This window comes from Hydra vulgaris, chromosome 06 (assembly GCF_038396675.1).
Source record: "Hydra vulgaris chromosome 06, alternate assembly HydraT2T_AEP".
NCBI classification, from domain to species: Eukaryota; Metazoa; Cnidaria; class Hydrozoa; order Anthoathecata; family Hydridae; genus Hydra; species Hydra vulgaris.
The window spans coordinates 11,845,001-11,987,500 of record NC_088925.1 but is presented as its reverse complement, the minus strand read 5'-3'; the positions used below and the strand labels follow the sequence as shown (position 1 = coordinate 11,987,500).

The following is a 142,500-nucleotide window of genomic DNA, read 5'->3' as shown; positions in this document are numbered from 1 at the left end:
CAAAAAATTATTTTTTTTATATACAATTTTAAAATGGTCTAATGTATATATATGTATATATATATATATATATATATATATATATATACTCACATTAAATCTTAAGGCAAGGTCCTGACATGTTTAACTGGAGTCCTGCTCAATTGCCAGCTTGAAATCCTCGTTGTTTACGATGGATGGTCTTCCAGATCTTGGTTCATCTTCAAGGTTTTCATTTCCAGAAGAAAATTTTTTAAACCACTTTTGACCCGTCCGTTCTGCTATGGTACTTTCCCCAAAAGCAGCACATATCTTACACAAGCTTCTGCAGCTTTGGTTTCAAGTTTGAACTCATAAAGTAAACAGGCGCGAATTATCACATCTGACACAGCCATACTCCACTTAAGACTTTTAAATTTAAAACGCACTAATAAAACTTATGAAACACACTGATTGATTCTCCTTAAAACAAGCTTTAATTTATATGCAAAATCATCCCCCCACCACAACCAGTTTTCTTAATACATTTCTTAGAAATAGGTAATTAGGATAAACCGCACGAACTTTTTTGGTTGCCTGATATATATATATATATATATATGTATATTCACATGAGCGTGTTAAAGTCTTTGGTCAGTCTGTGAATTGTCTATAAAAAACAAGTTATGCTCATTCATTTCAACAATATATTACATACACATTTCTTAACAATAGATTCTTTAATACTCTATAAACAAGAATTTTTTTGTAAACATACATATATATAAAAAATGTGAGAGTTACTAGAAAGCAAGTTGGGAGTTACTAGAAAACAAAGAATAGAGTCAAAGAGCAAGGAAACAATTGGCAGAAGACTTGAAAAGTTGTAGACTGTACGAGTCAGGAAAACATGAAGATGGGAGAGAGTTCCAAAGGGTTGAAGTGCTTAGAAAAAAACTAGATAAATAAAAGTTTTTAGAGCATGCAGGGACAGATACAGTAAACGGATAACTCCTTTAAGCAGTGACCATAATAGTATTTGTAGAAAAGAAAAAGAAATGCAACTTTGAAATGGTGAGAGAGAGTCAAGCTTGGCAGATATGCATTTTTGGACCTTGTCTAGAAGAGAAAGACCATCATTAGAAGAACCAACCCAAATATGAGAGCAATTTTCTATACAGGAATTAATAAAAGATTTAAAAATTAGAGAATGGAATCAGGAGTAAAAAAATAGTGAGCACGTTAAAGAGAAGCAACTATAGCAGATGCTAACTGCAATTGATTACATGAGTTGTCATTAGTGAAAGATAATCCAAGAAGACATTAACAGGGTTCCCAATATTACAACTGAGGCTAAAAGTAAGAATTTTAAGGAGATTTTAGGAGATATTTTCCTAATATTTAAGGAGATTTGGTTGCGAACAACAATTTTTTTATAGAAAAAGTAAGGAGAATTAAGGGGAAAACGATTACATTAAAAACAGAAACTTATTTTTTCAATAAATTTTAAATACAAACAGAAAAATTATTATAAATTAATATATTACTTTACATATATACAAATATATATATATATATATATATATATATATATATATATATATATATATAATATATATATTTAAACAACTTTAAAAAGTATTCTACACAATAGAGTGCTCAATGTTCTTAAAAGACATATTAGTAGAAAATCACTTAACAAAAAAAAAATTTTGTTAAGTGATTTTCTACTAATATATATATATATATATATATATATATATATATATATATATATATATATATATATATATATATATATATATATATATATATATATATAAAGGTTTACAAACTATCAAAGAACTATATATTTTCTTCTTTATAAAGAAGTATAATCCATTCACTTTAATAAAATTTACTATATGATTAAAAAAAAAAGAGAAATTAAGGAGAGCAGTCAAATTTTAACTTTTTTAAAAGTTATTTAAGGGCTTTTAAGGAGAATTTTTTTTTTCAAGGATATTTAAGGTTAAAAACTTTTTATATAATTTGGCCAAGACATGTGTCAGGCCAAACAACACTGCACGGCTATTTATGAACCTAATTTTTTGAAATTTAGCAGTTAATTAGTACAAAGATCTTGAGTTTTTGAAAGAACTCTTTCAAATTATTTCTATAAAATGATCAATTTCTAACCATATTACAACATGTTTGCATATTTTTATATCTGGTGATCACAAAGTAGTTTTTGAAGTTCTGATTGGCGCAAAATGTATGTTTATTAATTCGCTTCAATATTTTAATATATAGGAATATAAATAAGAATTACTAATGTTGGGGTGGTTTAAGTTAAAAAACCCTTTATAAATTTTTAACAGTTCTGTTGAGAAATCCTTGGAATAAAATTTTGTCACTATAATGCTTGTAAACATTTTTAAAGTCATTCAATTTTGATAAGATTTCAATTTGTAACTTTTTTAAAGCTCTTTCCAATGATATATAACAATCTAGTATTTAAAAAACTTGAAATTTTTACACATGTACCTAAATGCATACATACATACATATATACATACATACATTCATACATACATAAATACATACATACCTACCTGCCTACATACATACATACAAAAATATATACATACATACATACATATATGCATACATATATACACACATACATACATACATACATACATACATACATACGTACGTACGTACATACATACATACATACATACATACATACATACATACATACATACATACATACATAAGTATATACATACATATATACATACATACATACATACATACATACATACATACATACATACATACATACATACATACATACATACATACATACATACATACATACATACATACATACATACATACATACATATGTAAGTTGTATGTACATACATACATCAAGATTATGTTTTTTTTATTATTATGCTAATTATACAATTTAAAAGATAACCTACATAATACATCCTGATAGTTATCTTGTGTTAACTGTAAGGCATCGGTCAAAATGGTATCAATTTGCAATACTACCTGTAGATGAAGATAAAATTCATTAATTATTAAAGAATGTAAGGAATTCTAGGTCTCATCTCTGGTTTTCGAGTTAACATACCGCATATAAAAAGTGAAAAAAATTATATTTAATGTAAAAATAATAAGTGATAATAGATAAGATAAAAAATAATATTGTTTTTGAATATTTTTTATATTTGTGCAATTCAAATAACAAAGCAGTAATCACAAAATGATAAATGAGTAACTAAAATAAAAAACACAACTTACTATAAAAAGACTTAAAAAAACGTTTAAATATCTCTTCTCCATTACTTATTTAAAATAAATTTAATGAAATTACAACACAATGCAGTTTAAATATAACAGAAACCTATCTACACAACGGTTGTTCCTAATGTCAGCTACTGATTTGTTGTCGTGGAAGATTTCACGCGTGAAGGTGATTAAACACGCGGGCAAATAACATTATCTATTTTTTTCTTTTTATAAGATTATTATTTTAAAACCAGGTTTTAAAATAATAATCTCATAAGCTATGAATAATATGTAATAAACTGAGCTTGATATTTATAAGTTACTATTAAACTCAGTTTTGCTGTAAGATATACAAATTTCCAAGAATAATTTGTTAGCTCTATCTCCTGAAAAACTAATCGACTAGCTACATATTACATTATTATGCTTAACTAATTTTTGCTATGATATTGATAAAAGTTCAAAAGGTAGATAAGAGTTCGTAAGAAAAGTTTTTCTACAGTTAACTGATAATGAATTTGAGATACTTCTTGAAGTACGACGGCAAGGTTTAAAAAAGACGACTAAACGTGCGCTTTTTTAAACCTTGACTATAGCCAAGGTTCGAAAAACCTTGCAAAATGGGCACGCCTCGACGCCTTGAGGCGTCGATTTTTTAAACCTTGGTTATAACAGTTGTTTTTGATGCAATACGTTAAACTAATCTTATTCTTGTTAAAACCAAATTGCGAAGTTGGTATTAATAATATTGATTGAATGCTAATCTTTGTTTTATAACTTTTTATTCTACAGAATTGAATTATTGTTTGATCAGTCGTAATCTTTATCAAGAGAAATGTTTTTTTATTTGATTTTTTTGTAATTATTATCAATAAATATTGCTTTTTACTTTATCTTTAATAAACGTTATCTAAAAAAAACACCTTTAAAAACATTGTATCTGTAGTTATAAATTAAAAAACAAAATTAGTGTGGGAGTGAAGATTGATTTTAATTTAATTAACATTAGTAGACCGACTATTTAGCGTAATTAAATTTTAACGAATTAAAAGATTTGTCGACTAACTTTCTATTTTAAATTAGATTTTAGCCAATTAAAAGATTTGTCGACCAATTTTCTATTCTAAATTTATTATTATATATTACTATTATATATTAGTCACCTAACTTTATATTTGCTAATATTAGTTAACTACTTTTTTAGTGTAACTAAAATTAGCCGAGTAAAACAATGTTTAGAGGTACAAAAAACCTATAACATTAAACTTCACTTATGTAAGAGGTTATTTAAAGCCGTTGTCTAAGAGGGTTAAACACTATTTGGTTGTTTTAAACGCACTGACCTAATTATGATTTTTAGATTCCAGCTAAATCGAATTTATAACGCATAAAACTAGATTTGTTTACTAGTTAGTTTAAAATAAATTATAATTTTTTTTTGGCAACTTGCAGACGCTTGTCCCCAGAGTTGGACTGGTCAGGAAGGTTGGGAGAGTCCCCCCGAGCCCGTGCTATGTCTGAAGGTCTTGGACCTCACTAAAAATCAAGATGCATAAATAAAACTCGCAAAACATACAATTTAATATAATAATTCTTTTATTGGAAATTAAAAATTCTTTTATTTTCCAATAATAGAATTTTTTTAGAAAATTTTTTTATATATAATTTAAAAAAATTTATATTATAATAATATAAAATATATAACATTGTATTGTAAAACTAAAATAAAAATCTTTGATTTTTAATTTTGTGTTAATGGCTATGTTCTTTAAACAATAAAATATTAACCGTATTTGGTTACCATAACCATAAATACCTTTTAGCGTGGCAATAATGTGCATAAAATAAAGTGGTGCGACGCTGTAATTTAGAATTACTATATTTTTAAGATCTCAATATGCAGTTATTTTTTTAAACGTGTCAAATAAATTGATGGACAGATTTTACGCACATTATTAGAAATTTCCTATACCCTTATAACAAAAAACTATGTGATTAAGGGTTTAACTTATTTTTGTTAAATTTTTCGCTACTATAAGAGCTCTAGCTATGTCTCCTCCACGCCGCTCAGTGCCAGTCCGACTCTGCTTGTCCCTACTGACCCTCTGGTTGTTGCTGCATTATTTAAATACACACGTGAATATTACTATAAATGTATAATACAATTGTTTATGAAACAGACAAAAATATTAGCAGAAATAAACAACATACATAAAATTAGATTATATATTTTGTGCTTAATTATCCAATTTTAAATTAGCGATTTATAATAGCAGTAAAGCATAAATAGGCGGTAATGTTTGGGTTAAGACATTTCTCTTCCATCCTTGCAACCAACTTATATCTTGTCAAATGACAAATTTGAATCTTATTTTTGATTAGCTGGCAAATCTTAAACGGCCACTATGTAAAATATAAAATTGTGAGAATTTTGTTTCTTTTTATCAGCAAGAAACTTCTTGTTTCTTTTGTTATGTATCTGCGTTAATTGGAAAAAATTTATTGGTAAAATAAGTTGGCATAAGTCCAAGTTTGTATTTGAGCATGAATAAAATATTTATGAATAAATTTTTTTGATATATATATATATATATATATATATATATATATATATATATATATATATATATATATAAGCGTGTGTGTGTGTGTGTGTGTGTGGGTGTGTGTGTGTGTGTGTGTGTGTGTGTGTGTGTGTGTACTTCTCCGTGGAATATTAGCTTATATTTACGCTAAAAATGTTACAATTTTCTTGGGAAAAGTTTAGTAGAGTAAGCCAATACTAATTGATGTTTTGATATTTATTGATTTTATATGGGCCTTCCTAGTAATTTCCTCGTCAATACTTATTTCAATAAATTTAGCTTTTTTTTTTTTAAAAAAAAAAAAATTTAACTCATTTGATTTAAACCAGATGTTTAGGTTTTCAAAGCCAGTTTTCATAGATTCATAACGGTTTTTCATTGATGGTGGCGAATAAAGTAAATTTATGTTGCCAGTAAACATTATTACATCAAGTTTGTTTAAGGTTTTAAGATCATTAATTATAAATTAAAAATACAGGGGGACCAAAAATGGAACCTTTGTATTTTATTTGTAACAGAGTTTTAGTTTTTTTTACTTATTTTTATTTGATATTACGTATTGTTGTCAATTATATAGGTAACTTTAAGCAATGAAACGTTACAGTTTTCATTCCATATACTTCCATTTTTTTTAAAAAATATTATGATTAACAGTGTCAAGCGCTTTGGATAGGTCTATTAAAAATTCCTTGAACAAAATTTTTATCAAAAAAATCAGTTGTGTTATTTACTAGGTTTAAAATTACAAGTTCGGTTGCAGAGGTGGACGCAGGAATTTTTGATGTTTCAGATATGATATATTTATGATATATATTTTTATGATATAATATATTTAGGCATTGTAAAAACTTCAGACTTAATCATATCAAATAAGAATGTTTTGTAAAAAGTTTCAGTGATTGGAATTTTAGATTCATCAAATAATCTATAAGTTTTCGAAAGTTATGACAATAATTTTCTACCCTCCCGAAATAAAGAGGTTATAAATTTTACAAAGCCATAGCTTTTATACTGTAAAAAATTATTGGATAAAATTTAAAACCTTTTTATAAATTTAAATTTATTATAACATGGTAAATCAAAGTTTACTATCTTGTAATAAACTTTTCTCCTTTCTTACCATCTCATACCATTTAGTTCAGTATTTCTAGCCAGACCAGGTATCGAAACTCGGACCATTTAGTTTAGAGCCAAAACTTTAACCACAGCGCCATGGCTGCTAATATTTAATCATTTCATTAACCTTACATTTGGGATCGGGGCAGCAAACCTTTTTGGGTATTTTTGTTTCCAGACTCAAATCACCGCAATTTTTTAAAAAACATTTTCATTTGGCATAAGCATGAAACAACGTAAGCTAGGAGTTTTTACAATAACTGAAAGTGTCAAATCTGAAATATCGAAAAATCTTGCCTCCGACACTGAGTTGCATCAATGTCTTGATCCGCCCCTGAATGTTAGTACAAAGAATTTTTGAAGCTGGATTAGGTCAAATGTTAACAAAATAACTGTTGCATTTTTCTTTTTGTTGTAGTGCTCTTTACTATTTATGATAATGTAAGTTATTTTAAGAAAATTTGAGTAATCAAGATTTTTTTTTCTGTTAAGCTTTTGACGAGAAGACTCTTTTCTTTTAAAATAGCAAAAAGTTTAAGTTTTCAATTTATTGTAAAGAATTGCTTGTTTTTACGATTGTGAAAACCTCACTATCAGCATTGGAGGTCAAAAGGTTAAATCTAGTTTTTGCTACTTCAAAGTTTTGTTTACGTTATAATTTCACCCTCTCCTTTTTTTCTTGTTTTTCTGATGATATCAATTTGGAATTTTTAAGTTTGAATTAGTTCTGAATAATTTGTCAGAACACCAATTTTCTGTAAGGCAAATTATACTGAATAAAAAGTTGAATTAAATAAGAAATATTTTAGCTCAGCGACGTTGCTATTTATATTTGTGATGTTTGTATATTGTATTACCCTAAAGTTACTTTTTGTGGTTTTAAATCACTTTTAAAAGTTTTTATTTATAAGAATGATGAATTAAAACTGTTTCTGTTAAAAAATGCAAATCTGCGAAAACAAAAAGTTGCAGTTTTTCAAAAACTATTGCTAGGTTAGACGTTTGTTAAAAACGTTTGTTGTTAAAAACGTTTGTTTTCTTAATTCTCTACAATAAATTTTATTTAATTATTGGCAATCTACCTTTCTTTTTCCTTTCTACCATTTTTTCTTTGACGAAATTTTTTTGATGTGCTAGATCCTCTTATTGTGTTTACTAAATCTAATACTTTTATCTTTTTTTTATTTTGAAAGTTTAGAAATTTTAAAGCAACTCATCTTGGCGTTTTACCCTCTTTAACTAAACCGGTTAGATGCCCTCGTTCAGTTGCCACTTCATTTCTTATATTATGCTTAAAATTTTCTTTAACAGCAGCCTTCTCACAATGGGGGAGGGGGGAGGGGAAGTGGGGCTCAGTGACTTAGCCACGGCACTAAGTCACTGAGTCCACTGAGTCATGAATTACAGCATTGAGAGGTTTAAAGCTTCATGTTAAGCCACGATTACTTTGTTGTTTTAGCTTTTTTAATCATATAGCTAATAAGTACAAAAATTATTGAGTTGATTAAAAATATAATATTCTCGATAACAAGGCATGACAAAGATCATTATTAAAAACCACCAGTGTTACGGAATTTGATGATAAGACAACTTGTTTTCTGATTGCTCAAGTCAGGTTTTAGATTATTGCAGTTTTTGTTGTAACTTAATTTAAAATTAAAAGACAAAAAAAAAAAAAAATGTTACGTAATTCAGTCGGCGAAGTATCCTCTACAACAAAAGATATTTGGTAGAGTAGAATTAATAGGAAAATATGTTTTAGACAAAATTTACATCTTTGTATATCTGTATGAGTTTTTTATTAATACTAACTTTTTTTGCTTATGCTAAAAAAGTAATATTTGTAGCTACACACGAAAAATAGTAATGGTGATTATTTCTATGGCCCGTTAAAGATTTCCAATGTTGCAATAAAATTTCCGTACAGTAAAATTTTAACGCAATGATTTAAAACACCGTAATGAATAAGTTTACAGAAACTTATGAAAGTTTATATATAATTTAAATATACAAAAATTGTTCAAATAATGAACAATTTTTTGTCTACCTAAGCCCAAATAAATTCAACTGCATCCAAATATGCCAATTATAATTTCCATAATACCAGGGTTTTTTTAATCTTCTATTTGATTGTGCAAGCTGCGTAAAAGCTTCATTTCTATTAATCAGGATATATCTTGATGGTATCAAACACTTTTCTTAAGTGTCAATATAAACGTTTTGGCTTATTTAATCTATAGATAATGTACAATTCTACTTCATTAAAATTAAAGCTTTTCCCCAAATTGTCAATTTGGTTATGAACCTTTCACAAGACAAATGCTAAGCTTTTGAAATCTTTTTAGCATATTGAAACCTTTTTAAAAAACTTATTGTTTCTGTTAAATATTACAAATTTATTTATCATTACAAAGTATACTTTTTGTAATGTTACATCACCTAGGTGATGACTAGGCAAGACAATCAACTACAATTGAAATATCTCCAAGGTAAGACAAAATATTTGAATGAGGTCTTGAATGCCATCATATGGTCCAGAGTTCCGAAGAACACAAAAATAGTTAAAATGGGAACTTAATCTGCAGTTATTTATTTTAATGATCGGAGTAAAGGTATTTTGAGTGTTTTAAACTTTGACTGGGTAAATAACAGTCATAACATCTAGTTTGACAAATGACGTGTTAAGCAAATGAAGCGAAAGTTGATGCAAAATGGTATAAAGCAAAGAAAAAAGTTAAAATCAGCAGCCAAATGGTTCAGTGATAAACAAAAGTCAAATGAAACTAATCTGTCATATATTTCTGGTGGAAACATGATTTTACTAAAAACTTTAAATGTGTTTTTTACAACTATTAATTTTCGTAAAACTACGGTAACTATGAAATATAATATCTTTACATTGGCTGATGATTTTTGACTGAGATATTCAGGGTAAATTCAGTATACTAAAGATGTTCGGTTAACAGATAAGATTTTAAAAATCCATTTTCATTTTTTTTAATAAGGAAATTAGTTCACATATTCAGTCAAACCTCTTACCCAGTGAGCACAGGACGTAAAAAAGACGTCTTTTTAATGTTTTGGACGTCTTTTGAACGTTTTGAAAGTCTTTTGAACGTTCAAAAACGTCTCATTTAGGTCCTGTGCCCACTGAATAGTGTTTCAAGCATATTTTTAATAGTTCTTCATTAAATTTAAAATAAGTCCTCAAAATAAAAATCCATCAGTCAACCAGAATAAAACATTATAATGCATCAATCTACAAAGTTTGAACGAGAGAAAATTTATGCAAGAGAAATATGACCTCACAAAGTTATTTAATTTCAGGCATTTTTTAGTCAGTTTTTCCACCATTATAGATGTAAAAATTTCATTTCACATGTTTCTTTTACATATATTTCTCATCAGAAAAATATTCGTCATTGGCTTTATTCCAATTTTTCATTAAAAAAAAGTGCTTTTCAGTAGTGTATCACCTTAAAAATATTAGGTGGATGATGCTAATGGAGGAAGGATTGCAATAAAGATATTTCGTAATCAGACTATTAATAAGGTTAAGATCTTTAATATTTATGGTGTGTAGTGAGTCCGAAGCAAAAAATGGAAATACTACTACTTTACATACGTTTATTGTCTGTGTTTTGATGTTTTGTACATATAATTTAGTTAAATTAATATTATCCGCAAAAAACGCTGTTCCCTATCTTTGATCTTATGTAACAAAGACTTTTTTCCAATTTTTAGCAACTTTGAAACGTTTTTCTAATATTTAGAAATTTTAAAAAGCGGACTTTTAAGGACAATTTAAAACGCTCTCCAGCGTAAATGATGTCAGGAATTCACATATTTAACTCAAATACAAATATATAGAAGTACTTTAAAACACTAAAAATTAAATCATTAAAAAACTAATCGAAACATTACAGTGAAAAAGAAAATAAAGAAAATAAAGAAAAAGAAAGTATCGTGTTTTGGCTTTTCGATTGATTGAAAATTTTATTTTTTAAATCAACGCGGAAAACTTTATAAACTTTTTTTTTATCGATTTAAGTTATTCGAATTAAAAAATTTTCGAATATTAAATATAAATATTGCAATATGTAAATTGTTTAATGTATTACTAGTAATATCACTACAAATGAAATTACTTTAAGAATTCTTATTAAAGTTCAATTTTACACTAAAATAACGTATTAAAATTGAATTTATGAAATGTTATCATTTATAAAACAGCATAGGAAGATAATTGTAAAATCTGGTTTATTATATAAAATAAAAAAAATTGTTGAAGAATAAAGAACAGCTATGAAAAGACTGGCTTTAGATTTTTTAAACTTATTTGCTAAAAAAAAACAACCTGATCGAACATCCAATAACGAAACCGAGACTGAAGTTGCAAACGAAACATTGATAAGTAACTATAGTTTGAAATACAAATTAGAAGAGATTTTAGAAAATCGTCTTACAGTTTCGGTAGCAAAAGTACAAACAATCTCTCAAAAAATGTCTCAAAATCATCCTAAGTCAAAAGAATCAAATAACAAGAGTTGCAAAGATATGCAATCAAGAGCAGTTTTGGACATTATTCATATTCCCACATGGTTTTCACTGAAAAATAAATATATTGTTGAATACTGTATCGAATTACTAAACGATCACGAACAATTTTCAAATAAGTTAATAAATACAGAAAAGCAGCTAATAAAAGCTAACCGTTTTGACAAATCAAATCACAAATCTTTGGCTGATGTTTTATCCAGTTTTGATGCTGTTTTGAGATTAGAAGAAAGTTGGCGCTTGATGAAAGAAGCATCAACTGACGGAATTAATCCATTTTCTTATTATGTCGATAAGTTAGTGCAAGTAAAAAAAATAAGAGAGAAAAATCGCTTTATAAAAGATTCAGAAATGTTCTTTCAAATATACCAATCTCGTTCAGGTTTTTATTGGTTGTTTTACAATTATATAATTTACAAAAACTCCCCGGCGATATTTCTATGATACACTCTTGAGGGCGTGCGTATAATTAAAACGATGTTTTTCATAATTTATTTTCTAATGTTATTATTTATAATAAAACATTTATAATAAAACATGTATTTATAATAATACTAATCCAATTCCATGATTTAAAAAAAATAGATAAATTATTTTAGGCGACATTGAGCCCTTACTGGACAAATCTTATTGGGGAAGTCGTCAACAACTTTTATCTGGAAAAGTAATTGCTGATTTTGTTGCTGAACACTACGGTTCTTTAGATCCAGTTTTTGGTGTTTTGTTGAACCCAACTACAGGTAAAAAGAAACAAAACTTTTATTTATTCAAGTCGCGAGTGATTTACAATTAAGTCAAAATAACTTTTTTTGTATTATAATTTGATTTAAGAAGTTTTGAAGGGATGTTTATAGTTATTAAAATGATTAGACAATTTCTCCATTACGACTTATAAATCGAAGTTATAAATTATGCGAGGAAGTAGTTATATTTAGATATTATAAATTATGCGGGGAAGTAGTTAGATTTAGATAAACATGAAAAATATTATTGAGATCTCGAAACATATGAATAACATGAGCATGTTATTTGAGCATTAAAACCTGATTTTTTTCATGTAGCGTCACGATTTATTTAACACATTTTTTGTTAAAGCCCCTCCCATCTCATAGCCCATTTGCTTTTCGGCGTTTCTCTCAACAAATTGTTTTATGCTCTGCGTCTATTTTTCCTTACATTTTTTAGAAAAATACGCTAAATTCTTGTTTCAACGCACGCGTTGTTTCTAAATTCGTTTGGGTTGATGCATATACATCCAAAGCATACAATCTGATAAACGAATAAAAATTAAATTTTTTTTTGTTTTCAATAGGAAGAGTTGGACCTGGTGACGGTGGTTTAATGCACAACATATTATTTGATAATGATGGACCTTGGGCTTGTCACACAGCTGTTCATGATGCATTCGGGTATTTAAAGACATTCCATAATATTGGACCAGGCTACAACTACTTAGGTGGGATTTCAGCGTTTGAGACTGAACACTGTATGGCTGGGCAGTCGTGTGGTTTACTGTTCTGGAAAGAAACTTTGATAAAAGTAAAAGAGTTAAACATGTAAAGCTTTATGATGCTAAGAAGTAAAAATTCCAAACACAACTTGAGGATAATAAAAAGTAGAAACGTTAAACGGGAAGATTATTATAAGTTAAAACTGTTTGTAAAACCGTTAATTAAAACTTTTTTTTTAAATAAACAATTTGAGAACTTAAAATCATTAATAGCAAGCAAATTTTTGAATCTCAGAAAAATATTTACAAATATTATTACTTTTTACATCTTTAATTTTTTTTTTAATTTTTTGTTTTAGTTTCTAATAAAAATAAAATCTAATTTTAAAGTAATAGTGTTTTTAGGAAAGCGGAGAAGGGATCACATTTTTAAAAAAATGAAAAAGTTTGACCCTTACCCTGACTCTATTTAAATTTTGAGGTAAAACACCTCAGCGGTGCTACAGCATTAATTTATAATTTCTTTTGTAGTATTCCATAGTGGTGTTCCTCCGTGTTTTTTTTGTAGTGGCTTTTCTTAGTGGTGTTCCTTAATAGTTTTCCTTAGTGTTATTCCAGCAACTCAAGTAATAAAACACCATCTGATAATAAAGTGATAATGCAGCTTAATAATAGCTCAGGCGATGGAGCGACTAAAGGCCAACTTTGAATAAAACAACATCTTAATTTCAAAGCCAGATTATGATAATAGCTGATAGGATAAAGCTTTGGATAAACGTATTTATAAAACGTGTTTGTATATAGCCTTAGTAAAAAATACTACAACAAGAAAGACAACAAAACTAAGCCTTCTTTCCTTTTCTTGACACTTTTTTATATTTAACAGTAAGTTAGCGAGGTTTTTTAGAACTGTTAAAGACACGGATGCGAGTTCTAGCGCTTGCATAAACAAAAATATATTTTTCCTTATTTACAATTACGCAACTTTTGTTGCATAATCAGTATCAGTAAATTTACACTAATTTACCAATAAGTTCATTGGTAAAATAGTGTAAATTTACTGATACGTCGAACCTGGGACCTCTGGGTTCTGAGCCAGAGGTCCCAGGTTCGGCGTCGAACCTGGGACCTCTGGCTCAGAACCCAGAGGTCCCAGGTTCGACGCTGGCTCTAGCCAAATATGCGACATTGGTAAAAAGGAGGCATGAACTTCAAGTTAAATGCTCTCCCGCAAAGTTCCGTGATAAGACCGTAAGGACTTCTGGGAGCACCTAAATCACCTAAAAAAAAAAAAAAAAAATTGATAAAGCTATTCCACTATTCAAAGGTGGTGACAAATCTGACATTAGTAATTACCGGCCTATCTCTATCTTATCTGTATTTTCAAAAATACTAGAAAGAATCATGTTCGATAGAGTATTTAATTATTTTGGTTTAGATAATTTATTATACAACAATCAGTTTGGCTGATTGTTGTATAATAAATTATCTCAACTGAGCATGCAACTGAATAATTGCATGCTCAGTTGAGTTATTCTTTTAAAAAGAATAACTTAACTGAGCATGCAAATATTCAGTTGGTGCGTGAAATTTCAAATTCTTTTAAAAAATCGCAATTCACATTAGGAATTTTTATCGATCTTTCAAAAGCATTTGATACTGCCGATCATGATATTTTGCTTTATAAACTTATTTATTACGGAATAAATGAAATTAAAGAGTAATTAAATGGTTTAAAAGTTATTTATCTACCATAAAACAATTTGTTTCTTGTAATGAACTTAATCATAAACAGTTTCTAAATGTTTCCTGTGGTGTTCCGCAAGGTTCCATCTTAGGCCCTCTTTTGTTTTTAATATATATCAACGACTTGAATAAAGCATCAAATCTTCTGAGAATTATGTTTGCTGATGATACAAACTTATTTCTCTCTAACAGTGACATCTATCTACTATACTCCATAATGAACGAAGAACTTCAAAACATATCTAAATGGTTTAAAAGTAACAAATTGACATTAAATGTAAGTAATACAAAATGAATTTTTTTCTACCCGCTCTCCAAAAAACGTTCTCTACCCCAAATCTACCAAAAATTCTTACTGGCCATTTTGAAATTAAAAAAAATTCTGTAACTAAATACCTGGGGGTTTTCATTGACAAGAACATCACATTGAAACATCATATTAACTATGTCTGCTCGAAAGTTTCAAAAAGTATCGTAATTTTATATAAGGCGCGTACTCATTTAGATAAAAATAATTCAACTAAACTTTATTATTCTATTATTCATAGTTATATAAGTTATGGAATTATTGCCTGGGGTAGCACTGATCAAAGCATGCTACAATGTCTTTATCGCCGTCAGAAACATGCAATCTGTTTGATTAATTCTGCGGATCGGTTCGCACATTCCTAAATATTTTTTAATCAAATGAAAATCCTCGATATATATAAACTAAACGTATATAAAAATTTATCTTTTGTTTATATGTGGAAGTATGGTTTATCTCCTTTAATTTTTAAAGACCTTTTTATTTTGAAACCATTAAACAAGTTTAGCATGAGGAATAATAATTATTTAAATGAACCACTCAGTCAAACAATATTCAATCAATTCTGTATCACTTATCGTGCAGGTCATTTCTGGAACAAAATTATTTTGCCTAACTTCGATTTATCCCTAACTTATCATGTTTTTAAAAATAAGTTAAAAGATCTCATTCTCTCTATTGAAAATATCTTAGAATATTTTTAATTTATCTTGTGATAAAAAATAATTTTTATTGTCATGTATGTTTAAGTTTTGTTATATACTTGTTTACAATTTATTTTCATTTAAATAAGTACGATTTAATGTTTTTATGTTATTTTTTACGTACTCTTATTGTAAAAGGCGTTTTTATAATATTTTGCGTACTCTTGTTTGTAAAAGGCTTCTGATGATAAGATCATTGTGATCTTCTTTTAGAAGTCTTGTTTGTATTTAAAAAATATGTAATTTATATATTACGTCAAATACGTAATTTATATATATTACGTCAAATATGTAATTTATATATATTACGTCAAACAAAACTAAAAAAAAAAAGGTAGTAGAATAGTAAGCTCAATGATGTTTGATAGCTGACTGCAAAAAAACAACCCATAATCACAATATTTGTAATATGTATTCCCGATTTGTTGACTAATGGTATAAAATTTCATTAACAAGAGGAAGGAGGTAGGGAGTTTTGTTATTGTCTTTTTAACATAAATTAGTCTGCTTCATCAGAAATATTAAAAAAAAAGATCATTTTTATTTACAGGACCCAAATCACATTTACATCATAAATAAAAGGTTGGTTACTGTAAGTTTATAAATTACCAGTTTCTTAAAGTTTCATAATTTTTGTAGCTGCAGCAGATTGAGTCCCATTCCATAATATTAGGCATTAAAAGTTTATTAATAAAATTTTTTGTATATATAAACAGTGTGTTAGAGAGTTAGTAACACAACTATGTTTATTTATGGCTTTTTTTTTTTTTTTTTTTTTTCGCTGTTTATATAAAAATAAAATAATAAAAATTACAATGAAACTTTTACGTTACACAAAGAATATACATAAAACAGACAGGGGCTCAAAGAAGATACGGATGACTGGTGTCACCACAATCTTTTCATAGAGCCCCTTTACAATAACAATTGTAAATTTACAATAAAATATTTTTTCTGAAAAATACTAGGTGAAGAATAAAAACTCATATATACATCCTCATATGTACACATACACATACACAAACACATATACAAACATACTTACACACACATATATAAACATACTCGCATATATATCAGAAGTTTAGGAGATGCAATTTCATTTGTCGTTTAAAAGAGGAAGTGCTTTTCAAATCTTTTATATTGTTATTTCTTAATTGATTCCATAATGACGGACCTTGGTTAATAATTGAGAATTTTGACACTTGTGATTTTACTTTGCTTAATTGATAGTTATGGTTGCTATTTGACCGAAGATTGTATTTTTGTGAAAACGCCAATGTAAAAATATAAGAAAATACTTTTGGCAGCAAGTTATTCTTATATTTATACATAAATATTAATATTTGAAGCGAATTAAGTTTTGATATATTTAACACATTCATGTATTTCATTACAGAGGAAGGGTTTTCTAATCTTTTTAAATAGTTAACCGCTTTACATGCGTGGTTTTGTAGCCTCTGTAATCTTATTAATTTAGTTTTGTGTGTAAGCCCAAACAATATTAGCGTAAGAGAGATGACAATGAACAAGACTGAAGTAAAGCATTTTGCGTGATTTATAATCAAGAAAGGCCCTAGATTTATATAATACACTTATAGCAGATGATATTTTTGCTTCAATAAGACTAATATGTTTTTTCCATGATAGGTTCTTATGAGAAGCTTTATTCATATCATTAACATATATTAAAAATAATAAAGGTTCAAAGATCGATCCCTGTGGGACTCCGCAATCAATATCAAGAGCTCCTGACTCCTCCAGGACAACAAACTGTTTTCTATTAAAAAGATAACTTTTAACCCACTTATATGTTAGGCCTTTAATGCCGTAATGCTTTAACTTTGAAAGCAAAATTCCGTCATCAATGGTATCGAATGCATTAGAGAGATCGATAAATACTCTAAGTACTTGTTTCCCTTTATCAAAGCACATAGATATTTTATGAGAAAGTTCAATAATAGCGTGTTCAGTAGAGCAGTACATCTGAAATCCAAATTGATTTTTGTATAAAAGCGTATTCAATGTCATGTAATCATAAATTCTATTAAAAATTACCCTTTCAAATATTTTTGAAAAGACAGGGAGTAGTGATATAGGGTGGTAATTGGAAACAGAAGAACAATCACCATTTTTAAAAATTGGGTGAATTTTAGCTAATTTTAATTTATCAGGAAATATACTATATTTATATAAGGGGCAGCGAATTTAGGAGTCCATTTGCAAGTTTAGTAGTCCTTTTGCAAATGTAAGGAGCTTTTAATTCTCTTTTTAGTAATACCTAATGGAAAAATTAGGTGAGGGAGGGGGGCTCAGACCCAGTAGCCACGGTACTGTTTTTGACATTTGTTAAATGGTATTACATAAGTACCGGCGAAGTTCGCTTACTTTCTACAATCAAAGTCGAATAGCGAATATTCGTCTTACTAATATAATAGTATTATTTGGATCCTTTGTTTCTGAGGCAAGTGCGCAACCAATGCGCCACAGCTGCTACTATTAATATAATAATAGTACTATTCGTTTTATAAATTGTACTACTTGTTTAAAGAAAAGAAGTGTTCGTTCAAAGAATATTGCTATTCGTTAAACGGAAAAGACTTTTTGTTTAACAAAGTTATATAATTTTAACGAATAGTTCTATTCGTTTAATGAATAGTACTATTCGATACCAAAATTTAACAAAAAGCCTGGGACAGAAGTTCAAGCTTGGCAGCTAAAGCATGTTCAACTATATATACAAAACTTTTTGCGGCATTATCTAAAAATCAATCCAAAAATGACTACAGTAAATAAGATAGTATACTCCATATAAAGGCAGATAAGATGTATAAAGCAAAATCAGGAGTAAAAAAAGTATGACAGCAACTACAATTAAGCACAATTAAAGAGTGGTGCCGTTCGCCAATATAAAAATTTAGCACAGCTGAGCTCTTCTCGGTCAAAATTAAAGTCATTCGATATATTTTAATATCCTAAGCAAAGGATGCTAAAACACAATTTCTGCTGTCAGACCAAAATTTTAATCTTTCTTAAAACTCTTTTTGTATGGTATAATGAGGGTTTGCTTATTTTTTATTTTATTTTTGTGCCCGCAGATGATTTTAAAGTTTAAAATTCCCTTATTTTAGGGATTTTTTGTAAGTTAGGCGGGAACAGTAAACTAGATCCAAATTCATCCATTCAAATGCAAGATGAAATGTTAGGACATCATAAATCATTTATTATTTCTAACAAAGGATCAACGCATATGTAAACCTCCTTTTCAGTATTTAATTGTCCCGTAATCTATAAACTTAATGATTGAAAGGTTGCGTGATTTTTGAATTCTAATTTTGTAACTCGTTCGAATTTTATACTTAATTTGTAATACAAAATATATTTGGAAAATATGTTTTTGCCCCATTATTGTTTCTGGTTTAAAGAATAGAGTAATAAATCCACAATAATTCCCAAAATGACTTTACCAGTTGATAAATGTCTCCTCGTGGTCACTATAAATCTCAGTGTAAATCATTATTATCAAGATGTCACATGTCTTATTAATAGTTAAATTGAATCATTGTAAAACTAAACAAAAGTATAACTATAATAGTTGTATGATACTCAGAGTGTTGTAAATTTCGTCTTTGCATCAGATACATCAGACAGTGAACCTAATTTTGATGACAATAATTTTGAAACACCCACGGGAAAGTCTGCAGAACAAATTTTAACTATACGTAAAGATATTTTGTCTAAAACTACCAGAACACCCATTAACATTGGCAATAGTCTTCATCAAGCAAGTTCTTTAATTATTTTTGCTGCAGAGCAGTCTGGTGGAGATATAAAAAAAGTAACATCTAAGAATTCTGGACAGAATCTCAGACAAGATTATACATCAGAACGCTGCTGCACTCAGAGCTAACCTAAAAAAGAAAGCAAAGGAAGCTGACACGCCAATTATTATGCATTTTTACGGAAAAATTATCAAGAATTACACAGCCTCAACAGGTGAAACTAAAGGTAAACTTTGTGTTCTTATAAAGCATGAGGGAGAGACACATCTTCTTGGTGTTTTAATATTAGCTCATGGGACAGGTGAGGCTCAGTTTGAAGCCATTTAGAAGTTGTTAGATTCTTATAATATTGGTGAGTGGATATGTTGAATATGTTTTGACACAAAAACTTTAAATACTGGACGCCTCAGATGGGCTTACATAAGGTTGGCTCACTTTCATGACCGACCATTGCTTATGTTGGAGAAGTTCACATATCCTACTTTAGTTCTAAAGTTACTGGTATCAGAACTGTTGGACCATAAAATCAACTGTTTAAGTCTTTGAAAATAAATTAACATAAAGTTTGAGCAGATCAAGTTGGCACCCTTTCAAGGTTTGATTATTATGACATTAGTGGAGACTGGATAGAGAGACAGGCCATACTTGCATTAGATGTCTGCAAAAGCTTGAAGAACAAGTATATTCTGAGAAATGACATGGTAAGTTTAAAAATATTTTTTAAGATTTAAGCAAATCATTATGCCAACATTTTCAAAAATTTAAAAACATATAGGTTTTATTTTTTTTAAACATTGGAGCCGAGAGGGGACTATTTTAAATTGGCAGAGTTGGCTATAACGTATCTAGCTTTAGTCTCGATAAAATAGACAAAATATAATAAAAAGATAATTAATGATTGGATTTCATTGTGCAGTATGCAATATTCATTTTACAAATATAGTATTAGAAATAATGAAAGTGTATTGTATATATGTTCGTACCATACAAGCTTGATTTGAATTAAACATAATACTCTCATTAATTTTATTTAGGATCAATTCAGCTATTGGCAAATGTGCCACTATGCTCATTGAACCTACAGCCAGGTTCAATTTGTGTGGTTTCTCTTCTCTCAGTCAATACTGAAGTCATGGAGAAACCACACTTGGTATCTAGATCTTTCCTTGATAGTAATTGTCTTGGCTTTCAAGGACAGTAATAACTTTGTGCAGATGGAGGAGAAGGCCAAGGTTCTGTTTTTCACAGAAAGAAAGCCACTATGAAGAGATAGAGTAATAGTTGAGTAAAAGTTAAACATGCCTCCAATGCATGTTTACCTGAAGAAGAAAGAAAAACTTCTCTCATTAACCAATTTCATCAAGAAGGAGAGTTCCACTCTGTTCAACATTCTAAGCCTCACCATGGAGCAGTGTTTTTGGATGGAACTACCGCATCAGTTTTAGTAGAGTTTTTCGGATACATCAATATCCAGGAGTTTGTGAACTCCATTGATGTTGTTTACAAAACCAAAGCATCATAGAAAATATGCTTTTGGTTGAATATAACTGTTATTTGAAAATGTTGTTGGGTATAAATGATTTATATTTTAAAAAAATGAGGTAAATAAAATGGATGTCATTTTATTATCTACTTTGAAAATAAATATAAGAATATGATATAAATTAAGTTGAAATACGTTGAGTATTTTGAATTTCTTAAAAAAGAAATTTAGTGTGCGAGAAGCGATCCACATTTCCAATGATTCTTACAGCGTGTTTTTGTTTAATTAAAAGCTTTTTATTTTTAAATACATTAGTGCTGCTCCAAGCAACGTTAGCGTAATTTAGATAGCAATGAATAAAAGAAAAATAAATAAGTTTCAAACAAGTTTGGTTTAACAACTGTTTGGCTTTACATAAGAGGCCTATATTTTTTGATGTTTTATTATGGATTATACGTATGTGCTCTTTCCACGTTACATTTTCACCTAAAACTGTGCGGCCGTGGCGCAGTGGTTAGAACGCTTGCTGTATAAGCAGGAGATCCAGGTTCGAAACGAGCTCTGGACATATTTTCGCGTCACGGTAAGGAAGGAGGCGTGAACTTCCTGGTTAAATGCATATCCGCGGTGCTCTGTGACAAGACCGTTAGGACTTCTTGGGGCACCTAAAATAAAAAAAAAAAATTAAAAAAAAAAAAAAAAACTACATCCAGACACAACAAAGAACGCTCTTTTTTGACATAAGAGTTATTAATAAAAAGCTTAGGAAGTTTTAAGGGAACGTTGTCTTTATCATGAAGACGATGGATGAAAGTATGTTTTGTTTTTTCAATATTTTTGGACTATTTATTCGATATAAACCATTGGCTTAGTTTTGCAAGCTCTTTGTTCATTGTTGCAAATAAAATGTTAATATCTTTATTAGAATAAAATACATTAGTATCGTCGGCAAATAAAATTGAGTTTAAGATATTGGAAAATATACTCAAGTCATTCATATAAATGAGAAATAAAAACGGTCCTAGAATTGATCTATGGGTTATTATTTATTAGTAATACTTCCAAGAATTTCGGTAGGTATATTTTTATAAGTAACAGATAAGCTAAGGTTTTTATAAGTAACAGATAAGCTAAGCTTTTGACTTCAATGATGCGTAAAAATCACTTGCCACTTTTTGCTCGTTTTTGCTCCGCAATTTTTTAATTATATTTCATATTTTTATATTTTTAAGCGTACAAGGAGCGGACCAGAAGGGTTGTTATCTCTGCACTATTACTATTTTTTTGCTTCTTCCTGTGTTTTCTTGAAAACTTACCATTATCAATAAACTATAACATATTTTTTTAGTCATTTAATTAAAATAAACCTTAATTTTATGTTCAGGGATTTTTTAATTTTAAACGGAGTTTATCTTAGATTTGTTAGATGTAAAAGAATTGACCCGAAGAATGTTTTTTGATCTAATGCAGTGCCAAATAACATCAAACATTAATGAAAAATTGAATTTTTTAAAACACTACGCATTAGCAACAGATAATTACGCAGACGAACAAATAACAGAAGTAAAGCCAAGTTTATCGCAATTTAGTTCTGAATTGAATCAACGATTAGCAATAGTGTACAGGGACAAAAAAATTTTTTTCATTCCTGTTTGGAATTTGTGCGATACCTGCACAATTCCTTTTTCATCCCCTTTTGAAGGAATGATTGAGATACCTGCTGTACTGCATCAAGGGGGGTACGTCAACGCAGAGCTTTAAAGAATTAAGCGAGAGAAGCAAAGGACGGAAAATAGAAGACATAAGTAGCATCACAGATTCAGAAACTTTGATTTGTGATGCCTAGGTGGTATTATGTGTTAAAGAAAATAGAACTGTTTCAAATATTCTAAAGGAAATTATTGTCTCTCCAAAGCGGGAAAATATTCATAAGATATATTGACGTTTCACATAAAAGCAAAACGCAGCCATCGGTATTAAGTGCACTGGCCATGTTAGTCGAAGTTGGTCTTTCCAGAAGACAATATGAAGTTATTAGAAATTTGTGTAAAGTACAATATCCTTGCTAAAGTAGCCTGAAAAAGGCAAAAATGTGTTATTATCCAAATAAAAAATCTTATTATGTCACTGAAATTTGTATCGCAGTCAATTTACAAGATTTATTAGACCATTCAGTTACGCGATTGTTAATGTATTTAGAAGAATTGGTAGGAAATTTAAACGTACCTAAGCCTGGATTTTTTAAATAATGGCAACACTAGCCGAAGATTTTTTACCGACCCAGAGTTGGCAGATGAAATGTTTTTGCCTTTACCGCCAAAACAAGGCTAGAAAGCTCTCCAAAGAGTCTTGCAACCCTGACGAACTTAATAGATTAATACTTGGCTCAGATCTTATTTTAACTTAAATGAGAAAACTACCAAAATAAAAACCATTTTCAAAGGAAACCTTGGAGATGCTACTTCCAGCCGAACATTTAAACCTTACTGATAATGCTGAATTAGATAAATAATAGTGCCTTTTTCATAATAGTTATTTTGAAATTAAATATTAAAACTTTTACCTAAAATATAAAATACTCAAAACAAAATTTTTTTATTTATTTAATATTTTCCATAGCTTAACAAAAGTTATATAGCAATTACAATTCTTTAAAACAACACTTAACCAAGGTTTCATTTTCAATACAGATTGAAAATTAGGTTAAGAATAGTGCAGTTTTCCACCAGGTATAATAGGTTTATTTTTTATCATGTTCATGCATTAACACTAAAGCAAAATGTAAAATAAAAGGAGGAGGGATATTCTATCATCCGTATATTTAAAAAAAAATCTTTTTTCTCTCTTTTTATTTGGTTTCGCTACTTGTCTCTCCTAAAAAAATTACTTTTTTCAATTAAAGGCTAAAAATTTTTTTTGGCCGTCAATCGATTAAACCACAGTGCGCTGACGCCGTGCAGAGTGCAACAAAAATTTTACACAATTTTGTTTAAATAAGTAAAATTTCTTGTCAACTATAATCTCTAAAATCTTGTTTGCCTAATATGATAAAAAAAGTTGAGACATTTCCGAATACACTTCCAGATTGTCTATAGGTTGTTTGAAATTAAATTAAAAAATGTTGACCCGTTTACTCTTCAGCCAACAAAAACTAAAACTAAAAACTGCTGCCAAAGGATGATTAACCTCCAAAAGTAGCATACACAATATGTGCAAATATTATTTAAAGATACGCATACATACGCATGCACCCATTCATTAATATTATTTTATTATATATATATTTTTATTTCCTATTATATATAACACTTAATGAATTTAAGAACAAGATGTAGTAAAAACTATTGATAAACAACGTAGCGCTCAGCTTTTTTTGAAGTATTAGTGATACCTACTAATAAACTACCGTCGATTGGAGGTTTTGCTTCCTTACCGATGTTATAAAACTTGCCTGGGCAAGGCCATCTCTGGAGGTGGCGTTGTTGTTGGACCTTGTCAAGAAGAGAAACAGCATCATTAGAAGAACCAGCCTAAGAATTCCTTGCAGAGACAAATAAGAGATTTGTTGAGGTTGAGAATGAAATTAGGAGTAAGAAAATGACGAGCACGATAAAGAGAAGCAATCTTAATTGCTAACTTTACAATTGCTTGGATATTTGGTTTCCATAAAAGATAAGTTGTAAATAATAATTCAAGAAGAAGTAAAGAAGGCCCAGTGAAAGGGTAGCCATTTATTAATATAGGAATGTCGACAGTATTGCGATAGTTGTTTGCAGTAAAAAAATGAGTTTTATTGGAGTTAAAATTAACAAGCTACTGCAAGCCTAAATCTGTTACAGAAGTGAGATCAGATTTAAAATCGCTGTCTTAAACATACACACCCTAACCTTGTACTCATTCGTATGTCTTTGGGTAACTCCCCTCTCTTCATACCTGCGTACGTACTTTATGGAAAATCTCTTATAATTCTCATTACGTAAAAAACTTGAACACTTTGCGACTTCGAATTAACAACAAGAATTAACAGCCACTTTTCTTTTTAATAATATTTTAAATATTAGTAAAGTTTTCCAGAAAGTAACAGGATTGCACTATGCATCATAGAGTCACAGCAACCGTTTACAATACAGTTCATGAATGATCACGCATGGAAATTGCGAACTAGTTGATTTCATGTAGCTATTTTTATGAAAACAAATTGCTTGTATTTCAAGTGAAATATTATACTCCTACAACTCATAATACATTTTTGATTAGAAATACCAGTCATCAAATATTTTCAGCTAAAGTATAGTATTTTGAAAATTATTGTATATTTTTCAATCTATGACATAAACAAGCAAAAAAAAAAACAAAAAAAAAAAAGATGATAAATATGTATATTTTTTATTTATTCAGGCAGCCTAAAATATGATAAAAATATTTTTGTTATAATTGTTCTTTATGAAAATCATAACAGTATGTATTTTGCAAGTCCTAACTTCTAATTGTTAAAACAAAGAAAAATAAAAAATCGCAAAGAAATGCCAAGTAACAAAAAATCAATTTACTCTATAACTAAATAATGGGGATATAAAGGAAAGAAAAGGTTGATAAATCTAATCAGTAGCCATCACGAGACTTTCTTTCATTTTTTGCAAAAAGTAAAGCCCTTATATCGTAACCACTAAACAAAATTAATTTGTTATTTTTGTATATTCTTATTTCTGCTATTTACATATATACATTTGAAAAAATATATAACATTTTAAATTTTAAAAAAAGTAAGTTTTCAAAACTTTGAAAGTTTAAAAAAAATTCATTTTAAAAAGGACTTGAAAGCTTAGCCAAGTATGGTACACCGTCAACAACGTATCCCATAACGTCAGTATCTTTTTCATTTAGTCGGGTTGGTGACTTACACGTAAGTTCTAAAAATGCCTAAAATAAAGAGTGTAACAAATGACTTCTACAATCATACGCATGGCTTCTACAGAATTGGACTGGAAACCAATACAGTACATGCATGCATGCATGTATGTATGTATGTATGTATGTATGTATGTATGTATGTATGTATGCATGTATGTATGTTAGGGTGTCCCAGCCGCCCCTTATATTCTAAAAAAAATCTGTTCATATTCTTAAAAATTGCTATTAGTTCTCACACGCAACTCGGTTAAATTTTTTCAAAATTTTATTGGATTTAGGGGAGCACAAGACTCTTGAACACTTACCGGGTCCTTAATATTATAAAAAAAAAAGTTTTTTAAAAGTTGGGTCTCAAAAGAAGCGAAATTATATGAAAATTAAATGTGAAAATTGAATATGAAAAATAATAATCATTTTATTAAAAAATTATTATTATAGAGTTTATTGCAGAAAAAAGACCTTTTATAACAAAAATTAAAGCAGTGTATTTTTTTGATAATAATTCCCTAAAAAATCTTAAATAATTTTTTTATAAAATGATTGTTATTTTTGAAATTTTTATATAATTTCGCTTTTTTTGAGACCCAACATGACATTCTTTTAAAAAACTTTTTTCATAATATTAGGGATCCGGCAAGTCATCTACAAGGTCTTGTGCTCCCCTAAATCTAATAAAATTTTGAAAAAATTTAACCGAGTTGCTTGTGAGAACCAATAGTAATTTTTAAGAATATGAACAGATCTTTATTAGAATGAAAAGGGCGGCTGGGATACCCTAATTTATGTAAGCATGTATGTATGTATGTATGTATGTATGTATGTATGTATGTATGTATGTATGTATGTATGTATGTATGTATGTATACACACATAGTTACGTAAAGAAATCTGTGATAAATAAAATGTTATTGGATAATATTTAGGCATTAGACATGTATTTTAATTGCTTTCAATGTAACTTCAAATTTTATTAAATACTGTGTATTCTATTGTGACCATTTTTATATTACCTGAATTTTGCAAGTGTCTAAAAATGTCAGCTTCTGACCTAACTGCTAAATAGCAAGAGACACAAAAGTGTCTTTTTCCAAGTATAACACTACAGTTGCAGTTAACATAAACTAAATTTAATATTGAAGTATATAGACTTTGCTTTACATTGCACAGCCATGGTGTGCCAAAAGTCAAAATTATTTTTATTCAATTTTTGTATAAAAAACTACTATTCAATGAACGTAACATATTGATTTACATAAAAACATAAGGATTGTTAATCAAAAAATGCGCCTTCACTAAAACTTTTTAATTTTAAGTTGTCACCCTGAACAATATTTCAGGCGGTCAAGCGCTTTTCTTAAAAAGTTTAGAAAAATATTTTTTTTATATGTTTTGCCATTTAATTTTAAGTAGTTTATATTTGAATTGTAGTTTTAATATATATATTGGCTATCAATTGGCATTTCTGTTTATCTTCTTGAACGTATTTGACTCATTTTATGATCAATCAAAGATGGTCTGTTTAATGGTTGAAATAATTGCGTTTTTTTTGCTAATACTATGCTTATATTTTTTCGGCCATGTTTAGCCAGGATTTTTATGGCTGATAATCACTGAAAAAAATATATTTAATGAGTTAAAAACAGTTTTGGTTGCAGATACTTGCAGATGTAGACTAGGTAACTAAAACATTACACATGATTTTATACCGTGACAACTGTCAATGAAACATTTTTTTTTATATTACTTTATGTTATTGATTATACAAAAACCCTATATAAATAGGTTGCTTAGATATTGTTAGTAAATTAATCGCCAACTATATTTAATTTATATTATATTAGATTATGCAAAACATATTTTATATATATATATATATCTATATATATATATATATATATATATATATATATATATATATATATATATATATATATATATATATATATATATACACACACACACACACACATATATATATATATATATATATATATATTGACTTTTCCATTTGTAGAATAAATAATAATATAACAATGAAGTACCATTATATATACAACTGCATTAGATCCAATACGTCTATACAAGATCCAGCAATTTATGATCAATTAGTTGTCAAGTTGTTAAGTCAAGACTTAAATGATTCTGAAATTATAAGAAACAAAATAAATGTATTCCTAAAGAACTTGAAGTCTTGTTGGATGATGTTAACCGCAAAGTTGCAGCATTTGAGAAAAAAATATACAAAATGGTTGGATTCTGACTTTATACCTTTTGCATATGTTCCACCTGCTCCTCCAACAATTGTTACTACTCATCTTGGTAGGCCTACTTTAAATTTTGATGAGTCCTCTTTGAGATCTAAGTATAGAAAAATTGCTAATATGGATCAATACTCAGCTAGCCAACTATTATTTGCAACTAAAGTCAAATTTGGATAAAATATTCAGCCTAAAAAAGCCAAACAAGCAGAAAAATTGTTAGTGGATACTATATCCCCATCTTGTATGTCTACTGATGAAGCTTTGGCCCTTATTTTAGATTGTAATTTGACAAAGGCATCTTATCAACTTATGAAAAACAAAGTTTATGAAAAGGAATGCAATCTCTACCCAGCATATAATAATGTTAGAGTGGCAAAAGATCAATGCTATCCTAAAAACATTATCGTAACTGACTATTCTGCTAGTGTTCCACTTCAAGATTTACTGGATCACACTACAACAAGGCTTTTGGAGACACAGACTAGTGTTTTAAATGCAAATGAGTGTAATAGACTTAATCTAATATACAAAGCTGGTTTTGATGGCTCAAGTGGGCATAGTATTTATAAACAAACATGTAATGATGATGAGCGTACTAGGAATCTGAAGAGTTAGGAGTCTCTGTTTATTACATGCTCTGTGCCTTTAGAGCTCTCATCTATTGTCAATGATAAAAAGATTATTCCTTGGATTATATCCTACATAATGGTAAGTCTATTGATGTTGACCATAATATTGAAATAACTATGATTGATAGCAAAGCCCATACTGCATTATCAGATGTAACAGACTCATCATAGTGCTGCTCTCTATGTGGTGTTAGTCCTAAAGAAATGAATGATATTGACAAGGTATATAGAAAATATTTTGTACACAGGTACACCCTGTATATATACATATGAATATATATGTATGTATATATGTATATATATTATATATATATATATATATATATATATATATATATATATATATATATATATATATATATATATATATATTTATTGATAAATGTTGTATATTGCTGGAAATACAACTCTTGTCTGTTTAAGAGTGATCAATATCTTTTTGAAAAAAAAAAAAAAAATAGATCAAATAATATTAAAATTTTTTAAATGAGAAAATACAACTTTATAATTAATATTATTATAAAGTTGTATTTTCTCATTTAAAATATTTTAATATATATATATATATATATATATATATATATATATATATATATATATATATATATATATATATATATATATATATATATATATATATACAGAGGCGTAGAAAGAATTTTTTGGTGTTCGAGATAGGTAACTTCCAGACATGGAGCAAACTCCAAACATTTATATGTTTATACTTATGTTAAATAATGAGGGTTTGCAAAAAATTGCGATGATTGGAGGCTGGGAACAAAAAAGCCCCACAATTTTCGCCCCCCCTGCCCCAAACGTGAGAGCAACAAGTTGATGAAGTATTTTTTGTACTATTCTTAACTAGACTTATATTCATCGATAAATTTTAGATTTCATTTTAAAATATTTTAGCGTTCAAAAATTATGACCATATAAAGTTTAAACCCCCTCAATTTGAGGGGGTTGCAAATTTATATGGTAATAATTTTTAAACGCTAATAAATAATACTATGAAACTTAAAATTTATCGATGAATATAAGTCTAGTTAAGAATAGTACAAAAAATACTTCATCAACTTGTTGCTCTCACGTTTAGGGCAGGGGGCAAAAATTTTTGGGGCTTTTTTGTTCCCAGCCTCCAATCACCGCAATTTTTTGCAAACCCTCATTATTTGACATAAGTATAAACATATAAATGTTTGGAGGTTGGTCCATGTCTGGAAGTTACCTATCTCGAACACCAAAAAATTCTTACTACGCCTCTGTATATATATATATATATATATATATATACGTAGAAAATCACTTGTTTTTTTTGTTTTTTTTTTTGTTTTTGTTATTTCACCTCCCCAAGGCCCAGAAGGCCACTACAGATGAGGAGGCTACTTAAGTGTGGTTATAACCCTCTCTCGACTTTATAACTCCGAAACACGAACCTTGACGAACAAGGCCACTGCGCGGAGAAACAAGTTGAGCGCGGTACTACCAGGGACGTGGTGGGGATCGAACTCGGAACCTCTCGCTTATGAAGCGAGCGCACTACCACTACACCACTACCGCATATAACTTAACAAAAGTTTTTCATTTAACACTGTGTTTCATCAATAAAGACTCATCAGAAATGATGCATTTCTGATGAGTCTTTATTGATGAAACACTGTTAAATGAAAAATTTTTGTAAAGCAATTTTCTTCAAATTTAATTTATTATTGCTCTGTTCTTTTAAGAACATTGAGCACTCTATTTTGTAGAATACATTTTAAAATTTATGTGTGTGTATATATATATATATATATATATATATATATATATATATATATATATATATATATATATATATATATATATATGTATATATATATATATGTATGTATATATAAATATATATATGTATATTTATATATAAATACACACACCTTTTTATATTTGATTGGTTTAAAATGCAGTTTTTTATTTATTACAGGTGTTACTAAAGTTGCACACTCAAAATGGGTTACAAATGGGATTTCAATTCTACATGCATGGATACGAACATTTGAATGCTTAATCCACATTGTTTATAAATTGCCAATCAAGAAATGGTTTTCAAGATTACCAGCTGACAAGCAACAAATTGAAGTGCAAATGAAAAAAATTCAACTTGTTTTTCAAAAGAAAATGGGACCGATTGTCGATAGGCCAAAGGCTAGCGACTCAGGAACATCTAATGATGGCAACACCTCCAGAAGAGCCTTTCAGAATGAACAATTGTTTTCTGAAATAACAAGACTTAATTTTGAACTTATAAAAATGCTCCATGTTATTCTGACTTGTATTTCATGTGGTTTTGAGCTTGATGCAGATTTATTCAGGGAATACTGTACACATACAGCTAGGTTTTACGTGGAGTACTATCCATGGTACTATATGCCGCAGAGCATTCACAAAATGTTAATTCATGCTCCCAGTATTGTTGATTATATGACCTTACCAATTGGGCTCTTAAGTGAAGAAACTATAGGGGCCCGGAATAAAGATTTAAAAAAGTGAGTATTTTACACGCAAGTGTGACTGTACCAAATGTAATGAAGATTTATTTAAGTGATTATTTTGCTCTAGTGATCCAGTCATTTCTTCACTAAGAACAATAGTTAGTACTATAAAGAAGGTTTTGCCAGAAGGTGTTCTGCAATTGTTAAAAAACAGTGTTTAGATGTTCTTATGGATTTTTACATCCTAAATTTTGGTTTCTTGCTTTGATTATTATTAAAATTCAAATTTATGCATTGCAAATTAAAATTGTCAGTATTCTATAATTAAGATAAACTAAAAAGTTGCCACCTACGTTTATTTGGAACACCAAAGCATTAAAAATCCTATTTTTTTAATAATTTTCAGAAAATAAGTCAAGAATTTATATAAAATTGATTGTCACTATAAAAAGCTTGTTGCTATGCATAATAAGGTATCCATAGCAACCAAACTTGATATTATAATATAAAATGCATACCTCGTATTAGCTCTTACCAAATATAGTATATATGACACAAGTAGGTTAATGCTACGCCAAAATAGGTGTCCATAGCAACCAAATAAAAAATAACTCCTTCATAAGAAGCGCAGACCTTGCACTGGTGCTTGTGGCAAACTTAGTATGTATAGCACACATAACAAGTCTGCAACTATAAAAAGGAGGTCGTTGCTATGCAATAATTAGGTATCCATAGCAACCAAATAGAAAATAACACCTTAATAAGAGGCGCAGATCTTACACTAGTGCTCATGCCAAATTTAGTGTATATAGCACACATAACAAATCTGCAACTACAAAAAGTGGGTTGATACTATGCAAAAATTAGGTATCCATAGCAACCAAATAAAAAATACCATCTTAATAAGAGGCGCAGACCCTACTTTGGTGCTCATGCCAAATTTAGTGTATATAGCACACATAACAATTCTTCAACTACAAAAAGTAGATTGTTGCTATGCAAAAAATAGGTATCCATAGCAACTAAATAAAAAATAACACCTTCATAAGAAACTCAAACCTTATATTGGTACTCATGCCAAAAATAGTGAATATAGCACTACTATTAAATTAGTTATTAATTTTGTCTCAAAATTGGCCATTCTGGCCCACTGTACATAGGTTCGATTTGATGGTGCAAATGACACCCAATAATTGAGACTTAAGTAAACGATTAGTATATGTTGACAACATATTGTTTCCTTAGTTCAAAATTAACTTTATGAGTAACATAAAGTGGTATACCAAACAAAAAAGTTAATTTGTACATGTTGGATGTCGTAAAGTGAAATGTAAAAAAAAAAGATAGAAGGTAAACTTACAGAGTTGTGTACAACATCATTTAAGGACCAGCAACACCCTAAATACAGCTCGCTAATTTCACTCCAGGTTTTACATGTACTTCTACCTTCATAATTAGAGCTTCTATACATCATGCAAGCAATACTGTGTCCCTTTCTAGGAGGAAAGTTTATACTTGCCAGTCCACAGAGTTATTTGACCTAGGTCCTGCAATTTACAGCAATAACTCTGGTATTCGACTGACCACCAGTTCACAAGTTTTAAGATGCATGATGCATCGTTGCATCACATGGTGATCAAACAGGATCCATTGGGGCATAATCTAGGTTTAAAAGAACAAAAAGCGTTGTAAGTTGCTAAATTCTACCATAATGCCAATATCTCAATGGTAACAGAATGTAGAACATATAAGGTAAAAAAACTTCCTTAATGATAACAACAAGCTTCATTCAATTGATGAAAATCTACCATAATACTCTGACTATGCAACGCAAACCATAAACTATACAAATATTATTAGCACCAACATTCCAGCTGTGACTGATAAATACTGAAGCATTAATTATAATTTTTTTTCTTTTTTACTCTTTACTTCCATCAAGGCTGCAAACAACCACTATTAGAGTTGGAAGTTACTGGAAGGAAAAGATGAAGTTTATAGGGCAAGATAACGATTGACAGACGACTTAAAAGATTGCAAATTATATGAATCAGGAAAACAAAATGATGGAAGCAAATTCCAAAGAACTGATGTTCAAGGAAAAAAACTAGACAAATAAGAGTTTTTAGAGCACTTAATTAAATTACAAGAGACTTAATTGAATGACAAGTAACACGAGAATGAATTATAATAGATGTCACAAGAGACACTAACTCTTTAGAGCAAAGCCTATTATAGTATTTGTAGAAAAGATACTTAGGATGTGGCACTTGTCCAGTCAATGAAAAGTGACAGAGCAGGCAGCAGCACTGGAGCATATAAAATGTTAAAATATTTACATTGAGGCTTTAAAATCCACAGTATCATCTTAATTTTGATAGATGATGTTGAGAGGAATGTAGATGTTAATGTATGCATATATATATATATATAACCCATGGAATTAGGAAACATGAGCTCGGCAATAAAATTGTTGATCACAAACTGTTAGAGGTTGGCATCAGATTAGAAAAAAAAATTTGAGTTTGGTGCCCAACCAGGGGCGGATCCAGCATTTTTTGACCTTTGATATAGCTAACTTCTTGACATGGAGCAAACTCCAAACATTTATATGTTTATACTTATGTCAAATAAGGATGCTTTGCAAAAAATATTGAATATTGGAGCCTGGGAACAAAAAAGCCAAAAAATTTTTGCCCCCTGCCCCAAACGAGAGAGATGAAAAAATATTTCATCAACAAGTTGATGAAATATTTTTTGTACTATTTTCAACTGGACTTATGTTCATTGATAAATTTTAAATTTCATTGTAAAATAGTTTTGCGTTTAAAAATTATGACCATATAAACTTTAAACCCCCTCAATTTGAGGGAGTTGCAAATTTTATATGGTTATAATTTTTGAACCCCAAAAAATTATACTATGAAACTTAAAATTTCTCGATGAATATAAGTCTAGTTAAAAATAGTACAAAAAATATTTCATCAACTTGTAGCTCTCATGGTTGGAGCAGGGGGATAAAAATTTTGGGGCTTTTTTGTTACCAGGCCCCAATAACCACAATTTTTTGCAATGCATCTTTATTTAACATAAGTATAAACATATAAATGTTTGGAGTTAGCTCTATGTCTGGAAGTTAGATATCTCGAAGACTAAAAAATGCTGGATCCGCCCCTGTGCTAAACAAACATTGACTTAATGTGCTGTAAAAAACAGTTTAATTCTTGTGTTTTTTGCAAAAATTGAGACATCACAAATTTTTTTTGAGAAAGATCTGACCTTATGCACCAAGGTACAATTAAAGATTACAGTTCTTGGCAAGGTGACTTCGAGCTGTGTGGACACTAACATTAACAGTAGGAGGCAAAAAATTTAAGTTCTATTATATTTATGTTAGAACTATAGTCGAATTGAAAGAATTGCATTGATTCTTTCAAAGCCTACCTCTTTCATGGAAACTTTCCTCGACTTGTGCATGTTTAGCAAGTGATTTTGTAGCCAATCTTTTTGACAATGATTGAATTCCACATGATTTTAATGTACATAAAGCATATAAAATACTTTGGTATTGGTTGATAACTACATAACCACCCATGCAATGCATTATTGAATAATGTGTTGCCATGCATATTTTGAATTTATGAGTAAATATCTGTAATAACTATGGGTAATCAGCTCTATTTGGTCATAACTCTGTGTGCGTGTGTGTGTGCATGTGTGTTTATACACACACAAACACAAACATTTAATTCTAACTTTATTACACACTCACAAACATAAACATATACAAACACAAATATTTAATTTATTATATATAGTACTTTATATAAAACATATCAGAATAGTAAATAAAAAAAATAAATACACAAACTATTCATAACAATGGTTTAAAATATGAAAGCTTTTTATATACTGAAACCAAAACTCGATTTTACATCTTAACAATATCTGTTTTAATATATTGTTAAGAACTTCTTTTCTTGTATTTTATATGAAAAACATCAAATATAAAAAAAAAATACTTGACAAGAAGCTTGATCAGTTTGATTTCCCCAAATATAGAGCTGCTTTAGTGTATAATTTGAGCGCAATGATCTAGCTAAAGAACAAAGACCTTCACCCAAAATAGAGTTATGACATATTACTAACCTAAAACAAAATATAATAAATAATAAACTAATTTTTGTGTAAAAATTATTTTTTGAAAAAAAATTGATTTTTTCTTAAGCATAATATTTTTTGCAAATAAAAAACTGGAAAAATTCATTTTTGCTAAAGCTTAAATAGAGACAAAAATTTGCCTCTCTTTAGGTAGACACTACTTTAAATTATTTAATGAAAAAAATGAATAGGAGCATACATCACATAGTCACATCTCAAAAAAATCATTGTGAAATTATGGCTTAATAAGAATTTCTGAAGCAAGACCATTAATATTTATAAAAGTTTTTATCTTTTTTTTTACTTTTCAAAAATTAATGCCACTGTTTGAATTTAACAAGTTACAAGCAGTGCAGTATTTGTCCGGATTATAAACATTTTAAATACAATTTCAAAGTTAACTAAACTTACGTAACAAGTGAAGTATTTCGAACACTAATTGCCTCACTTAATGCAATTGCTCCATCATCTTCAGCTTTATTATATGCAAGATTTAATACTTGAAGTGGTGGGTTTGTGGCTAAATAATTAGCAATAAATTTGACACCATCTCGACAAATCCGGTTACTAAAAAAATTAGAATACTGAATGATAAAAATTACTAAAAATTATAAAAATTTTATTAAAAAATCTGGTTATTTGAAAAATAAAAGAAAATTTACAACTTTTCCGAAGTTTTTCCTAGCTATCTGTTTTGACCTTATGTATCAGCTATAAAGTATTTTTATATACTAATGCTTTAGTATCAATATGTAGAAATAGAATTCTGTAAATAACAAAAGTTGCTTCCTCAATTTAGTAGTCATGTGAAAATAAACTAAAGCTTTGATGTAGTAGAAGAAATTTCAAATTGGGAGAAAGCATCCTCAATATAGTATTAAAAAAATGAGAAAAAGCATGCTAGATACAAAAGAAGTAATTTATAAATGAGAAAAAAGCATTCTCCATGTAGTAAAAGTAATTAAAAAGTATAAAAAATATACTCAATTTAGTAGAAGTGATGTGAAAATGAGAAAGGGCATCCTTGATATAGAAGAAGTAACTTAAAAATTAGAAAAAGAAACCTTCATGCAGTAAAAAAAACAACTTAAAAGTATGAAAAAACATCCTCAATTTAGAAGTAATTTAAAAATGAGGAAAAGCATCTTTGATGTAGAAGATGTAATCTAATGAGAGAAAGCATTCTTGATATAGTAGAAATAAATGACTAAAAAAATCACTAAAGACTTTCAAAAAATAAAAAGTCTTTTTCAGTTTGATACTGAATTTATTTTTGAAGTCATTATTTTTTTTTGAAATAATTATGTGATTCAAGTATTTTATTGCTAAATAAGAGTAAACAGAAACTAAAAAAAAAAAAAAAATTAAACATAAGCTAAAGAAATAAACACAAACTGAAAAAATAAAAAATAAACTTCAAAATTATTTGATTTTTATTTATTATTAAAAATAATAAAAATTAAAATTACCAGCTTAAATCAAGATGCAATAATGTTTTATTTTCCATAATGAGATCTATAAAACGCTCAGCCCCATAATCTTTAATGCCATGTTTTCCAAGATGCACTTCAAACAAGAAGGAATTATTCTTAAAATAAAAATTAAAAAACTTCTTACATGACATAATTGTCACAATTTGTCAAAAATATGTTATATTATACGATCTCATAATAATAAATATGATGAATAATAATTAAACAATAATATATAATAATTTTCAAAAAAAACTTTTTTGTGAATTTCACATTACTTTGGAATCCTCCTGAAAGATTAAATACTTATGGCATACACATTTTCCAATTTAAAAGTTTGCACTGATGTATTCAAAATACTAGTTATTATGATATATATTAAAGTATTTTAATAATTATTTGTTCTTATTACATTTAGGGTCTCAATAAATTATAGTTAAAAATAAATGATTTTATAAAATTAAAATCCTCAGTTTATATTCGCCTGGATTACCTATTTACTTTTCTGTTTCTCTGAACTTAGTATCAAGTAACTTTTGCAAAAAAATTAACTGAGCAAGCATTAACCAACAGGAAAATTAAAAAAAAAACAATATGTTTTTCAGGTTAAATCTGAAATATCTAAAGTTATATTTCTAAATCTATATAATTATATAACGTATAGTGGCCATAAATATGCTAACTGCATCTTCCTACTGTTTTGTAGGTCTCTAAGGTAAAGATTTTAGAGGTAAGCAGAAAATTTTTATTGACCAGCCTCACACCTCTTCTTCATTAGGCTGGCAGTAATGTAAACCTGTTAAATTATTTCTTGTTTTAAATTATAAATGCTGGATCTTATTGACTCTACTCATGGCCTCCTTGTTACTAACTATGCAACTCTTCCTGGTATCTCCTAATGAGAGTACAATTCTAAAACTCAGTTTAATGTTCTCAGGCCAGCTGATAGTAAGGTTTCCCAAACTCTGTGGTAGTTTTCAGATTTCATCAACAGATGTAAAATATCAGAGAATTTAAAAGTGCCATGTTGTGCATAGGTGTTCCTTTGAGTGCTCTTGGTGAGCATTGTCAATGCCACATATGAAGCTTTTTGTTACAACATTAGGTTAATTAGCAGGAATGAGGCAACTGTATCATTGCTTAAAGAGTCATGCAATACCTATGATTGATGCCAAGTTCTCTAATAATTTAAAACACAGTTAAAGTACCTAAAAACCTTAAACATAAAAATGATCATCACCATCTGATTGTTTCAGTCTATCTTTTACAAGTATTTATGAACTTTAAATCAACTTTTTATCAGTTGAATCTTGCATTATGCAAATTTCACCAGGCTTTTTGTTAGACTAATTTGATTTTAGCTGTTTCATCTTTGGATTTACAAAGACTCAAAAAGTTACATGTTTGACCTGGGCATATACTTGAGAATCAATAGACCTATTTTTCATGAAATCAGGAGAATCCTCTGATCATTGTTTTATGTGTTTTCATTTAGCACCACTTTAATCAATCATCTTTTTGTTTCTTCTTAATTGTTCTCTTTTATTTTAAGGCTTTACTCTTTTTGATGTCAATTCTGATTAAATTGACCAAGAACTATCTCTTTATCCATCAGTCAATATTGCTGTTATTGATGACTTTAATGCTCAACACATTGAATGGCTCGGCTCTAAATCACTGATCCTGTTGGTACTAAAGCCTATAACTTTTATTTTTCTAAACCTCTGACACAGATAAATAACTTTACAATATGTTTCCGGAAAAACTACAACAAGTACTTATCTTCACTCCTTGATTTATGTTTTGTCTCTTCACTATTCACTTCACGAAATCTCTTGGATCTAAACACGTATGGAAGCTTTATTCCTTCTTGCCAGTTTTGAGTCAAGCCCCATTTTAGCCATAGTTTTAACATTTTTCTGCAGTTTCTTAAAATAGTAATCATTTTTTTGATCTTTTTCAAAAAAGCAAGTTTCTTGAGAGCAAATATCTTTTATTATTGCAAGAGATCAACATAAAAAGGTGCTGCCTGATGCCAAGGTGTTGTCTGATATCAAGTTTTAAAATTCTAAGCTTACTAAAATTTGTATTTTATCTCTAGAATTTGATACAGTTCTTACACTTGCTTTTGTCTTTTCAAATTTGCCATTTAGCTAATTGAAAGGCCTGGTATTAAAATGCTATTGAACTATCTATGTCTTAAAACAAATCTGAAAGCTTCGACTACACATTCAAAAGCCAAATTGCCAATGTTATACAAGAATATAAAGAAGAAATGTGAAAGAAAAAAAGACATTACTGCTTGTAGTATGGTGGCTTTTAGACAATATCATTTATAATTCCACAACAGTCCACTATATCAGCAGGGATTTTGAATTAAAAAAGCTATTATTAGATTGCCACAACTTCATTGAAAGAAAAATGATGTTTATATCCCTTACAGATACAGTAAAAGAATTTGCATCCTTTTACCGTATCTGTAAGGAATAAATACATCATGATCTAAAAACATTTATTTGTATAGTTTCTTTCCTTGCACATGAATGTTTTGGAACTCTCTCCAACTTCATGTGTCCTTAATTCAAACATTTGACAGTTTTAAAAATCTTCTGTCAACAGTTTCTTGCTCTTAACTAACTTAAATAGGGGTTACTTGAAGCCTTATTGGGAGTGAATTAGTTTAAAAAGAAAAAAAAAATTAAGCTTTACTAACTTTTAACAAATTTCCAAAGTGTATTGCAAGCTCTTCCTAAAACAAGTTAATACAATCAATTAAGAAATAATTATTTTATAGTTTATTATAAAAACAATTATTTAAAGGTTATTTAGTTTTTTATAACAGAAAACTTTAACCTATAGTAAAATAAAAATACTTAAATGCATAGATCTTTTTAAAAAATCCAGATCATATTTAAAAAAATCCAGATTATATTTTAAAAAATCCGGAAAATTGTTTGGGTGAAATATGGGAAAAAAATCCAGAATATATTTTCTTCTTAATTTTGCTTTTAGCTTAGCTGTTTCTAATTTTTTTTTAAACTTTTCTTAGTTTTAAATCAGTGATGAGTGAAAAAACTTATAAAAAGAAACATCTTACAAAAATATATACCTAAACTTGTATGTACGGAAAACGTTTTAGATATCTGGAGAAACTAAAAGTTTAGAAAAACATTGGGAATTCCGGAAATATCCAGAAAAAGATAATACCTGTTTTTACAATTATACAATTTAAATACAATTTAAAACAAATAAAAAGTTTTTGTTTGCTTTAAATTAGTTCTGTCTAAAATTTGTTATAATTAAAAATCTAACTATAATTAAGTTTTCCATCTTTTTTTTTTTTTTTTTTTGTTAGTTCACCTCCTCAAGGCTGAGAAGGCCACAACAGACAAGGAGGCTACTTATTTGTGGTATAACTCTCTCAACCCTATAACTCCGAAACACAAACCTTGACGAACAAGGCCGCTGCGTGGAGAAACAAGTTGAGCGCGGTACTACCAGGTAAGTGGTGGGGATTGAACTCGGAACCTCTCGCTTATGAAGTGAGCGCTCTACCACTACACCACTACCGCATATAAGTCTAACTATAATTAAGTTTTCAACTACTTCTTATACCCTCATCTTACAAACACAATTTAAAGTTTTTTAACTTGTATATTTTCAATAAGTAAAGCAATTAAGTATTTATAATTATCAAATAAAAAAAGATTTGAACAGAATTAACAAATACAATATAATAGCACAAATCAAACAAATTGAAAAAGAATAAAATAAAACCTGCTGAGAAAAAAGTAATGGCCGAGTCACATCTAAAATTTTCAAAACTTTATTAACATGCAATGCAGCTGTCATATTTACAAGCGAAGTCATATTCTAAAGTTTTAATCAATAAATATCATTTATAAAAACAATAACAATGTTATTACAAAAATAAATGAATAATGTTACATTTTGAAAAGTTGAAATAAAATCAATTCTCACTGTGAGGTAAAATATTAAAAGTATTGAAATCAATATTGAAAACAATAAAGCAAGATTCTGAATTGCTGTATTTTTTAAACCATATATCAATATTTTTAAAAATACCAACAATGTGATATGGCTGACTATCCAGTATGAAACCCTATATCTCACCAGAGTTGCAAAGACATTGTTTTTATGGTATTTACTATCTACTATTAGGTTGTTTGTAAATTAATAAGTTATAGTTATAACAGTAGCAGTACTATATAAATACAGTACTTATATAGCAGTACTATATAAGTACAGTACTTGAACAGCAATGATATAAACAAGCCTAAATAAAGTAATTATAAGTGCTAGTTTAGATCTTATAGTTTTTTTTTTCTTTAAAATAATATTAAATATTATAAAATATTTTAAAATCATATTATTTATTTAATTACCAACAAGGTTAATATATGACTATATTTGCAACTCAAAGTTATATTTGGTTTTAAGGTAAAAAAGATATTTTAGAATTATATATATATATAAATATATATATATATATATATATATATATATATATATATATATATATATATATATATATATATATATATATATATATATATATATATATATAATTCTAAAATATCTTTTTTACCTTAAAACCAAAATAAAAAGAATTTTAGTCAATTCAAATTTTAATTATCAATCCAAAGATTAATCATGATTAAAAAAATTGCCAGTTAGTAGCTTGAATGATGAGTTCTTAAAGAAATGTTTATGTTTTTATAATAATTATATTTAGTTTTAGTAAAACTAAAACTAAATACAATTATTATAATCAAATTATATAACTATTATCATTTGTTTGTGTTATGTAAAGAACTACTAAATTTAGTTCTTTAAACTTAATGAAATACCTGGTCTGTGTTGTTAAGGCTTAATTTTTCTAATGTTGAGTTGACTTGTAGAACATTAGCAAGTTCTGTACCACCCTCTGGACCAAATTTATTTCCATCCAACACCAATACCAAAAGGCTTCTGTTAAACTAAAAATTTAATATTCAAACAAAAAATTAAAACTATAAATATTATTAATTAATAAAATATTACTATAAATGTCCTTATAGTAATAATAATAGAAATATTAATACACTATACTAGTGAATACTAAATTTCTAAAAATATTAAATATAAAAAATAAAGTATTAAGTTAAAAAATGCAGTGTAATTTTGTTTCATGTGATATTTTGGTCTGATTTGTACAAACTACCATCAGATGTAAAATTCCAATTAAAAAAACTGTTACAAAACAAAATACTGAAAATCATAAAGAAGTCATTACAAAGATGATATCAATAAAAAGATTTTTTTTTTTAATGATTTTCTTAAATAGTCGTCTCCAACTATTTAAAGCAACTTTACACTGTTATCCCTATTTAGAAGTAACAGGAACTGTTTAAACTCCTGAAATGTTTGCGCATAACTAACTTCAAGTGAAGTATAGCTGGTTTTTTTTTTGTGATTGTTGTTTATAGATAACATTTTTGGGTGCAGCCATTTAAATATCCTATGGCATTTCTTGCAATGTTCAGTCACTCCAGAAGCATGCCAATTGCCATTCATGCTATTAGTTTGGTGTTCTATGCTTCTTTGCAAGATTCTCTTTTTTGTTTTCTCAATATAAATTCCCCCACACAAACATGTAATCTTGTACACCTAATCATTACAAAATTATTGAAAAAGTAACTGAAAAATCAAAAATTCATCACTTTTAAGTTAGAAAAAATCATTTAAAAGAAAAAAATGATAAATTTTATCAAAAAACAAATAACAGTAAAAACTATATAAAAAAGTCTCTAAAAATAATTAAAAGGAGTTTTAAACCTCACTCAATTTCACCTAGATCTTCCCGCCAATTTTTTAATTTAAACCTAATTTTGCACCTTCTTATAAAAAATTACTGTTTATGGAGATGATATCACCTATTGAGTCATTTGCTATGAACTTCAGATAACCTAACAAGAGAACGATTAGCCTTAAACAATTTAAAAAAGAATAGATGTGTTAAATATTTATCCATTTGACAAGGTTTCTGGATTTGTTGTTATAAATTAGATTGATGTTTTTAAAAACTTTGTAAAGAAGTTAATAACTCAATAATATTAAACTATGATCCTATTCAGAAACTTACAATAAAGTTCCAGAAGTTGTTGTGCAAGTTTAAAAAATTAAAACAAATTTGATAAAAAAACATATATCCATTTATATCCATCAGATTGCATTCCCCAATGACTTTATGGCATTACAAACTGGAAAATAATTATCCAATGAAACCAGTAGTTTCTATCATCGTCACTCCTCCATATGGGACATCAGAATACCTTCTTAAATCATTCAACCTACCCTAAAGAAAAACAAAACACTCTTGTTGAATTCTACATCATTTGTCAACAAAGCTAAATCCTGGTGTGTCAGTCCAGATGAAATTCAAGTATATTATGTTATGGCATTGTATCCATCAATACTGATTGATGAAACAATACTCGTGATAATTGATTTTCTTAATAATGATAAAACTGATCTTAAATCAATAACCAAATTAACACTTACTGACTTTTACCAATAGAACTATGTCTTAGTCAATACTATTTTTTGTATAAAAATGAAATTAGTACCATACCTAACTCAGGTCCAATTAGATTATCACTGATGGTTGTAATTGCAGAGAGATTCTTACAAGAATTGGAGATAAGAGCTCTATAAATAGCAGAAATTAACTTTCACTAAAATCTCAAAGAAGGTATGTTGATGATAGCCATGCCATTTTTGAAATAGTTGAAAAGCATAACTAATTTCTTATTTTATAAAATCACCAAGACTCCAATATTCAGTACATGTAAGATGTAAAAAATTGAAAAGAGAGATATAAATTTTTTAGATATAAAAATAACTAACACAAATAATTACCATTGTGATTTTAAAGTTCACCATAAAGAAGTAATAACAAACATACAAAAAAAACCTCAAATATCAACCCTGCAACTATTTCTGAAGTTTTTAAAGGTTTCATATCATGAGCCAGTAAAACAGTGTTTCCCAACGTGGGGCGTAGGAAATTAGATTGTTCGGGCAACGTGGGGGCAATTAGATTGTTCGGGAGCAATAGAAAAAAAGGGGACTTTTCAGTCTAAATTTAACCACATAGTCGAATCTCCAGGAAACATCCATTATGAAGTGCATCATGCAAATTTTTTTCACTGGAATGCATTCGGCAAACTAGGATTCGGAAAACTAATTCGGTAAACTAGGATTTGATTTGGAAAACAAAAATTTGGACTAGGATTATCAGTTTCTTGTAACGTTCTGTCATTACCGTTAATTTGAAATAAAAGTAGTGCTATGCTAATAAAAGCAGTGTTGTGCTTACTAGAAATAAAAGCAGTTATTCAAATTTATTATTTTTTTCAAATTTTTAATACAATTTATAAATATAAGTGATATTTAAATATAATTGGTAAGTAAATATAATTGTAAATATATTTAATTAATTATTTAGAATTTAGATGCCTCAAAGAAAAATAAAGAAATATGTAATGATTGTTACGAAAACAATTCCCTCTGGACAATCATTTCAAACGCTAGTTCAGAATAATGATTAGTGATTGCAGAATAAGCAATTCCTTTTGGAGAATTGCACGAAGACTTATTGCAAAAGTATTCCCTTAAGAGACTAATTCCGCACAAGGAATTCTCTCTTAAAAACCATAGCGTTAAACATAATAACAGTTGGAATAACAAGTCGAGAAGACTACACACAGTTTATATATAACTAGTTGTTTATAATTTAATATTCAAATATATAGAAATAAATATATATTACAAAAACCAACGCAAATTCTTTTTCAATAATAAATAAGAATACGAAATATTACAAAATATATATTTTTAATTCCTAATTGATTTTAAAATTCATTTTTTAGCCCATGAGTAGTGCAAGCAAGAAAAAAATTTCGCAGTACTCGGAAGAGTTTTTAAAATTTGGTTTCATAGCTGCTGTCCATGATGCATAGTTACCTTTTTATTTATTATGCCAACAATACTTAAGCAATAAATCAATGAAACCAGGTCGTTTTGAAGCACATTTGAAGGCAAAACATAAAGATCAAATAAATTTGAATTATTTTCAAATTTTAAAGATAAATTATGATAAAAAAGCAACTTTAAAGTCTCTCTTTGCTGCTCATAATGTTAATATTAATCACATTCTTGAGGCTAGCTATCAAATTTCATTACTCATCACTAAATCTGGGAAAAATCATACAATAGGAGAGCAGTTAATCAAGCCTTCAATACCAACATTTGTTAAAACTGTTTTTAGAAAAGATGACCAAGACGTGAAAACCATGCCACTATGCAACAATACTGTCAGCAGAAGAATTGATGAATTGAGTAAAGATGTTGAAATACAATTTATCGAAAAATTAAAAACAAGACTTTTTTTCAGTGCAAATGGACGAATCAACATTGAGAGACAGCGAAGCAGTATTACTTACATATGTCAGATACATTGATAATAATGATTTTGCTGAAGAAATGTTATTTTGCAAATCATTAAAAAGCAGCACTACTGCTAAAGATATATATAGTACTCTAAAAAGTTACTTAGATACAAATAAAATACCAATGAAAAATATGTCCTGTGCTGCTGATGGTGCTCCTAATATGATGGACAAAAAAAAAAAAGGTTGCTTAAAACTGATGAAAGATGAAAATCCGGATATGCTTCTTGTGTACTGTGTTATTCACAGGGAAAACTTGGTAGCTAAAAATCTTTCTCCAGTTCAAAATAAAATAATGAACTTGGTTGTAAAATGCATTAATTCTATTAAAGTCAAGTTAAAACGAGAGCTCATTTTTAAATTATTTTGTAAAGAAAACAACAAAGCCCATGTGAGACTTTTACTTCACACTGAGGTAAGATGGCTTTCGAAACTCTTAAATATATTGAATAAAGAACTTCAAGGAACAAATAAAAATCTTGTCAATGCAAAAGCAAAGATATTAGGTTTTAATACGTCTATTGAACTATTTGAAAAAAACGTTTACCAAAAACAATTTGAAAAGTTTCATTGGCTTCAAAAATGTGAAGTAACTGATGCCGCTATATTTAATATTGTCGAGCATCTAAAAAACATATCAGCTGATTAAAAAGGAAGATTTTCCAATTTGAAAGAAATTGATTTTCCAACTTGGTTGATGCAGCCATTGTTAGTTAATTTATCTCATATTTCAAATATGCTGTACCAAAAAGAATTAGCAGAAATGCAGAATGACGAGTCAGTTAAAACTTTATTTAACATAAAAAGATCGATGGCATGGTTTTTTGAAGAGACCAAAATTAAATAACCAAGCACAACATAATGTGCAAGAAAACTATCATTACCGTTTCTTTCTTCATATTTAGCTGAATGCGGATTTAGTGCCTAATTGATTTGTTACTTGAAAAAGAAATTGCTTGAATATAACACAATCGGGAGATCTAAGAATGAAGCTAACAAAATTGGAACCCAATACAAAATCTCTTTGTAACCAGCATCAAACCAGCATCAAGCACAACTCACTAAATTTCATTTATTTTAGACTTAAATATCTGATGTATTTTATTTTATTTACTTATATATTGTTTATTATATTTTGCTTACTTGAATTTTTTTGTTTAATAAATAGCCTTTTGTGACTACTTCCTGCAGTATATCATTTATGGTACTTATGAAAAATTTATAATATTAAAAATTATTCACATGTAGCATGGGAGGACATTTTAAGTTTTTATGAGCTTTGGTGGGGCATGGCAGTAAAAAGGTTGGGAAACACTGCACTAAAATCTGCTTTGAAAAATACATTAACAATGGGATTCAGTTATAATAGTAACGTTGGTTGAAAGTGGTCATAAAAGATCAGATCTAGAAACAATTGCAGCAAATTACTTTTCAAGTAAAAACGATCTTAACAATAAAGTTAAGTTAACAAAACAAGAAAATAATGTTGCAGTAATAAAACTACCTTGACAACTAACACTTGGACCGAAACTACGCAAAGCACTTAAAACATATATAATGTCAAAGTTACTCTTACAACACCACCTAATTTAAAAACAATTCTCTGTAACAGCAAACCTAGTTAAATACCAAATAACAACCCTGGGGTGTACAAGATTACATATTCATAATTTATATTAAGGAAACAAAAAAGAGAATTTTGCAAAGAAGCATAGAACACCAAGCTAATAGCATGAATGGCAATAGACATGCTTCTAGAGTGACTGGGCATTGCAAAGAATGCCATGAGATATTTGACCAAAAACGTTTTCTGTAAATGACAACTATCATAAAAGATAAATAAGGGAATCGTTTGAAATTAATTACAAGGCTCAATTTAATTTTTGATAAAGTCCCAGACAAAGTGCCTAATCAAAACATGTTTGGGTTGGACAGTATCTGATCAAATGTTTAAAATTTAATTTTTACGGTTTTACGGAACCTAGTTATGCAATTTAAATCTTTGTCATGTTATTCAGTTTATTTAATGTTAGACTAGTGCAGTTTCTTTCTTTATTACTTAAAATATTTCTTTGCAGATTTTTGTTTTATAATAAAATAGTTTCAATTTAATATTGTATGTTTTTTTAGATAGACTTAAATTTTTATGCTGTAACTGACAACGCTTATTATTTTTTTTGTTTACAATTTGACAACAGCTATTTTGATATTTTAACAATTTTAAATGCAATAAAAAAATTGTTGCGTTACAAATAACTTTTGATCATTGATCTTTTTAAAAATCTTTATTTTACGGGAAGGCTTTAAATAAAATCAAAAATTAATTATAATGATTGTTTAAAATAAACACATTATGTATAAATTAAATGTTATATTTAAATTTTTTTCTTTAGTTGGTATGTATTTTTTATGATAAATTTAAACCTTTGAAACTATTTTTAAAAAATCTTTTAAAAGATTATTTTTTTAAGTTACTTTAAATTATGAATAAGTTAAATTAAATCTTCCCATGATTTATTCGCTTTATAATTTTTTGTTTCTATTTTACAAAGAATTGTTTAAAAGTTTTTGATTTTTTAAAACTTGACTAACTAATTAAAGCATGAAATGATTAAAAATTACATTTTTAAAAAGACTAGGTTATTTTTTTAAACAATTTTTTTTTGCAACTTTTTGAAAAAAATATTTGCTTAACTTAACAAAATTATATATATTTTCTTTTCAATAATTTAATTTCACTTTTCAATAATTTAAATAAAATTCGTTCATTTATTAAACACTCAATAGAAGTAATTTGTAAAAGCGTTTTGCGTAACTTTAATTAAACGTTTTAAAAGATAAGTTTTAAAGTAATTTTTTTCAAATGCAATTAAAAACATAACAAAAATTAATTTTCACATTTTTTTAGTTTTATTTTAAAATTAATTTATTTTCTTTTTCCTAGGGAATTGTTTTGCTTATTCTTTAATTTTTTCAAATTTTTTTAACAGTAGAATTTGTTGGATGTATAAAAAATATGGTTTTTAGTATACCACAGTATTTTAAAAATGTCTATAAATAAAAAAGCAAATAAAAAGTATTTAATGATGTCACAAATCCCATTATGTTTATGCATTACACATTTTATAATTCATCAATGTCATTGAAGAAATAATTATTATTTGTAACTATATTTTTTTAAATATTTATAATATTTATATATTTTTTAGCATTTTGATTTTTCTTATAATGGCTGAAAAATATTTAACACAACTATTTAAATTTTAATTTCTAAAAAAGATAATTTACTTTTATTTTAGTCATATGTTCAACTTCTCTGTAACCATGTTTCTCAAGGTTTGTGTTTCGGAGTTTTAGAGTTGGGAGATAAATTAATATAACCACAATTAAAGTAGCCTTCTCAGCCTTGGAAAAGTAAATTATACTTAAAAAAAAAGTGTTGTTTTTTTAGTTTCTAATATCTTAATATTATTTTACTATTTTGTAGTTTTTACTAATAATTTAAACAAGGAGTAGAGCGCTTGCTACATAATCAAATAAACAAAAAAAAAAAAAAATAAAAAGTGCAAAAAAAAATTAAAAAAAAAATTATGTTTTTAGAAAATGAAAACAATCTTTTTTATAATTACCTAGATGATGATAAATGATGATATATAAAAAAGGAAATTAAAGCAAAACCTACTTGAAGTGCATTGGCAATACTTTTTACACCTTCAAAATGAATATCATTGTAACTAAGTACCAGAGTTTGAAGTGTAGCTGTATCCTAATTTGATAAAAATTGTAAAAGATTAAACATAAATAAAAATAGCAAAAATCAAAAATGACATTTTAGAAATTTTAAGAACTGATAAAAAAGAAGATAGAATAAGAAATGAAGAAAAGAGAATAAGAAGATGTTTATTTATTATTTATGTATTATTTATTCTACTTTGTAGAAAACTTTTGTGTCTGTTGTTAATCTATGTGGCACTTAAGTTTTCTAGTTAAAATATATTTGTACAAAATTTGGGTCAAATATAAAAACTATGTAACCAATTACAGGGTGCGGCAGCGATTTGCGAACTAATTTTTGGCAAGATTTTGTGATGTAAATAAAATACTTCCGCAATTCGTTTTTGTTGATTAATGTTCAATGATTGTCCTAGATTTTAATAAAATAGTAAATAAAACACATTTTAGTTAAAAATTTTACAATGAAAGCCAAAAGGACTGAAGTTTTAAATTTGATTCACGCGGGTTTGTCTGCACGTGAAGTGATTCATGTTTCTGGAGTACCTAAAACTACATTTTACAAAGTGATTAAACGTGGCAGTGCTGAAAGAGCCAAAATGCCTTCTCCAGTGAATGAAAAAATGGATAAAAAGTTCACAGAAAAGCTTAAAAAACATGTTGAAAAGAATTCTACTGTATCCATCAGAAAGACAGCAAAATTGTTCAATGTTGATGAAAGGACAGTCAGAAAAACTCTAAAAACACTTGGAAAAGTCAGTGTGGCCCAACCTTCATGTCAAATTTTAACAGAAAGACTAAAAACTTTAGAATTGGAACGATCAAAGAAGTTTCTAAATCAGCTAAAAAGCCAATTCTTCATCAACAGTTAAAGTTTTCTTAGATGAAAAACTTTTTAGACTTGACTGTGTGATAAATAGGCATTCTTGATTTCCAATTGTATTACCCATTTTTATAATGTAAAACCTATTATAATAATTCAATCTATCATAATAATTTTAAGGAGCATTATAGAACATCTAAATAAATTAACTTGTCACTTAACTTGTCTGAAACGTTTCATCCAAATTTATGAGATTTAAGCGTAAATTTTTTATTTTTTAAATAATTTTATTTAGTATTAATATTCTTTATGCAACCAACTAGAGGTCAGCATCAGGTTGGCAAAAAAAAAATTTGAAAAAAAAAGGGCTACCATAAAACATAAAAATGAGGTCAGCAATTTTTTGGGAACCTCAAATACATTTAGGTCAGCAGTTAGGTTGGCACTGCCAAATTATGTGTAGCCTGCTGAATAGTTAATAATTTTTAAACTAGATTGTAAATAAGAAAATAATAACTTTATTATAGTTTAAATATTAGGGCAAATTAATTAAACCTCTATAAAGGGAATAAAAATTGTAACAAAGTTTGCAAACCAAATTTATTTAAATTTAGAAAAAGTTGAAGAGAAATAGTAAAAAGGTAAAAGTGCAGGAAATTATGGAAATAAAGGGACAACTGAATAATGCATGAATTTCATAAGTGCAATAGCGTAAATGTGATCTAGTGTAAGTGCAAACTGGCATAAGTGCGCTAAAAAAATTTGCAAATATTGGCATAAGAGCAAATTGGCTTAAATGCAAACTGTCCACTGTTGTAAAAAAATAAAATATTGCTTGATGTCATGACCCAGAAAAATTCTTTGGGGGTATTATTGTACTACCACTGGTAGTTACTGGGCTATAAGTCCCTAAATCTGGTTACACTGTCCGTGGAAGAAAATCCATTTTTAAATTTTGCATAAAATCGCATTAAATACATAATTGATAAGCAACTAATAAAGTTGGTTTCAAGAATTTCTATTCATCCCAAAAACATAAAAATATTTATGCAAAAAATTCACTGGTAAATAACAATTTTCTTCAATTATGACAAAGTTTCAATTCTAATTGTTTTTTCTTGAGAAAAATGTCTAAACTGATTTGTAATATTCTTAATCAATTTTTTACTGTTGAAGTCTGTGATGCATCTTGGGTAGCTGCTTGGTCTTTTGTACCATTGCCAATGAGCACTGAAAAAATAATTGAGTGCTTCAGTTTTAATTCAGTCATTGCTTTGAATAAATTCCCAAATGTACAAATTGGCATAAATGCGCCAAAAGAATTTGCAAACTTTGGCATAAGTGCAAACTGGCATAAGTACAAAACAGCTGCAAAAACTGGCATAAATGCTAATTGGTATAAGTGCGCCAAAAGAATTAGCAAGCATTGGCATAAGTGCAAAGCAGTTACAAAAACTAGCGTGTGAACTGGCATAAGTGCACCGAATAAAATTGCCAATTTGCACTTATGCCAATGTTAATAAATTCTTTTGGCGCACTTATGTCAGTTTGCATTTATGCTAATTTGAACTTATGTCAATTTTTACAATTGCTTTGCACCTATGCCAATTCGCACTCATGCCAATACTTGCAAATTTTTTCAGCGCACTTATGCTAGTTCGCACTTGTGCCAGTTTTTCAAGTAGTTCACACCTGCAGATTAATTTGACACCACAGTGCGAACTGGCATAAGCCAGTTCGCACTTATGCAAGTTCACTCTTATGTCAGTTTGCACATACACCATTCGCAGTTATGCCAGTTCGCACTTATGAAACTCGCGCTTATTCAGTCGTCCAGAATTTTATTAGTGTGTCAATAAAGGGAACAGCTGGAAAAAAGGAGTGCTGCTGAGCCAATCTCTCCAAAACATCCATATTCTTCAAAAGCTTCCTGCACTCATTTCCAGCTAGTCATTCACCATGAAATGGCTGCTGTTGAATATGATGTAATGCCAGCCATTCAGGAGCATGTGTCCAAATCTTTGAGAGACTGTAAAAGATAATTTACGGCACCAAGCAACAGATGAAACTTCATGGGAGGAAGCACATCAAGGACAAAGGATTCATCTGAGGCATAGATGATGGGTGGATGAACAGAGTTTCTGAATGAAATTGCTTTCTAAATGTTAGTGCCAGCCGCATTAAATGCCTGATAATTCCTACTGATTGATCCAAAAGTTCTTAGAGATTCACACTTTGCAAGATTTTTTGATGAAATGTCACACCAAGAGCATGGGTGTGCACTAGAATGTGCTTGTAGACCACAAATGATATTTACCAGCTTCATACCACAAGAAAAAACTAAGGGAAGTTTTTCAAGGTTCAGCAGATCAAAAACTTGCACCATCAAAATTAGCAATCAGTAACTGACGCTTAACACCAGAATCTTTATCCAGAGAATTAGTGAGAAGTGGTTTTGATAGCGGAGATTGTGAAGCTGAATCTTTTTCCATGATTCCAATGATTACTTTTAGAAAACTACCATCATCCACTCCCAGCTTCACAATGTAGTCATCAGAGAGGTTTCTAGTTTCAAGAACTTGCTGACAAAGAACTTTCAAGTCTTTGGAATGAATAACAAGTTTATCCACCTTGTCAGTTGCAACTTTCATCCAAGTTTTGTTAAAATGACTTTCAAGTTTTTTGTTCAACTGATCAAACTTGGAGAGGAAGTTCTTCTCAACAATTCAACTTGGAACAACTTGATTTAGTGTTGACTCCAGCTTTTTCACACCCGAATTGGACAGCCTTGTGTTGTGTTGCACATAAACAATACCTTTTGGTGTTTGTTCTGGCCCTTCTTTGAAAAGTTTTCTTGCTCTTGAAGATGAACCTTGAAAATAATTAAGAGAGATTTTACATTATTAGGTCTCACATAGATTTAAAATATGAAGCTAAAACTTTAATTATCTACTACAATGTTACCTGGAAGAACTGGAATAGGGTGGTCTCCGATTCCCTTAGGGAAGAAGTCTTTCTACGAAGACGAACTGTTCCATGAGGTGAAGCTTCCTTGTTGGCAATGATTGATGCTGCAACTCTTTCAGCTGCCACAGAGTCCTTTGACTTGACTTTGACTGCTAAATTCTTTTGAAAGGTAGACCTTGAGTAATTGTGTGGGAGACTCTTGCTAACAATTAAAAAGCATTGAGAACATCTTCTTTCAACTGAGTTCTGATTTGTTTCAGGTTTCTGGGTTGCCAAGACCAGATGTGAAGAATTTTGTTTTGCTTTGCCAACTGAGCAAATCAAAAAGTAGCCTTGTTAAGACACAAGAAGCAAACAACCCTCATGTTCTCCTCCTGATTTTTTGCTTGATTTGGCTTTTTTTATTTATTTACAAATGCTTCGCACTTTTATTGTGGTTATAACCACAATTAAGTAGCCTCCTTGCCTGTAGTACCCTTCTTGGCTTTGGGGAGGTTAATTAACATAAAAAAAAAGGTAGATCATACCCCAAGTAGGTAAATAAAGAGCCTCCTCCTAGCAGATAAGAATAATAATATATAAGCTCAATTCCTTATATTATTTTTGAAGACTGTATAGTTTTTGGTAACTTTGTAAGTACAGTATAGAACTATTAGTATCTTTAAATATTTGCTGTTTTTAAACTCTATTAAGTACTTTTGATATTGTTATTTGATCTTTAAGTTTATGTTATAGTTACAAAAAAACTTGAAAATTTAGTAGGTTTTCTGTACCTTAATTATGCAACTAAAATTATGTGACTACACACAAGTCACAAACAGAATATTACAAATTATTACACTCTTTTCACAGTCAGGAAGTGAGCAGTTGCCAGGGACGAATCCAGGATTTTTTTATGCAGTTAATCAAGACTATCTAGTAAAGGGGAGGCGGGCAATTTTCGGTTTCATAATTTGTAAGAAGGCAAGCCAAGAACTCATAAAACTTTTTTTGAGAAAAATTAGTATATACAATGCATAACGAGTATACTCGTATACTAATTTTTCTAAGAAAAATTAACAAAAAAATGTTTTATGAATTGTTGGCTTGCCTTCTTACAAATTATGAAACCGAAAAATCACCTATGTAATTATTATAAGAAGAAAGGGTAAAGCAAAATGTTCAAATTCAAAACTTTTTAAGTTGACTTAAGTTTATTGAAACATTTAATAAACTTAAATCTAGTAAAAGAAAGGCAGGTGATTTTTTGGTTTCATAATTTGTAAGAAGGCAAGCCAACAATTCATAAAATTTTTTTTTGTTAATATTTCTTAGAAAAATTAGCATACTGCAGGCCTTGTTTTAATTACAAAACAGCTTAGCCCATTAGCTTGTCATAATTTTGGTGTCATAAAATTATCTTTATTTTTTTTATTATTTAGGACATTAACTTTTTTAAACTACCACAATAAAATAAACTACCGCAAAACAAGTTTATTTACTAATTAAGAAAAACAAATCTGAAGCGTTATTTTGTAAATTTACATATTGTGAAATGTCTATTTTGTTTCAATATATTTTTTGTTTTTTAATTTTAAATAATCAAATTTACTATTACATTTTTTATTATTATTTAACATATTTAATAACTAATTTCTTTCTTTTTTCAACATTTGTATAAATGAATTAAAATGTTTTTTTCATTATTTCTGAAAACTGCAGATTCACAAATAATGATTTTTTACTTTTAAAAGTTATTAAGAAACAAAAATTATTAAAATAGTACTTGTTGCAAAGAAAAAAACTCAATTTAATTACTTAACCATTGCTTTCTTTTTGTGACAAAGATTTATGTTTCCAATTATTATTTATTCAAAAATATATACTGTTGCGCTTTCACTTACCTTAAGACCAAAAAGTTAAATGTACGCTTTATGAATATTTTTGATGCAGTGTTATAAGTTATAACATGTTTACATGGAATTTATTTTTTTGTAAAAAATAGAAAAGGAGGAAAAAAAACCAAGAAGAAAAAAAAAAAAACTAATTTTTTTAAATTTAAATAACTTTTTTAATCAAAGTTTTTTTATTTATAAGGAAATTTCTAGTTTTTACTTTTTTGATATTGCACAATCTGTTATTTATATAAAGCTGATGTAACTATTATAAAATAAAAATTTGCAAAATATAACTTATTAATATATATAAAGACATTGCAAGACCTATATTACTTCAAGCGTAAATTCAAACAAAAAAATTAATAATAGAGTTATATCCATAAAAGAAGTTGTTTTTTTTAATTATAAAAAAAAAAAACTTTTTATAAGATGTTGTTTAAAGTTTGTAATGTTTTTTCATTTTTTTGATAAAACCAATCATTATAATAAAAAAACAAAATTTAAAATATCAAAAGTGGTGCTAATATAAAATAAAATTTAACGTGTAATATTTTTTAGCTAAAAAAATTTTTTTTTTTTTTTTTTTTTTAAATTGGGTAATTATTTTTGTTATCGTTTGTTATGAGAAATTGTCTAAATAAATGTTCTAAATATTCTTGCTCTTACAAGATAATAAATAAAAAAAATTTTATTATGTTTATTTTATGACTTCTTTTTTTATGCACCTATAAAATCTTTTTTTCTTTATACTGAACATTTTTGATGGAAAAGTTAGGTTAATAAATATAAAATTTTCTTTGTTTTTTCTTAAGTGTAAATAGCTCGAATATCAAATGTAATTATCATATAAATTTTTTTACGTAATTGTCATTAAAACTTCAAAGTGGTTTTTGGTTATTTCTTTTATCTTACCGCTTAAATGATTTCTTTAGACTAGTTTAAATATTAAAAAATGATAAAAAATGGCTTACGTTAAATAGCTTAGCACGTACGTAAATGTGCCAGTTTACGCTTTAAAACAATTTCTGATACTGTCCTAATCTATGTAACTAAGAAGTTACGTCATAAATTGGTACCAACATACCAACAGCCCAATTTAAAATTTGCACCCCAAAACTTTATTAAAATTTTATAAAAAATTTCATTATAAAATTGCCACATTGCCTCCCTCCCCTATGGATCCACCCTTGACAGTTGCAATAGATAGATTGATAGACTCCTCAGTCATTAGTGTGACCTTATCCTTGTAAAGTGTGTAAAAATTTACAAGATGTACTACTATTTAAAAAAATATGGGAGCCACTTGTATATTATAGTAAGGATATAAAACATTTACAATAATAGAAATTTGGAATTAGAATAAGTTTTTAGAAAAAACTCAAAAAGCCTGTTTTGGTAGGGTTTTTTAAAAAGCTTGAAGTTTATTTCAACTTTAAACATGTAAGTATCACCCTACTACACCAAATTATCCTGTAACTAAATTACTGATAAAATTGCACAATTACCTGCAAATATGTTGCAATTAAACACACACCCTTGTCATTTATATTATTGTAACTAAGATCAATACCAACAACAAAGTTATTGCATTTAAGAGCTGTAATTATTGGAATAAGATCCTAAAAAAAAAAAAAAAAATTTAAAAATCACATTATAAATAAATTAGTAAGAAACAAGTAATAGATAAAATTTATATATATATATATATATAAATCTTAAAAAACAAAATTACAGCTGGTTTATATTAAAGCGGTATATATTAAGCGGTAGTGGTGTAGTGGTAGAGCACTCGCTTCATGAGTGAGAAGTTCGGAGTTTGATCCCCACCACGTCCCTGGTAGTACCACGCTCAACTTGTTTCTCCGCGCAGCGGCCTTGTTCGTCAAGTTTCGTGTTTCGAAGTTATAGATTTGAGAGAGGGTTATAACCACAATTAAGTAGCCTCCTCGTCTGTAGTGGCCTTCTGGGCCTTGGGGAGGTAAATTAACAAAAAAAAAAAGAAAAAAAAAAAGCATAATAAAAAAATTGTTGTCAGTGTCTAAAGAGTTCAAGAAGTTTGTGTTTTTATTACTACTATTCTGATTCACTCTCAACAAGGCAACCACTACTAAGTTGGAATTTACTAGGAATAAAAAGAATAAAGTTATAGAACAAGAAAATGGTTGACAGAAGATTTGAAAAGTTGTATGTTGTGTGAGACAGGAAAACATGAAGATGAGAGAGAGTTCCAACAGGTTGAAGTGCGGGTAGAAAAACTAGACAAAGTTTTCAGAACATGCAGGGACATATATAGTAAACAAATGAGACTTTGCTGAATGTCAAGCAAGAATGAGTTTTAGTTGACAAAACTAGAAATGATTGCTTCTTTGAGCAGCAACCACGCTAGTATTAGTGGAAAAGAGAAAAAGATGCAACTTTACGACAATGGGAAAGAGGATCAGACTTAACAAATAGAGCAGGTTCAACTACGTTTACAATGGATTTTTGGATCTTGTCTAGAAGAGAAAGAGTATCATTAAAAGAACCAGCCCAAATATAACAACAGTATTCCATACAGGGACCAATAAGAGATTTTTAGAGGTAGAGAATGGAACCAAGAGTAAGAAAATAGTAAGCATGATAAAGAGAAGCAACCTTAGTGGATGCTAATTTAGCAATCGATTGTATACATGGTTTTCATAAGAGGTCAGTAGTAAACAATAATCCAAGAAGATGTAAAGAAGAGGACTCAGTGAGAGGGTTGCCATTCATTGATATAGGAAAGTTGTTAATATAGGAAAGTATTACAATAGTTGTTTGCAGTAAATAATTGAGTTTTGTTGGAGTTAAAATTTACAACCCACTGCAAGCCCCAGTCTGTTACAAAAGTGAGATAAGATTCAAGATTGGCTGCCTGTTTTAAGCCATTGAAAAGAAAAGACTTTTTGTCAAGACAGGAATACAAATTTGAGTCATCAGCAAAAAGAGCTACTTTAGATGTAAGGTTGTCAAGAAGATCATTAATGTAGATAAGAAACAAAACAGGACCAAGAATAGAACCTTGAGGTACCCCAGAAGTTACTGGAAATTAAGAAGAGTGATTTTGATAAAGAGTGATTTTGATAAAGAAACAATTCGATAATCTCAAAAACTTGCCCAAATTCACCATATGAAGAAACCTAATAGAAAAGACGAGCATGCCAAAGTTTGTTGAATGTTTTAGATATGTAATGAGCAATAACCCTAGCCTCTCCGCCTCCATATAATGCACAATAAAACCTTTGTCACAGCAGATAGCAAGTCAGCTGTAGAGCAAGAGTATCGAAAACCATATTGATTGTTTAACAGTTAGTTATTTGAATCAAATAACTAACTGTTATTTGATTCAATGGGATGTGAGAAATTTGTTGATCAAAGACTCAAAGACCTTATTAATGAAATGAAATGCTAATGATGAAAAAAAATGATTATGATTAGATATAGCAGCGGCACCAGAGGGTGAAAACCATGGAACAGAATGAGACTTGACTTAGAACCAACAAGAAGGAATAAAAGCTTCCTTTTCTGCCTGAATCCAAGTTACGTAGGAGACGTATTTATCAGTTGAGAGAGAAAAGACATCAGCCCAAGAACAGTCACAAAGAAAATCATGAAAAGAATCCCAGTCAGCTTTAGGGTAGCAGCAAGTAGTGTGGTGATAGGGTGAGTCTAAAGAGGTACGAGATGAAAGATTTAAAAAGATCATTGCATTGTCAGAAACCGCTTATAGGAGAAAGAGGAGAAACTGGACACAAACTAGGATCAGAGACAAGTCATAAATTAAGGAACAAAGGTAAATGATTAGGATTGTCAGGAAAACGAGTCTTAAAGTTAACTATCTGAGTAAGAGATTAAGAAATGCAGAAGTTATAAGCTTTAATGCCAGCAGGGTCAGTGGTGTTAAAGCCAAGCCATTCAGTGTGATAAGCATTAAAGTAGCCAATAACAACAATATTGGCAGAGGGGTAAGAAAAGAGGGCATAGTAAATTTGATCAGAAATTACACTTAAAAGAGTGCAGTCTAAGGAAAAAGAAGAACAAGAAAAAAGAGAAAGGTAAGATCGAAGAAGTGCTAAGCAGAAGCACATAAAAGAATGGTCAAAGGACTCAAACATGATTTCATGACAAATAGGTGAGTTGATGCGTATGTATACCCCCAAGTCAAGCAAGTAAATATTGGACTTTTTGCAAATCAAAGGATTATACCCATCAACACTGAGATCTGAAGAAGGAATAGCGGAGTTTAAATTAGTCTCAATAAGAGCAAGCAAGTCTGGAGAACTTTTAAAAAGGTAAGATTCAACTAATAGTTTACTTTGCAGACCACAAATATTTGTAAAAGATATATTAAAACAGTTAAATGGTGGGGATGGTTTTTTTATGTTTGTTATTTTGGGTTACTTTCGGCATGATTTACGTTTAAAGAGAACTTGACACATTCATAGATAGAAGTTCCGAGTTCGATCCCCACCACGTCCCTGGTAGTACCGCGCTCAACTTGTTTCTCCGCGCAGCGGCCTTGTTCGTCAAGGTTCGTGTTTTGGAGTTATAGAGCTGAGAGAGGGTTGTAACCACAAAAAGTAGCCTCCTCGACTGTAGTGGCCTCCTTAGCTTTGGGGAGGTGAATAATTAAAAAAAAAAAAAAAAAAAAAGATAGAGCATGGCCTCTGAAGAATTAGCTATTGTCTCAGTCCTGTTAACTAACTTTTTTCTCATCTGATTGCATAGTTACCAGTTGGCACTTAAACCAATGTTTAATTAAAGAATTCTTTTGCATCAGTACAAAATAACATGCCATATTTTTTGCAGATATAAAAAAAAAAGATAAAAATGTTAAAAAGACAGAATACATTATCTGTTATCTTTTTTCTGTACATTTCATTTGATTCATTCCTTTTGTTGCCATTTAAATAGAGCACATAATCTTCAACTTTGCCACTAAAACAATAAAACAATCAAGATTGTTTTTGTAGAAAAAACACAGGCCATTAACTTTCTTAACGTAATAAAATATCAATTGAAACTATTTAAAATTTATTTGCCTCTATTTAAATAAATTCTGAATGATAAATTTACTGCAACAGTTCATGTAATGATTTAAATTTAAAAAATTTATTATAAATAAAAATTTAATAAATATTATAAATAAAAATTTAATAAATATTATAAATAAAAATAATATAAATAAAAATTTAATAAATGAACGAGAAAAAATTTTGTTTTACTCCTTATCTTTTACACTTGCTTGATTTAGTATGTGAACAAATTCAGTATTCATTTCACATTGAGCAAATACTCATAATATTTGTTGAAGTGTTTCTACAAAAAAAAAAAAAATGTTTAAAGTCAAGTTTGAAGCCGAAAGCCTAAAAATTAGTAAAATTTATGATAAAACATAAACTTAAAAACCCCAACTCAAAACCAGAGCTAGTTTTTTATAAAACATGGCATTTTAGCTGACCCTATTGCGTATTAGCAGCCATCTATAAATCATGTCAGTAAATATAGGTTAAACGAGCAAATTTTAAAGGTATTTACATCTACAATGTGGTATATTTGCTTTGAAGGGAATTTAATATAAGTTAAAAATTTACTAACATTTTATTATTGTATTACCATTTGACTGCAAATCTAATTGTTTACAAATATCAACTATTTGTATATAAAAATCACAATCATTAATCGCTCCTTAGCAAATTATAAAAAGTGCTTTAAAACAAATACATTAAGTCATTTGTCATTATTTCAAATACAATTGTCATTATTTCAAATAGGAAACTCAATTGCTCTCTAGCGACTTGAAGAAATTATTTTGAACAGCTTGTGCTGACAGGAGCAAAATCATTATTTTGATTATGATGTAAACAATACTGATAAATCAATAATACAAATATGATAAAATCTCATTGCCTAACTTATTGATGGTCTTGTATGGAAATGCTAATACCAATAAAAAGAAGGTTAATATTCAGAAAGAAGTCCATAGTCTATGGAACTCATTAAAGAAAGAGAAACTTGAGCATAAGGATCTTGAATCAAGGTTAATGTATCTAATCAATTCATTCAATGAAAAGGCAATGAAGTTCAAAAGCAAACTAATGTCATTTTCAATACTCCAAAATAGTCAGTCCCCAAGGTATATTTCTCTTGAATTTGACTAGAAATCCTCACAGCTTGTACAGCCCACCCACGAGCAATCTGTCATTGATGATCGACAAAGTCCATTAACTTCCAATTTGTTGACTACTAAAAACAAAAAAAATAAAAAAGAACAGTGGCTCAAGATCATATTAATTCTGAAATGGCAGCTTTAAATTGTGATGTTGCTGGAATAAAGACTAGAAAGAGAAATGAATTCATTGCTGAAGCTGAAGAGTATGATCAAGCTCAACAAAAGAAAACTAGAGAACTGAAAAAAGCTAGAATGGTGGAAATCTGCATGGAACATCTAGAAGTCGAAGAGAAAATGAAAATCAGAAAGAAACCTAGTTGATCATCATTAGAAGTAGATTATCCTCCTCTTTTGAAGGCGATTATTGATATTACTGTCCATGGTTTGCCCTCTATACTCTTCTACTTCCAAGAAGTTACGGAACATTAGAAGGCAAAAGATATGTCAAAACAGTCCCTGCTAGGTTGATTGAACTGCAGAAGAGTCCATCAATATGTTTTAAATAAGATTTATTCTGAACTCTGGTTCAGAATAAATCTTATTTAAAACATACTGATGGACTCTTCTGCAGTTCAACCACAAAATATGTTGAAGAAATTTGTTCTATTTCGGGACCAGATGAAGTGTGTATCATTAGCCAAGAGGACAAGGCCAGAGTGCCAATTGGAATCGCAGCAGCCAAAAAACAAGTGCTGCTGTTGATATATTTGAAGTATCGGATAACTCTCCCGGACCATGATTAGGTCGTGGCTGCTAAACACATGCTTATACCATCTGTATATGCAGGAATTACTATCAAAAGAAAAAGTCTCTGAAACAATGTACGACCTAGCTACATTGCTGTTCAATCAGGAAAACACACATCCTCAACCACTTTTGCTCATGGATTAGACTTTCAGCGACTCTTGGATATCAAAAGAATTCGACTCTATTAGCAGAGATCCTTAAACTAATATGGTTAAGTCTATTGTTGTGTTTAGTGCCGATAGGGGACCTGGTGAAAATCCCAGATATCAGAAAGTAATTGAAATCAAAACTGACCATTTCTTGAAGAATAACCTCAACTCTCATTTCATCATGACAAATGCTACGGGCCGCAGTGTATTTAACCGAGCTGAGCAACGAATGACACCTCTAAGTAGATAATCATCTAGGATGATTCTTCCCCAGTAGCATTACCGAACTCATCTTGATTCTTGAGGTATTTATAAATATTCATTGGGAAAAGTTAATTCGTAATATATAAAACAACTTTTAACCTAAAATAATTACAACATGACTTCTTCTACCAACTGTCCTGATCAGCCTCACAAGAGATGTTCTCAAAGCAGAAGATGTCTCAGAAAGAGCTAAAGAGTTGTTTTTATCATCCCTGTTTATGCTCACCGCATCAAACATTAAGAGTATTTTTCCTCAACCAGCCAAAAGATTTTCTACTCTTCCGTATGAGTTTTGTCCATCAATTCAGTCTAGCCTAGCTGATAGAATCTGTAAAAAGTGCAATATCAACTTTGCCTCTCAAGCTACGTTTAAAAAGCAAGTTTCTATTCATTCATCGGCTATAACACTCCTTCCTATCAAAAGGGTCTGACTAGTTCGCATCGCTGCCAAGCATCAGACAGAATTTATGGCAGTATTCACACTTCAGCCGAATTCAGAAACTACCGAATGGTTGGATGAAAATGAAGGATTGGATGAAAATGGTTGGATGAAACTGAATGGTTGGATGAAAATGAAGTTGACGCAACAGATCTGATTGCACCTCAAGACGATGATAACCTTTTAGTTTGTAGAGAGCATGCACTACCTGTTGTTTCAAACAAAGATCATTTTAACAACCCAATGGGAAGATGATGAGTTAGTAAAATTATATTATAGATATATAATAATATTTTCTTAGTTGATTATTTGATGAGATATCAACTATTCTAAAATATAATTTGCTAAGATCTACTATTATATAAATGAATAATTTAACCAGAAAAAAATCAATAGTGTTTATGCATTTTTAAAAATTTATTTAAGGGAGGATGGGCAAGGATACAGGGGGTGGCAATAAATTGACAGTTCAAAAAAGGGGGAGGAGGGACAGTCCTTTAGGTGCAACCTCTATTTTTTGGCTGGCTCAACACCCAACATTTAGAAAACAACTGTTTAAAGTCAACAGTTTAACAAATTATAAAATTGCTTGCAAATTTCAAAATGTTAAAATGAAAATTCATAAAAATAAAAATAATAAAAATTGACTTAATTTAACTATTTCTTATTATTAGCATGGAATATGTTAGTTTATGTAATTAGTAGTGTTGAATATATTAGTGCTATGTAATTAGTAACGTTAAATATGTCAGTGTTACATAATGCATAAATAACAAATATATACCCTCTACATTTTTACCCTTTAACATTTAAAGTTGTTATAGAAATTTATGAAAAAAACAATGTTTTGATATATACACATTTATATATTGTATACTATGTGTGTTTGTATGCCTGCGTGTATATATATATATATATATATATATATATATATATATATATATATATATATATATATATATACATATATATTTATATATATATATATATATATTTATATATATAATATATATGTTACTGTTACCCGCAGTACCAGGAATTAGCTAAATGCTAATGTTTATAATATAATTTAATATTGCAACTCTGAGTTTCATGTGTTATCACAATCATCAGGCAAGTAGTAAAAGTTTAATTTTGCAACGATTTGTTTAGTGGACGCTACGGTTTATATTTGTATTTTAGATCGTTACGGGGCGGAAATTGATTAGTAGTTAGGTTAATAATATTATTAATTTGTTTTTAGTTGACTAATAATTGTGAAATAGTTTTATGTTTAATGTTGTTCGCTACAAACCTGACTAACAACTATAAATAAAAATAACTATACTAATCTGCTCCATATATCTCTAGGCTAACTAATAAATTACTCACATACACAGCTTTTGTAATATATTTCATAATATTATGTATATTTTTATATCAATTTTAATTCTTATTTTTATTCTATTATTTTTTAATACACAAATAATACACATTTAAACATAAAGAATATTTTAAACAACATTAAACATAAAACATAAAACTATTTCACAATTATTAGCCAACTAAAAACAAATTAATAATATTATTAACCTAACTACTAATCAATTTCCGTCCCGTAACGATCTAAAATACAAATATAAACCGTAACATCCACTAAACAAATCGTAGCAAAATTAAACTTTTACTACTTGCCTGATGATTGTGATAACACATGAAACTCAGAGTTGCAATATTAAATTATATTATAAACATTAGCATTTTGCTAATTCCTGGTACTGCGGGTAACAGTAACATATATATTATATAGCTCTAGTTTATCTATTGAGCACTCTTTCAAGTATACAATATTATACATGATAATATAAAGATATTTTCTTTATTCATATATATATACACTTACGTATATATATATATATATATATATATATATATATATATATATATATATATATATATATATATATATATATATATATATATATATATATATATATATATATATATATATTTATATATATATTAGTGAGTTAACAATTTAATGAATCACCTAGGAAATTGCTCTTATTCTATAAATAAACATTTTCTAACAAAGACAAATTAAAAAATATTGATAACCATTTAAGGATTTGAGTTCAAATAAATGTTTAATCAAACAATATAAGCAAGATTTGTGAAGTAGAGTCAACTCAAAGCTTCCTCTAATCCATGTTGGTACCAAAAAAAATTCTAAACTTGTCACAAGAGTATTGCCTGCTGTTATTGCAAACAAATACAAAGAATATCTGCATTATAATTTTGAGCATTTGTTCAATTTTCTTCTTGAGTTTGTGGACTTTCAGTAATAGCTCACAATCAAAGGTTATAAATTTGTGAGGCTATAAATTTGTATAAAGCTTAGTGCTAAACAAAACAAAAATATTTACAACCTGATTAGAATTGTTTTTTTTAAACATGATTAGATTAATACTATATAAAAAAATTTATACTATAGCTATACCTTTATATCAGTTTAAAATGAAAAAAGAGAAACTAAGAGAGAGAGAAATGAATAGAAAAACTGCTTAGAAAAATGAATAGAAAAACTGCTATGTATATTCAATGTAAACTTAAACTAGATGCCAAGTTATTTAATAATAAAAAATAAAAAAATCTGAATCATTTTAGATTTTCCTATAACTGCATTAAAAAAAAAATACTCATATAAAAAACTTGATAAGAGCTTGTATAAGATTTGATATACAACAAACTTGACAAAAGCTTGTATAAGATTTGATATACAACAAACTTGACAAAAGCTTGTCTAAGATTTGGATATACAACAAACTTGAAAAAAGCTTGTATAAGATTTGAAATAAGTAGTGTTACAACAGCTGTAATTATAGAATTATGAAATCTAATTATAGAACTATGAAATCAAAAAAGAATGTAATAAATCACAAATAAGAATCAAACATTGCTAATTCTTTTTCCAGATTTATACACCTAGTTTAAAATTAATAAAAAAAATACTAAAATAAATAAAAAAAATATATAAATGCAGTAGTAGACTAGTGGTAATACTTTTGGCTCAAAATTAAGAGGTTCTACTTTTAAACCTATTCTATGCTTCTAGAAGTTCTACACTCAACCTGTTTTTCTGTTCAGTAACTTTTTTAAACAAGGTTTAAGTTTTAGAGTGGCCCCCATTGGAGCCTTGGTGAAGTGAATTTAAAAAAAAAATTTCATGAATTTAGAAAGGCATGAATATTTTTAATACTTCTTATCAGTTCTAAGTTTTTAAATGTAGTCGTGGTGTAGTGGTAGAGTGCTCACTTCTTAAGCAAGAAGTTCCAAGTTGGATCCCCACCACGTCCCTAGTAGTTCCGCTCAACTTCTTTCTCTGCACAACAAAATATATGCTACTCCTATTAAGATCTGCATCCACTGTATTACATACATACATACATACATACATATATATATATATATACATTCATACATACATATATATACATATATATATATACATGTATATATATGTATATATAATTGCATGTATGTATATATATATATTATTATTATTATATATATACATATGTACTCTCGATATATACTATGTTGATATAAGTATAAAACTTATATCAGCATATTAAACCCTATTGAAATTATGATAAACAGTTGTTAAAAAATGTGCATTTGACTGCGAGCCACACTAGAATTAAATAGCTTGATGTGTGTTTTGTAAAAAAAATATTAGTTGGGATTTATAAATTAAAATTTTTTTATAAATAAAATATTTATATTTTAACATGAAAATGGTCCTCCATTCATTAACCCCCCCCCAATGTTTATTAGAACTGGACAAACCCCGCCTTTTTTTATTCCCCCTCTTCCCCCACACCCACCCTATGTATTAAGGACTTGAGAGTATGTATGTAAGTATGTATGTATGTATGTATGTATGTATGTATGTATGTATGTATGTATGTATGTATGTATGTATGTATGTACGTATGTATGTATGTATGAATGTATGTATAAATATACAAAAAATTAGATGTAATTAGTTAATTGATAAACCAATATTGATTCAAAAAGTTAATAAATTAGTATTTTTTTATATAAAAAAATCTTAACAAAAAGAATGTCAAACTGTTCTTATTAAAATTACTTATTCATCTCTTTTATCTAAAACTAGTATTGTTCTATTTTTAATTCCCAAAGAATGAAGCGTATCTGTTGCCAATTTTATTTCACGCTTAGGAACTTCATTAACATATAAAATATATGCTTTTAAGTCAACTTTATCATGCATAATTGAAGAAATAAAGTCTAGAACAGTGCCAATAGTGTCATTTTTATTGAAACAGCATTGAATACGTGAACCCATTAGGAGCCTGATAATTAAGTTGATTTTAAAATCATCTGGGTTACTGGTAGTATAGCTTGTATCTACCGCCATCTCATCATCTTCTAAATTAGGTAAACTATCAAACATAGAGCTCAGACGCATTTTTTTAATGGTTTTTGATAAAGTATCATCTGCTGGAGCTTTACCATTTGAATTTTTTAATGAACATTCTGAACTTGAATCTGTATATGTGCGCTTCATATCTTCTAACAAAAAAGTAAATCTTCTAACATAAATCAATAAAGATACAGAAAAGTAAAAAGGTTAATTAGACTAAAAACAAAACTTTTATATAAAGAACTTTTACTGATGGTATAACTATTCAAAAATCTAAAAATAGTAATGATTTTTGATGTAGTCTGAGAGATAAAACTCTTTCACTCTTTCAAATTATAAATTTAAGTCATAAGCTATATTTGTATTCATTAAAATAAAAATTAAAATTTTTGGATCTCTTTCAAGATAGTGAGAATATATTATCTATATAAATCTACTTATCTATCTACTTCTACTTATCTATCAATCTATCTATCTATATCTATATCTATCTATCTATCTATCTATCTATCTATCTATCTATCTATATATATATATATATATATATATATATATATATATATATATATATATATATATATATATATATATATATATATATATACACACACATATATATATATATATATATATATATATATATATATATATATATATATATATATATATATATATATATATATATAAATTAGGGTCAGCATTGCTGAATGCCGACCCTAATCCAGAGGTTTGTGTGTGTATATATGTATATATATATATATATATATATATATATATATATATATATATATATATATATATATATATATATATATATATATATATATATATACATATATATATATTAAGGGAGTCAAAAAAAGTAAATTTTGAAAACAAAAAAACCATACCCTTAAATTTGGGGCAAATATATAAAAAAGAGCTTGTTGGATCACTTTTGACCCCTCAAACCATTAATTTAGGGAGAAAATGATCAAAAAGTGGTCATTTTAGGACCTCTTGAGGGAGGGGTTAAATATATATTTTTTTTCCTTACTATATAAAGGACTATATTTTAGTTTAAAACTGTATGGTTTTTTTATTACCCCTCAAAAATTTATGTTTTGTGGTATTGAAAATCAGGAAAATTGGTAATTTTTTGCATTTTCTTCTGTTACATTTATTGTTGTATATTTATATATTGGTACAACTTCTGAAAATTTAAAATTTTACATCTTTCTAATAATTTCAGATTAGTACATAAAATAAACATATTATAAATGAGTGCAACTCAACTAAGGTCAATGAAAAAGGAACTTTTTATTATAAAAGAGACAAAACCAGCTATATCAGGTAGAAACATTTTTGTTAATACTGGAATTAGTAATGAATCTTTTTTGGAATTATTAATGAGACCTTTTTCGAATGGTTCATTGATAATTTAAAATCTTTTTATTTAGATATACAGCTTCCAACAGGCTTGGATATTCTTAAACACTTAATATATGACCAGCAAAGTCGATCTGCATCAATATTAAATATAATTGCTTGTCCCCTTAAAAAAAATTTTTCAAGATGCTCAGATAGTTGCTGTGAATGTATTTTGTCTAAAATCGAGAGCTCCTGGATTAAAGCTGGATTTGATGTGTTAACTGATTTTGTTTTGGTTGAAAAACTTTTTAATTTGCACAAGTCACAATTCTATAAATTAGACATAAGAAAGTATCAGGAAGAAAAATTTCACAAAATCACACCCTATAAGTTTGGGAAATGATGTACCCAAGGTTGAACTTATAGGCACAGATCTAAGCGAGGATTCTTTAATTAAATCTGATTTTGATCCAGATAATTGGTATCATATAGAAGTTTCTGAAAACCCAGACACAGTAATTGCAAAAATTTCAAAAGATATTTTTGCTGGTAATGCTTCTCTTACTGCCACAGCCTGTGATATATCGCCAAATGTTTTACAGAAGGTAACAAATGCAATTCTATATCAATCAGATGTTGATCTTAAAGAAGTTAAAAGCAGTCAGTCTACCGCATATAGAAAAATGAAAAAAAGAAAATGAAAACATATCAACCATTACAAAACAAGATCCTAAAGTAGCCATTGATGCATCTCCATATCCATGTATAATTCATTTGGACGGCAAGACATTGTTTGAACTAAACAAAGGAAAAATATTAAAGAGGGATAGAATGGCTGTTTTAGTTAACATTAAGGGAGATTCTTACCTACTTGGAGTACCTCCGCTGGCGTCATCCACTGGTGAAGATCAATTTTTTGGTATAATAGATTTAATTAAAGAATATCAACTTACATCGAAAACTAGAGGAATATGCTTCAATACAACATCATCCAATACTGGGACAAATAAAGGGTCCGTTCAAGAATATCTAAAGAACTTGATAAATATCTTCTCCAAACAGCCTGTAGACATCATGTGAACGAACTAAGAATACTTCAGTTTTGGAAATTAGTGACCAATGATAAAACAAATGGACCTGATAATCCTCTTTTCAAAAAATTAAAAAATATTATTGAAGAACCTAATTTTAACTATAATCCAATACAACTCCTACAGTTTGATTGGAATAATGTTAAAAGCAATCTTTTAAAGAAGGCAGATGAGAATTTATTAACATTTTGCAGAGCATTGGTAAACCAGGTATTAAAAGAGATGATAGAAGTGAGCTTGCAGAATTAGTTGTCACTTACTTATCCCCTGTTACATATAAAGTATGAAAAACAGGTGCTATTCATCATGCAAGATTTTTAGGAAAAGTAATTTATTATCTAAAGCTTTAGCTTCTATCCAACCAACTTACATTTGTTCTAGAAAATGATAAAATAAAAACTGAAATTAGGCTTATTACAGAATTTATTATTTGCTTTTATGCAAAATGGTATTTACAATCTGAGGATGTCATCAAATCTCCTTTACTTGATATTACAGCCATACATCAAATGCATCTGCACAAGAAGGTATGTACAAACCCAACTGCTGTTGATGTTGTATTGGAATCTCAGAATAAACATTGTTGGTATTTGGACTCAAAAATGATACCTCTAGCTTTACAAGATGATGATTTAACATTAGAGGAGAAGACAAAAATTGCATCAGCAATTCTGTCATTTGACATGCCTAGCTCTGACTATTATAAGCCTGAGAACAAAGTAAAACAAGATACCAAGAAAATTTATAAAATGAATATAAATATTGGAATAAAACCACCATCCCTGTCTGTCTTAGTTGATGAATTTTCTTACCTGATTTTTGACATGATTGGTCTTGATAAGCAACAAGTTAAAGACTGGCTCTCACTTTCACCAAACTATTGGCATACCCAATCATGCTTGAAATGTTTTCAAAAATATGCTGAAACTTTAATATTTGTGAATGACCATTCGGAACGGTCTATAGGTATGATGGTGCAGTATATTCAAAGATATTCTAATGAAACTGAAAAACAAAATAGATTGCTGACTGTAGGCAAAGTTCGATCTGTATTCAGATCACCAGGATAAAAATCAAGTAAAATTTCAAAGTTAAATGATGGGCTTGGTGTGATGCAGAAAAAGATAAAGAGATAAACATTATTAATGTTAGTCAAATGTGTTTTTATCTTTTATAATATTTTGAATATACATTTATCTTTTTGTTTATTCTTTTCAATAAAAATAAATAGTTGTTTTTTCAATATATAAATAGTTGCTCCCCCCCCTGTCCATGTTTTGGAATAAAATAGAAGGGTTCTTTTGTGTTTATATACACAGGGCTTATTTATTTAATTAGGGTTATTATATTGTTTAGTTAGAGTTAATATATATATACATATATATATACATACATACATACATATATATATATATATATATATATATATATATACATAAGTGTATATATATGAATAAAGAAAATATCTTTATATTATCATGTATAATATTGTATACTTGAAAGAGTGCTCAATAGATGAACTAGAGCTATATAATATATGTTACTGTTACCCGCAGTACCAGGAATTAGCTAAATGCTAATGTTTATAATATAATTTAATATTGCAACTCTGAGTTTCATGTGTTATCACAATCATCAGGCAAGTAGTAAAAGTTTAATTTTGCTACGATTTGTTTAGTGGACGTTACGGTTTATATTTGTATTTTAGATCGTTACGGGACGGAAATTGATTAGTAGTTAGGTTAATAATATTATTAATTTGTTTTTAGTTGGCTAATAATTGTGAAATAGTTTTATGTTTAATGTTATTTAAAATATTTTTTATGTGTTAATGTGTATTATTTGTGTATTAAAAAATAATAGAATAAAAATAAGATAATAAGAATTAAAATTGATATAAAAATATACATAATATTATGAAATATATTACAAAAGCTGTGTATGTGAGCAATTTATTAGTTAGCCTAGAGATATATGGAGCAGATTAGTATAGTTATTTTTATTTATAGTTGTTAGTCAGGTTTGTAGCGAGCTTTGTAATTTTTTAATAAGAATTTATTTTCGTTGCGGCACTTTGATATAATTTCGGTTCTCTTATTTAACAGTTCTTCAGGTTTTGGATATGATTTAATAGTAAATTTCTCATACAGACATAGTGGGCATCTTTTGGAAATATTTGAGTAGGGGGGTACTGATTTGACAATAGACCATGTTAGCATAGGGGTTTCATTAAAATTGTTTTTTAAATCCCAGACATAGTTTGATAGGGCGGTCGAATTTTTGTATTTAATATTGTTGAATGATGATTTGTGGTTGTTGTATCTGGTTTTCCACTCACCTTCCGTTAATCCTATATAAACTTTGCTGGGTTGGTTTTTTGCTGCGATAATGCATTTATATATAATATTTGTTGATTTGCACTTACCATTCAGGGGGCATTCTGCTTTGTTTCGACAGTTGCATTTTGGATCATTATTTTCAATTCTAGGGAAGATAATTTTTTTGTTGTGGTTTTTTATAATTTTTTCTATATTTTCAGTGCAACTGTAGCTTACCTTTACAGTGTTTCTGTTTAAGATTTTGTGAAGTTTGTGTGTCTTAGGGAAGTTTTTTTCTAGTAAATACAAGAACATTTTTGCAACACTTGTGGAGACGTTTTTATTAAATGGGGGGTTGAACCATATGATATTGCGTTTACGATTTTTCTGGGATATTTTTTGTTTGATCTGATATTTGAGGGAGTAGTTTTTGTATCCGCTATTTTTTAGTGCTTGTTCATATTCGTTTTTAGATTGATTAAATATAACTTCGCTGGAGGAATTTTGTGATAGTCTGTTTGATATTGAAGTAGGTAAGTGTTTAATAATTTGTGGTGGGTGATTAGAAGGTATGTGGATATATTGAAGATTATCGTTGGGTTTTTTGAAAGGCTTATGGGTGTTTTGGGCTAAATTGAAAGTTACATCAAGGAAGTTAACTGATTTAAGATTTGTTCTTATGTCTATTTGAAATCCAACATCTTTAAACTTTTGGATTATATTTTTTCGGATTCGCTCCATTTCTTGGCCGTTAGAATTGCGTATTATCAACAAGCCATCATCACGGTAAAGCCCTATGTCGGTTTTTATAATTATACTAGATAATTCGTTGAGAATGTAGATCCCTACAAGTTCGCACTAAATTTAAAAGGTCATTTTCAAAGTCGTTTAGCCCGGTACATTGAGGGGGTGTTAGTTTTGATTAACACCCCCTCAATGTACCGAGCCAAACGACTTTGAAAATGACCTTTTAAATTTAGTCAAATCTAATAAATTCAGAAACATAAACGATCAATTTCAAACAAAAATAAAAAAAGATATCCTTAAAATTGTAACCAGCAAAGAAGTTCACGTATTTGCTGATAAAACCAATAATCTATATAAAATCTCTGCTGAAAGTAACAATAAACTGATGAACGAAAATGTTACAAAAACCTATAAAAAAGCATCGGATAATTTAGAAAAATCAGTCAACCTAGAAGCCAACCAAATAGCTTTAAAACTAAATTTAAATAACCGAATTGAATAACTAGCAAAATCTCCAGCATTTATCACCTTAAAAGACCATAAAGAAAACTTTCAATCAAAACCTGCTTGCTGTCTCATTAACCCGGCAAAAAGCAAAATCGGAATAATAAGCATAAAAATCTGAGACATTACTAACACATACTTAAGAAACAGCCTAAAAGTAAACCAATGGAAAAATACCACCGACGTTATTAATTGCTTCAACGGCATAGAAGACAAAAATAGTTGTTTCTTCATCCAATTCGACATAAATTAATTTTATCCATCTATAACTACAGAAATATTTAATAAAGCCGTTTCCTTTGCAAAACAACACACCATAATAACAGACGAACAACTTAGAATTATAACACATAGCCGAAAATCCCTCCTCTACTACAACAATAACACATGGATAAAAAAATTGAACCATGAATGTTTTGATGTAACAATGGGCAGCTACGATGGCGCTGAAATTTGCGAACTTGTAGGGATCTACATTCTCAACGAATTATCTAATATAATTATAAAAACCGACATAGGGCTTTACCGTGATGATGGCTTGTTGATAATACGCAATTCTAATGGCCAAGAAATGGAGCGAATCCGAAAAAATATAATCCAAAAGTTTAAAGATGTTGGATTTCAAATAGACATAAGAACAAATCTTAAATCAGTTAACTTCCTTGATGTAACTTTCAATTTAGCCCAAAACACCCATAAGCCATTCAAAAAACCCAACAATAATCTTCAATATATCCACATATCTTCTAATCACCCACCACAAATTATTAAACACTTACCTACTTCAATATCAAACAGACTATCACAAAATTATAAATATAACAACAACTATAAATATAACAACTATAAATATAACAACTATAAATATAACAACAACTATAAATAAAAATAACTATACTAATCTGCTCCATATATCTCTGGGCTAACTAATAAATTACTCACATACACAGCTTTTGTAATATATTTCATAATATTATGTATATTTTTATATCAATTTTAATTCTTATTATCTTATTTTTATTCTATTATTTTTTAATACACAAATAATACACATTAACACATAAAAAATATTTTAAATAACATTAAACATAAAACTATTTCACAATTATTAGCCAACTAAAAACAAATTAATAATATTATTAACCTAACTACTAATCAATTTCCATCCCGTAACGATCTAAAATACAAATATAAACCGTAACGTCCACTAAACAAATCGTAGCAAAATTAAACTTTTACTACTTGCCTGATGATTGTGATAACACATGAAACTCAGAGTTGCAATATTAAATTATATTATAAACATTAGCATTTAGCTAATTCCTGGTACTGCGGGTAACAGTAACATATATATTATATAGCTCTAGTTTATCTATTGAGCACTCTTTCAAGTATACAATATTATACATGATAATATAAAGATATTTTCTTTATTCATATATATATGTATATATATATATACATATATATATATATATATGTATATATTTATATATATATATATATATATATATATATATATATATATATACATATATATATATGTATATATATATATATATATATATATATATATATATGAATATATATATATGAATATATATATATATTTATATATATAGATATATATAGTAGAAAAAAAGCTAAGTGATTTTCACAATTTTAGATTTCATGCTATTGCAATCATTAGGTGAAATGCAAATATAGTTTTTCGTTTAAAATTTATATACAATTGGAACTAGTTACATAAAACTATACATAAAAAACATATCACATATCTCTTTTTCTACATGCCCTCTGATAAACTAATATATGCTTTGCTGGGTGTGTTTGGGGAAGATGTTATGCATTTGTAAACTATGTTCGCCGCACTACAATATTTATTCAGCAGCCAGATTTCTTTTTGTTTGCAATTACAAAGGAAATTTTCAGTAGTGCTTTTTGAATATTTTGTTGTTGTTGTGACTTCTTATGATTTTTAAATGCTGCTTGAGCAGCTGAAGCTTACTTTTGTGGTGTTCTGATGAATAATTTATACAATGGGTTTGTAACAATAGTTTTTATGTATAGTTTTACGCTACTAGTTCCAAATGTATATAACTTTTTTAACAAAAAAACTATATTTGTATTTCATCTGATGATTGAATAGCATGAAATTTAAAGTTGTGAAAATCACATAGTTTTATTTTCTACTATATTATAGCTGACTCTTCATCGAGCACTTTCTTTATAGTATATACACTTCAAAATAGCATTACTACAAACATCTATATATATATACATATATATATATATATATATATATATATATATATATATATATATATAATATTATAAAACTAAATTTAGACTTTAACATTACTTTAAAATGCAGATTTATGGAGCTAAAATCAATGCTGTAATCCAAAAACATAACAAATTTTTGCTCCGTTATTGTATATTATTTATTTCACTATTACAATATTATTTCATCCAATTGTTGTAAAAATATATATTGATACTAATTAAATAAAAATTTATTGCAAGAAAGCTTAGTAACACTTTACTTGATAGTTACAAAGAATTTGAGAAAAGATATAAACATGTCACAAAAAATGATAGCAACAGAAGCAATTGTTGAGTAAAGTTGAGTAAAAGTTGAGTAAAGACTAGAGATGGTGTCTTGATAAAAATACTCATCTTGGGCAGATGTTAAATGCATCCGGCTACTGTCTTGTAGAAGGCCTCTTGGCAAAAACTTAAGGGGAAAACAGATTCTATCTGTTGACCAGCCTCGCACCCCTTTTTCATCTTTAAGACTGGCGCAGATGTATTTTTAATACATTGTTTCCAGTTTAGGATGTTGAATGCTGAATCTTCTTGACTGAATGCATGGGATTGCTTGTGTCTCTATTTTTATGACTAGGCAACTCATTCTATTATCCCCTAATTAGGCTACAGCTCTAAAACTCAGTTTTATGGTTCAGAGGCTGGCTGGTAGTCAGGTTTCCAGAACTCTGTGGTAGCTCTCAGAGAGGCAGATTCCATCAACAGCTGAAAAATTTCAAAGTATTAACAGTGCCATGTTGCGCATGGATGGTGTCCCTGTTTGTACTTTTGGTGTGCATTGCGGAGGCCACATTTGGAGCCCTTTGTTATGGGTTTATTAGAAGTAATGCTTAGTTAATTAGTTTATTAATTTTAATTAGTTAAATAGTTTATTAATTAATGCTTAGTTAATTAGTAGTAATGCTTTGCTAAGGGTTTATTAGTAGTAATGAGGCAATTGCTTGAGCTATTAAACAATGTTCTGAGTACTATCTATACTTTGAGTCAAGTATTTCAATCAAAAAAATGAATAAAGTACCAAAAACTATAAAACACAAAAAACCATCATCATCACCAAATTCTCAAAACCTATCATTCACTAATACTTATGGTCTTCGAAGTAACTTTTCTTTTGTTGAGACATACCTCTTGCAAAGTTCACTAGACCTACTTGCTCTTTGTGAGACTAATTTGAGTTCAGCTGTCTCATCTTGCGATCTTAGTATCGATGGTTGTCTTCCTTTAATTCGTAAAGACTCCATTAGTCACATGTTTGGCCTGGGCATTTACATTCGTCAGAATTCACCCATTTGTTGTGAAACTAGGTTTGAATCCACAGACTATTATTCAATGTGCTTTCGTTTAGCACCACTTCACTCTATCGCCTTTCTCTTTGTTCTATATCACTCTCCTTCATCTCAAGACTGCAATCTTTTTGATGTTATTTCTGATCATATTGACCAAGCCCTCTCTCTTTACCCATCAGCTAATATAGTTGTTGTCGGTGACTTTAATGCTCACCACTCTGAATGGCTTGGCTGTAGTGTCAGTGATTCTGCAGGCACTAAAGCTCACAACTTTTGCCTTTCTCAATCCCTAACTCAAATAGTCAACTTTCCAACTCGCTTTCCAGACAACCCAAATCAACTTCTCTACTAGACTTATGTCTCGTTTCTGATCCTAGTCAGTGCTCAGTTTCTCCACATTTACCCTTAGGTGCTTCTGATCACAGTTTGATCTCTCTAAAACTAATATCTCATTCTTCTTCATCATCTGAATCCCCCTATTATCGTACCTCTTACAACTACAGTAAAGCTGACTGGGATTCTTTCTGTGATTTTCTTCGTGATGGCCCTTGGGTAGAAATCTTTTGTTTTCCTGTCGACAAATGTGCTTCTTACATAACTTTGTGGACTCAGGCTGGCATGGAATCTTTTTTTCCCTCTCAATGATTCCAGGTCAAGCCTCACTCTGCTCCATGGTTCTTCTCACACTGTGCTGCTGCGATTGCCAATCGAAACCATTACTTCCATATTTATCAGCAAAACAATTCTCCAAAAAACAGATGTTTGTTTATTACTACTAGAAACCATTGTAAAAAGGTTTTGTCTAACGCCAAAGCCCGCTATTCTCAGGTCATGAAATCTCGTATCTCATCTCAAAAATTAGGCTCTTGTGACTTCTGGAGAATCTTTAATAGTATTAATAATAATTTTCATCAATATCATCTCTTGATTCCACTAGTTGCGTTCTACCTAATATTGCCAACAAACAGATTGATCCATTGCTTGACTCGTATCACTCCAGCTTCTGTATCTAAAGTGATTTCCTGCCTAGATTCTTCTACAGCTTGTGGCCCAGACAACATACCTGTTATTGTGTTGCAGAAGTGTTTTCTGGAGCTATCGTCTATACTCTCAAAACTATTCAACAAGTGCTTATCAGAGTCTTGTTTTCCAGCCTGCTGGAAAGCAGCATCTGTTATCCCTATCTTCAAAAATTCTGGAGAGCAATCTGATTCGTCTAACTACCATCCCATAAGTCTTCTTCCTATCATAAGCAAGGTTTTTGAATCTTTAATTAACAAACATTTAATTTCTCATATTAAATCTAATAACTTACTTTCTGACCATCAATATGGATTTTGATCTTCTCGTTCTACAGCTGATTTGCTAACAGTAATAACTGATAGGTTTTATTGTACATTAGATAAAAGTAGAGAGATTAAGGCCACCGCTCTTGACATTTCAAAAGCTTTTGATAAAGTTTGGCATGCTGGTCTTCTCCATAAGCTTTCTTCTTATGGTGTATCTTGTAACACCTTTAAGATTATTGAATCCTTCCTTTCCAATTGTAGTATAAAAGTTGTCCTCGATGGACAGCACTCTTCTTCTTATTCTGTAACTTCAGGGGTTCCTCAAGGTTCTATCCTTGGCCCTATACTCTTTTTAATTTACATTAACGATCTTCCAGATACTCTCACATCTAAGGTGGCATTGTTTGCTGATGATACTACCATTTATTCTTGTCGAGATAAGAAACCAACACTCTCTGGTTGCTTGGAGAGAGCATTTAAGCTTGAAAAGGATCTCACATCTGCTACAGCATGGGGCTCACAGTGGCTGGTGAACTTCAATACAGATAAAACTCAATTTTTTTCAGCCAATCGTTATAGCAATAAGTTAGATCTTCCTATATTTATGAACGGTGATGTATTCAATGAGTCATCTACTTTTCATCTTCTAGGATTAACTCTTACTTCCGATCTTTCTTGGAAACCATATATTAAATCAGTTGCAAAATTAGCATCTGCTAAGGTTGCCTCTCTTTATCGAGCTCGACACTTTCTTACTTTGGATTCTATTCTCTTTCTGTATAAATCTCAAATCCAGCCTTGTATGGAATACTGTTGCCATATCTGAGGGGGGGGGGGAACTTCTAATGATGCCCTCTCTCTTTTAGACAAGGTGCAAAAACGCATTGTAAACACAGTTGGACCTGCTCTAGCAGTCAATCTCCAACCATTATCACATCGTCGTAATGTTGCTTCTCTTTCTCTTTTCTACAAATACTATAATGGGCACTGCTCTAAAGAGCTAGTGTCTCTTGTGCCATCTACTAAAATTCATTCTCGTGTTACTTGTCATTCAATTAAGTCTCATCCTTTTTCTGTGATTGTTCCTAAGTGCCCAAAAAACGCTTATTCTTCTAGTTTTTTTCCTCGAACATCAGTTCTTTGGAATTCGCTTCTTTCATCTTGCTTTCCTGATTCATATAATTTGCAACCCTTTAAGTCGTTTTTCAATCGTTATCTTGTTCTACAATCTTTATCTTTTCGCTTCCAGTAACTTCCAACTTTAATAAGTGGTTGCTTGCAGCCTTGTTGGAAGCAAAGATGTTTAAAAAAAAAAAAAATTAAAAATCTACAAACTATATGAAAACAAAAAATTATTCCTGTTTAGCATTTTATGGAAAAAAATAAAAACTAAGTAGAAACAAGAACTTTAAAAAAATGAGTATAACTGTGTGTGCATGAGTAGCAAAAATTTTGGAAAAAAGAAAAAGAAATAAAAGATCTTTATAATAGCGATTCACAATATCATAATTATTTTTATAGTATTATCAGCTTGGTCCTTAAAAAAAGTGAAGATCTTAAAAATAATATTTTATCTAATTCTATATTAAAATAATATTTTATTTGATTTTATATTAATAATAAGATTTTATTTAATTTTAAATAATTCAAAATATTTTAAGTTAAAATTTCTGCTTTAGACTGCTATAGATGACTTAATTTTCTGCGACATATTTTAAGAAATAAGTAAGTTCTTAAAATCGATCCCAGGTGCCAATGTTCTTCAAAAGTTTAAAAAAAAAAATTAGTTTCCTTCATAGAAAAGTCTTACAAATGGTCTGAGGGGCGATGACGCTCATCAACTATTATAAGCGTGTTTATACAATATTATAAAACTATTATATTGTGGTTCTAATAGATACATAAGAGTGACCGTTAGGGTCACTCTTATGTATCTTATTAGAACCACAAGAAAAATATTGTTTATTTTATAAGGTTAAAACTATTATTAGTCAGTTGATTTATTTGGAGTGCCTTATGTGTTGATTATTGGGTTATTTTCTTATGTGTTGATTATTGGGTTAATTTCTTATGTGTTGACTATTGGGTTATTTTCTTATGTGTTGATTATTGGGTTATTTTCTTTATCTGCTTGTGACTAAGCATAAAAATTGATTAATACCAATGAGTTTAATTTAAACTGGTTCAAGTAAAACTCTAAACAATTTCTAAAGATATTTTACAAAATAAATCCAGCAGGCCACTAATATGGAGAAGACACACTCTTTTTTCTTCTACTTCATTTAATTACGGTAACTTACTAAAATTTCCTGAATCTTACCTAAAAATAAATATACTTTTCTATAAAAATATTTTGTCATACTGTAATTTATGTCAAAGTGATTTTTGACAAACTGATTTAAAGTTTGACAGACTTTGACAAACTAATTTAAAGTTTGACTTTTGACAAAATGAATTTTGTCACAAAATATACAGATTTTTGACAAACTGAATCAAAGTGATTGATGACAAACTGATTATTAAAATCCCCTCCCCCCCCCCCAAAAAAAAAAATGTCATTGTCTAAAAAAATAAATAAATTGATTTTGGTTTGTTTTAAACTATTTTAAAATAATCAGCCAAAATGTAAGTTTTTAATTAAAAAAAGAAAGAAAAACAGATTAATAAAATAGATTTGAACAAAATAAAAATTTTTTGAGATTGATTAATAAAGAATAATAGTACACAATTCTAAAGTTTTTCCATTCAAAAACTTTGTTTTAGCTTCATAAATCAGTCATTTTAATTTTATTATTTTAAAATAAAAAATGATTTATAATAATTGTAAAGTCTTAGTTTTAATCTAAGACTTTACAATAATTAATCATCATCATTATCATCATTATAATCATCATTATCATTATCTTTATCATCATCATCATCATCATCATCATCATCATCATCATCATCATCATCATCATCATCATCATCATCATCATCATCATCATCATCATCATCATCATCATCATCATCATCATCATCATCATCATCATCATCATCATCATCATCATCATCATCATCACCATTATCATCATCATCATTATCATCATCATCATCATCATCATCATCATCATCATCATCATCATCATCATCATCATCATCATCATCATCATCATCATCATCATCATCATCATCATCATCATCATAATCATCATCATCATCTAATAATAGAATAAACTGAGCTTAATATAGTTTGACTGATGTTTTCTTTTTACATAGGAGGGCATCATAGGGGGGCATCTTATAAAACCTAATTTTTACATAGGAGGGCATCTTATGAAACCTAATTTAAATTAAATCTTTTACTGCTCTCTCCTGAATATTTTATTCAGCCTTATATAATAGCATGATCAAAATAGTTTCAAGTTTAACTACCATAAACAAAAAAAAACCCTGATATTCTTTATAATTTCTCCTTATTTATTAAATCGGCCTACTTAAATTACATGGCCTTACATTCTTCATTTTTGCTGAAAAAATAGGCCGGTTATCCTTTTATATTTACATTGAAAAAAAACATCTAAATTGGATAAGCAAACATCAATAATATTTATTATAACAGTTGTTTATAAAAAAAAGTTTATTATAAAAGTTGTTTGTTATAAAGGTTGTTTATTATAACAGTTGTTTATTATAACAGTTGTTTATTATAACAGTTATTTATTATAACAGTTGTTTATTATAACAGTTGCTTATTATAATAGTTGTATTGATAATACCAAAAACAAAATCAATATAAACAAAACCGAAACAAATGAATTCGACAAGATAAGATGATTTTTTTATTTTTTTAACTCTCATTTACTTCCAACAAGTTGCAAGCCACTATTAAGTTGGGAGTTTTTTGTTTTTTTTAATATCTTCACTTCAAACAAGGCTGCAAGCAACCACTATTAGAGTTGGAAGTTACTGAAAGAGAAAAGATGAAGTTTATAGTGCAAGATAACAATTAACAGACAATTTAGAAGATTGCAAATTATATGAATCAGGAAAACAAGATGAAGGTAGCGAATTCCAAAGAACTGATGTTTGAGGAAAAAAACTAGACGAAGAAGAATTTTTGGAGCACTTAAGAACAATCATAGTAAAAGAATGAGCCTTAATTGAATGATGAGCAATACAAGAATGAACTTTAGTAGATGGCACACAAGACACTAGCTCTTTAGAGCAGTGCCCATTTTAGTATTTATAAAAAAGAGAAAGAGAAGCAACATTATGATAATGTGATGATAGTTAAAGGTTGAGCAGATCCAACTATGTTTACAATGCATTTTTGCATCTTGTCTAAAAGAGAAAGGGCATAATGGGAAGCTGCGCCCCATATATGGCAACAGTATTCCATATAAGGACAGATTTGAGATTTATAGAGATAAAGAATGAAATCCCAGGTAAGAAAGTGGCAAGCACAATAAAGAGTTGCAACCTTAGCAGATGCTAACTTTGCAATTGATTTGATATATGGTTTCCAAGAAAGATTGGAAGTAAGAGTTAATCCTAGAAAACAAAAGGTGGATGACTCATCAAGTACATTACCGTTTATAAATATAGGAAGATCTAGATTATTGTGATAATGATTAGCTGAAAAAATTTGATTTTCATCTGAGTTAAAGTTCACCAGCCACTGAGTGCTCCATGCTGTAGCAGAGGTGAGATCCTTTTCAAGCTCATTTCCCCCTCTGGGGCCATTAATTTTGAATTTCTGGGAGATAGTTCATGTAAATTAAAAAAAGTATAGAGTCATATAGGATAGAACCTATATATATGAATATATATGATATGAAGAGTGCTTTTCATTGAGGACAACTTTTATACTACAATTGGTAAGGAATGATTCAATAATTTTAAAGATGTTACCTGATATACTGTAAGAGGAGAGCTTATCGAGAAGACTAGCATGCCAAACTTTATAAAAGGATTTTGAAATGTCGAGGCCAATAGCCTTAGCCTCTCCACATCTATCTAATGCAGGGTTGCATGGTTTTAACCAAATGGTTTAAACCATGGTTTAAACCAATTAAAAAAATGTTGATTTAAACCAAATTAATGTTTTTTTAAAAGATTTGAACTTACAACAGAAAACTAAAACAGGGTTATGTTAACAAGTATAACTAATCTTCAATATAGATATTTTTTTTAAATCCATGATTTTTGTTTCTGTTTTTTAATAAAATAGAGTCCTCAGTGTTTTTATAGAACAAAGCAGTAATAAATTAGTAATAACACTTATTTATCTGTTTTCTTCTACAGACTTTTTCTCCTTCATTAGGTTCATCAAGAAGCATTGCTTCCTGATGAACTTATTTCATCAGGAAGTTTTCTAAACAATATATATATGTGTGTGTGTATACACACACACACACACACACACACACACACACACACACACACACACACACACACACACACACACACACACACACACACACACATATATATATCGTTAAGAAAACTTCCTGATGAAATAAATATTTAAATGTTTAGCAAAACTATAAGTAGTTCTAACATAATTTATTGATACCACAAAAAATGTCTCAAAAAAATGGGCGCAAATGTGATTTGATTTGATTAAAATATACACGAGTGACTGTTCCAGAAAGAAAGGGGTGTAGAGCAGTTTGTAATGCATGTAGAAAAGAAATGGAAGGATTTCCATCAAATTCAAAGGATGCATGAACATATAAATAAGTGCAAGCAATCACAACCCCATGAAATTATGGAGTCAATGGAAGATCAACAACTCTTGAAGGTAGTTAAATTACTGCATTGCCATTTTAAATTTTAAACTTTCCCTAAATTGTAAACATATATATTTGAATTATCACGTATAGACATATTAACTTAAAATAATTCAATAAACTGCAATTTATTTTAAAGGTAACTCACCATCAACGTCACAACAACAAATGAAAAGGTCTCAGCCCAATTCAACATCAGCTGATAAAAATTTGAAAATAGATGAGCTTTTCACACAAACAAGCCTCAAAGAGAAAGATTTATTTGATCTGCAACTTGGTAGATTTATATACAGTACAAACTCTAGCTTCAGAACAGTTGAACACAAAGAATTTTATATATAAAAAATAAAAAATTTATTAATATGTTTTATCCGGGATACACTCTACCTTATAGAACTCAAATTGGAGGAGAAATATTAAATAGGGTTTATGCAAAAGAAATTGAAAAATGTAATGTATTGAATGGGAAAATTGTAGCCATGTCTTTAGATGGCTGGAGTAATGTACATAATGAACCTATAGTTTGTATCTCTGTAATTACAGATAAAATTAATATTTTATTAGAAACAAACAACACTTCTGGTCATTCACATACTGGTGAATATCTTACACAATTAGCAAGAGAGGCTATAGATTCTGTAAGATGTAAATTTGGATACACAGTAAAAAGCTTTGTGACTGACAATGCAGCTAATATGAAATCAATGAGACAAGTACTGTCATCTGAAAGAGATATTATCATAATTTTTGGGTATGCTGCTCATATGCTGAATCTTTAAGCAAATGATCTTAACATTGTAAATGTGAGCAAATGTTACACAAATAATAAAATATATAAGAAATAATCATATATATATATATATATATATATATATATATATATATATATATATATATATATATATATATATATATATATATATATATATATATATTATATATATATATATATATATATATATATATATATATATATATATATATATATATATATATGATTATTTAATTTATAATTTAAATATTAATTTATAAATTAAATGGAGGAGCAAAATTGCCACTTCTTACTGAAACTCGCTGGAATTCTGTATGTGATTCACTTGAAAAATATGTCAACAACTGGAGCATCATTTTCACAATGTTTGAAAAAAATAAAGACTTAGATCCTATGATTGGTAAAAAAGTAAGTGATATACAGATACACACAGAAGATTTATTAAAAATATTAAAACCAATTGCAGTAACTCTAGATAAGTTGCAAAGAGATCAAACAAAAATAAGTGACACAGTTGAAATTTTTAAAGATTTGATAAACAGTTTATCATTTTTAACAAACAAAAAAAAAAAATTGAATCTAGATACCATCAGACTGTCAATGATGCTCATTTCCTGGCAAACACAATAGATCCTAGATATTTTGGATGTAACCTTTCTGAAAATGAAAATGAAACTGCCATGAATTTCGCAGATAAAGAGTTCAAGAATTTGTTACCAATAATATTCAAATTAAAAGCCAAATCTGCTTCATTCAATAAAAGCTATTTGTATAGTGAATCTGTTTTAAAAAATGTATCACCAATAGAATGGTGGAAATCTCTAAAAATTGTGGATTGTAACATAATGGATATTGAATGTTTATTAAATGCACCATCTTCTAGTGCTGGAATAGAAAGAATTTTTTCAACTTTTGGCCTTGTTCATTTTAAGTTAAGAAATCAATTGGGGGCAGAAAAAGCAGCAAAGCTTGTATTTATATATAGAACATTAAACAATGATGTATTGAATAATTTTGATGAAATATTACAGTAATATTGATAAAGAATATAGTTTACTCAAATAAAATGCATTATACTTTTTTTTAATTTAAAAGGATAACTAAATACGGCATTATTTAATAAAAACCTAATTTTAACCAAAAAAACCATGGGTTTTTTGGTTTTTTTAAAAAAACCTATGGTTTTTGGTTTTTTTCAAAAAACCCGGTTTTTTTGCAACCCTGATCTAATGCATGATAAAACCTATCAGTTATTACCACTAACAAATCACCAATAGAACAAGAAGATTAAAATCCATATTGATGATCAGAAAGTAAGTTATTAGGTTCAAGGTGAGAGATTAAGTGCTGTTTAATTAAAGACTCAAAAACCTTTCTCATGATAGCAAGCTTATGATGATAATTTGGGAGTTACTTGAAAAAATATATATAGAGAGAGGTATAGAGCAAGCAAACAGTTGACAAAAGACATAAAAAGTTGTAAGTTGTATGAGTCAGGAAAACATGAAGATGGGAAAAAGTTCCAAAGGGTTAAAGTGCAGAGAAAAAACTAGACAAGTAAAAGTTTTTAGAGCATGCAGGAAAGATACAGTAAACAAATGATAGCTCCTTTGAGCAGCATCAAGCTTAGCGAGAAAGAGCAGGTGTAACTACGTTTACAATGCAGTTTCGGACCTTTTCTAGAAGTGAAAGAGCATCATAAGAAGAACCAACCCAAATATGACAACAGTATTCTATACAGGGACGAATAAGAGATTCCTAGAGGTAGAGAACAGAATTAGGAGCGAGAAAATGGCAAGCATTCTAAAGAGAAGCAACCTTAGCTGATGTGAATTTAGCAATCAATTGTATATGTGGTTTTGATGAAAGGTCAGTAGTAAGCAATAATCCATGAAGATGTAAAGAAGTAGGTTCAGTGAGAGTAATGGTACCCCCTCTTTCTGCCAAACTTGAGCCTCTCTCAATTCATCATAGAGTTGCATACCTTTCTCTTTTTTACCAATACTATCATGGGTGCTGTTAAAAGGAGCAATCATCTCTATTTTTATTAATCATAACTCATTCTCACTTACCTCATTCACTTCAGCAAAGTCTCATTCTTTTACTGTTTCGGTCCCTACATGCTCTAAAAACTTTTGCTTGTCTGGTTTTTTTCTGCACTTCAACCCTTTGGAACTCAAACACAAGAACTCAGACTTAATTGCTGTTGAAAAAAGTCAATTACTAAAATTTTGTTTAAGTTAGAAATTGAATTGGTGAGTGCAGAAACCATCTCAGTCAGAAACTTCAAGTTTTTCAGAAGAGAAAAAAGTCTTCAAAATTTGCAAAAGCTCTTCTAAAATAGTTTTCCAAAGTTGCAAATATTACATGCATTAAATGTGTTTTAGTATCACAATTAAATAATAATTAAATATCAAATGCAATAAATGTATGTTATGATGGAAGAATAAAAAAAGTTTGAATTTTTGCAAATTTGGAACAGTTATGACATTTTTTCTCTCTCCTTAAATATTTGAAATTTTATTTCTGAAGTGGTTTCTGCACTCACCAATTTAATTGTCTACCACAAATTGAGAAGATGAAAACTGAAAGCATCCTTCAAATTTGGAAAAAATTGATTTAAAGCTGCTATTGTTTTTAATAAATTTGCATTTATGCTTTAATCCTTTTCGCAAACATTGCGCAAGAGTTTTGAGAAAAAATTTCATAAAATAAAACTTAATCACATAAATTAAAACAAGTAAGCAGCTCAAAATAACTTTTTTTGCATGGTACATTTTGTTTTAACCCTTTTATCATAAAACATAGTATACTTATATAAACATGTATACTTATATAAAGTTCATTCTTATAATTAGTGCCAATAAAATCTCCTCCATAATACTCTGCACACTATTGCAAATACATTTCATCAAATAAAATCATATTATCCTTTGATAAACTTTTATTTTCCATTATTAGTTAACAAATCAATTTTTCTTTCTTTCATCTTGTTTAAAAGGAAATCAGAAATTAAGGGAAGCCTTTCCATTAAAAGTTTATAAGATTGAGGTGATGTACTACATAGCAACAAACAAATAATAGATAATATCAGCTAAATAAACTTACTTTTTTTGAAATTAACACTCTTTAAGTTTATCCAAAAAACAGAAATATTCTGTTTGTACTTTAAGGTATAAAGGAAAGTTTATCAGGAAAAGATAAAGGAAAATCTTTTGTAAACAACTTTACATGTTAGCCTTTATCAATTAAATATATTGCAAAACTTTAGACAAATTATTATCATTCAACTCAATTTTATAAAAATCATTATCTTATTTTAAAAAGATATATCTAGAGAAATGTCTGTTTCATTGAGTGATTCAAAACTTAATAAAAAATCATTCGTTAAAAATAATTGATGTTAATATTCTCTGAAAACATTTTTCAGGAGATCTTCATAGTAGGTAAAATTGTAAGTATAGAATTTAGATAACTAGTAGAAACTAGTTAAGTTATTTTTTAAATGCTATACACAGATTACAAATGAGAAAGTTGTTTGCCAGTTTTCTATTCACAAATCAAATCCATCTGTTGATATTTTCACTTATTAAAAAAGAAAATAAGGGAATTAATTGATTTCCTGAATAAATAGATCGACATCCAACAACACAACATTTGTTAAAATTAATGTAAACTTTGTAAACAAATTTTTTTACAAAAACGCAGAATGTAGGCAGTATATTTTAAGTAAGCCATGTTATTACATGTATTGTCTTTTTTCATTTAAGTGCAACTTATTTGACTAGTTAATATTCCATTGATATTCTATTATAAGTTAAAGTTACCTGTTGTGTTGTTATAACCTAACCTAAAATTAGACAGATCAAGAACAAAAATAATACAATAAAAAATGATTAAAATTCACATATTTAATCCAATATTAAAAACCAAAAAATTGACATTGAATATAACCAATAACAAAATTATAATCTATTTTGTACAATTAAAAGCAGTTGAAACATTCCAGAATATATGAACGTTACAGATTGGTGATTTATGTAAGCATTTATAACCCTATCTTATATAATCGGGACATCTTACAACCCTATATATATATATATATATATATATATATATATATATATATATATATATATATATATATATATATATATATTATATATATATATATATATATATATATATATATTAGGGCTGTTCATGTGAACACAGGAAAAAAAATTTTTTCTCGGATTTGAATGCATAGTTGTTTATTTTGTGCCATTTGACATAGTAATTGACTGTGGAAAAAATCTTTCCAATCAGATAATGTTTAGGGGGTGCTCAATGACCATAAAGTTTTACGAAAAACGTCAAAAACGTGTAAAAAGTTCCAAAGTTCCAAAAATTTCTAGAACCTGGTTAGTTAGATTTTTTCCACTGAAATATTGTCTGATTGCGTGCTATATAGATTAATTAAAGTGCAGCAGATTAACTGTCATCAGGGCACCAGACTAAAAAATGTCTGCTAGTGTTTAAAACAACTGTGTTTATATTATTTTGTTAAAATTTGTATTCATAATTTTAATACTATTATTTAACTCAATTTAGAATTTGTTCAAACAGAATAAAAAGGTTTACAAGTATAAATATTATTTTTATTTGGAATTTCAGTTTGACAACAAATGTATTAATATTTTGATAGTACCTAACCTTAGTAACCTATTACAGAAAACTAGCATGGTAGTCTGGTAGTGTATTGTTTGTTATTAAGTGCAGATAATAATAATTTCTAATTTGAAAATATTTATTTAATTTCTTTAGTAATAATTATTATAATATATTGCTGCAGCTGCATAAACCAACAACTGAATGATAAGTTTGTATAATATGGTATTGAGTTTTGATTTTCTTATAATATTTCAGTTATCATTGAAATGGCAGCATCATCTCGTGTTGCTATCTCTACACGACTTCAAACCAAAATCTTTTTAATTGGACAACCAGAGCCAAATCTTCCAGATAAAGTTCTTCCCTTAACATCTGATGTTTTAAAAACATTTTTTTATCATCTTAATTCAACCAAAAAGTCAGTGCCTGAAAGTCTTAAAACAACTGTTGATGAACTGATTATTATTTGGAATAAAGCCCGTATTCCGACAGCATTTCATCCGAATGTAGTCTTAAAGTTGAAAACTTTAGTCCAGGAATTTAAATTAATAAAAAAAAAAAAATCCAGATTGTCAGATTCTCAGAAATCGAGAGACAAATCATTTACAGACACCATTGGCCTACTTTTTGACATTGCCCACAAGGATGCTGAAACCATGATCAGAATTGAAGAAGATAAAGAATTTTTATTGGATCAGAGATGTCAGAGAAAAATGGTGATGTTTGGAGAGGACAAAGAACTTTCAAAATTAGAAGAAAGAAATGAAGCAAGGAAACAAGCAGAGAGAGAACGAAAGCTAAAAGAAGAGCAAAGACAATCTGGTGCGAGTGCAATAGTTCCTGTTATTGAACCTTTACATGACGAAAGTTATAGTGATGACAACGATAACGATGCTGTTGATAATGACAAAATGGTTGATAGAGATTTTGAGATAGAAATCCCTGTTTATTACAGACAACAAGTCAGTAAAGCAAGTTCTTCAGGGTCAGCTGAATCAAGTTTAGCAAGTACTCCAAAACGACAATGTATCTTAGATACAATTCTTGACTCGCCTGATGTTTCATTAACATTAGACAGAATTAATCTATCTGACACAAAATTTACTATACTAGCAGCAGCAATTGCAAGGGCTGGTGGACAGAACCTCGATGATGGATCATTGTCACGTTCTACAGTCCGTAGAAAACGAACCTATCATCGATCAAATATTGAAGCCACTGTTCGAACTGAATTCTGCGATTTGGACAAACCACCATTAATCGTCCACTGGGATGGCAAACTGATGATAGATCGTACAAATTCTGCAGCCCCTAAAGCAAATGTTGACCGGCTATCTGTAGGTGTGACAGGTCACAATGTTGACAAAATACTTGGACTAGCAAAACTATCAGCTGGAACTGGAGAAGCCCAAGCAAAAGCAGTTATTCATCTGCTTAACTTCTGGGACATAATTGGTGATGTTATTGGAATGAGTTTTGATACTACAGCCTCTAACACTGGCTCCAAAAATGGTGCATGTGTAGTTCTAGAGAAACATATAGGTAGAAATTTGTTATATTTCGCTTGCAGACACCATGTTCATGAGATCATAGTAGCAAGAGTGTTTGGATCACTATTTGGACCATCATCTGGTCCCAACATACCTCTTTTCCAGAGATTTCAGCAATATTGGCCCAAAGTTAATCAAGGAAATTTTAAACCTCTGGATGACATTTGAATGAAAATACCCCTGGTGCAAGAACTACAAAATGAAGTGATTGCATTCCTCAAAGAAAACCTGCATGTTAAAATGCCAAGGGATGACTACAAAGAAATCATGGATCTCTGTCTGTTAATACTTGGAAAACTGCCTGATCAAGAAGAGAAAAATTATCATTTCAAGATCCCTGGTGCTTATCACATGGCTCGCTGGATGGCCAAGGTTATTTATTGTTTTAAGATTTATTTATTTCGTGAAGAGTTCAAGTTGACCACAAAAGAGGAAAAAAATCTCTGTGAATTTTGCTTATTTGCTAGTCTGGTTTATGTAAAATCTTGGATATCATGCACAAATGCCAGCGATGCTCCAGTTAATGACTTGTTTCTGTTTCAGCAACTTAAGCAGTTTGCAGTTGTGAATAAAACTATTTCCGAAGCAGCAGTCAAGAACTTTCAAAACCATTTGTGGTACCTTTCACCAGAATTGGTCCCACTAGCTTTGTTTTCAAACAAACTTCAAACGGAAGAGAAGCGAAAAATGATTTCCAACATGAAATTTCACGGTGAGAACTGGTCTGAAAGGTTGATCAAATTAAAGAACATTGAAAGTCTAGAGAAGAAATCTCTGGACATGCTGGTGACATCAGTTTCAGCAAGTGCGTTGCGGTCAATGAAGGTTGATATTGATTTTCTGTTCAACAACGATCCAGCTACCTGGAATGATTCCCCAGAATACCAAGAAGGAAAAAATTTAGTATATTCATTGAAAGTAGTAAATGATGCTGCCGAACGATCTGTGGCTTTAATGTCGATGTTTAATGAATCGATTACAAGGAATGAATCTGAAATGCAGAGGTTAATTCAGGTGGTTGAGGATCACAGAAAGCGAGTGCCAGATGCCAGAAAGTGTACTCTGAAGAGTTATAGTCCTCGCTAGCATTAACATTGCACGAACTATAACATTACGATAATTAAATGTTAATTGCTCATATGTTTTTTTGTTTATAATTCGTATTTTAATCAATGACAAAGAGTCAAAAATCCTAGTGTTTTATTTTGGAAAAATTCTGATATAACAAAAACCGCAGAACTTTAGTCGTATTGCAGTATTTTATTTTATTAATTTCTCTGCTAATAAACCAGTCTAAAGTGGATGTGGATTGTAATTTGTATTCAGAATTTAATATTTAGAGATAATTAAAACTGATCAAATCTGAAAAATCTAATTAACCGGGTTTTAGAAATTTGTGGAACTTTGTTACTTTTACCATGTTTTTCACATTTTTCGTAAAACTTTATGGTCATTGAGCACCCCCTAAACATTATCTGATTGGAAAGATTTTTTGCACAGTTAATTACTATGTCAAATGGCACAAAATAAACAACTATGCAATCAAATCTGAAAAAAAAAATTTTTTTGGACAGCCCTAATATATATATATATATATATATATATATATATATATATATATATATATATATATATATATATATATATATATATATATATATATATATATATATAGGGTTGCCAGATGTCCCGATTTTACGAAGGAAAACTAAGTAAAAAAAATATTTTTACATATTTGGCGCAGAATTCTCCTTCGTAAAATTGGCAACCCTAATATATATATATATATATATATATATATATATATATATATATATATATATATATATATATATATATATATATATATATATATATATATATATATATTAGGGTATAATGGAGCGATTTTGAAAATTTTTAAAATTTGATTTGCCTGAGCAGCAAATCAATATCTTTTGGTGAAAAAAGAACCTTACTCTTTTTTTTAGTTTAGATGAGTTCTTGAGGTTCCTCTTTGGATTCTAAATTTTTGATGGGTCCTAATATTGTTCAAATTTTTTTTTTCTAAAATATATCAACTTGATACTTAAAAGAAGCAAAATAATATGCTGACTTTGAAAATAATATTTGTTTTTATTAAAAAATTAAAATTAAAAAAGTAGAGTTTTTTTTTTCATTAAAAACCCCCGTCCTCAACAAAACGGGGGTTTTAAGGTATATTTTTGTAAGTATTTTTTTTATAAAAAATTTTTTTAATAACATTATTATTTATGAAACAGGCATTTTTTTCTGCTTTTTTTGAGTCCAAGGTTGATATGGTTAAGAAAAAAAAAATTCAAAAATATTAGTACCTGTCAAGAATTCAAATTCCAAAGAGGACCCTCAAGATCTCATCAAAATCAAAAAATATTTTTTTACTTTTATCTTATAATTAATAGACATTGATTTGTGTCTCAGTAATATTGGTTATATATATATATATAACCAACATTACTGAGACACAAATCAATGTCTATTAATTATAATATATATATATATATATATATATATATATATATATATATATATATATATATATATATGTATATATATATATATATATGTATATATATATACTTTAAATTGTGCACATTGATACATTTGTGTGTATGTGCGTGTGTCAAATTCTTTTACTAATTTACAAAAGAAAAAATATATATAAATTGAAATAAAATAATATTATTAATTTTTGTATTTATTTTTTATTGCATTCATTTCACAATTTCTTATGATTTATATTATCTCCATTCTTTATAAAGTTTTTGATTTGATTTAGTTGTTATATTTTGAAAGGGTCTCGATTTGTAAATATTAATTAAAATTTTAAAATACGCTGCGCGATGTTGCGATTTTGTATTTTTTTTTTTTTTTTGTCTTTACATTTTTATAATGGTTTTTTCCAACTTGAATAAATTAGTCTGCATTTACTCTCTATTCTAGTATGTCTTTATTGTCTGAATACATTTTGTTTGAATTCATAATTTAATAAAGTAAATATCATACTAATTACAACTCTCACTTTTGTCTACATAATTTTTTTGTTTTAACGTTTGTTTTTATTACATCATTAACTATTATTATGCATTTTTTTTTACCGCCATAAATAATTATACTTTTCAATTAAGATTAGTTTTATACTATATGTAAACCTTAAAATGTAATAATAATTTTTCTGAGACAAATATAATTATTTTATATTTAATTATATATTAATTGATCAATTGCTCAGAATATACCACCGACTTCTGTATACATACTTTCGTTTAGCAACGGCTTCCGCGTTGGTTATCAAAACTCGCGGACTCATTTGGGACATTACTAAAAAAATCTATGCGTAAAGGCCGTTTTCCACACAGCGAAATATTCGCGCGAAGCGAATTTTTTCGTCGATAAGCATGCGCACATTAAACATTTTTGACAATTTTGCTGATCAAGCATTTCGCTGCAGCGAAAAAACAAAGTCGAAATCATTTCGACCTTTTGCGAATCGCCATCGGCGAAAACCAATCAAATTTTGAATATTATATCACGTGATGTCAACAGTGAAAAAAAACGAAAGCACGTTGTTTTTTAAAAATGGCAACTGAACAAAATGCTCAACTTAGCGTTCTAATCGACTTGCTTAGAATTCACCCTGAATATTTGTCAACATTTGTAAATTCATCAAATAAAGATGAATTTAATAATTCTTTCAATTCCGAAAGTTTTATTTCACAAGAAGAGGTTTCTCCATGTAGAGTTGAACCAAATGTTGCTTCTTGCAGTAAGAGTTTTTTAACAGAACTGTTCCTATCAGAGGTTATTAGCGTTTATTTTCTTTAAAATTCCTTTAAAATGTTAAATTAAATTCTTATATATAAAAAAACTAACTTTATTTAAATGATAAATTTTTAAATTTAATAATTTTGTTTTTAGAAGCATACAGCGTAAATTTATTGTTGATATTTACCATTTTTAGCTACCATTTTTATTGTTGATATACACAAAATGTAGCGCGATTTATAATTAAAATTATAAGTGGAAATCAAAATAGCGTTTCGTCATGGCGAAAAAATTCGCTTCGCGCGATTTTTTTCGTCGTGTGGAAAACGGCCTTAATTCTTCATTTTCATCAACGAGCTCGGAAGGTGCTCTTAAAGCTTCTAAAGCAGAAGAAAATATAAATTCGTATCGCACTATATCCGATGTAGATTTATAATCTCACCTGTTTTGAAGCTTTGAAAACATCTTTAAAGTTTGTTGATCAAATTTTAATCGTAGACAGGGGCGCCCAAAACATTTTTTGGTCTTTGAGATAGCTAACTTCCAGACATGGAGCAGACACCAAACATTTATATGTTTATACTTATGCCAAATAAGGATGCTTTGCAAAAAATTGCGATGATTAGAGCTTAGGAACAAAAAGCCCCAATAATTTAGCCCACCTGCCCCAAACGTGAGAGCAACAAGTTGATGAAATATTTTTTGTATTATTTTCAACTTGACTTATATTAATCAATAAATTTTAAGCTTCATATTATTATCTCTCAAAGTTCAAAAATTATGACAATATAAAATTTGCAACCCCCTCAAATTGAGGCGGGTTTAAACTTTATATGGTCATAATTATCGAACACTAAAATATTTTATTATGAAATTTAAAATTTATCGATGAATATAAGTCTAGTTGAAAATAATACAAAAAATATTTGATCAACTTATTGCTCTCACTTTTTTGTTTCCAAGCTTCAATCATCGCAATTTTTTGCAAAGCATCCTTAATTGACATAAGTATAAACATATAAATGTTTGGAGTTTGCTCCATGTCTAAAAGTTTGCTATCTCAAAGACCAAAAAATGCTTTGGGCGCCCCTGATCGTAGATCATTTAAAATAAACAAAATACTTTAGTTAAATCTCTTTATACTTAACTATTTCAAAGTATAAACCTCACCATTTAAAACTTCGCCATTTAAAAAATATTTAAATTTCATAACTATTTTTTGTCATTCTTAGATTATTATTAGGTTATAATGTTGTAATAATAACTACGCACTAATCCGTAGCGCAATATTATAACCTCGCTATCTAAACTTTGCATCAAAAGCCACTGAAAATAAGCAGAGAACACCGTTTTAAAACTAAACAAAAGACAAAATAAAAGCAGGATTAAAGCCTACAAGTCACTGTATTTATAAAGTAGGACTGTCGTTTGCAAACTGAGAACCTCGCAACGTTTGGTAATGATCTCGTAAATGATCAAACGAATTATTGCACAAAACATTTAAGTGGTAGAAGATACTTACAGTTCGCCAACAGCAACGAATAGTGTATGTCACTAGCAACCGCACAATCTTTGCTAGACAAACTGGCGCTGATTTGGGACTGCTCAAAATGGACGGTGAATCGTGCAATTAAAAAGTCAGATGTTCTCAGATATGTAAAAAAAAAAAACATTTTTAGAACTCACTAGAGCGTATGAGCGTATTCGTCTTTCCTCGGCCATAGGCCAAATGACGCAGAAAAAAGCATAGCAAAAAATCGTATTGCTTGATAAAAAATAAAATTTAATCTTATTAATTTTTTTATTTACTGTATTTTTTTATTTACTGTATGACTATTATTTTTTTATTTACTGTATCATGCATTTACAATAAATACATATTACATATATATAAATACTAGCCGGAGCCAGAAAAAGACATTTCCTGTCTTACCACCGAGCCCCATATAAATATATACAAAGCGTATATAAAAATATAACTTTTGTTAAATACTAAATTATCTAATTTAAAAATGGTTTTGTGTTGCGTTGTAGACTAACCATATGGTAACCATAAATGATAACCATATAGTAACCATAAATGATAACCATATAGTACAGTAGCCTCTCGCTTAATTGCGCACCCAATTAGTTGTGCATCCCAGTTAATTGCGCATTTAGGCCCAAAATATTTGTGTTTCAAGTTTTTACTGAGTTTTTTGTTGAAAGTGTAATTAGATCAGTAAACGTAACTATTATTTTCCTGTGTTAAGTTAAAAACTAGTTTTTATCATAAATATTTTGAGATAATGATTTTATCAGAATGTAAATAGATAAATAATTCGAATTCGAATCGAAGAAAATGATAAATCTTGTTTTAAACAGATAATAATAAGTTTTAACGATTTATCAGTCAAGTCTGATTGAAAAAAATTTAACAAAAAAACTTCATTTTAAATTTAGCCGTCTATTCACAGTTCTCTTATTCCAACTTTTTTATCCTTACTTCCTATGGCTAAAGGCAAAGGAAAAAGATTATCAGAAGATCAACGAGTCGAAATTATGGCTAAACTTAAAAAAAGTGATGTGCCAAGCAAACAAGCAATTGCAAGAGAGTATAATGTAACTGACAATTCAATTCGATCTCTCTAGAATAATCGAGATCAAATAGAAAAAAGAAGTTTACTAATGACCAAAAAAGCTAGAAAAAAAAGTTCTTCGATTATCGTCTGGAAAATTTGAAGCAATAGAAAATGAGCTATATATTTGGATTGATGCATTGCGTCGTTCGAAGATTGAAGTGCCTCCATCGTTAGCAATTATGAAAGCAAAAGAAATAGCGCAAAAATTAAGTATAAAAGAAGAAGAATTTAAAGCTTCTTGGTAATGGCTCGCAAATGTTCGTCGTCGTTGAGGCTTAAAATCGATGCATCTCTTTGGAGAAGGAGCTGAAGTTGACAAAGATGATCCTGTTCTTCTTCAGCAACTTGAGGGCCTCTACTCAGTTATTAAAATTTACAGACCCGAAAATGTATATAATATGGACAAAACCGGACTTTTTTTTCGCTTGCTGCCTAGATATTCTTTGTTAATGCCTACTGAAAGCTTAGTAACTACAAGAGGTAAAAAAAATCTAAAGAAAAAAAGATGCAGAATGCATATCAGCCTACAATTCATGACTTTTTCCGTCATGCATAATATATTTCTTAATAAAGATTTGTTTATATAGTTAATAATTTAATTTGCTAAATTTTTTATATCTTTTTTTAATTTACGCACTCCTAGTTAATTGCGCACCGCAGTGCCTGTTTCAATTTGCACAATTAAGCGAGAGACTACTGTAATAGAAAACCTACAGAGCTTTCAAACGTGCACAAAACTGCATTCAATTGATTTTGATACAAAACAATTATCATTTTATTTTTAAAAACTTTTGTTAATGTTTGTTATTTAATTTCTTGACGCAATATCTTTATTTTATATGGGTTGTCAAATTTGTATAATAGTATTTTTTTTTTATCATACTGACAAAAAATATAGATGCAATATGTAGATACAGGTTTATTTAATCATATATATATCAGAGTACACGGGCAATTCAGTAAACGAGCAATTCAGAACACGGTCAGTTCAGTACACGGGCAATTCAGTACATGGGCAATTTAGTACAGGGCAATTCAGTACATGGATAATAAGTACTGTAATTTATATATTGGTACAAAAAATTTTCCTCTTTACCTCTCACAGTCTTATTACCCTTTTCTTTTTTGTTATAGTTTTTCAAAATGCATTAGGCACAAAGTAAACCAAATTAGCAGTATTCTCAGTATTAGAATTTTTCACTAATTACTACTACTTTTTGAAGACTATTCTCTTTTACAATATTATCCTAAAGATATATACAACTAACTTCAAGAACAGCGAGCAGAGTTGGTGCAAAAGAGAACCAAACCTATATGAACTACTGTAGAGATACCATTTAAATGTATCCGCTTCATTAATATCTATTTTCTTTGACTTAAATGAAACACATAATTTAATATAAACCTTCTGAAGCTACAATTTAATATATCTTCTCTTTAAACATAAATATTTTACATACTTATACATAAACTGGTTACTTTTCTGAAATGTTTTCTAATGAAATTCATGATTAGCTATTTTTTCTGATTACTTTCATATCTATCTGACTTGCATATTGCTGATTGCTCTCAGGTAGCGAAGCTTGTCACCTTTATTTTGATAACCAGCAACTTTGGCTGCCGGTCTCTCTGCCAACTGCACGTACTTGTTTCTTTGGTTCTCCAGATTTAGCACCTCTGCATTCTGAGCAGTTAAACAATGATTTGCCATGTCCCTGATGAGTCCATTGAAAAGTGTTCAGATGGTTGGGTGTGAACACATAAATAGTGCCTGCAGTGCATTATGAAATCCTTCGCAGCAGTTAGTCGTTTTTAGTGCACAGGCTAATGCATCAGCATAATGATTCCAAATTGCAGGTGGGAATCTGGAACTCCGGAACACCCCACCTACCCTTGGACCTCTGACATAAGTAGTCTCAAAATAAGAAAGTAAGTCATTTGTTGGGGGATTGTCTGGAAACATTGGCGCCAATTCTTCAAATCTTTCATTAAGCTCAGCAAGTGGCACAAATGGCAGGGTAGCTAGTGATTTCACTAAAATGTTGAAGTCCTCATTAGTCTCAAATTACTTCTTTAAACCAAGTTCTCTAACCTTTTGTATAATTGATTGAGAAAAGTGGAAAAAACAACAAAAATATTTGCTGCTGTAAACTCATCTCGAAAGCTGGAGATAGCTGCTTGCTCAAAATCCAGAAGAATTTTGCGTGGATTAAGATTTGGCACAAGTCCTTTGAGTGCTTCGATCATTCTGTGATAGGTTCCTCAAGTTTTATTTGACAGAAAGAAGTAGATGCAGGGAAGATATGAGTTTCCAACTTTGACATGAAGATAATAGAGATGAAAAAACATTTCTGGAACCACAATAAAAGTGCCATTCCCAAACCAAGTGTCACCTTCAAGAGGGTGAAGCAAGTCATTGCTACCAATAGCAAAAATTCGCTGTGGAACTTCCCTTCCAGAATTATATAAAACAATGTCATTAAATTCTGGGGGAGTATCAAAGTTCATTGATTTTGGAGAAGGAAAAATGGTTTTTGCGTATTGTCTGATCCGCCTAACATTTCTATCAATATCAGTTCGTATCTGTAGTTTGGCAAGAACATCATTAGACTGCCCCTAAAGATATTATCCCACAATATTCCTTGTAGATGCCTGGGATGTTGAAGCTTCCTGTCTCAGGTTTGCTATGACAGCTCTAGCCTTTGATTGTATTGGGTCACCAGGATGAGTGTGCTCAGTTGGAGGCTTTACAATCTTCGTACTCTTGACAGCGCCATATCTTAATGTCACCAGTGGTATGTGACCTGTGGAACAGGTAGTCATGACCATCAAGCTATACAACATTCTTGTTCTTCTCTGACTTTGAAAAAACTTTGGACCTCAATTAGATAGACTTGACAGGTCAAAATATTTAAGAAGAATGAGGCTGACTCAAATTTTAGTCCTCCTTTTATAGCAGAACTGGGTTTTACCATGGTCATCTCCCCAATTTACTAACAGGAAGAGTATAGAAGAAAGTTATGTGAGAAAATAATCACTTGCCTGTAAAACTGGAAGGGGTGTAGTGTTAGAGAAAAAAAGTTTACCCTCTTCCCTTACTGCTGCTCAGGCAGAAAAGAGTGTGGGAGAGGAAATACTTTCTTTTCCAACGCTTAATTCCGCCTGAGCAGCAGTAAAGGAAGACATCCTTTTATTCAAGCAGGAAAGAGTATGAGAGAGGAATTGCTTTTCTTTCCCACGCTTAACTCTGCCTAAGCAGCAGTAAAGGAAGGCAACCTTTTATTTAGGAAAAAAAGAGTGTGGGAGAGGAATTGCTTTTATTTCCCACACTAATTTCTCCCTGGAAGAAATTGTGGGAGCGCCTGTGTAACAGAATGTATGGGTAAGACATTAAGGTTATATCTCAGTTACCAGATAACTGTGGACTCAGAATGTCAGCAAATAAAAAATGTAGTGAAATTTGGTGATATCTAATAACTGTAAACATTTTGTTATTGGTAGATGTGTCTTAGATAATAATGGTGGTGGTTGTACATTATCAGGCCTGCTACTTTTAAGGGTTTTAACAATTATCCCAATATGAAAATGATAAGTTTCCCTTGAATTTTTTGTCAATTGAAAAATTGTTACAAAAAAGCGTGTACCGAATTGCCCGTGTACTGAATTGTCCATGTACTGAATTGGCCAAGTACTGAATTGTCCGTGTACTGAATTGTCCACGTACTGAATTGCCCGCGTACTGAATTGCCCTGTACAGAATTGACATGGAACCATATATCAGGGGTGGATGTAGCATTTTTTGATGTTTAGGATAGTCAACGCCCAGACATGGAACTAACACCCTGTTCTTTTTATATATATATTAAAAACCTTCACTTGTAATTGTTTATATTACTATATTTTAGCTTGTAATCTTTAAGGGGATACCCCCCTCTGATTTTAAATCTAAGCATTTTTACAAAAAATGATTATTGGTAACATGCTTATATTAAATTAAGAATAATGGACCAACTTTACCATGGCAACAAATCCATATTGTTGCCATGGTAACCACAAAATACCCCTAAAATGACCAAAAAATGACTTTACGCCGGCCAAAATACAAAGAAATTGAGTCATTTTCACCTTTCCATACTGAACTTTAGTGTTTTTATAAGGCAGGTCTATGATATGAGTGAAACAGATTTTTCATAACTTTTTTTCATCACCACAACAGGACGACCGAAGTTTAAGGTCAAACTTTTATCATTTTATTGACCCAAAACTTTTTTTTTAAATCCAAATAAAATCCATTCCATTCAAATCATAGAGTATAATATGGACAACACTTAATGAAAATTTCATTAAAAAATATTATACCGTTCTCCAAATATATTGGCCGGCGTCAACAAATTGCTATTCTGAGAAAAACTCGATTAAAGTAAAAACATTAAATACAGTAATATTTTATTCATAAAATAGGTAAAAATAATAATCCAAATTATCAAAATCCACTAGGAACATACAAGTCACCATCTTTTTCAATTATTTTGTTTGTTTTTTTCAATTTTTTGGCACGTAAAAATTGCCGTCTTGACTTATTATCGGGGTTTATTCGATATTCAGCATTTCTTTTTCTTTCATTATTTAATACTCTGCATCCTGCAATCATATGAAAGCCTGGTTCCGTGTTCAGTTCTTTAAAAATATCAAATGATGCTTTTGCTCCAATATTAAAGTAAGCAACAGCATCATATACACCAATTTCTAATTGGGTAAGCGAGACAAATATTTGTTTTGGTATACGATCCCAAATCATTCTATTAAACGATTCATTAGCATTTTGTGTTTTGCCGTGCAAACATTTTTGTAACTCGCTGTCTTTACTTAACTCTTCGAATATATATCTCACTTTCATAATAACTTCCATTGGTAAACCCGGTCCTGGCTTATATGTTGTTGTTTTATTTATTTTATCAGCATTGTATTTGCACCAGCTGTCTGAACCAGTAGGGCAGTGCGGAAAATGTTAACTATTATTTTTCGATGAAGCCACATGAAATAGCGATGCTAACACTCCTGCCTTCATTTCCTTTAGGTTACCTACATTTTGTCTGATTGCAACTCCAACAAACAAAATTTTGTAAGCGATCGAATGTCGCATCTGTAAGACGCCCTTTACCACCAAGGCCTTTTTCTCTTTTCCGCAGCCGTGTTCCAACTCTCTTTTGATAATGTCCAACGCATTCCAGCTTTTCAACTTCTATATCAGGGTATGTATTTTTAACATTCATGTAACTTTTACCGTCTCTATCACCTAAATATTGAATATATCTTAACTGGCGATTATCAATAGAACGCTGAAAAACACGTTTTGCTCCTTCTAGCTCCATACCACCAGCAGAACCTTGGTAATTATACTTACAAACATGGGAATTTCTCCATTGTGCATAAGCATTTGGATTAGACTTTTAGAGGTCTTGATTAATACTACAACCTTTACAATATCTAGGCATGACTTCAACATCTAACACTTTGCCACTAACAGTAGAGATAACTGAAAAGACTCCATTCAGCGATGAATATCCTCGTTTGTGCCATGTACCATCGCAAAATACACAAATATCAGTTGGTTCCAAAGATGTTTTTTGCAATTTATTTGCAGCATTTATCATTGTTTGTTCTGCTACAGTTTTAACAGCTGTTGCAATTATTTTCAGTAGTTTTTGAAAGTTGTATTTGGTCATAGGCTTAAGTAAATTCATAAAAGTGCAAAACTTTTTTATGTCTGCATATCCATGGCCCAATAGTCGCATGCAATAAATTATTTGCTTATTAATATCAAATCCATTTTTATTATTATCATTGATAGAGGTGTAGAACTGATGAAGATAGTTGCAATCTTTTTTTTGACTCTTAAGATATAAAAGGAAGATAAACCATGTCGTTTATTATATCTCTTACCTAATGAGAGTGTGGGACTACCACATTCTGGAGACAGAAAAGAACTAAAAACAGAAACCAATATCAATGATACGATAACCAGATATACAAGGTTTCAAAACAAGTGTATCTTCTAAGTCTTCAACTTTTCGAGACGAAGCTGACAAATTAAGTAAGTTTTCATTATTTTGTTCCAAAACACTGTGCTTGTGTTCCAAAACACAAGTGCTGTTAGCAGCATTTAAATTAATTGTTGGCAACTCAATACTAACATTATCAGAAACACTATCAATGTTCACAGATTTATAAGGATTTCCAATAAATCCTTTCCTTTTACGGTGAGTTTGTGAACGTTGCTTCACTCGACAATCTTTTCCCATTTTCACTAATAAAACTAAGCTGATAAAATAACACTATAACTGATTTAAATTGTCGTTAAGCAGTTTATTTAAATAGACAAATTAAGATAGTTATAGGTTAATTTGCTACTTTTAAAACAATTTTTATAATCATCCACAGGTAAAAGTAGTTAAAAGCGATTTTTTTTTTTTGAAAATATTGAAATTTTAAGGGGGGATAGCCCCTTAAGAAACATTAATAAAATGTTTTAAAATGTTATAAAGACCAAAAAAAAAAAAAAACTTCTATCGTTTATATATTTTATATATATATATTTTCACAACTACATATTAGTTAGAATTTTTTTCACATCATAATATAAGCAAAATATACTTCCATTACAAAAGATTATGTTTAACCAAATACTGCTAAAATATATCTAACAAAAAAACAGAAAAAATAATACTCGGTTAAAAAAGAAGAAAATATAAAAAAAAAAAAAATTATAAAAAGTAATAATTTTAAATTTAGGAAGCATATTATGAAAGATTATATTGTGAAAGATTCCCTATAACAATATAGATTATATTGTTATAGGGAACTCTTAGAAGACTGAATAAGTCTTATCATCGAGAACCTTGGGGTAATGCGCAAGATACACATAAACATTGTGATTCTTATGCACAAATATTTTAAATACTATTTTGATAAAGTTTTGTTTTATTTTTTTAGTTGTATTATAATATGTGTGTGTATTTTTTTTTTTTTTTAATCTTTTTTAGATATATAAAGTACTGGTCAAAATTATAGCATAAATGTAAAATAAAAACTGAATGTTAAAAATTTAATGGAGGGCTGAATGAAAAGTTGTAATTATTTTTTTATCTGAAGAATAGCATTTTACTTTTTACAAAATTTAATGAAAGTTGAAAATAAATTTAAAGTTAACTTGTTTTAAATTTCACTTAAGAATAATACAGAAATAAAAGCTGGTCAAAATTATAGCACATAGTACCAATTTTAGATAAAAAATATTAGAGTTTGATTTAAAATGGAGAAATGTTGGATCTTTTAGCTCTTAAAATTTGAGAAATACGATCTGGAACAGAATTTACAAATTTAATGCAAAGATCAATTGAAGTCTTGTCCTAAATGTCTTGAATTGCATCCTTTAAATCATTTGTGTTGCTTATGTTGTAATTTTCGAGTTTTTAGTCAATAATTGACCTAAGATTTTGGATCCGATTTGCATCTGGTGAAGTGGATGGGCATTCTAGGAGCAAAATGCTTTTTGTAGCAAACTATTCCATAGTTTTTTTTTTGCTTTATGACACGGTGCATTGTCTTGCATAAAATAACAATCTTCAGCATTAGAATCAAAGAGTGTCCATATAGTTAGGTAATTCAGCAATAACTTCTAAATAACGAGAAGCATTCAAACCTAGGATTATTTCTATTTATGACTTCAAAATGTGATTCGTCACTAAATATTACATGATGCCATTGATTTCGAGTCCAGTCAACATTTTAAAACCAAGTGAGTCTCTTCTTTTCTGAGACTTATTTTGATAACAACGTCATTTCTGTGTGTAACTTTTCAACCCTTTTTTTTAACAAACGATGACAAACTGTTCTTGCACTAATGGTTTTTTCTTTTGCAGCATTTATAGCATTCACTCCATAGCAAGTTTTCTACTTGAATCAGTATGATTTTTTTTAGCAAGTGTCACTATATAGCGGTCTTCTGTAGAATCAGTGCATCTATGACGTCTTTGATCTTGTCGATTTTTCATTGGTAAATTCAATTTAGTTATATCAGCAATATTTTAGACAAATTTTCTGAAAGTTTTAGCACATTTAGCAGTATCAGCAATACTAAATTGCTGTTGAATTAAGTTTTTTTACTAGTTGTCGCCGCACAGAGCTCCCTGCTTTTCGACCCATTGCATAAATTTTATTTTAATTTTCAAATTACTGAAAAAACTTTGAAAAATTATAAGATTTGCTATTTTAAATAGTTAACTATGATGCTAGTAGATAAATAAATTATCATACACAACAATGCGTCAATGCATTTAATCATACACACTGTCAAAATTACGTATGAATGCGGGCAAACACAATAAACAAAGTTATAATACAATGTGGGATTCATATAAATGAGTTCGTAAAATAGAACAAGCGCACCATGACATTAAAGCAACTTTGGATGAATTTAGCGCTTTCTATAAAATGTCGTTTCGCCATTTATCCTTACGAAGTCAAAATAAATAGTTTGTTGTTAAGGCGAGGTGTTATGCAGAAAAAAATAAGAAATCATAAAGTATATATTAAATAATTTAGTTCTCAGTATATATTTATGTATTTGTTGCGTATAAGTTTTATTGCGTTCTTTATATTATATATTGAATATTTGCATGTATTTTTGTTTTGCTTTATTTTACAATGTATTTTTTTATTAAGACAATTAAAAAAATACATTGTTTACTTAAACACCTATTATAAGTAATATATTTTACATTCAACGTATACATTCAAGTATACATTCAACGTTGATCTATATACATTGAATTAACGAGTAGATTATTTACACTGGATCAGCATTGGGTTTAGATCGTAAAAACAATCAACTTTGGCATGTTTTTATATAAAACCTGAGAATGTACACATTTTTTACTTTTATCTCTAATAAAATTTTTAATATTAAAGTTCTTTGTATTAATACATGTTTTCTTTACATTATTCTCATGTAATTTTCTTACAGTTACAGATTGAAACTTTTTTGAAAGCTACTAAATCTATCAGTACTAAATTAAAACGGAGAATATGCAGAGGTTGTACAAAAAATATCAAATTTTGCGCAAAGAAAAATTAAGAGATACAGATATAGAAAACATGCAACGGCAACTTTGGAAAGGTAACCTTGATAGATGTTTTGGAAAGGTAACCTTGATTGATGTTTTGAAAAGGTAATCTTGATTGATGTTTTTTGATAAAATATGATGAGCTCGACAAGCGTTTTTCAAGAAGAGTAGCAATTCCTTTATTCTCGAAGCAACAATCCTATGAGTTCGCTAATGAATGGAGCAGACAAAGTTTTTGCCTTAAAAATAAAATTTTAAACTTACAGAAGAAGATAACATTAAGTCATACAAGAACAAACATTAAAAAGATATTGCTAAGACCAATAAAATAATTTTTTTGGATAGGTCTTAGTCTTACCACCTGTGATGAAAAAAAACACGCCTTAGCCCTAAAATAAAACCTCTTGATTAGACACTAACTTCTATAAATGACCGAGAACCACTCTCTTTTTGAAAAGAACGTTTTTTTCAAATAGAGAGAAATGGAAAAGAAAATTCAAATAGAAAAGAAAGTACTTTTCAAATAGAGAGCTGTTCCGATTAAAATAACTGCAAAAATCCTCGGCATTATTTCATAAATTTCTATTGTAAATAAAAAAATAACTAACACCAGATAACTTTTCTCTATAAAAAAATAAAAATAAATAAAATGTCTTCATTTTTAATATTGATTTTGAAATAGGCTTTAATTTTTATATTATTTTCTAAAAAAATTTATTTATAAGAAATAAATATTAAACTAGTATTACAAAATTAAAATAAAGGAATTGGAAAATTGGAAACATAAATATAAGTAACGTGTTTGGAATTGTACTAAAAGTATGTATACTGAATATTATATCTTACATACAGTGTACAACGTACAATGTACATTGTACATACCTTTAGTACATGTACTTGAAACCGAGGCGTAGGCAGCGGGGCGCAGGGGGAGCGAATGCTCCCCCTGCAAAAAAAATTCAGAGCTGGTGGCACCTTTTTGAAATTCAGTGACAACTCTTTTTTTATTTGACATTATTTTACTACAGTTTAATTTCATAGCGTTATAAATTGTGAAAAGACGCCAACATAGCCACAATGTCCTCGTAAAAGGCGCAGATACATGTTCCCAATTTAGTAGGCGCTTAAACTTGTCAAATCACAAGTCTGTGTTTTTCTATCAAATTTTCGCGTAATCTATGACTTTTTTTTTTTTTTTACAAGAAACATATTTTGTTAACATTTGCCGATTTGAAAACATATTGTAGTTTTCAAAATCTATTGTTAAGTTAGCCACCAGTTAAGATAATTACAATTTTTTACGCTTATTTACTTTTTAAAATCCTTTACAATAAATTTTATCAAATTTAATTATAGCAAATTTACCTTGAATTATTGATCACCAATATTAAATCTTAAACATGTCAAGTTTAAAAAAAAATTGTCTGGAAACGAATATAAAAAACTAAAATACGCCGAATGTTGGAAAAAATTTCGAGAAAACTATGGCAGTGTTCAAATGTATTTAACACCTAAAGAAACACCAAAAGATTTCGTCGCACGTGATGCTGATTATAGTGGCTCATTCACAGATTGTACTGATATACCACCACAACGCGACGATAGTGACTCAGTCACAGGACTCACAGTCGCGCAAATCCTGCTGATATACCACCACAACGTAACGCTGATAACTATGACTCATTCACAGATGGTGCAGATATACCAATGCAACGCAATGATGATGATGATGATGATGATGATGATGATGATGATGATGATGATGATGATGATGATGATGATGATGATGATAGTGAATTAATCACTGATCGCGCGGATATACCACCACAACGTGAAGCTGATGGTAGTGACTCAGCCACAGATCACACTACTTTGGTGAAGCCCATTATTAATTTCCAAGTAAGCTACCCAACAGACTCTCACTTATTTTGTAATAAAAGCATCACACCTACAGTTATTCGAAACTTGCTGCAATACAGACCGCACCAGACAGGACTCTGTGATACTTTTAATGATTTCACAAAAGATGACAAGGGAAGGCGCTTTAGCACAGCGTGGTACAAAAAGACTGTTAAAAGATTCTCGAGAAGAGGAACATAGTCGTCACTGGTTGACTTATTTCCCACGAGTTAACGCTATGTTTTGTTTTGCCTGCTGGCTTTTCAGCAATAATAGAACATACTGTTTTTGGAGCGATTGTCGAAAGGTTGTTCAAATTTTACAACAGGTGTCTCCAAAATTGAGAAGCACGAATCATCAAAAAGCCATGAAGAATCCGTGAGGCAGTTATTTTTAACAAAGTTTCGCATATCTAATGACAAAACGGTTTTGGCTGAGCTTGTGGCCTCAGAGAGAAGACAGGTAGATAAAAAACAAAAGGATTTTAAAGACCATCATAGATAGAGTATTGTTTTTAGGCAAACAAGGATTGGCTTTCCGTGAACACAGAGAATTTGGTAGGGATTCCTGTAATGAAGTTAATTTTCTCGAACTCACGAAACTTATTGCTAAATATGACTATGTATTAGGGCAGCATGTCAATCAAAGTGACCGCAATGCCTCCTATATCAGTCCAGACATTCAGAATGACCTTATACAGTCTTTGGCATTTGAAATTAAAGCAAAAATATGTTCAGAAGTGAAGAATGCAAAGCATTTTGCAGTTATTATAGATTCCACCATAGATATAAGTTGAGTTGATCAATTTTTCACTAGCTGTTACATATCGCAAATTCTTTGCGATATGTAACAGCTAGTAGAGATTCAACTGAAAGAATTGTTCAGTTCTTAGAGCTACCCACTGCAAATGCTAAAACCTTTTTAAATCTTCTAAAGTCTTCTTTAGATGAACTGGCTATCCCAGCAAAACTGTGCTATGGCCAGTCATGATGATGCAATTTCACCAAACATGGTCTGGTGAAATTTCTGGCTTGCAGAAAAGAGTTGAAGATATTGTATCATATGCTTTGTTTACATACAACAATAGTAGAGTGTGTACAATACAACAATAGTAGAGTGTGTGAAACTTAATTAAGCTTCATTCGTCTTGGTCTCATCTGGGCAAAACCATTTAACACAACTTCAAGATCAAGGTCAATCACTAAGTCTTTTTTAATTGTCAGTAATGCAAAGGCCGACAGTCTTTCCTTGCTCATAGTGGACCGTAAATATGACTTAAGGAGCTTTAATTTGCTGAAGGACCTCTCTGCTGATGCACTCGAAATAGACAACGTCATGTATATTTTATACAATGCTGTGATATTTTTATAAAAAATGGACACGGAAGTGTTGAACATTAACAATGTGTTAAAATTTATTCTAACTAATAATCTCCGTGACATTTACCCAAATATCACAGCATTGTATAAAATATACATGACGTTGTCTATTTCGAGTGCATCAGCAGAGAGGTCCTTCAGCAAATTAAAGCTCCTTAAGTCATATTTACGGTCCACTATGAGCAAGGAAAGACTGTCGGCCTTTGCATTACTGACAATTAAAAAAGACTTAGTGATTGACCTTGATCTTGAAGTTGTGTTAAATGGTTTTGCCCAGATGAGACCAAGACGAATGAAGCTTAATTAAGTTTCACACACTCTACTATTGTTGTATTGTGGAGAATATTATATTAAATTATGATAATTATTTTAATATTAAATTATTGTAACGAAATTAATTGTTGTTTGTTATTGTGGATGTTGCCAACATTCAGGGGGAGAATTTCTGAGGAGTCTCTCCCCCCCCCCCCCCATATCGCCGCTTCTGGGGGACCTGCCAGCCCCCAGGCGCCTTTTATTTCAAAAAACATTTGCTTTCCCAATTGTCAAACCCTGGCTACGCTCTGATTTGGAGATGTATAAAAAATGTATTATGCTAGTTAAGTGTATAGCTTATTTATACCAAATGAGCATAAAAATTCATTTTTTCAATGTTTATTTGGTTTCTAATACTTTAATTTTTTTTTTTTTAATTTCATTTATTTTGCTGTTTAGCAATAAATAATCAGCATATATTTATATATAAATAAATATTCAAAATATATTCATATATAAATAAATAATCAACATGTATTTATATATAAATAAATAATCAACATATATTTATATAGACTGGTCAACACCGCTTTTGTATATGCAATATAAAATATAAACTTTTCTTTTTTACAATGATCTTTATAAAATAAAGAATTAAATAGACAAGGGCTCAAAGAAGATAAAGATGACAATACGTTATCGCAATCTTTTCATAGAGTCCTTATATATTATCATTAAAATATAGATATTTAATTTAACTACCCTAATGGGCATGCTGCGCTGATCAGGAAATCAAATAAAAATAAAAAAACTGAAAAATAAAATCAAATAACTTCAGAGTTACTCAAGCACAAATAAATCTTAATTTAAAAAATTTTTTTTTTTGATTAGAAACTTAAATGAACTTAATGGACTTGCCATACATTTGGATCCTTTTTGATAAATTTTCCATATATTTGGTCTTCGATATGCAATGCTATATTTAGTTATTATTATTAAAGCTTTGAGTTTATATGTGCTACTTTTATTTGCTCTAAGATAATAGAGCTTTCAGATAAGATAATAGAGCTTTCTAAGATAATAGAGCTTTCATGAGATAAAGATTATTGTTGAATCAATACATAAAAATTAAATGCTAGTAGATATTTATTTCAAAAATATCCATCATTTTCATATCTTTCCTTATAGGTTTGGTGTGTTCACGCTTATTTTTAGAGTAAATCATCGTCAAAATTTTAACAATATGTTTGCCACTGTATTAAAAGATTAGCTTCTTTATTACCTTTCAAGAAACCAGTAATTAAAAGACTTTTAAAAGGATATGCAAAATAAAACGTGGTTTGGTTGCAAAAATGGGAGTAAAAGCCTCATATCGAGAGTATAAATTTAATCAGATTTTCACTGGGACGTATAAATAACCCGGCAGTAATAACTTCATACTATAGCGTATTTAAAGATCTCGAGTTGATTTGCAATACCCAGAACCTTAAAATGTCTACTTATTGTTCCATTCAGCTCAAACGGGCTTCGTTTGAAATTAAAAGTTTTGAATAAAAAAATGTTAAATTTTAATATACGGAGTTACTATCACAGGAGTATTCCAGATATTTTCGTGGTCAATTAAAACCTTTTCTTGAATTAACTGGATCTTACACAGACAAGCGGTAAAGTTTGACCGCAAGATTCGGTGATAGTCGTAAAAGCTGTCTATTGTTTATTGACGTTTCTGGGTTTTCTTACACATGTCAACTACACGCCCTATATTTTCTAATGTACGCCGTGCTTTAAGTCCTGCTTGCAAATCATCGGAAGATAGATTTGATTTTTCAAATCATGCCATCAATCAACGAATTGTAAAAGAAAAAGGTGGATTTCGTCACAGAAATTGCCGTTAAAATTCACGTTGCTGCAATAATAGAATTATTATTTCGTGTATGCATCAACACCCGTTGTAACGCGCTGTAATAGAGATTAAAGATTTTTTAAATTATTTTAAGTTCTTAATGGCTAATTGCGGAAAAAGTGATTAGAGTTAAAGTGCTGTAAACAAGGCAAATAAGTAGCGAGTTTTAAGAACATTTTTTTAAAACTTCTATTCATTGAAATTTAAAAAATGAATTCACTTGATAGAATCATCTAATCATCAAAGCATTCACATTGAAAAAACTATGGGAAATTATATGAAGCTCATATAAATTGAATTTAAGTTGAATTTAAGTAAAAAACTGAAATTCAGAAAATTCCAGAAGAATATCACCTCGAACAAAAAATAACTAAATTAAATGCAGTTCACCGATACAGTTTTAAAATTAATTGTACAAAGAATTCGTAATAATAAATTTATTTATTCTCTTAAAAAATAATTTAAAAAGAGTAGAATAACCACAAAACCACCACAAAAAACCATTGCAACCACAAAACCACCACAAAAAACCACGTAAAAATTCAAGAGTAATAGCATTTTTACTGTTTTCCGGGCTGCATTAAAACAATATTAGGGTGACCATGAGCTGACCATCCTTTTTGATGTTTCTCCTTTGAAGGCATTGGTTTCTCATGAGCAACTTTTACAGCCGCTGTAGAGAAATCTTTATCTCCTTTTGCAATTGCACCTCCTACGACTAAGGATTCATTTACGGGCCTGAAAATATAAATCTTATTTATGTATACTGAATGTATGAAGGTATGTATGTATATATGTATGTATGTATGTATGTATGTATGTATGTATGTATGTATGTATGTATGTATGTATGTATGTATGTATGTATGTATGTATGCATGCATGTGTGTATGTATACATACAGTAATGTGAAAAAGTTAAGAACCACTAATTAAAAAAAATAATTTTTTCAAATAAAGTTAATTTTTATTCTAAAGATAATAAGTCTTTTTTTTCAAACATATTAAATAGAAATTGAGAAAAAAAGATTTTTTTTTGTGAAAATTAACTAATAGAACCTATAAAAATAAGGATCGAATACTATGTGTTAATTCTTTTTAATATTTTTGTGCGAAAAAGTTAAGAATCACAAAGAATTTTTTGTGCAAAATGCGGCGAAAACGTCTTTTTTTAATTTATTGTTACCTTTTTTGTGTAAATATTCTATTAATGAACTGAGTCATTACCAAAAAACCAATAAAAATATTAAAAAAGTATTTAATTTCAAACAAAAAAAATTAATTTCTTATGAAAAAATGAGCAGAAAAGCTATTACCTATGAAGACCGTGTAAAAGTGGTGCATTTTCACCAGGAAGGTAAAACCGCTCGTGAAATTGGAAAAATAATATCATCGTTCTGGAAGACCGAGTTTAACAACATCCAATGATGATCGCCGTCGCATGTCGCGTTATAAATTGTGAAAAGACGCCAACATAGCCACAATGTCCTCGTAAAAGGCGCAGATACATGTTCCCAATTTAGTAGGCGCTTAAACTTGTCAAATCACAAGTCTGTGTTTTTCTATCAAATTTTCGCGTAATCTATGACTTTTTTTTTTTTTTTACAAGAAACATATTTTGTTAACATTTGCCGATTTGAAAACATATTGTAGTTTTCAAAATCTATTGTTAAGTTAGCCACCAGTTAAGATAATTACAATTTTTTACGCTTATTTACTTTTTAAAATCCTTTACAATAAATTTTATCAAATTTAATTATAGCAAATTTACCTTGAATTATTGATCACCAATATTAAATCTTAAACATGTCAAGTTTAAAAAAAAATTGTCTGGAAACGAATATAAAAAACTAAAATACGCCGAATGTTGGAAAAAATTTCGAGAAAACTATGGCAGTGTTCAAATGTATTTAACACCTAAAGAAACACCAAAAGATTTCGTCGCACGTGATGCTGATTATAGTGGCTCATTCACAGATTGTACTGATATACCACCACAACGCGACGATAGTGACTCAGTCACAGGACTCACAGTCGCGCAAATCCTGCTGATATACCACCACAACGTAACGCTGATAACTATGACTCATTCACAGATGGTGCAGATATACCAATGCAACGCAATGATGATGATGATGATGATGATGATGATGATGATGATGATGATGATGATGATGATGATGATGATGATGATGATGATAGTGAATTAATCACTGATCGCGCGGATATACCACCACAACGTGAAGCTGATGGTAGTGACTCAGCCACAGATCACACTACTTTGGTGAAGCCCATTATTAATTTCCAAGTAAGCTACCCAACAGACTCTCACTTATTTTGTAATAAAAGCATCACACCTACAGTTATTCGAAACTTGCTGCAATACAGACCGCACCAGACAGGACTCTGTGATACTTTTAATGATTTCACAAAAGATGACAAGGGAAGGCGCTTTAGCACAGCGTGGTACAAAAAGACTGTTAAAAGATTCTCGAGAAGAGGAACATAGTCGTCACTGGTTGACTTATTTCCCACGAGTTAACGCTATGTTTTGTTTTGCCTGCTGGCTTTTCAGCAATAATAGAACATACTGTTTTTGGAGCGATTGTCGAAAGGTTGTTCAAATTTTACAACAGGTGTCTCCAAAATTGAGAAGCACGAATCATCAAAAAGCCATGAAGAATCCGTGAGGCAGTTATTTTTAACAAAGTTTCGCATATCTAATGACAAAACGGTTTTGGCTGAGCTTGTGGCCTCAGAGAGAAGACAGGTAGATAAAAAACAAAAGGATTTTAAAGACCATCATAGATAGAGTATTGTTTTTAGGCAAACAAGGATTGGCTTTCCGTGAACACAGAGAATTTGGTAGGGATTCCTGTAATGAAGTTAATTTTCTCGAACTCACGAAACTTATTGCTAAATATGACTATGTATTAGGGCAGCATGTCAATCAAAGTGACCGCAATGCCTCCTATATCAGTCCAGACATTCAGAATGACCTTATACAGTCTTTGGCATTTGAAATTAAAGCAAAAATATGTTCAGAAGTGAAGAATGCAAAGCATTTTGCAGTTATTATAGATTCCACCATAGATATAAGTTGAGTTGATCAATTTTTCACTAGCTGTTACATATCGCAAATTCTTTGCGATATGTAACAGCTAGTAGAGATTCAACTGAAAGAATTGTTCAGTTCTTAGAGCTACCCACTGCAAATGCTAAAACCTTTTTAAATCTTCTAAAGTCTTCTTTAGATGAACTGGCTATCCCAGCAAAACTGTGCTATGGCCAGTCATGATGATGCAATTTCACCAAACATGGTCTGGTGAAATTTCTGGCTTGCAGAAAAGAGTTGAAGATATTGTATCATATGCTTTGTTTACATACAACAATAGTAGAGTGTGTACAATACAACAATAGTAGAGTGTGTGAAACTTAATTAAGCTTCATTCGTCTTGGTCTCATCTGGGCAAAACCATTTAACACAACTTCAAGATCAAGGTCAATCACTAAGTCTTTTTTAATTGTCAGTAATGCAAAGGCCGACAGTCTTTCCTTGCTCATAGTGGACCGTAAATATGACTTAAGGAGCTTTAATTTGCTGAAGGACCTCTCTGCTGATGCACTCGAAATAGACAACGTCATGTATATTTTATACAATGCTGTGATATTTTTATAAAAAATGGACACGGAAGTGTTGAACATTAACAATGTGTTAAAATTTATTCTAACTAATAATCTCCGTGACATTTACCCAAATATCACAGCATTGTATAAAATATACATGACGTTGTCTATTTCGAGTGCATCAGCAGAGAGGTCCTTCAGCAAATTAAAGCTCCTTAAGTCATATTTACGGTCCACTATGAGCAAGGAAAGACTGTCGGCCTTTGCATTACTGACAATTAAAAAAGACTTAGTGATTGACCTTGATCTTGAAGTTGTGTTAAATGGTTTTGCCCAGATGAGACCAAGACGAATGAAGCTTAATTAAGTTTCACACACTCTACTATTGTTGTATTGTGGAGAATAATATATTAAATTATGATAATTATTTTAATATTAAATTATTGTAACGAAATTAATTGTTGTTTGTTATTGTGGATGTTGCCAACATTCAGGGGGAGAATTTCTGAGGAGTCTCTCCCCCCCCCCATATCGCCGCTTCTGGGGGACCTGCCAGCCCCCAGGCGCCTTTTATTTCAAAAAACATTTGCTTTCCCAATTGTCAAACCCTGGCTACGCTCTGATTTGGAGATGTATAAAAAATGTATTATGCTAGTTAAGTGTATAGCTTATTTATACCAAATGAGCATAAAAATTCATTTTTTCAATGTTTATTTGGTTTCTAATACTTTAATTTTTTTTTTTTTAATTTCATTTATTTTGCTGTTTAGCAATAAATAATCAGCATATATTTATATATAAATAAATATTCAAAATATATTCATATATAAATAAATAATCAACATGTATTTATATATAAATAAATAATCAACATATATTTATATAGACTGGTCAACACCGCTTTTGTATATGCAATATAAAATATAAACTTTTCTTTTTTACAATGATCTTTATAAAATAAAGAATTAAATAGACAAGGGCTCAAAGAAGATAAAGATGACAATACGTTATCGCAATCTTTTCATAGAGTCCTTATATATTATCATTAAAATATAGATATTTAATTTAACTACCCTAATGGGCATGCTGCGCTGATCAGGAAATCAAATAAAAATAAAAAAACTGAAAAATAAAATCAAATAACTTCAGAGTTACTCAAGCACAAATAAATCTTAATTTAAAAAATTTTTTTTTTTGATTAGAAACTTAAATGAACTTAATGGACTTGCCATACATTTGGATCCTTTTTGATAAATTTTCCATATATTTGGTCTTCGATATGCAATGCTATATTTAGTTATTATTATTAAAGCTTTGAGTTTATATGTGCTACTTTTATTTGCTCTAAGATAATAGAGCTTTCAGATAAGATAATAGAGCTTTCTAAGATAATAGAGCTTTCATGAGATAAAGATTATTGTTGAATCAATACATAAAAATTAAATGCTAGTAGATATTTATTTCAAAAATATCCATCATTTTCATATCTTTCCTTATAGGTTTGGTGTGTTCACGCTTATTTTTAGAGTAAATCATCGTCAAAATTTTAACAATATGTTTGCCACTGTATTAAAAGATTAGCTTCTTTATTACCTTTCAAGAAACCAGTAATTAAAAGACTTTTAAAAGGATATGCAAAATAAAACGTGGTTTGGTTGCAAAAATGGGAGTAAAAGCCTCATATCGAGAGTATAAATTTAATCAGATTTTCACTGGGACGTATAAATAACCCGGCAGTAATAACTTCATACTATAGCGTATTTAAAGATCTCGAGTTGATTTGCAATACCCAGAACCTTAAAATGTCTACTTATTGTTCCATTCAGCTCAAACGGGCTTCGTTTGAAATTAAAAGTTTTGAATAAAAAAATGTTAAATTTTAATATACGGAGTTACTATCACAGGAGTATTCCAGATATTTTCGTGGTCAATTAAAACCTTTTCTTGAATTAACTGGATCTTACACAGACAAGCGGTAAAGTTTGACCGCAAGATTCGGTGATAGTCGTAAAAGCTGTCTATTGTTTATTGACGTTTCTGGGTTTTCTTACACATGTCAACTACACGCCCTATATTTTCTAATGTACGCCGTGCTTTAAGTCCTGCTTGCAAATCATCGGAAGATAGATTTGATTTTTCAAATCATGCCATCAATCAACGAATTGTAAAAGAAAAAGGTGGATTTCGTCACAGAAATTGCCGTTAAAATTCACGTTGCTGCAATAATAGAATTATTATTTCGTGTATGCATCAACACCCGTTGTAACGCGCTGTAATAGAGATTAAAGATTTTTTAAATTATTTTAAGTTCTTAATGGCTAATTGCGGAAAAAGTGATTAGAGTTAAAGTGCTGTAAACAAGGCAAATAAGTAGCGAGTTTTAAGAACATTTTTTTAAAACTTCTATTCATTGAAATTTAAAAAATGAATTCACTTGATAGAATCATCTAATCATCAAAGCATTCACATTGAAAAAACTATGGGAAATTATATGAAGCTCATATAAATTGAATTTAAGTTGAATTTAAGTAAAAAACTGAAATTCAGAAAATTCCAGAAGAATATCACCTCGAACAAAAAATAACTAAATTAAATGCAGTTCACCGATACAGTTTTAAAATTAATTGTACAAAGAATTCGTAATAATAAATTTATTTATTCTCTTAAAAAATAATTTAAAAAGAGTAGAATAACCACAAAACCACCACAAAAAACCATTGCAACCACAAAACCACCACAAAAAACCACGTAAAAATTCAAGAGTAATAGCATTTTTACTGTTTTCCGGGCTGCATTAAAACAATATTAGGGTGACCATGAGCTGACCATCCTTTTTGATGTTTCTCCTTTGAAGGCATTGGTTTCTCATGAGCAACTTTTACAGCCGCTGTAGAGAAATCTTTATCTCCTTTTGCAATTGCACCTCCTACGACTAAGGATTCATTTACGGGCCTGAAAATATAAATCTTATTTATGTATACTGAATGTATGAAGGTATGTATGTATATATGTATGTATGTATGTATGTATGTATGTATGTATGTATGTATGTATGTATGTATGTATGTATGTATGTATGTATGTATGTATGTATGTATGTATGCATGCATGTGTGTATGTATACATACAGTAATGTGAAAAAGTTAAGAACCACTAATTAAAAAAAATAATTTTTTCAAATAAAGTTAATTTTTATTCTAAAGATAATAAGTCTTTTTTTTCAAACATATTAAATAGAAATTGAGAAAAAAAGATTTTTTTTTGTGAAAATTAACTAATAGAACCTATAAAAATAAGGATCGAATACTATGTGTTAATTCTTTTTAATATTTTTGTGCGAAAAAGTTAAGAATCACAAAGAATTTTTTGTGCAAAATGCGGCGAAAACGTCTTTTTTTAATTTATTGTTACCTTTTTTGTGTAAATATTCTATTAATGAACTGAGTCATTACCAAAAAACCAATAAAAATATTAAAAAAGTATTTAATTTCAAACAAAAAAAATTAATTTCTTATGAAAAAATGAGCAGAAAAGCTATTACCTATGAAGACCGTGTAAAAGTGGTGCATTTTCACCAGGAAGGTAAAACCGCTCGTGAAATTGGAAAAATAATATCATCGTTCTGGAAGACCGAGTTTAACAACATCCAATGATGATCGCCGTCGCATGTCGCGTTATAAATTGTGAAAAGACGCCAACATAGCCACAATGTCCTCGTAAAAGGCGCAGATACATGTTCCCAATTTAGTAGGCGCTTAAACTTGTCAAATCACAAGTCTGTGTTTTTCTATCAAATTTTCGCGTAATCTATGACTTTTTTTTTTTTTTTACAAGAAACATATTTTGTTAACATTTGCCGATTTGAAAACATATTGTAGTTTTCAAAATCTATTGTTAAGTTAGCCACCAGTTAAGATAATTACAATTTTTTACGCTTATTTACTTTTTAAAATCCTTTACAATAAATTTTATCAAATTTAATTATAGCAAATTTACCTTGAATTATTGATCACCAATATTAAATCTTAAACATGTCAAGTTTAAAAAAAAATTGTCTGGAAACGAATATAAAAAACTAAAATACGCCGAATGTTGGAAAAAATTTCGAGAAAACTATGGCAGTGTTCAAATGTATTTAACACCTAAAGAAACACCAAAAGATTTCGTCGCACGTGATGCTGATTATAGTGGCTCATTCACAGATTGTACTGATATACCACCACAACGCGACGATAGTGACTCAGTCACAGGACTCACAGTCGCGCAAATCCTGCTGATATACCACCACAACGTAACGCTGATAACTATGACTCATTCACAGATGGTGCAGATATACCAATGCAACGCAATGATGATGATGATGATGATGATGATGATGATGATGATGATGATGATGATGATGATGATGATGATGATAGTGAATTAATCACTGATCGCGCGGATATACCACCACAACGTGAAGCTGATGGTAGTGACTCAGCCACAGATCACACTACTTTGGTGAAGCCCATTATTAATTTCCAAGTAAGCTACCCAACAGACTCTCACTTATTTTGTAATAAAAGCATCACACCTACAGTTATTCGAAACTTGCTGCAATACAGACCGCACCAGACAGGACTCTGTGATACTTTTAATGATTTCACAAAAGATGACAAGGGAAGGCGCTTTAGCACAGCGTGGTACAAAAAGACTGTTAAAAGATTCTCGAGAAGAGGAACATAGTCGTCACTGGTTGACTTATTTCCCACGAGTTAACGCTATGTTTTGTTTTGCCTGCTGGCTTTTCAGCAATAATAGAACATACTGTTTTTGGAGCGATTGTCGAAAGGTTGTTCAAATTTTACAACAGGTGTCTCCAAAATTGAGAAGCACGAATCATCAAAAAGCCATGAAGAATCCGTGAGGCAGTTATTTTTAACAAAGTTTCGCATATCTAATGACAAAACGGTTTTGGCTGAGCTTGTGGCCTCAGAGAGAAGACAGGTAGATAAAAAACAAAAGGATTTTAAAGACCATCATAGATAGAGTATTGTTTTTAGGCAAACAAGGATTGGCTTTCCGTGAACACAGAGAATTTGGTAGGGATTCCTGTAATGAAGTTAATTTTCTCGAACTCACGAAACTTATTGCTAAATATGACTATGTATTAGGGCAGCATGTCAATCAAAGTGACCGCAATGCCTCCTATATCAGTCCAGACATTCAGAATGACCTTATACAGTCTTTGGCATTTGAAATTAAAGCAAAAATATGTTCAGAAGTGAAGAATGCAAAGCATTTTGCAGTTATTATAGATTCCACCATAGATATAAGTTGAGTTGATCAATTTTTCACTAGCTGTTACATATCGCAAATTCTTTGCGATATGTAACAGCTAGTAGAGATTCAACTGAAAGAATTGTTCAGTTCTTAGAGCTACCCACTGCAAATGCTAAAACCTTTTTAAATCTTCTAAAGTCTTCTTTAGATGAACTGGCTATCCCAGCAAAACTGTGCTATGGCCAGTCATGATGATGCAATTTCACCAAACATGGTCTGGTGAAATTTCTGGCTTGCAGAAAAGAGTTGAAGATATTGTATCATATGCTTTGTTTACATACTGCTGCGCCCACAATTTAAATCTGGTGATGGTCGATGCTGTAAACTCTAATGTACAATCAAAATTATTTTTTGACACTTTAGAAACCGTATACACATTTTTTACTAGCAGTTTTCCTAGGTTAACTTTGCTCAAAGAAGATTAACGTCAGAGTGTGGAAAACTTTGCCTTAAATCTGAAACGTCTCAGTGACACAAGATGGACATCTATAAAAGTATCTGTTGATTCGACTCAATACTTACAGAAGAGTACTATAGACATGGTTGTTGCTGCCAGCTATATCAAAATCTTTAAATATCAACTTAACAATATTAGAGAAAACTATGATGCTAATTTGAATTATCTGGAAAAAGAAGCCAATGACCTGGCTTAAAAACGAAACATAGCAACAGATTATAAGCAGAAAAAAGTTGGAAAAAAGAAACGGTATTATGATGAACTTGCAATTTATAAAAGAAAAGAAGATACCCAAAAGAATTTTGTGGATGATACTTACCTGAATCTCACTAATATCTGTAGTCAGCACAATAAAGAATCGATTTCAACAGTTCATAAAGATTGCTTCAAAGTTCAAATGTCTAAATCCAAAGCATTATGAGAATGAGGATAGTTTAGAACTTATCAAATTTCTCTCAGAGCAATATCCGATTGACATCACAACTTTAGATGATGTTGTTCAAGAATTTCTTTCATTCAGAATTCTTTTTAAAAAAATGGACACGGAAGTGTTGAACATTAACAATGTGTTAAAATTTATTCTAACTAATAATCTCCGTGACATTTACCCAAATATCACAGCATTGTATAAAATATACATGACGTTGTCTATTTCGAGTGCATCAGCAGAGAGGTCCTTCAGCAAATTAAAGCTCCTTAAGTCATATTTACGGTCCACTATGAGCAAGGAAAGACTGTCGGCCTTTGCATTACTGACAATTAAAAAAGACTTAGTGATTGACCTTGATCTTGAAGTTGTGTTAAATGGTTTTGCCCAGATGAGACCAAGACGAATGAAGCTTAATTAAGTTTCACACACTCTACTATTGTTGTATTGTGGAGAATAATATATTAAATTATGATAATTATTTTAATATTAAATTATTGTAACGAAATTAATTGTTGTTTGTTATTGTGGATGTTGCCAACATTCAGGGGGAGAATTTCTGAGGAGTCTCTCCCCCCCCCCATATCGCCGCTTCTGGGGGACCTGCCAGCCCCCAGGCGCCTTTTATTTCAAAAAACATTTGCTTTCCCAATTGTCAAACCCTGGCTACGCTCTGATTTGGAGATGTATAAAAAATGTATTATGCTAGTTAAGTGTATAGCTTATTTATACCAAATGAGCATAAAAATTCATTTTTTCAATGTTTATTTGGTTTCTAATACTTTAATTTTTTTTTTTTTAATTTCATTTATTTTGCTGTTTAGCAATAAATAATCAGCATATATTTATATATAAATAAATATTCAAAATATATTCATATATAAATAAATAATCAACATGTATTTATATATAAATAAATAATCAACATATATTTATATAGACTGGTCAACACCGCTTTTGTATATGCAATATAAAATATAAACTTTTCTTTTTTACAATGATCTTTATAAAATAAAGAATTAAATAGACAAGGGCTCAAAGAAGATAAAGATGACAATACGTTATCGCAATCTTTTCATAGAGTCCTTATATATTATCATTAAAATATAGATATTTAATTTAACTACCCTAATGGGCATGCTGCGCTGATCAGGAAATCAAATAAAAATAAAAAAACTGAAAAATAAAATCAAATAACTTCAGAGTTACTCAAGCACAAATAAATCTTAATTTAAAAAATTTTTTTTTTTGATTAGAAACTTAAATGAACTTAATGGACTTGCCATACATTTGGATCCTTTTTGATAAATTTTCCATATATTTGGTCTTCGATATGCAATGCTATATTTAGTTATTATTATTAAAGCTTTGAGTTTATATGTGCTACTTTTATTTGCTCTAAGATAATAGAGCTTTCAGATAAGATAATAGAGCTTTCTAAGATAATAGAGCTTTCATGAGATAAAGATTATTGTTGAATCAATACATAAAAATTAAATGCTAGTAGATATTTATTTCAAAAATATCCATCATTTTCATATCTTTCCTTATAGGTTTGGTGTGTTCACGCTTATTTTTAGAGTAAATCATCGTCAAAATTTTAACAATATGTTTGCCACTGTATTAAAAGATTAGCTTCTTTATTACCTTTCAAGAAACCAGTAATTAAAAGACTTTTAAAAGGATATGCAAAATAAAACGTGGTTTGGTTGCAAAAATGGGAGTAAAAGCCTCATATCGAGAGTATAAATTTAATCAGATTTTCACTGGGACGTATAAATAACCCGGCAGTAATAACTTCATACTATAGCGTATTTAAAGATCTCGAGTTGATTTGCAATACCCAGAACCTTAAAATGTCTACTTATTGTTCCATTCAGCTCAAACGGGCTTCGTTTGAAATTAAAAGTTTTGAATAAAAAAATGTTAAATTTTAATATACGGAGTTACTATCACAGGAGTATTCCAGATATTTTCGTGGTCAATTAAAACCTTTTCTTGAATTAACTGGATCTTACACAGACAAGCGGTAAAGTTTGACCGCAAGATTCGGTGATAGTCGTAAAAGCTGTCTATTGTTTATTGACGTTTCTGGGTTTTCTTACACATGTCAACTACACGCCCTATATTTTCTAATGTACGCCGTGCTTTAAGTCCTGCTTGCAAATCATCGGAAGATAGATTTGATTTTTCAAATCATGCCATCAATCAACGAATTGTAAAAGAAAAAGGTGGATTTCGTCACAGAAATTGCCGTTAAAATTCACGTTGCTGCAATAATAGAATTATTATTTCGTGTATGCATCAACACCCGTTGTAACGCGCTGTAATAGAGATTAAAGATTTTTTAAATTATTTTAAGTTCTTAATGGCTAATTGCGGAAAAAGTGATTAGAGTTAAAGTGCTGTAAACAAGGCAAATAAGTAGCGAGTTTTAAGAACATTTTTTTAAAACTTCTATTCATTGAAATTTAAAAAATGAATTCACTTGATAGAATCATCTAATCATCAAAGCATTCACATTGAAAAAACTATGGGAAATTATATGAAGCTCATATAAATTGAATTTAAGTTGAATTTAAGTAAAAAACTGAAATTCAGAAAATTCCAGAAGAATATCACCTCGAACAAAAAATAACTAAATTAAATGCAGTTCACCGATACAGTTTTAAAATTAATTGTACAAAGAATTCGTAATAATAAATTTATTTATTCTCTTAAAAAATAATTTAAAAAGAGTAGAATAACCACAAAACCACCACAAAAAACCATTGCAACCACAAAACCACCACAAAAAACCACGTAAAAATTCAAGAGTAATAGCATTTTTACTGTTTTCCGGGCTGCATTAAAACAATATTAGGGTGACCATGAGCTGACCATCCTTTTTGATGTTTCTCCTTTGAAGGCATTGGTTTCTCATGAGCAACTTTTACAGCCGCTGTAGAGAAATCTTTATCTCCTTTTGCAATTGCACCTCCTACGACTAAGGATTCATTTACGGGCCTGAAAATATAAATCTTATTTATGTATACTGAATGTATGAAGGTATGTATGTATATATGTATGTATGTATGTATGTATGTATGTATGTATGTATGTATGTATGTATGTATGTATGTATGTATGCATGCATGTGTGTATGTATACATACAGTAATGTGAAAAAGTTAAGAACCACTAATTAAAAAAAATAATTTTTTCAAATAAAGTTAATTTTTATTCTAAAGATAATAAGTCTTTTTTTTCAAACATATTAAATAGAAATTGAGAAAAAAAGATTTTTTTTTGTGAAAATTAACTAATAGAACCTATAAAAATAAGGATCGAATACTATGTGTTAATTCTTTTTAATATTTTTGTGCGAAAAAGTTAAGAATCACAAAGAATTTTTTGTGCAAAATGCGGCGAAAACGTCTTTTTTTAATTTATTGTTACCTTTTTTGTGTAAATATTCTATTAATGAACTGAGTCATTACCAAAAAACCAATAAAAATATTAAAAAAGTATTTAATTTCAAACAAAAAAAATTAATTTCTTATGAAAAAATGAGCAGAAAAGCTATTACCTATGAAGACCGTGTAAAAGTGGTGCATTTTCACCAGGAAGGTAAAACCGCTCGTGAAATTGGAAAAATAATATCATCGTTCTGGAAGACCGAGTTTAACAACATCCAATGATGATCGCCGTCGCATGAATTAAGAAGGGAATGAAAGCTTTCAAAATGACGTCAAGCATCGGCATCACTTGTGCGTAGGAAACTACATAAAAAAGTGAAATTTTTTTTGCCAAAACGTCAAAGAATGGTCTAAAGAAAAATGGAGGACAGTAATGTTTAGTGATGAGATGAATATCGAGGTTGATAACCGAAAAAACCGAATTATGATTCGCAGGCAGCCTTTAGAAAAATATAATCTCGATTGTATCGTTCAAAGAACAAAACAAGGTAGCGGGTCGGTTGGAATATGGTGCTGCATGACATATTATGGTCTCGGTATGTTTAAATTATTTGATGGTCGACTTAACTCTATTTATTATCTCGATATTTTAAATAACAACTTGTTACCATCAATTGATGCACTTGAGCAAAGCGTTCCGTTCATTTTTCAGCAAGACAATGCACCAGGGCTAAAATTATATCTGAATGTCACAGGGCTAAAATTATATCTGAATGGTTTGAAAGCAAAAATATCGAGCGTCTAACTTGGACACCAAATAGCCTAGATCTAAATTGCATTGAAAATCTTTGGAGTTGGCTTGATAAAGAAATTGCCAAGAAAGCACCAAGGGGCCTTGAGGAGTTGCGCAATATTTTACCAACAATACTTGGAAATGTTCCCAAACATATTTTAGAGAATTTAATAGACTAAATGCCAAATCGTATAAATGAGTGCTTAAAAATTCATGGTAGAATTAAGCGGTATTAGGTAAAAATTAGAGTTTTTTGTTCTGTGGTTCTTAACTTTTTCACAATTTTTTTAAAATAAAAATTACCTATAACACTTTAAATACATTTTTTTTATTTGTTTAAAATTTTTTGTCATTTTTAAAAATTTTGTTTTTCTATTTTCTAAAATTTATTATTATTTGTTTACCAGAAAAATATATTCGATAAAATAAAAATTTAAAAATAAAAACAAATTATGATTTGATTTTGGTGGTTCTTAAATTTTTCACAATACTGTGTTTATATATATATTTATACACACACACACAGTGGCGTAGAAAGGTCGCGAAAGTTGGGGGAGGGCTTAAAACATATGTTAAAAGGGAAAAAGTTCCTCAATTTCGTATGCTACAGCAAAATAAATAAAAATGATCTATTTATTCAATTATTTATCATACGCAACGTGATTAATCATCTTTTTAACGTGATTTTTTTGTCATCTTTTGCCAGCACACATTCATTTAAAAAATAGTATGCGATAGTGCGATGTAGATAATGCGATCTTAAATTTTATACTTTTTGATGGTGATGTTTAATTGTGATTGAGTCGTTGCAGACTGGATAATGCTCTTGTTAGCATAAAAGTTTTTTTTGAAACTGTTCAGGAAATGGGGAGGAAGGTGGGGGGCGAATTGCAGTGCCCTTCCCCCCAGTGTTTAAGCTGGAGGATGGTGGGCTATCGCCTCCTCCGATATATATATATATATATATATATATATATATATATATATATATATATATATATATATAAAATATATGTGTATATATATATATATATATATATATATATATATATAAAATATATGTGTATATATATATATATATATAAAATATATGTGTATATATATAAATATATATAAAATATATGTGTATATATATATATATATATATATATATATATATATATATATATATATATATAAAATATATGTGTATATATATATATATATATATATAAAAAATATATGTGTGTATATATATATATATATATATATATAAAATATATGTGTGTATATATATATATATATATATATATATATATATATATATATATATATATATATATATATATATATATATATATATATATATAATATATGTAAGTTGGTTTCAATAAAAAGGATAATAAAAAATAAAACCATTTTTATTATCCTGTATTATGGAACGACTGCCAATGTAAATATCAAATTATCAAACGAAATATCGTTAATATATTCAAAAAGATATAGTAGCTGGAGGAATAACGAAGCCGAAAATGATTTCAAACCCGATATAGTCTTTGTTGTATAATTATTTCAGCGGCAAGTCAAAATGGCGCTTTGGCGAAAAAATAAAAAAGTTTTGAAATGTAATTTGTCAGCTTTAAAAGCTGTAATCAAAGTGGATTAATCTCTTGAAAGTTTATTAGATAGGTTTTCAACAACTATTTGATCAATTAAGAAATTAATTACAACAAAAATCACAATTAAGATGAAGTAATTGTTTCTTGCACACCTCAATTATAAGTATAAATATCAAAGTTTTAGACAATCTTTACTACCTGTTTAAACCTTATTTTTTGCTTGTCTGTTCAGCTCTAGGTTTGTTACATTCTTTAAGAATGATCTTTTGGACAGGTACTTATTAAATCCCTCCAGGCTTTTATTGTGTGTTGGAGTATTTTTGCTGGATTTAAAAAACAAATTGATATATTTTAAATATAGAGATATTAAACACCTTTTTATAAATCCGGCAAAAACACTACCAATTCTTATCTAGACATTAATTCAATTCTAATCTAGAAATTTATTATTAGTCGCTCAAAAGCACAACATAAAAAAATAACAATAAACTAACTCTAAATATTTTTAAATTTTTTTTTAAACTACCATCTTTTGTTTGCGACGCCTCAATTGCTTATGACGTTTTGAAACAATATCCTTGGATAATTTTTGTTAAAAGTATTGGTTAATTAAATAATTGGTTAACTTTAAATTATGATAACTACGCGGTGTTTTATAGAAAATTATGTTACAACTAAGATTGTTCCTTGAAAAATGACTATATACACGAAGGAATCAATCAGAGTTTATAAATCCTTGGAAGCATGATTATTTCACTTGAGGTCATGTTCAAGAATGTTTTTATAATAAAATATCAAAAAAGAGCAAATTCTGTTTTATAAAATCAAAGGTTATTTTTTACATTCAATTAAAAAATAAAGTTTTACCAAAGAAGAATAAAAATATTAATGTTTATATAGAAATAATCTTTTTGTAATAGGTCTTGCCAAGTCAAAGACAAAATAAAAAAAATATGCATGATGTAGAAATTGTCTTGAGAAAGAACTTGGTTGGGTACTAACTGCTAATTGTTCATGTATGGCGGGACTAGGTTGAGCTTGCAGCCATGAAGTAGCATTATTTAAATTAGAAGCAGCTTCACATTTACAATTACATGAAACACCTCCTACAAGTATCTTGTGTGCTTGGAAAAAAATGCGAAAAATCTATTCACCCTGCTCCATTGCAGCTCAAAAATTTTTAGCGACCTCAAAAAATCTTTTACAAAAAGATTTGGCTGCAAAGCTACCTTTAAAAAAACAGTGTTCCAACAATAATCCAATGGATGGTGAGCACTGGTTAACAGCTAAAGAGATAGAAAAACTTATCTAAAAATTAATCCAAAACCTGCAATTTTCATGAGTATTGATCTTACAGAACTGTTGAATACACAGTTACAAGTCTGTTGAATATGAATCTAGTGCTACTGAAACTTCATCTGAGACAGAAGAGACAACACTTCCTGAAACTGTCACATTAATATATGATCCAACGAGTATTAATTTACCTGCAGATAAATTGATAATTCTTTACGAAAGTATATATAACGATTATAAAAATGATAATAACCAAAGACAGTATAATAACTTATGCAACCAAACAAAAACACAATCATTGAATCTTATGCATTATGCAAAAAATTCTGCAAATAAGTATACACAATATGGAGCAGAAAGAAAACATGTTTCATGAAAATATATTTAAAAAATAGTTTCATTACACTCGTGATGAAAAAAAGCTTCAAAAAGTAATAATTGGTTATGCAAAGAATGTAAAACCAACCAGTAAACAATAACAAATATTACTCTACTTTAATATGTTTAGATTTAAAAACTGTAAAAATTGCTTCTCTGTAAATTCATTTTTACATTTACATTAATTAAGTAACTACACATGTTGAGATTTACAAGAGCACAAATAATAATCATAATATCATCTAATAAATCCACTTGAGTGATTGGCAGTCATGAATAATGTGAAACTTTTTTATTCAACCAATCACTCTTTCCACATGTATGTGAACATTAGATATCTGACTAGATGTATTTACTTCCCATCCAGATAATTGTTGTCTACCTTTCATAAATGCTGGAACTTTTAATGTTGCCCCTACAGCATTATCTTTAATATTGAATCCTCTGTCAACAAGAACAGTCACCAGGATTAGGCTTCTGACAAAAGTTTGACTCAACTGTTATCTGTTTGTCTGAAACACGACCACCCCTGCTAGGCAATAAAAAAACTAACTGCCCCTGCTAGTGTAATACCAATGAGATATTTAATGGTATTGTTATGTTTATAACTAGACCAAGTTTGTGATCATGAAGTTAAATTTTTTGGTCTTTAAATAAATACTTTGGTACAATCAATAATACAGACAGCCTTTGAACTTATTTTTAAAACATATAAGGTTACTCATTATTCCACGGTCTGGCCAAACAATGAAAATGACAATTCTAGCAGAAAGAATTGGTATCATTGTTCTAAAAAATTTTGAAAATAATGCTGGGCTTAGTCTAAATTGAAAAGCAATATCTTTATTTAATAGACCTAGTTTTGGTTTTATGAGTACAATTAAGAGATGGTCCTCCAATAATAACCTTGAGTGAACTTTTGTAATATAATTTTTAACTCTTTCAAATTGCCACATAAATGTAGTTCGAGACAGACCTGAAAAAAAATTTATTTATCTGTTAGGTTTTGGTATTAAATATATTTATTATGGTCTAGTGTGGCATTATTTTTTTTAAGTTCAATAAATTCATTAGATTTCTCTATCAATTCATTTCTGTATTGCATTAACTGAAAATTAAGAGTTTCCACTTCTGCTTTATAAGTATCATGCTGACAAAATTTAGAAATAGCTGACTTGTCATTTGGTGGCTTTACAGTGTTTCCCAGGAAGACATGTGATAGCACATCATTATATGTTCAGGCAAATCACATTTTACCTTGACGATTTGACCGCGGCTATTTCAAAAAACATTTCAAAGTGTGCGCTGAATGAAATTTATTCAAAATTACACCAATGGTGCATTAAATTACATCAAAAACTTCTTAACAAACATATTTCAAAAAACATTTCAAAATGTGCGCTAAATGAAATATATTCAAAATTACACCATTGGTGCATTAAATTACATCAAAAACTTCTTAACAAACATTTTTATCTTAGCGAAACGCTTCAAAATAAAGTAACAATTTATTGCTAATGATTTTTTTTAAAGTATTATTGACAGTTGTATATAATTTTTTAAATTTATATTATATAAATTATTTAAGTATGGATTTTTTATAATAAACATTATTTAAAAAAATTATTTTATTTTTATTAACGATAACTTTGCAAGACAACAAAAGTCTCTTTAACAAATTTTAATATAAGAATCAAAGTTAATAAATTTATAAAGATAAAAAAAATTTCTTTAAAAAAAAAAAAAAGTTATGACAGCCATTATAATCAGGTCTGCCGTGGGAGGAGGCAAAAGGGACAGTTTGTCTTGGGCGGCAGATATCCAAAGGGCGCTAAATAAAAATAAGGCACCTGAAAAAAAAAACTCTTTCATCTATAATATTTGATAAATAATTTTTTTTATTTTCATCTATAATTTTTGATAAATAAGAACACCAATCAGGGTTGCTGTCTCAGGCGACGTGACAGCTCTTAGTAGCCCTAGTTACAATTAAGTAAGTTTGATCTTAAATGCTTTTAAATTATCAAAACGCTTTTTCATGAAGTAACAAAACACTTCTAATGAATTTTTATATTAAGTATTAATAAACTTTTTTTTTTTTTCATTTATATAATTATGTACTTTTAATGATAAATGTAAATGTTTTGAAACAAATTTAAAAAAATAATAAATGGTAAAACAAAGAATGAAATGGTTTTTTAATGCGTAATTATTTACTAGTTTACATTTACATGTAAACTAATATTTTTAAATTAATAATAAAAACCCTATAATTTAAATTAAGCATGAGTATTTTTTAAGCAGTCATTAAAAGTAAATTGTTTTTTTTATTTTAAGGGTTTCCAATAATATTAATAAATAAACATTAATAAAGATAAAATTCATTCTGAATATTTAAATCGTGTTTTAATACATGATTTAAATAAACTAAGCATTTTAGTTTGTTGAGTTTTGTTTTGGTATATATATAAATATAAATATATATATACATATATAAATATAAATATATATATACATATATAAATATAAATATAAATATATATATATATATATATATATATATATATATATATATATATATATATATATATATATATATATATATAAATATTGTGCATTAGCTTTAGTTAAGTTTTTTTTTCTTTTCACTTTTGTTAAGATTTTTTTTTGGATAAATTTAAGTAAATTTTATTAGCGCATTTTTAAATTTTAAAAACATGTTAAAAGCTGTGATCAAATCGTCAAAACGAAGTATTTTTTAAGTGGCCATATAACTGCACGCGAATGCACATCTTCCTATGAAACACTGATTTATGTCAATATTTATATCATTGTTATAGTTATTAAGTTCTTTATTATTTTAAATGGCTAGATGGCAGTATTGATTTTTTGAAAGATCGCTTTTTACATAAAGCTTTATGGCAATTTTTTCTCTTCTTTTTTTAAATCAAACTAGAAATTGGAGCAGCTCCAAAGAGATTAAATACAGATGGACTCCAGTCAATGTCAGATTAGACATCAGCACATTTCCTTAAAATATAACAAGTTCTTTTTACAATTGACATTATTTAAATTAATAAATGTACCAAATATTATAAATTACTAATTTAAAGAATCTTATTAAATGTATTACTTCGTATAAAGTTTTATTAGTTAACCTCATTCATCAAAGGACATACCTGATACAAAATGTGCACTGCATACTCATTCTTTACTAATTTTTTCACCTACAACTGTCCCACAAATATCTCAATGCTTTTACTGGAAAATTTCCACTTATTTGTTTTTCTACCTACAAGTTTGCATGCACATCTTTTTTTGAAAACGAGAATGTAAACATTTGAAACTCGTCTATTATATCAAAATATATTTTAAAATAGTTATACGCTGCCTTTTTTATTGAAACCAACTTACATTTTATTTATATATATAAATAAAAATATATATATAAATAAAAATATATATATATAAATATATATATATAAGAAAAAAAATATATATATATATATATAAATATATATAAAGTTGCACAACAACATAAATTCATATTTTCTTTGTCTATTTTTACAAAAAACAAAAACAAACTTTTAACTGGTCTAATATTTAAATACATGATAAATTATAATATCGAATAAAGCATGTAGAATGTGGAAATGGAATTAACATTATGTTAGGCAAGAAAAAATAGTCACAAAGATGGTAAAGTAGAATCTTTACTGAGTTGTATTACAGTAAAATATATTTACTGTGCATCAAGGACAACATTTGAAATCAAGGATAAATAGCACACATAGCAAACATGCTAGGTTTTTTTTTGCAACTGTCAGATCTACATTAAAAAAATTTCAAAGTAAAGTTTACATATTTAAGGACTTTATAATAAGTAAAATAGACACTAGGTTTCATAACATATATAACACATTAATCCTAGCATTAACAAAATATTATTAATTACTGACCCATAAATTGTGTTGATATTTTTTGTAAGGAACACAAAAGTATAAGAAAGTAAATGTACAAGGCCGGACCAATACTCTTGACTATCACGACCAAGACAATTAAATACGAGTCACGAGACCAAGACTTAGGTCTCAAGATTTAAACCTCTGGTTGTAACTAACTTAAAGGTATTTGATATTTAAAATAAATTTATCCAGTTTTCTAACCCCCTGTAAGACTTATTTTAAAGATTTAAAATATACAAGAAATATGCTAAAAGAGAATTTAAAATAACTTAATAATTTTAGTCAACTTTTGATTAAGGAATTAATTTTTAACTCAAACTTTTAAATCATGACAAAAAGTAACTTTTGAAGAAAATGAATGGTTTTTTTGTGGTTTTAAAATGATTATTTTTAAACCAGAAATAGGTGATGGATAACTTGGATTATTTAGCAAAATAAAATAACGGATTTAAAAAAAACAACAAAAAAACATACTTTTCAGTTTGAAACTCTAATTCCTCCTTTTCACGTTCTTCTTTTGTTAACTTATCAGAGTGATTGTGTGAATGCTGTACTACTCGCATACCACTAACTTTCACTAGTAAAAACAAAGTTATATAGTATAAATTATTTCAAAATAGGGAGAACTGATTCATGCAAATAAGTATAAACAATATGTATAATAAAAATATGTAATAAAAAGTATTATATAAAATATATCAATTTAAGGTTTACATATTTTAACGAGGGTAGCAAGTAAGTTGGAGCAGAAATTTTATTGTTTTACTTGTTGTAATTTTGCAAAATAAAACTGTAAATTAAAAAAAAAATTTTGTTAAAATGTTCTTTTTTATGTTGTTTGTTCATTAAACATTTGATTGCAATGCATTATTTTTCATATTGATTTGTTAATATTATACATGTAATTTACCAGCGAATTTATAAATTTGTCAGAAGCAATCAAAAAAATTTCAGGGCAGCAAAAAGCTAAGGTCGGCACTGATACATTATATACATAATTACAATTAAAATACTTAGCTATATTCTGATCTGCTAAGGCAAAAAGAACAAACCCTATTCTGACCTAAAACAAACAAATCTGGGGAATAAAATGGTGTATATGAATTGGCATTATCATACATTGTTTCACTGTGAAAGCAATAATAAAAGTCCCATCAATATTCATAAATATAAAAGCAAAAAGCAGTGCATCATTTAGTCGTTAGAAAGTAGAGTATTGGGTCACATGACTGCATTGTTTACAACTGATAGAGCGCTTTAATTAATATTGAAATATAAAAAAGAAAAATACAAGAAAAAACTTATCTTTACAGTACTTTTGCACTCAGTATGTAAACTTTTTGTTGCTTTATCTGAACTCAAATTTTAACTTATCTAGATGCTGTTAGGCATTACTTTTAAATCAAAATTTAATGATTTCAACAAGATCACTGAAACTTGGTTCTCAGAAACATCAGCACCACTTTTACTAGACTACCACCTCCTCCACAAAGACCGAGGTATGATGGCTATGGGGGCATTGCAGTATACTTTCTAAATAACCTTATAGCGTTTTGAATTTAAATAACCTAATATTCTAAATTCTAAATAACCTTATAGTGTGTAACCTTATAGTGTGTCAAATCGGAGCTAAGACAGTGCCCGCACTGTCACTTGTAGCATCTGAACAACTCTGGGTTTCACTCACAATAAATAACTATTCTTTCTCACTTAGTGCAATCTATAGGCCTCCTTCTGTTAACCACCAAAACAACAACCTTATAGATTTCGAAATTAATAACAACATTAAATTAGCTGCAAATGCTGTCAGAACAAAACAATTTTGTGACCTACAAGCAGTTGGCAATTTTAACTAACCCTACATATTATGTACCAGTCAATGTGCTAGGACCAGATAAAAGCCCAGGATACATTTTCATCAACATATTAGCCAAAGAATTTTTATCTCAACACATACTCTTTCCTACTTTTACAATGTCCGATAGCTCACAAAAAATCACACTGGACTATATTATAAGCGAAAATCCTCTCAGTGTATTAAACATCAAACTGGGGTCCCCACTGGGTGTAGCCTGCCAATCTCATTTAAGTCTACTCTGGAGTTATAGTCTTACTAATGATTGGTAAAAGAAATTTAACTTCACAGCTATGTCCGCTAAACTATCAAATATTGATTGGACATCATTACTAGCCAACAAAAATATAAATGATGCTAATGATACCTTTATGTCTATTAATAATAAACTGTGTGTTGAGTCAATCCCAATCATAAGACCTAACTTAACCTGAAAATCAACAGCACTTTAGGAAGAGATTATGCAACTATCTAAATTTAAATCAGGGCTATGGCATCTAAACATGGCAAATAAATGCCATGTTTAGATGCCATAGCCCTGAACTCAACCTTGCTTATGATAAAAATCATAAACGCTTGTTAGCATATATCAATAGCAAAAACAAAAGAAAAATTGGTATTAGCCCCTTACTAAATAGCTCTGGTCTAATAACGACCAACAAACAAGCAAACATTCTCAACATATGAAATTGTCTTTAATTCAGCATCTAGTCAGGTACTTGGCAAACCTTATTAGTCTCACCTCTGTTATGTGCAAACTACTGGAAAATATAGTTAGGCAAGCCATCCTAGTGCACCTAGTAGACAGCAATTTGATCACAAAAGAACAGCATGGTTTTGTTCCCTGTAAGTCATGCTCTACAAGCCACTTTGAAACTATGGACTATCTAAGAAAAGCATCAGCTAATCGATCGCCTGTAGACTTGCTCTTTCTTGACTTTTCCAAGGCCTTTGACAAGGCTCACCATATGAGTCTAATCCTGAAACTAGAAGGGTATGGGATCAATGGTCAAATTCTGAAATCCTTTCTAAGCGACCACAAAAGAAGAGTATCATGAGTGAAACGGTATTGGACTAGGTGCCAGTGTCTAGCAGAGCTCCTCAAGGTAGTACTGGGCTTTTTGTGATCTATTTATATAAATAGAATATTTACAGATCTTTATATATAAATAGATAAAATATTTTACAGATTAACTTGATAGAATCAAGTTAATCTGTAAAATAATTGCAGATGACACAAAACTGCTTGCCCCAATTCGACAAGGTGAAGAACAGAATGATTGTACTGTGTTCCAAAATGACATTGTAGCTATAACTGAGTATGGCATATGAAGCTAAACATCTCTAAATGCAAAGTTCTTCGCAATGGTTGCCTGAATAAAAAGCACACCTATACAATGCTAGACATTGATAAACTGACTTGACTTAATTTGGAATTGACCTCATCTGAATGTGATTTAGGAATCATAGTTAACAACGACCTCAAACATAACGCCCAGGTATGCACTGCTATCTTTAAGGCCAACAAGATGCTTGGCATACTTAAAAAGACACTTGTTTCACACAATGTAGCATTATGGAAAAATTTATACATAACATACATATGTCCTCATCTTGAATTCTCTGCCTCAATTTAGAACCCACATACGATTAAAAATATAAATATATTAGAGAGAATCCAGAGATGCCTCATTAAGATACTCATAGTATAAAGCATCTACCTTATGAAAATAGACTATAGATTTAAGATCTGACCATGGTCAAAGAAAAGTGCCATCATGGAGCCTTATATCAGCTTAATCTAGTAAAGAAACTGTTAACTGGCACCACACTACAATCCGTTCTGCACCTTGTCATGGTCATAGTTCACTGGTCAAAGAATTGGCTTAATCCAATAATAATAGAAGTAACTTCTTCACAAATCAAGTTGTCAGCAGCTTGAATAGCCTACCAGATGAGATTTTAAATGCTAAAAACATAAACGCCTTTAAGAACCAGTTGGACATGTTCCAAAAAAGATGGCACAGTACCGCTAAGGTGCTCTATGCAACACAACAAGATTGCATTGCGGTTAACTAACTAATCATGATCATAAATGTGGCTATAAATGTGGTTATAAATGTGATTATAAATGCAATCATAAATGTGATTATAAATGGTAGTATCTAGTATAATTTTAAATTAATCAGATGCTATCATCTGATTAATTTAGAAGATTATTATCACAATAGAATATTTCAAATTTTTTACAATGCAGCATAATGCAATAAAAATGCATGCATTATTGGTATTCCTTTTTCTAATGTCAAAGAGAAATAAATTTAAACAAGTCTTTCATATACTCAGTAGTCAAGATCTTCATTAGATTTTTGTTAAAAAAGCACTTCTATTTTACCTAGAGAAATCATTATAAAATGAGCAAAGGAATTTTGATGTTTTCTTTGAGCTATTCAATAAAATTTATGGTTTTATTTGTCAACTTTCTTGTCAATTTTCTTTCTACTGAGACAGTTACAAGTTTGTCTTTTTAAAAACAAAAATACTTGTCTTTATTTCAGTGTTTGAACTTTACTTAAAACAAATACAAAATATAAAATGTTTATTTTTAATTTTTTTAACTTGAAAAAACAATGCAGCTCTAAACAGTGAAGCCATTTTAGTATCAGTGAACTAAAGTTTAACAGGGTATGGCACTGAAGATTCATATTTATGTTATTATTTATATTTAAAAGAAAAAGCTAATTCTTAAAAATTTCAGTTAAAAACCTTATTTATGAGTTACAGTCATTTGAAATTTCTGATTTTTCTGTATAATATGACTATTATATAAGAATTAAAAGCATGTCATAAAAAGGTGTATCATAAATCAATTTTTCTTTCAGTTTCAAACTGTAATAAAGCAAAAAAGTTGCACAACAATAAGTATTAACTGAGTCAACATAGTTGACTCAGTTATGAATACTTTATGAATGTATTTTAGTTGCCACTAGAAAGGTGGTTTTATATTATAACTAGTTTTTGTTAACTGAGCTTCATGGTCCATTACATACAAATAAATAATAGAGTGTAATGGTTAAACTACATTTAAACTGTAACACTTTTTAATTATTAGATACATTTGTGTATGTCTTAAACTGATTTATTGTGCTAAATAAAGGCATTAAATTATTTGTTGCTATGCAAGTCTTACACAAATGCATCTATATCTGCTACTCAAACCACAAATTTGAGCTTAGACCTTGATAACATTTGATGCATCTTTTGACTTATTACTAATGCATGGAAATCTCTGCATGTGTGAAAAATGGCCATTTGCCATTATTTCATTCAAGTCATCAAAATAAACTCATTTAAGACATCTAAAATCTGAGCAGTAATAAAAGATTCATTTAGTTTAAATGTTAAGCAATAAATTTAAAAGCAATAAAATTAGGTCTATAGAATATTTTGCTTTAAAAGTAATTTTTAATAAATTTTGAATTTTGTTTGGTTTTATAGATTTTGCATGCATTATTCATTGTAATTCTAGTTTTCTAACATCCAATAATATTACAAGAAGGATGTCTTCCATATGCACAAACATGGCTTTTTTTAATCACTGAACCGATGATAGTTTTTTTGTCACTACTGACATATCTGGATAAAAATTCTCAGTTATAAATATCTAGTACCTTTGATGCACAATAAACTGAATTTTAGACCTTATTTAGCAGTAAATTTAACGAAGAACTCAACCAAGTCTTTCAGCCTGCGTAAAGTTTTGCTACACCCTACATAATACCATAAAAATCTGCTTGTAGTAGTCACCTATCTAGCATAGTTAAGTTTTAAAATGATGCTCCAACCCACTAGCCACGACACTGTCTACCAATCGGTCTTTCCTCAACAAATATTATTAAGAAGCATTGTACTGCGATAGCACTACTTCCACCCATTTATTGAAAATAATACTTTTTTATTACTCTTTTTGTTTTTTTTAAATCACAATTTCTTATTGACGAAAATTTAAATAAATTTTTTGGTTAACTCTTTTCTATCATTTTTGCTTTAAACTATTAACTTAATACACTGTTATCGTAATTAAATCTTTGTTATACTGTTATCTAAATTAAATTTGTTTACAAATTGTGCTACACAGTTTTTTAATTAATAAAAAATCCTGAATAAAAACAAACAAAAATAACAAGTAGCCGTCCTAGCCTTGAAGACGAATAGTTTAAAAAAATTTATTTTTAATATGATGTTTTTACAAAGTGGCAATTTATTATCTCAATCTATTTTTTTATTCATGTTTGCATTTATATTTATATACATCACAGAAATATTTTTATAACTAGATTATGACTTCAAACCTGAGCTTTTTTTTTTTAATCGCTAAAAAAAGTCAGTATAGTTAAAATAACTTTATAGTTAAAGTAACTATAAATGTATAACAAAAGTCACCATCATGAATTATATATAATATAATATTGGTATCGTTCCTATGATCAGACTTCTGTATGAGTAACACCAGCCTAATAAATCATTAACCTATTATAAATAATTTTATGCTTATAACTACCATTATAATATTTATTACTATTTTTTTTCATTGTAATTATTGTAAACTTTTTATTACAATGACTATAACTTGTAATAATTTTGTTATCTTATATTTTTATAATAATAATTATTATTACTATTACTATTGTTATTATTAGTATTATTTTTATTATTAATAGTATTATAAAAATGATTTACAGAAAATAAATAGCTTGTTGTTCTTGTTGCTTAGTCTAATATAAATCAATTTTATGTAAGGAAATAATTTATGTAAGGAAATAATTTATTAGCAAATAAATTTCTTTATTTATTTTACCTTAGGGAGATTTTTTTACATTTGAAATGTATTTAAAAAAAAAACAATCAAATTTTATAGTTTTATATCATACTTTTAAATAAATGCTTGAAAACATTTTAAATAAAATATATTACAAAAATATAAAAACACTGAACAATTACAGACCTTCTAACTTCTCCAAAATCATATCATCAAAATCATTGCCCTAACAGGATAATTTGCACACCATGTTAATCTAAATTCGTTCTTATATTTTGGCTTTGTCATAATTTTTGCTATTTTAAAAAATATGGGTTTGATTTGTAATATAAACAAATCCATGTTTACAGCTAAAAAAAAATCATTATTTATATGTTGGTGCTGGTTTTATAACCTACCTTGTGCACTTAATATTCATTAATATTATTATTATTCAATATATTTTCATTGTTTTGAGCTAAAACATTTGAGTAAATTAGAAAAAAAAGTTCTTTTGAAATTATTTAAAATTTACTGAGAACTTTGGATTAACCGTGAGACCGTGAAATTTGTTATCAAACCGTGAGTCTCATGGTAAAACCTAGAGAGTTGGAAAGCCTGTGATTACTAAATTATGCAATAGCTACAAATATCACAAAATGAAATGTAAAAAGAAATCAATCAAAAGTTCAATCTCGGGTTTATTTGTTAAAAAAAAAGGTAAATCAAAGGAAAACAATAGTAAATTTCAATCAAATTTATATAATTACATGGTACAGTCTTTTAAACTAGTGCAGGGTTCCCACTATTAAAACTGGGGCTAAAATTAAGGATTTTAAGGAGATTTAAGGAGATATTTTCCTAATATTTAAGGAGATTCATTCGTGAATGACAATTTTTTGAAGGTAAAAGTAAGGAGAATTAAGGAGAAAACAATTATATTAAAAACAGAATCTTTCTTTTTTCCATAAATTTTAAATACAGATAGATAAACTATTATAAATTTATATATATTTTTGTGTGTGTGTGTGTGTGTGTGTGTGTGTGTGTGTGTGTGTGTGTGTGTATATATATATATATATTTGATAGATATATATATATATATATATATATATATATATATATATATATATTTGATATATATATATATATATATATATATATTTGATATATATATATATATATATATATATATATATATATATATATATATATATATATATATGTTATATATCATCGTGGTCAACATATAATTTCTTTTTTTTCTTCCAACAAGTTTCTTTTTTTTAACATATAGCTTCTCTAGTAACTCTTGTTTTTTGCAAGTGGCTCTTTTTAATGCATTAGATTATGATATATCAGCTTTAATGTCATCTAAATGGAAAAGGAATCATTAAATAATGACATTACATTTAGTGATATAAACTGAAAAAAAACATTTATATTCAAGGAATAAACCTAAGGCTATTCTTTTTTCAGCACAGTATCCAGTTTCATCAGAAGACTTCTTTAAATTCTCAATTATAGATAATGTCTGTCAATTTTAAGCATTGACAATTTCAATATCTTCCATAACTTTTCCTTTTGCTTCCATTTTCAATGTTTTTTCTATAGACAGGGCTTTTGAACATTGTTCATCAAAATACTTCTTTCTTTGTTTGCAGTAATCTAATTAATCTTTTGTTATTTCAACTTCATGAGCCATGAACCCATGAAATGTGAGGTAATCTTGGATTGAACATAAAGAGATTTTAGTGTCTGGGACATATTGTCATCTTTCAGACTTATGTTGCTGTTAAAACCACGTTCAACTTGACCTTGTCCATGCGATAAAATGAGGACAATTTGAAAATGTGCTGTAGATTTGCATACATCTTTAAATCAGTGTATTCGCACAAAAAGTAGTCCAACCAATCCATATCTTTATCAAAAGTCAAAAATACTTTTGTTATCAACGACCACACTTTTACAGAACCTGGAATATTCTTTCTTAGCTAAATCACCAACAGAAGGTCTAATTTTCTTCAAAGTAACAAGCTTCATCAACAGTTTGTCAAAAAAATAATCACACTTTTCTGTGATATTCAACCATAAACGATGGAGAAATACACACCAGACAGCAAGCAACCAGTGAAGACAAAGGGCTTTTCCCAATAATATGAGTTCACATTGAGACACCAAAATTACATATTTCCTTTTTGAACTTGTCCATTTGAACATCAGTAATCTTTGTCTTTCTCTTGAGTTGCTACAGATAATCCTTCAATGAAAAACTAATATTAATCTTGCTGGTTGAAAGCCAGTTTGTGTAATTAAACAAATCTATTTTTAACAAAGATGTTGTAGTTTTGTCATTTAAAAGAAACATCTAACCGAATGAACTTTGCATAAAAGTTGCGTAATAGTTCTTCAAGAGTCACCACCAGAAAAGGAGCCATTGGTTTATCAGTTTGAAAAGAAACTGGAAGAAAAAAAAAATGCAAGATTGAAAATAACATTTTGTGATTTTTTCTCAAAATTTTAAAAATAATATGAAAAGAATATCTCAGAATATTTCTATAATTTTCTAATAAAACAAAATATATTACATAAAAAGCAATAAAATTGCATCTGGATCAAATATCACCTACCAAGGAATGTATTTAGACTGCCACTAATTTTTTCAAAAAACTTCAACTTTAAAGGAACTAAAACTTTATTTGTTTGAGTACTTTGATGTTAAAAGTTGGTGTTTTGCCCTGATTTACCAAGTCCAGGTTGCTTACTTTTTGGTAAAGACTTCCAGTAGTCAACAAGACTACTTTTGACCAAACCTCTATTGCTTTCTTGGCAACACTTTGATTTTTAGCCCGTCAAGTGCCACAAAATATGTAAGGAAAATATGTTGCCTCAGCTATTCTTTTATAATCACTTGCTCTTGATGGACTTTGGTACATTGAAGACATTTAGT

The 142,500-nt window shown here is 29.1% G+C and overlaps 4 protein-coding genes and 1 long non-coding RNA gene across 8 annotated transcripts in view; 2 read left to right on the top strand and 3 right to left on the bottom strand.

Annotated features, from left to right (window-relative positions):
• Positions 1 to 3,446, bottom strand: part of LOC100203097 (endoplasmic reticulum resident protein 44) — a 22,050-nt gene extending 18,604 nt beyond the window's left edge. Inside the window, exons 1-2 of the mRNA XM_065799227.1 lie at positions 3,259 to 3,446; positions 2,934 to 3,006 (exon numbers count right to left, since the gene is read on the bottom strand). Coding sequence (XP_065655299.1) covers positions 2,934 to 3,006; positions 3,259 to 3,300 — 115 coding nt within the window. The 5' untranslated portion in view covers positions 3,301 to 3,446. The remainder of the gene's footprint in view (positions 1 to 2,933; positions 3,007 to 3,258) is intronic.
• A 7,608-nt stretch (positions 3,447 to 11,054) lies between these two features.
• On the top strand, positions 11,055 to 13,224 carry LOC124814843 (uncharacterized). The gene is made up of 3 exons (XM_065798314.1): positions 11,055 to 11,886; positions 12,104 to 12,244; positions 12,817 to 13,224. Exons 1-3 carry the CDS (start codon positions 11,253 to 11,255, stop codon positions 13,062 to 13,064), a joined length of 1,023 nt encoding a protein of 340 aa, XP_065654386.1. The 5' UTR covers positions 11,055 to 11,252; the 3' UTR covers positions 13,065 to 13,224.
• A 2,803-nt stretch (positions 13,225 to 16,027) lies between these two features.
• LOC136081649 (uncharacterized) lies at positions 16,028 to 21,679 on the top strand. Its single transcript, XR_010638979.1, has 2 exons — positions 16,028 to 16,176; positions 16,262 to 21,679. It is a non-coding gene; the product is annotated as an uncharacterized LOC136081649 (long non-coding RNA).
• A 3,977-nt stretch (positions 21,680 to 25,656) lies between these two features.
• LOC101236131 (leucine-rich repeat-containing protein 34) lies at positions 25,657 to 93,993 on the bottom strand. Of its 4 annotated transcripts, none has more exons than XM_065799223.1 (12): positions 93,952 to 93,993; positions 60,037 to 60,130; positions 59,662 to 59,749; positions 56,299 to 56,412; positions 49,077 to 49,160; positions 41,753 to 41,881; positions 40,659 to 40,754; positions 39,595 to 39,630; positions 36,879 to 36,997; positions 35,821 to 35,976; positions 35,271 to 35,397; positions 25,657 to 25,896 (listed from the first exon to the last, which is right to left on the bottom strand). In XM_065799223.1, the coding sequence occupies exons 2-12, from the start codon at positions 60,087 to 60,089 to the stop codon at positions 25,780 to 25,782; spliced, it is 1,119 nt and encodes a 372-aa protein (XP_065655295.1). In that variant the 5' UTR covers positions 60,090 to 60,130; positions 93,952 to 93,993; the 3' UTR covers positions 25,657 to 25,779. The 4 variants fall into 4 exon arrangements, with proteins under 4 accessions (XP_065655295.1, XP_065655296.1, XP_065655298.1 ...); XM_065799224.1 differs by having other exon boundaries at positions 93,931 to 93,959; XM_065799226.1 differs by lacking the exon at positions 93,952 to 93,993 and adding an exon at positions 70,265 to 70,474.
• A 30,125-nt stretch (positions 93,994 to 124,118) lies between these two features.
• LOC136081648 (death-associated protein 1-like) overlaps positions 124,119 to 142,500 on the bottom strand; it is a 22,330-nt gene continuing 3,948 nt past the window's right edge. The window contains exons 2-3 of the mRNA XM_065799222.1: positions 133,372 to 133,474; positions 124,119 to 124,476 (exon numbers count right to left, since the gene is read on the bottom strand). Coding sequence (XP_065655294.1) covers positions 124,299 to 124,476; positions 133,372 to 133,474 — 281 coding nt within the window. The 3' untranslated portion in view covers positions 124,119 to 124,298. The remainder of the gene's footprint in view (positions 124,477 to 133,371; positions 133,475 to 142,500) is intronic.

What these genes read in the sequence shown, in the direction of transcription:
- LOC124814843 (XM_065798314.1), top strand. Translation starts at nt 11,253, where the DNA reads ATGAAAAGACTGGCTTTAGATTTTTTAAACTTATTTGCTAAAAAAAAA. An exon ending in AATATACCAATCTCGTTCAG is followed by an intron (nt 11,887 to 12,103) that starts GTTTTTATTGGT and finishes AAATTATTTTAG; the next exon opens with GCGACATTGAGCCCTTACTG. An exon ending in TTTGTTGAACCCAACTACAG is followed by an intron (nt 12,245 to 12,816) that starts GTAAAAAGAAAC and finishes TGTTTTCAATAG; the next exon opens with GAAGAGTTGGACCTGGTGAC.
- LOC101236131 (XM_065799223.1), bottom strand. Translation starts at nt 60,089, where the DNA reads ATGAATACTGAATTTGTTCACATACTAAATCAAGCAAGTGTAAAAGAT. An exon ending in GAAAAAAGATAACAGATAAT is followed by an intron (nt 56,413 to 59,661) that starts GTATTCTGTCTT and finishes TTTTTTTTTTAG; the next exon opens with GATCTTATTCCAATAATTAC. An exon ending in CATTACTTTTTTCTCAGCAG is followed by an intron (nt 39,631 to 40,658) that starts GTTTTATTTTAT and finishes AACTTGTTTTAG; the next exon opens with GAAGAGCTTGCAATACACTT.